Genomic DNA, 144,179 nt, shown 5'->3' with positions numbered 1-144,179 from the left:
TCTCATGTCACCCAGTTTAGTAGTAAAATTCATACATTACCTGTAAAATAAGTCAACCAACATTTAACGTTTATATACTGAAAATACCTTTCATTCCTTACATAATTACCCTGAAAATACTTTTCCACTTTCATCCGTTCATTTTTGCATATACATATCTAATAAACAGTCCTAAACTCGAAAAAAAATACAATTTAAATAGTTGACATTTTACCCATACCGAAACATATACACGTACATAACACAATTTATTTTTCCACTAAATTCATAAAAATTCTGATTTAATATATATTTTTTCCCTTACCTGGTTTCTTGAACTACGCCAACAGGGACTTCGAAAAATACCTGCGGCGCTCACCCGGACCTTGAATCAAAAATCCTAATTTCATGTAATTAATCCTAAATAAAATATTATTTTAATATTTCCTAAACCTATGAATTCTAAATAAATAAATATACCCTTAAATATAGCCAAATTTTCCAAATTACTTAATTCATTTCCCCAAAATATTACCCATCTAGCCTTCCTTAGGCTCCACACACCTCAAATTAACATTTAAATTAATATTTAACACTCCCACTTAATTTTCTAAATTATGTCTGTGGGGCCCAAAATTACACCCGCGATGCTCAACCGAGCCCTAAATTCTGAAAATTCTACTTTAACTCCAGATGCTCAACATTTTAGCATTTTTAAATTAATCCTAATTAATTAAAAATAAGCCCCTTAAATTTAGCCAAATTACCAAATTTTTCAAATCTCACTCTCGCTTTAGAGTAGGGTCTAGAAAATCTCAATTGAAAAATTACCTACGCTAAAATGAAGACGACTAAGACCCCATGGTGGTGTTTGATCGTCGATTCAACAGCAGATTTAATGAGAAATTGAGAAATTAGGAAAAAAGTACGCCATTCCCCCGACAATTCTGCTTTAGTAGAAATGTCGGTGGCGGAGTTAGGAATCTAACGACACCTTCTGTTTTCCGATCGGCGCTCGTTAGGCAAATGAAATTGAGGAGAAAAAGACAAGCAGAGACGGAGACGGCGGCTCGCAGAGAGAAACTAGAGAAATGCAGGGAAGAAAATGATGGATTGGATTTCAAATTAAAATCCAATCCATCTTATTACATTTAATATATATTATTTTAATATTATATATTATATATATATATATATCTTTATTTCAATTTTTTTACTATTCCTTTTTATTTATTTATTTTAATTTAATAATATTTAATTAATTCATTAATTAATTAATAATTACTTTTTTTCATACTATTTCTTTTTATTTGTTTATTTAATACATTAATTTAATAATGTTTAACTAATTAATTGATAAATAATTTTAATTAATTATTTTTTTCCTCGAGTTATTACAAGTAGTGTTTGCATTGAAAATTTGAAGGCACTACCTATAACGACCTGCTACTTATTAAACATTTTTTTTATCATCTGTATATCATAATATCATCTGTCTGAAATACAACTGAAAATAACTCAAACTCAAAAGAGCACTAAAGAAACTCTGTCTGTCATACATAACTAAGCAGCGGTGTACAAAGCTGAAACTGCTATATACAATACCAGAAAACTATAAAGCTCTTAAATATAATTACAACACAAAATACCCAGTGACAACATCCAAAATAATCTACCCCAAATCACTAGCATCAAAATACACCTACCCCTCCAACTAAGGCAGCTCAAGACAATCTCTACTCACGAGTCTGATATGCTCGCCTAGCAGGATCTCCTGAAAAATAATAAGACACTGGGATGAGACAATGCTCAGTAAGTGGAAATATGTTATTACTAGTATGTGGCGGCTGAGTTAATCATTTAAAATATTATAATCTAAGAAAACTGATAAACTGTACATAATATATATCTATCATGTAATCTTTAAAATATAACTGTGTATCTAAATTTGCTATCTGAAGGTACTGCTAATATAATAATATAAACTGTTGCTGTGTGATATATCTGTACATAGGAACTTCTGCTATATCCTGGGATCTGTATATCATGATATATCCCCTTATGATAGGGTTGTGCGGCCCGTAGGATGGACTTACTCTGGTCGGCCCTCCAGGTAAATCAATCTCTATCATCTGCCAATCTGTAATGATCTATGAAGATCCTAACCCACTGCAATCACTCTAGGCCATCTCAAACCTTTGTTATCATCTAATCAGCTACCTCAACCCAGCATGCTGGGGAGACTGCAAATCTCTCCTAGCACGGTTAGACGAAATCCACATACTATTTGAGTCATGTGGTTGCACGTGTCTGAAACTAGCAATGGTACAGTGCTCTGCTATAAATATATCTGTCTGTAATTTCCATAGGGATCTGATATCATATAATACTGTGTACATATATAAATATAAAATCATCTTGATGCTTTTAACATGATTTCAAAAACAACCATAACACTATAATTCTAAATTGTATTATCTGAGATATCTGACTGAAATATATATATTATCTGTCTGTAACATTTGTGTTTTCTATTTGTACTATTTGTAATATTTGTATAAAATATTTGTATACTCTGTATATAATATCTGTAATCTCTGAATAATCTACTGTAACATCTTGATGCTATCACTGTATAATCTATTTGAATAAACTGTTTAAGTGTTATGGTTTAGAAATCATGTTTTTCTCTAGGAAATACTGTAAGTCTCATTCATTGCCAATAATCTGAAATATTTGAATATCTAGATATCTGTAATACTGTAAAATCTATATATATTGTACTGTAATAAACTCATGTCACACATTTGAGTAAACACAATCTCATGCTCAATTTCTATAATTCTGCTATAAAGATAATATTCATAATTCTTTGGAAACAAAATAATTTGATCTGCATGCTAGTAAATACATATTCATAATATTTTGTATACATATTAAAACTACTAGCATAGCATATTTCCCTTACCTTAATTCTAAAAAGTCCCTACTAAATTCTAACCCTATACCTATAGGGTTCCTGGCTCAACATCCTGAAAACAATATCCCCCAGAACAAAATATCAGTATTTTGCTGTATACAACACTTCTTATAACTGTAGGGAAAACGAATTCTAAACAAAACACCTTACTCCGAATTTGGGATGAATTTCAAACCAACTTTCCCCACGATCTGCTCTGGTAGACTTGCATAGAACTTCTCCAGGAGCGTCGTGGTGGCCTCAGATCTTCAATCTGGCGAGAAATGGGGTTAGGATCGAAGAGAGAAGGGGAGGGGGGAGAGAGAGAGAGAGAGAGAGAGAGAGAGAGAGGAGGGTTTCTGCGCTGAAGATTTTGATTAAAAATCCAAGTTTCAACTATTTATAGGGTCGGATTCGTCGATGAGACATGTCACCTCGTCGACGAGTCCTGTAAAAAGTTCGTCTACGAACTTGCATCCTCATTGACAAGTTTCAGTCTACTTTAAACCCTCTCTAGGTATCTTCTTGTCAATGAGACGGGTCTTCGTTGATGAGATCCTGAAGAACCCTCGTCGACGAAACCCCTGTGTTCGTCGACAAGTCCTGTAGAATTTCTTGGGTTATTACATGTACAGTGAAAGGTGTGAGATTTTTACTGACCATAAAAGTCTTAAGTACATTTTCACCCAGAAAGAAATGAATATGAGGCAGCGTAGATGGATGGAGTTGATAAAAGACTATGATTGTATTATTAGCTATCACCTAGGAAAAGCAAATGTGGTAGTCGATGCCCTGAGTCGGAAGTCTGTTGATGCATCAATCTTAAGAGTGGGAATTCAGCATCAGGTCTGCATGGATCTGGAAAGGTTGGGCTTAGAGGTTGTGGAAGGAAATCATCAGGCTCTTCTTGCTAGCTTGGTGGTGCAGCCGACCTTATAGGAAAGGATCTGAACAGCTCAGAAGGAAGATGAAGAGTTGGTAGAAGTTATAGAAGGGTTACAGAGTGGTTTAAAGATGGACTTCAACATCTCAGGTGATGGGATACTGAGGTTCCATAGCAGGGTTTGTGTACCAACTGACGCCGAGATTAAATGGGTCATTCTGGAGGAGGCACATTGTTCGCTTTACATCATATATCCTGTAAGTACGAAGATGTATCGAAACCTTAGGGAATATTTTTGGTGGTCGAATATAAAAAGAGAGATTGCCCATTTCGTAGAGCAGTGCCTGACATGTTAGCAGGTCAAGGCAGAGCACTAGAGGCCAGTAGGACCCCTTCAACCACTTGACATTCCCAAGTGGAAATGAGAGCATATCTTGATAGATTTCGTATCGAGGTTACCTACGACGGTGCATGGGCAAAATGTTATATGGGTTGTAGTTGATCGGCTGACGAAGACTGCACATTTCATTCCAATCAGAGTCAGCTATTCTCTAAAGAGGCTGGCAGAGCTATATATGCAAGAGATTGTACGACTCCACGGTATCCTAGTGTCTATCATTTCAGATAGAGACCCACGTTTTACTTATCGATTATGGAAGAGTCTACAGGATGCCTTGAGATCTCAGCTTACATTTAGTACATCATTTCACTAGCAGATGGATGGACAGTCTGAGAGGACTATTCAGACATTAGAAGATATGCTGCGAGCTTGCGTACTAGATTGTGAGGACAATTGGATATGGTATCTACCACTTGTGGAATTTGCATACAACAACAGCTACCAGGCTAGTATAGAAATGGCACCATATGAGGCATTGTGTGGTCATTGGTGTCGATCTCTGTTGTACTGGGATCAAGTAGGCGAGCGGCAGATACTAGGACCAAAACTGATTCAACAGGCCTCTACAAAGGTCGAGCTTATTAGAGAGAGAATCAAGGCAACTCAGAGTTGGCAGGAAAAGTTATGCTGATACTCGACGACGAGAGCTAGAGTTCAAGGTAGGAGATATGGTATTCCTAAAGATTGCTCCGATGAAGGGAGTAATGAGGTTTGGGAAGAAAGGGAAACCAAGCCCTCGGTACATTAGGCCATTCGAGATCTTGGAAAGGGTGGGTCTGGTTGCTTATCGAGTGGCATTACCCCCAACACTATCTAGAGTTCACGACATGTTTCACATATCAGTGTTGAGGAAGTACGTGCCAGATCCTTCGCACGTGCTCAGTTATGAGCCTCTAGAGATCAGTGATGCATTAGCATACGAAGAGGTTCCGGTATAGATATTAGATCAGAAGGTACAACAGTTACGGACTAAGGAAATACCATTAGTAAAGGTATTATGGCGTAATCATGCAGTGGAGGAAGCTTCATGGGAATTGGAGTCAAAGATACGCCAGAAGTACCCTTAGTTATTTAAAGATAATTAGAGATTAGATGGGTAAGTAAGATTGTATGTACGTATAGTAGAATAGGTGGTTCATGTCATTTTAGATATGGTTTCGGGAGAGTTTTTGTATGTGTATTGTAACCTTTCGAAACATCACATTGTAACCACGGTATTCCTCCGCCATATGTAAGGGTATGTAATAAACTTGGGTTGGAGCCGCTATGTAGGTGGCTGCCGACTCTTTTGTAGAACGGAATTATAAGATAAGATAATGATATACTTAGAAATGGTTAATAAATTTTGAGGATGAACTTTTTATAAGGAGGGGAGATTGTAAAGACTTGAACCCGTAAAATAAGGAAAAGGGTAAAAAGGTAATTTAGTAGGCTTCATCGACGAAGCCAAGGTTCTCATCAATGAAGGCTTTTCTATGGTTCGTCGCCGAAATTCAAAGCCTCGGTGACAAAGAGATCCCAACCAACGGGAAAAATATCAAAAAAGGGTTTGTTGACGAAGGAAAGAGGTTCCTTGACGAAGAGCCTTATGTGTCTCGTCGACGAAGGCACCACTCATCGACGAGTTTGACAAGGTCAAGGGGTCTATAAATATCATTTTTCATTGCTTCATGGCTAAGAAATTCAAAACACTCTCTCTCTCACTCACTAGAACCAACGAACCCTCTCTCTCTTTCCAATTTCTTTGCTGTTCGTCACCCGAATCCGCGATCCGACGTTACTACGTGGATCAGGGGGAAAACTTCTACGATTATAGCAAACTGAATCTTTGTTTTAAGGACTTATGGGTTTTATCCCAAAATCGAGGTAAAGGTCTAAGTTCATTTTGGTTTGATAGATCTGTAATAAATAGGATTGTCTTAAAGTATTGTTCTTCGGTTTATAGGTTTTAAGAACCCGGTTCGTTATTTTGGGAGCCGTATAGTTTGTGTTTTGAAATTCGAAAATAGGTAAGGGGATTTGTTTACGTAAGTCATTTTTAGAAAACTAAACCGTTAAAAAGTTAGCTTATATTTATATGCACATATTGACTGCTTATTTGCAAAGTTTCACCGGGTAAAAATGCCGGTTTTACGATTTTACGGTTTTGGTAAAAATGAGAGTTTTGATATATGATCTCCAAACTTTTCAAAACTTCTTTATTTGCATTAATCTTAACGTAGGAGATGCTTGAACCCTTTATTTTCTATTTAAATGATATTTATCGAGTTATATACTATATAGCATATTTTTGATCAAGCGAGTGTGACATATGATATGAAATGGAATATGTGAATTTGTTTAAATACGTATATGAACTATGGGAACTGGAGTTCCATTTTTCTATGTGAAAAATGTGGAAAATAGGTGCCGATTATATACCAAGCTATATATGTAAAAAGGGTTAAACCGAGAGGTTGTGTGCCGGTTTATGCCACAGTACAATTACATGAGTTTGTGAAAATACTGGGACTGTATAGGTGATTTTTGAATGTGAAACAAGTTAATTTGTTTTACCATAAATTGTATATATGATATTTGGAAACCGCATCTTGTTACTATTAGAGCCCTAAAAAGCTCACCGTTATAAGAGAGCCTTAAAAAGCTCAACGTTAAGCGCAGTTCCGTTGCTTTATATATATTAGATACAGTGCAACCATACATATGATTTTCAGTTTGGGTATCGAGATAGTTAGCTGGATATTGGAGTGGCCACTAGTAGATTAATGGACCAAGTGGTACCAGTCGGACTATAGTAAATCGCATAACCCGAAGCCAAGGGGTAGAACATGTTGGCATTTGTTGTTATTGTATCTAAGTTGGACAATGTTCTAAGCATGCATATTTATGATTTGAAAACTAAAATGGGCAAAATCACAGGTTTGAGTACCGGGCGGAGAGATCGTACAGTGTATGAGCCTGTACCCTACTTTAACCTCGGGAACTCTCGCTTGTTATGATGCTAAACCATCTATCATAGGAATTATGCCTATATACCACCTATATTACAATATTGAGAATATGCCTTATATGTATCTGTTTTCAATAGAAATAAATGCATGTGGTCACACACTGATGTAATATCTTCTACCTTATTAAAAAGTGTCTCACCCCAACCTACAACCTTTGTTTCAGGTCCTACAGGACGTCGGTCCTAGTTGCTAGAGGGACTTGGAGTGTCGTTTTTATTTTAGCTTACGTAAGTGTTTTGTATATGTAATAGACTCAGTTCAGAATATTTTGGAGATTTTGAGAACATGTTATGTTTTAAGTACGATCTTATGTATGTGAGGATACAATTAGAAACTCTGGTATTTCTTTTAGATTTTCGATATGAATGTTTATGTTTTCCGCTGTGCATGAGATTTATGATCAGTTTGAAATACTCATATATCCCTATTCAGGGCGGGTTGTAAATGTATGTTTATCAAAGATAGGTGTATTATACAGGTGTACTAGCACTTTGGGGCCGTATAACGGGTCGGGGCGTGACAACTTTCATACAAAAACAAGTGTATATATATAGATATATAGATATATATAATATATAAGTAAGTGGGTAAATACTCTTTTTTGTCTTTAAATGATAAATCTAACATATATATTAGCTTGGATTACACTTTTACGCTAGTGTTTTCCAGGTGACACATCTTATTATGTTTTTCAAAATTTTATGATCACATGTTCCGTTGCATTAATATTTCTTTTCCTTCTTTGTCAAAAAAATTAAATCATCAAAGTGACCTAATGCACTTGACAACTAGACCAATCCAAATTGGACCAAACTATGTGGTCAACTGTTCGACTTGGATTAGATTTTTATCAAACCAATGAGGTTGGGATGGTTAGAAACTAAGAATTTTGAACTCAACTCGACCAACCCCAACCCATGACCACCCCTTAACCACAAGCAAAATAGAAATCTAAGTTGGTTAAATGTAGCTGATCAACACCTACTGCGTGGCAATCTTACAAGACAAATGGGTATAAAATGGAACCCCCTCCATTCTCAAGAAGGATTAAAACTCTCTCTCTCTCTCTCTCCCTCTCTCTCTCTCTCTCTCTCTCTCTCTCTCTCTCACACACACACACACACACACACACACGCACATTCTATCCTCTCATCCTTACTCTCTTTAAATCTTCTACTAGGGGAGACCAGAGGCCACTAGGACATCTTCAAACATTTGTTTTCCTTGAGTTTCTACAAGACTTGGAGTTGATAAAGTGAGGCAACTATTTTCAACAACAACAAGCTCAATGCATGAAGCTAACACACAAAGTAATGTATGAAGTATGGTACATTAGTTTGATGCATCGAGTCTGGTGCACTTATTAAGTGCAATGTATGAAAGCATAATGCACACTTGTTAGCCTAGCATGTACCATTAAGCTTAGCGCTTATAAGTTAGGAACACATTATTAAATTTGCTATGTTAGCCTTAGAGGCTACAAGAGCTTAATTGTCTTGTTTTAATGATAACAACCCATTAATGGTTCTTGGTTAGCTTATCTTTACATATTTAGTTATGGTAATTATAAATATGACTGCAAAGATTAAGTAAATAGTAATAGGTTAGACATCATAAAAAAGGGGGAGATTGTTAGTCTTGGGGGTTACATAATCTTGTTTTATATGTTTTGATGATATTAACCTATATGTTGTTTATAGTGTTTTCCTATCTTTGCAGATCATGTTTTGTATAGGTACTCACACATGAAGTACTGGATCAAAGGCAAAGATCGGATCGAGTTGACGTTTGGATAGGAAGATCAAATGGACACGTACTCGAATGGACCCAAGCACAACCGGATGTTTTATAATTGTTGAATTATTTGTAACAAGGGTTGTGTGAGTGGTAGGTTCAATTTGTAACTCTTGCGTTTTGTTTCTGTATGATATCTGAGTAAGAGTTGAGTAAAGCACATGCATAGTAGGACACATGAGTTTATAGGATTGCACTAAAGACATAAACACAAACTCACCTTTCATGGTTTTCAAAATTAAACTTAAAGAGTTTGTTAAATGAATCCTAAACTCAAATATGGTTTTCAAAGGGACAAGTTTTTAACATCTTGGTTTTACAAACATTTTCATACTTGGTCCCAAATGTGTCAAAACGAGTCTTATGTCCAAAAGCTTCAAAGAAGTCAAGAATTTCTCATAAAAAAACATAATGTCATATAAGATATCAAACGAGCTTTCAAATGGGTTTTTTATTAACAAGATATCTTATAATCAAGGGGAAACTCACTTGGACAAGTTTTGAACCTCATTAGACCTAATATGTTCTTATATTTTGGCCAAGAAATATTTTTAAGTGTTAAAAGGCTTTTTAAAACAAAGAATCAACAGTATGTGAGTTTCAGCCCTAGGTGACTTGTCGATGAGCACATGGACTCGTTGACTAGTGTTATGAGGAACTCGTCGATGTACACAGGGTACTTGTCGACGAAGAGATCCTGAGAGCACCTAAAATTGCAGAAGTGACTCATCGACGAATACAGGGGATTCGTCGACTAGTGTGTGAAGGTGGCTCATTGACGTATACAGGAGAATCATCAACGAAGAGATACCGAGACCCACCTGAGACTTGCAGAGGAGTATCGTCAAAGAAAACATGCACTCGATGACGAAAGTGTATGTGGGGCTCGTCGACGTGTATGTGGACTCGTCGACGAGCATTTTCGAGCCCAACGTCCTAACGGGCAGAAAACGACTAGTTTTTGTTGGGCATTGCTCCCAACGGCTAGTTAACGGCTATTAGGGGCTTTGGGCTATAAATACAAGTTTCTAAACTTTTTTAGGAAGGTTTTTGATTATTATTGATCATATTTGTGAGAAATATCTTTGAATCCAAAAACCTAACACATTGCACCTTGCATATAGTTCATATTCACAAAGTGCTCAAACTTTCTTGTCCTCTAAATCTTATTTAAATCATTTCTTGAGAGAGTTGGGTGAGATTTGAGTTGTAAATCATATTTGCTCATTGTAAGGAGCATTCTTTGTAATCTTCCATCTTCTTTTGAAAGGTTCTTCGTGAACCAAGTTGTAAGGTTCTTTGTGAACCGAATCGGTAAAGGCTTTTTGTGAGCGGTAAGGATTTGTTCCCGAGTTTATAAGGCTTGCTCCGCCAGGGAAGGAGCGATTATACTGGATTTTGGAATCCTTAGCTTGGTACTAAGGCATGGACGTAAGCTGGGTGGCGAACCACGTTAAATCCCAGTGTTAAGCTTCTCTCTCCCTACTCTTTCTTGTTTATTTTGTATATGATTTAAATTCCATATATTGTGATATAATTGCTTGAATCTTGCCAAGTATTTTGTTTTGTAGAGAGAATTTTTAATACTCGAAAAGAGTCATTCACCCCCCCCCCCTCTAACTCTATATTGCATATCCGCTGCGGGGCACACGTACATACTCCTGGGCTACGATGTCTAACATGCTACATAGAACCCTCATACATTTACATAATTGAGTTTGATGCATCCATTTTTTAAACCCTCGTGCACTTTGTAATGTGTGAAGCAAAACATAAAAGCAAAGAAAAATAAGAAAAGGACGACTACTACGAAACCAACTTATAGTATTGTGTTCCTTTACTTCCATATGGACATGAAAGCGGTTATAGATATTAGAAGTGTCACACCCCGAACCCAGCAATGGGACCTAGGGTGTGATGTAGGAACCTAACTTGTCTTTGTATCATACAAAACACACATGATACTATAATGAATGAGGGTCCGATCCCGTGGGGTTCCCATACACCCTATACACATTCATATACACAACATACACGCAGTGGAAAAGTTCATTCCATAAAAACATTGTATCATACCAGAGTCTATACAAATAGAGTCTAAGCTCCATATACAAAACATAACCTAGGGTGCCAGCAATACCCAAAGTGACAACCCTGTTACAGTCCTAGTACTTACACAAGTACTTTACGCAGTAAACCGACCACCACGCTTCCAACACAAGGACGCTAGTTTCGGTTACTCAAAGACCTTGAATGTAACGACCCCGACCGGCCACGTGGGCCCAAAGTGCTACTTTAGTGACGTCAATATACCTGATACCGTATTCATCAAATATAAAATAAACATACGCATCGAAAATAAAATATAAAATCCTCAAATTACATTACCAGAGTTCTAACTATCTTTATACACAAATATACCCATTTTCACATAATTACATCTATAAAACTAAACAAAAATAAAATCTTTATCTACACACTACCTACATAAATTTGCACCTCTAGCCCGGCTCCACTAGCCTGCTAGACCCGATCTTTAAGATTTCCTGCAAAGATAATTTGTAAAGTAAGGGTGAGGCACATCTCAGTAAGGGAAAAACTAGTTAATATTAGTGTGTGGCCAACATGCATTTAGTGTACAGAAAATAACCAGTTCTCTAAGCAGATAAACACTTTTAGGAAAACATTCTTATTTTACACCCACACACACAATTAGCCGAGGATAGAGAAGATTACCCGCCCATACAAGTAGCTTTCCTCTACTCTAGTACCATTACTACTACTAGGGCACTCACTTTTCTCAGTAAGCCCTCGAAGTTATCTTATTAATTAACCGTATTCACATAAATTAACAGATATGCATATAAAACACTCCCTGTGACAAACACGCCATTTACATCCCCATGGCACGGGTTGTGCGGCCCGAAGGCTGAACTAAGCCTAGGTGAACAGCCCAAATAAAGTCAAAAATAACGTCCTTTGCAAACACATCTGCAAGCATCCATAGCAAAGCTGCAAGTCCGACGCCCTTACTTTAACCTCACGCAGGCAGTCAGCTGGACCCCTTACACTTCTATCCAGACAATGTGGGTGCACATGGTCTAACTAGCAATGGTATCGTGCTCACAAAACACTGGTCCCCAAGGTTCCTAAAGCATATCATGCAATTTAGATATTAGAAATCACCATTTAAAATATTAATTCATATATATTTCCTGTTATTCCAAACACCTGGCCCCCCGCCATAAAATATAACCCGGCATATAGCCATCAATTAAAACTCGGCCCTCGGCCATCAAATAATAATCATGGCCCTTGGCTAATCAAATAACACCCGACCATTGGCCGTTAGTTCAAACTCCTGCATTTCATAAACAGTTCCAGTATTTTCACAAGCATTTCCAATATTTCTCAACCAATTCAATATTTCATAGACAATTCAGTATTTCAAAATCTCAAATCTAGATATACAATAATCCATAAAAATTAAATCATCCGCCACACGATTTTCCACATTTTAACAAATCCATATAAACAAACAAGCTTTCCACCGTTCATTTTATTCAAAAATACCATACCATATATCCTAAATTTGTAAAATCCCTTTTGAACGATTGATTTCCAAAATAGCCTTTAAATTCCAAAATGAATAAATAAATAAATAAATAAATAAATTTATATAAACATAACAATTTAATTGATTCAATTTTCATAAAATTACTGACTTAACTTAATCCCCTTACCCGATTCTTGAAAAAGTTTGATAACACCCTAGCCTACGCCCCAGGTGTTCAAAAATCCTTGAACCATGAAATTCAAATTTCACCATATTATTCATCATAATTCCTAGAGTAACTTTCCCTAAAATTTCCCTAAGTTTTGAATACCCTAAATAAATTAATAAAATCCTAAATTATCAAACTTACCCCCGATTTAGGATTGGTACCCCGGAGCTCCAATTCGAAAACTCGCTCCGGCCAGATTATAGAGAATCTCCCCACGAGTCTCCTGACAATATCCGTTTGTTAATGGGGCTTATAATTTAAGAGAAATTGAGGTAAGTTTGAGATTTGAACTTACACCAGGAAATATGCCTACGTCGCTCCTACGACATATCCGTTCCAGTAGAAATGTCGGTGGCGGCAAGCAGAGCCCAACGGTATTTTTAGATTTCCAATCAGCCGATAATGGAGACGAGATGGAGAAGAGTGGGAGAGAGAAGCAGAGGAGAGCGTTGACGCAGAGAAAGAAAGAAAGAAAGAAAGAAAGAAAGAAGAAGAAGAAGAAGAAGAAATAAAATCGTTTCCTGATCCTTCAAGAAACGTGATATATATATATATATTATATTATATTATATTATATTATTTAATTAATAATAATTAATTAATTAACATTTTTTAAAAATTTTAAAATTTAAAATTAATTTTTATTTATTTATTTATTTATTTATTTATTTATTTTTAGGATTACTACATTGAAAACATGTACGTACGATAGGAGTGAGACACCTCTCAGTAAGGAAAAATCAAGTTATATCGGTGTGTGGCATATAAGTATTATCATGACATAAAACATACACAATTCAATACAATTCCAGTATTTTTCACAAAATAGTTCCAGTATAGTTCTCAACACACACATGATCAAGCAACCCAATGTCGTCACACCCTTCGGCACGAAGCCGGCCCACATTACACGGCTTCCTCGGCACATGGTGTAGCCCCAGGCTCCCAAGGCATCATACCAGTACATTTAGTGGATCTATGCCCTTCGATGATCAGCCGGTAAGAGGCGATATTTCACGCCCTCGGATATAGAGCCGGACACTCTTGCCACTGGCAGGTGGTATTTCACACCCTCAAATATAGAGTCGGACACTCTTTCATAACTTGGAACAATTTGGAACTCATGTTCCTATATCTCATTTTGGAAAATCACAATTCAATGCATTTTTCATATAACAGTTCATTCCACACTCATTTGGTAATCTCAAAATCATGATTTCCAAAATATAGTTCAAAACAAGTCAAGGCACGACCATCTCCATAACACAATATATCCACGGTTTTCCAACGAAACCAGAGATGCAACCCGATTTCCCCTTTTTCCCAAAACTGTAACATGAAAACCCCATAATTTTACCTATTAGATTTCCCCAAATAAGTAGTCAAAACACACACAAGACCATGAACCACAGTTCTACCAAATCCGATTTCGAAAATAACCGATATAAATAGAATCCTCTTACCTTTCCCCGAAAATCCAGCCCGAACTCTATGGCTCCTAAACAGTGAACTGAGTTCCCTAAACCTATAAACCATGGTACAATAATTACTTACAATCTTACTCCCTGTAATTTTACTGAAATGGAAATGAAAATCGAACCCTATCTCGATTTTTGGGTCAAAACCCGAAGACCTCAAAACGAAGATCCGTTCTTCAAAACACGTAGAGATTTCTTTCCTGATCCTCACAGTAATGTTGGTTTGTTGATTCTAACAATGAACAACAAGATATATATATATATATATATATATATATATATAGAGAGAGAGAGAGAGAGAGAGAGAGAGAGAGAGAGAGTGTGTGTGTGTGTGTATGGCTTCGAGTTCTAGAGAGAGAGAAAAAACCTTGATAACTTAGCTTCTAAGTAAAGAAATGGATATTTATAAAGCCTTTGACTCGGCCAACCACGTTGACGAGGCGGCGTCTTCGTTGACGAGCCAGCAAAGGAAATTCATTAACGTAGCGGTGGGCTCTTCAACGAGCCTGAGATTTTTGGATTTTCCAAAACCCCTCGGCTTCTCCTCGTCGACGAACCTCTGAATTTCGTCGCCGAACAATAGAAGGGCCTTCGTCGACGAAGCCTGCTCAATTTACTATTTTACCCTTTTCTTATTTATTTATTCCATTTCTCATAGGTCGGGTTCTTACAAGAAGTGCCCAAAACCAAGGAGGTTTTGGTTATTATCTCCCTTTATTATAATAGTCAATGCTTGATTCTATCCATAGTTGAAAACTTAAGGAAAATCTTACTTATTCTTAAAAGGGGCTTTAATACCATTCAAAACTCAAGAACCTTTATTGTAATTGCTTAGATAGATGACATTTGGAAGGATGAGAAACAAATATATGTATATATATATATTGATAATATACATTCTTTAGTTTATAATCAAGCTTATGAGATAAATAGATTGATGGCGGACTATGAACGAGTTTTTTGATTCGTATAACGACAAAACACATAAAATCTCAAATTCAAAAATATTCATAAGCAACTATTGGCCGACAGTCATACAAAGACCATTATTGATGGTAGCTTAAGGGGTAAGTGGGTAACCCTATTCATGCAAGCATTACAGCGCTTATTTAAGACAATACAAATCATGACTAGAACTCATTGTGGTACATCTTCATCTTGTTTTGAGAAAGGAGTTTTCAACATGGTATTTTTAAGCCTGATTGACTAAAAGCCCTTCACTTCATTAATAATAGTTTTGCTTCCCATTCTTTATTGGAATCTTGTTGCAAACAACAAGATCCTCTAGGCTTCAATTAGTCTTTGAGTATGATGCATTCTCTCTAATGAGAAAATTAGTATACAGTCCATCTTGTAAAACTTAGCTCTCAAGACAATGCTACGATTATGAAGTTGATAATGCCTCCAAGTAACATGAAGTCATCACTCATTATGAATAAATCTTGGAAGCACTATCATATGTGACCCAACTTGGAGGCACTCTAACAAGAACATAAAAAATTATATAGGAAATAATATTACAGTCCCACATCAAATGTGTACTAAGAAAATTTAAGATTCATAAGGATGATTTAAACTTCAAATACGTAAGGTATTATTTATATGACAAATTCGTGAGACCAATTGTAATGATCCCAAATATATATATATATATATATATATATATATATATATATATTTATATATACATGAGTAGAGCATAATATTAATAATAAAATAATAAATATGGTCATTAGTATCAATACGAATGTGTTTCTTTGTTAAGGATAATTGATTCTATGTTTAATGTCTAAGACAGACCTTATCTAAGCTAGTGCTCAGAAACCATTGCAACTCAGTCGCTTCCTAGAGGTCGCCCTAGTCAAAGTAGAATTTCATAGGATAAACAGAGTAGACACAATTAGTGTACATATATAAGTACATATATAAAATAATATTTTTAACTAACATATATTATAGAAATATATGATAAAATAATAATAAACATATATATAGGTGTCCTTGTATACATTTCATAAATTTCGTAATATAGGTGATAATTTTCACATCCAGTGCATATGGGGTCTCAAAACGATGTGGGGCCCACATGGATCTTAAACTCGAACATGTTTCTTCTTTCATAATAAATAATAAAATTAATAATAACAATATAATTTATTAATAATAATAATAATAAAATAAATAAATATATATATAAGGGTGTCGGCAGCAAGCTGCCGAAGCACCCCCCTCCCTTTCTCTCTCTTTCCTTCTTCTTTCTTTCTTTTCTTCTTTCTTTCTTCTCATAGCCCCCACCCCTTCCCATCACACACACACTCTCTCTCCCCTTCTCCCCGTAACCACCAAAGCAATCTCTCTCTCTCTCTCCCCCACCCTATTAATTCTTGTCTCCCTCTCTCTTTTCCTTTCCCTCGCGACAATTCAACTGTCGCAGCCCCCCTTTAGCAAATTTAAATTTCCACACAACCCCTCCCCATTGCCTATATATAGAGAAGTTCTTTCTATTGAAATCTCACAACTTTTATGTCAATAATATTTCCAAAAGGAGAAGTGAGTGAAATGATTAGTGGTAGAAAGATAATTTTTATGCTTAAAATTCTCACTTCTCCACTTTTGCTAATCTCATTAGTTAAAAGTTTGTTATAACCATTTCACAGGATTAAATTAGAGTAAGTAAATTTGATTATGTTAAGTTTTTATTAAATTTTACCCGAGTATTATTTTTTACGTATATCTGAGTATATCAATTTTATTTTAATATACTTGCATTTATTTTTGGGTTAAGAAATGCTTTAATTCCCTCGAGTAGTTTACAATATTATTATCTTCTATTCAAGAAAAAATATTTTTAGCATGAATATCATGTGGTATGAGCTTATTAAATTACATTGCATATTTTACAAAATAATTAAGATATGATACAATTTTTATGATGTTGTTCATTTTATTGTATAAATTATATATACAATTTTTATGATATTATTTTAATTGCATAAAATATATATACAAGGACATTTGTTTTAGTAAATTTGTTGGTATCAAAGTAAAGAGGCAAATGAGTCGAGGATAGCCCCAATCCTCAGGACTTTAGTCCGGGGGCTTATTGGTTTGGCAAATGAGTCAGGGACGGCCACGTGAGTGTTTTGATTGTACAAATAATATGATAGTATGTTTTTAAAACCCCTTATGACTCAAAGATTATAGAATTACGATGTTCGGTACCGTAACTTAAAGTTTACAGAGAGCAGAGTGCACTCACACTGTTTATAGAGTGATTTTATATGACAGTGGATTTCTCCTGAGTGCACACCTGGGTCAGACCAGGACTTAATATAGAAAATCTCACTTACAGTTTATAATTTGATTTAGTTTGGTCGGCCAACCAGTTAAGTCCAATCTTCGGACCGCACAATCCTGTCATGGGTAACACATGACTTTTAATTAACATGCCTAAGAGAGGTTTTTATAGTATATGTGTATATATAATTATGTGAACAGAGCTATTTGCCTAAATGGTGATTTGAAGGAAACATATAAGGGAATATATAAAATTGAAGTATTACAGTTACAGTTTTAAAGTTAATAAGTTTAGTTTAACAATTGCAGTATATAGTTATAAAATTTGACTATTATAGTTGATGATAAAAGTTTTATACAGAAATTTTAAAATTTACATTTATTTTAAATGCAGTATTGAAGTTATAATATTAATGTTATTTTACAAAAATATGATACCGTGAAAACTCATTTTAGTCATACACTAATAATAATTTTATTTACTTACTGAACGTTATCTTACCCTAATCATTATTTTACATTATAAATGATTCTAAAGAGTGTACCATAAATCTAGTATAACAAGTGCATGGACGCGAATAGAAAGAGTAGGGTAGAATAAAAATAAGTAATATCATTTGGATTACGTTTGTGTATTTAAAATTTTAGGAAATGATAATTTTTAAATATTTGTGATACATTTGTACAAAGTTAATTATTGCTTTGATAATAAAAATAACTGAAATTTATTTGCTTCTGCTGAAAATTTATATATGAGAACTCACTCGATCGGTTTGTTACACCAATGAACCAAATTAAACAATACCTCTCTATATTTGGGCCAAGACCATTACGACAGTATTCTACACCAGCCTAAGTTGTATCTAGATTTCAAATGATTCTTGGTCAAATTTCAAATGATTTTTTTCTTTGGGCAGTCACCAATTAAGCTGGGCCAGCGAATGGGATTTTCAATTCACACCAGCCCTAGTTGTATCCAGACTCCAGAGCGCAGCGGGTCGGCACATCCTATGGGCTGGCCCAGTGGGTTGTCCATGGATTGTAACCCAGCCGTTGAGTCCAAACACCAAACAGGCAGCCTCGTTGCTCTTGGCTCTTGCTGCTGCTGCATCAGCTGCATCTTCAAGCTGGAAGCACACAAAGTATGAAAACTCGAGGGCTTCTGTGGAGCAATCTGATTCGCGTGATCAGGGAACATGAATCTGTCTCCTTCATTGCTTCGAATTCGCAGAATCGAGGATGCTTTCCGCACTCGATAATGGCCAAAACTTCCCTCTCCGTAGTCCGTTCATACTCCACTGGTGCGCATCTTCTTCTTTTATTTTCCCCCCAATGAAAGGAACCTCCTTTGAAACTCTTTTTTCCCTTAAGTGTGCTGCTATGCCCAATCGTGGTTTTGCAATCGTAGTCAATAGCACACATGCTCTAGGGGAGGATGGCTTTTAGACGTTTTAGATTTTCTGATGAAATTTGTTTTATGGAATTGGACTTAGTAGTTTGAAATTAAAAGAACTTTGTGTGTTATTGATTAAATAGAACGTTATAATATTTTTCTGAAAGCATGTAATTTAATTTAGATGTGGAAGAAATTAAATTTGACATCTCATACCTTAAAAATAGTATACAATTAAAGTAACCCAGATAAGAAATTTGTGAAAAATACTTGAGGTAATAGCGAATGTGAGAACCGTTGTGTTTGAGAGAGAGTGGGATAAGGCTCTAGCTCCATATGATTTTTATGTAGATTTTTTTCATTGTTGTTGGGATGCGGTGGGGGTGGATATGTTGAAGCTTTTTAATGCGTTTTATTTGAAGGGGGTCACTGGAATGACTATTAATTCACCATTGTAACTAGTGTGTTCAAGATTATTGCAAAGGTTTTCCCGGATGTTGAGTTTGGTGCTCTGTGTTACTATTTCTCAAGCTCAAAGTGCTCTGTGGGGTCGATAGATTTGGAAACTATTCAGTAGCTAATGAGATGGTGGAGGATGTTCGCTGGAGGAAAGAGAAGGGGGTTATTTTTTAAGTTGAATTTTGGAAAGGTATGTGATAATTTTATTTGGAATTTTTCGGAAAAAAATGTTTTTGTTAAGAAAGGCTTTGGTGAGAGGTGTTAGTCTTGGATGAGGGAATGTGTTCATTAAGGTGTAATCCCAAGAGGGGGGGTGAATTGGGTATTTTAAAAATTCTTTAATAATTATTTACCAATCAATCCCTATTTCTATGTTTAACTAATTAATGGTAGGGATTTATGTCTTAATTGAAGTTATTTTATCAATGAATTCTTTTTTACCCAATTAAGTGCGTGTAAAGTTATTCAACATACACAAGCAAGCAAGAAATTAAAATACGATGCGGGAAATAAAGAGGATAAGGGAAGAGAGAATGCAACCGCGATTTTACGAGGTTCAGTCAACCCGACTTACGTCCTCGCCTTGAGTAACATATTCAAGGATTCCACTATAATCCCTGTTCCTTAAATTGGGACGGAGCTTCCCTTACAATCCGCTGCTTACAAGAGGTACAGTTCCCTCCTATTCCGCTGCTTACAAGAGGTACAACTTCCTCCTAATCCGCTACTTACAAGAGGTACAGCTTCCTCCTCACACCCGGTTTACAACTCGAACCGTGTTTACAATAGAATCTGAAAATTAACACTCAAAACAATGCTTCTAACAAAAGCTGGTGAGTACAATTCAATTTCCTAATACATTAACATATGATATAACTTGAAGCTCATGAATGTATGAAAAACGATACAATCGTTTTATGTATAATATGCTTCAACACACAAAACCCTCTTTATTAAAAACTCCCAAGTAAAGAAATATTTGAAATGCTTTGGAGTATATTAGGGTTCCTGATTCACTTTGCAAAAGTGCACAAATATATTTGAAGTGAACTTGTTAACAAAAACTTTGTCTTGAATATTAAGTCAATGCAAATCACAAAGTTTTATTTCATGTACTCAATCACAAACTGAATATATTTATTTTCAGAAAATATCCCTCAATTAATTGTATAGTTATAAGTACCAAGGATATTTGATTAAGCTTTAATATATGTAAAATATAAATCTTTTAGAGAACACACACTTAAATCAGCCCTTTCAATTAACCACACAATCTAAATCAAGTATCAATCTTGTTTAGAATAACTAAGTATGTGTATGGGCACTTACAAGATCAATCAAGTAATCAAAAATAGGTTTTTCAATAATGAGCTCTATGAAAAAATACATGTATATTTTTATACTCTTGAATCAAAAATCAATCAACCAAAAGTTAAACAACTTTCTCAAGTAATGATCTTTTTAAAAATAATTTTTATATGTATGTGCACACTCAAGATCAAACTTTTCTAATGATGTTCAATAACAAGTAATGAGATGAGAAGTTATTGAAAATAATAACTTGAATGATCAAACCTCAATACCAAGTTGACAATCAAGATGTATAAGAGAGATCCCTTTGAGATTCTAAATTGATTTTCCCAAGCTTGATGAGTAGAAGTTGAAGTGAAGGCAATTGTATAGCAATGAGAGCAAGTTTCTCAATATTTTTCAATAATATGTATTCTTCTCTTCTTGTATGTCTTAGCTTCGTTCTAGGGTTTAGATATTTAGTATTTATAGTGTCTTACGCTTAGGATTGATTTCAACCATTGGATCAAAGAGAAGGCTCGTGAGTTCGTTTAATAAAAATATGATTTTTAAACTTTTCCGCGACTTCAGGCTCCTAATGTTGCAGTTCAGGCTACCGAAGTGATTTCAGGCGACCAAAGTTCCAGTTTAGGCAACCGAAGTACCTCTGTCAGGTTCTGTCTTTCCCATTTAATTCTTCAAGCGACTGAACTTAATCTTCAGGCTACCGAAATCCCCTTTTTTCACATATATTAATTCCCAATCTAAAATTCTTCTTTGATTCTCTTCTTGGGTCTTTTATAAAACATATTTTTCATGATTTCAAAAACATTTCTAAGTTCATGAAGGTTCCCTAATGATGTACATGAAATGCATGAATCCTAACATTCATTCTTAGTTATGAGCCTCTAATTAAATCATACGAAAATGTAAGTACATGAGATCTAAATACCCATTCCCAAGATATTCTTGAACTTTGCCGCTTGCATCTTGATTCTTGTGCTCTTTCATTTCCATGGATCGTGCCAAGATATGCTAGCCTTTACTTCGTAGTTTCCATAACTTGTTATCCTTCCGTGCATACTTGATATAGATCTTGTTCACAAACTCAATGCACAGATCAAATACCAAGTGATTTGTCATTATCAAAATCGGATTGGACTCGTAGAGTCAACAGGATGTTTATCAGATGTGTCCTTTTGGTGATTTAATGGGGCACCTAAATCATGGTTTAGGGCTTTTAGGGTTGTTGGATAAGGGGATCTGCTATGTCCTTTCTCATTCATTGTTGTTTTTGATGTTTTAAGTAGATTGATAGATAGGCTCGTGAAAGGGATTGGATTGGAATGTCAATGGTTGGTAGTCTCTTGTTTACAGTTTGCGAATGATACTATTCTTTTTTTTTTGGCTGATCACAGTCTTATTTGAATGTTTTTGTAATCCTACTGATTTTTTAGAGGATCTGTGGGTTAAAAATTAATCTGGAGAAGAGTTGGACAGCAGCTACAAATCTTAGTTGTGACAAGTCTTTGGAGGTCATTTCTTTAGCCAGATTTGGGGATTCTAGATTGGTCTTTTGACTTTACTTAGGAGTCCATTTGGGTGGTAATCCTGGATCTTTAGCATTTTGGATCTTTAGGTTTTGGGATCATATGGTGGCTGAGGTGTCTAAGTGGCTAGGTATGTGGAAGGGCGATTTGTTCTCTCTTGGTGGTTGTATCAGCTTCATTCGGGTGACTTGACTATTCCTCTTTTTATTCTCCCTTTATGTTTAGGATTCCTGTTGGACTGTCCAGTAAAAAAATTGAGAAAATTATGAGGGATTTTCTTTGGTCAGGGGGAGGGAGAAGAGTGACCATTTGGTTAGTTGGGGTGCGCAAAATAGATTGTTTGGAATACTTGGAGAGAATTTAGTCTATCCGGAGATGATGGAAAATTTTCTCGACAACTTCCTTTAAAGGTTTTGGTGGGAGTGAAGATGCTTGTAGACTGTGGAAATGTGCGTCCTTTTTCAATTTTGTGGGGGATTTGTTTGGAACAGAATGTGAGTATTTTTATAGGTGAGAAGTTGACATTATCCTTGCTTTGGGATAGGGTACATTTTGTGGTTTTGCTTTAGGCTTTTGCAGCTGGTTGTTTTAGGGGAATGCAATTTTCAGATTTCAAGTGGGGATTGAGAGGCATTGTTGCTACAATTTTATTTTATTTGGTTTCTGTTTCATCATAGGAGGATTTCTTATTCCTTTTTGTGTTTATTCTTATCTCTTTTAATGATTTTTTTTTTTTTTTGGGTATCAAAAGAAAAGTTGGCATTTGATTTTATTTTTATTTTTATGATTATGATATAAATTATTAAAACTAAGTGTTTAAAATAATATTTAGGAAATTAGGACAGTGAAGGACATAGTACATAGTTTTATTTTTTGTTAGTCAAGTATTCAAGTTGTCAACGAAACGATGGAAAATATTTTCAGATGAAAAATATTCATGGAAAATATTTTCAGATGAAAAATATTCATGGAAAATATTTTCCTTCTAAGCAGAGAGTCTTGTGCTTGTCTAGTCAATATTGTGTTTCTGATTTTGCAATAAGTGTCATTGGGGCTTTGGACTAGAGGAAGACATAAAAATGAAGTCATTTATAATCCTTTAACACAAGTATTATGTTTTTACATTCCAAAGTTTTCTCTTGCTTTTTTGAGTAAGTGATAAATATGCTTCTAAATATGCTAATATTATGTCCCTAACACCATGTGCATCAGATACACAAATAATTTGATCAGTTGTTTTCTCTTGGATGATTTTTTTATTAATGTAAAGTGGCAGAAAAATTGCAACCTCAAATGTCAAATGAACTTATCAAGATCATGGAACAAAGACTGTCAGCAATTGAGCACAGGAGTGCTTGTCTTCAAGGACTCTTGAACCAGGTAATTTAATTTATCTGTTCCCATCATATTCTTTTGATGCCATTGTATTTCCTGAAGAGGGTGCAAGTATAGTCGCATATTGTTAACTCTAGATGTGCTGCATATTGTGGTAGCAATCTCCTTCCAAAAAAGACATGCTGCTATTTTGTTTAGAACATAAGACAGTTGATCTCATATTGAATAAAGATCATTCAGTTTTCTTGAATGAATGAATGAATGTGGTTTCTTTCATCCTTTTGTGGGATTTTGGTTTCTTTTTTTGTGTTATTTTTTGGGGGCCAGTGTGGAGAGGGTGATGGTGGTTTGAAATGCTTTGTCTTTAGTAAGCTTTATATTACAAAATTACAATATAATAATGTTGCACCCAGTGATAAGGGCAAGCTCTGGGGTGAGCCATAAACTTGGACATCCTGGTTTGATAAATTGTAGGATCAAACTTGTACTGAAGTGGGTACCATGCCAGGGGCTTGCTGCACTAGGTGCTTCAGAGGTGACTGATCAATTTATTGCCGAACTCCTTCACTGTTAAAAAAATAAAAATAATGTTGAACTCTTATCCAATAGGTTACTTCACTTTTGTAATTTCATTATTGTACAAAAGGACTTACAATGACTTTGTTATGACCCTGTGGGTTAGATCTCTTAATTCAACTGAAGTGCTGACTGAGTGCATTCCTTTTTGTTCATCTTGTGGTGCAATAAAAATAGCCAGAAGCCTCACCAGCCGAGTATTCAAGGGCTAATAAAGAGCTTCGTAAACTTAAGAGTTCAACTGACCTTATAAACGAGTTGAGGGCCAAACAGAAGGTAATTGATATCTAGGTATTTTAAATTCATCTTCTGAATTTGTGGACATGCTTTACCAACAGTACTCAATATTTCTATGGTAGACATGTATTCAAGTATAATAGTGCCTTGCTATTAATAATACACCTCAATCTTCTATTTCTAGATCATATGCCTGACCAAGTTTTGGTCAATTACAACATAGAGTCATAATTGCAGTTTCCTTTGATTGTCTGTTGTCCCTATTTTGATTGTCTGTTGTCGCTAGGAGATTGATGATTTGAAGTCGCTGATGGCTGAGTGTCCTGAAGATAAAGACATGCTTGAAATGGCAGGTGAAGAATTAGGCCATGCCGTGGAGGAAGAGAATAGACTGCAGAAACTGCTGTTGAAGTCATTACTTCCTAAGGATGATGCTGACGAAAGGGACTCCATATTGGAGGTGAGAGCAGGTCATAAAAATTCTTATACGAATGGGCTTGTAAATAAATATTATTGATGTATTGTGGGAAGTTCTCCTCTGAACACATCTTTTCCTTGAATGTACTACTGAAAAAATTTTGAATCAGGAACTGGAGGTGAAGAGGCATCCTTGTTTGCAATGGACATATTTAAGATGTATGTTATGAGAATGTAGTTAGCATCTCTATTTACAACTTTTACATTTTAAGAAATTGTGTGTGAATATGATCTTGTTATCTAAATTCTAACAGGTATGAGAGATACTCACAGAAGAAGGGTTGGAAGTTTGAAGTGGTAGATATAACAGAATCTGATCTAAGAGGATACAAGGTATGTCTTAATGTCTTAATCCCTCAAAGAAAATTTAGTATTAATCTTTTGTGAGCTCCATCTTTCATTGTATGCTCAGTTGTAAGCGCATTATCTCTATATAATAGAATCAAAGGTGAATTTTACCTTGGTAGTTGTTCTACATTGATCTGATTTGTAGTCTTACATGTCAGGAAGCTAGTGGAGCAGTCTCAGGAGCTGATGTGTATGGGAAACTTAAATTTGAGAGTGGAATTCATAGAGTGCAGGTTCTTTTGCCATCTTCTAGAACATAATTTCTACTTAGTACAGGAATTATAGCCGTTTTTTCCTTTTTGCAGCGAGTTCCTGTGACAGAGAAGTCTGGACGTGTGCACACTAGTGCTGTGTCTGTTGCTATCCTCCCTCAGGCAGATGAGGTGCCAACATGTTTGACTTAATGTTCGTTAATATTTTATTTGAAAATTATAGGATCTAATTATCTAAAAAAGTTGCATTTAGCACTTCAAGAAATTTCCATGGACAAGTCAATGTGTGATGTTGTAGTCATGTGTCTACTCTTTCAACTTTTGAGCAACAGAGGTAGTGTTTAGGTGGGTTTGTGCGTGCATGTGTCGCCAATTTTCCCCTTCCTGGTCTCTTTTGATCCCCAATAAATTTGATTCAAGGGAGAGGCTTTTTCAGGTTGACATCCAGTTGAGAAATGAAGACTTGAGAATTGATACTTACAGATCTGGCGGTTCAGGAGGTCAGCATGCAAATACTACTAACAGTGCTGTTAGGATAATTCACATTCCATCCGGATTGACCGTCTCAATACAAGATGAACGATCCCAACATATGGTAAAAGCTTCTATGCCATTGTGATAGTTTTTGCCTAACAATTTTTGTGCCCTTGTATTTTCGCCATCTGCTAGGCAATGGTCACAACTGCTGCTTGTAAGTTTTCTAATATTTATTGTTTTTGTAAAATATAATGGAGGGACATGTCACTTGGACATAAATATATTATTTTAGCTTATCATCCCTGTTCATCTTTTTGTCCTCCTCATGACTGGATGTTTTGATGTGTAATGTTATGATTAGGTTGTCTGTCAAAAGTCTGCCTGTTGAGCTGCGTCACTTGTTCTATAGTTTTTTTTTTTCTTTGGAATTCTGTGATGTGTAATAGATTTTTCACTACTGTCTGCTCAATGCACTTGGAACACAGTTTTTGTAGTTTTGGGGCCAGTGTAAAGTCATTGAAGTTATGCTGTAAGGTAGTCCTGTCAAGTAGTGTTCCTCTTTTAATGTTTCTTTACATCTTAATTATTGCCGTATTGGTTTGTTGAGAGTTGTCCGGCATGAATTTTTCCAAGCGAAAAGTATGAGCGTGAGAGCACTTGTATTAGCGCCTTGTTTGCAAGCATCATCGATTAAAGTATCTTAAATTTACCTGCATTCATAATTGGCCATTTTTACCATTGTTTCTCTGAATTTCATGTGATTTTGTTCTCTGGATATAAGAATCATTTTCCTAGTAATGATATGATAAGTCATCCACATGCAGTTCTCTTTCATTTTTATAACACTGAATTATCATGCTGTTAGTTTTAGTATTCGGCATGTTTATGCATCGCTATTGACCCTCATTCTTCCTCTTCTTTTTAGAACAAGGCCAAAGCTCTTAAGGTGCTTCGTGCAAAGCTATATGAAATGGAAAGGTTTAGAATCCACACAAATAGGTCAAAACTTCGGTCAGAGCAGGTATAAAACGACGGACAGATTCAGTTTTATTCATGTTCCTTCCCCATTTCTCCCCTGACTCTCTCTCTCTCTCTCTCTCTCTTTCTCTCTCTCTCATATACGAGTATTTTAAAATTCTTGATAACATCTTGAACAGATTGGCAGTGGGGATAGATCTGAACGCATCCGAACTTACAACTTTCCTCAAGGTCGAGTCACTGATCACCGGGTTGGCATCACCCACCATTCAATAAATGATGTGATGCAGGGAGAGAGTCTAGATGTCTTCATCGACGCTCTTCTTTTGCAGCAGGAAATGGATGCAATTGCTTCTTTCAGCACCACATAGTGATGCCATTCAAGGTTTCCTTTACAACAATCCTCTTGCCCCCTCTCCATCTTCAATCCCTCCCTCTCTCTATTCAGGGTGTTTGTACTGTAAGCTCATAACTTAATGTTAATTGTTTGTCACTGTTTGCATCATAATTACTGTATTCAACTTGTTATTTGATGAGAATTAACAAGCACCATTAAAGGATCCATTACATGTTCCTGTTTGGGCCTATTACTAGAGCGAGATCCAAGAAGATCAAAGAAGCACTTCATGGGTTGATTCAAGATATTTAGACTTATTTAAAATTGGGGTACTTCAAACTTGACCCAAAGAAAGATAAAGGTTTAATAAACTTAATCCAAGTTTTTGATGGAGTTAATCTTGCTTAATGACTGTAATCCCTTTATTAATGGTGTGCTATTCAATTATGAGAATTGACTTTTTGGCTTTTGTCTTTACATTTAATTTGTAATTTTGCAAGACAACTTAGCTTGCATGAGTTTTTAGTAAGTTATGAGTCATTAATGTATCTAGTAAGTTGGTGTATTTATTATTTGTGTCTCCTATCCTTGTGTGGGAATTACTAAGTGTTTAATGTCCTTGCCCCCCATGCTAGATATATATCTCACCATTGTAAGAGCTAAATTCATTGAATAGAAATCAAGAAAAAGTTAGGATTTGTCTCTTCTTTTGGTTCTTCAGAGAACTTGCGAACTTATCAAGGATTCTTCCTTGTGGCGTTCAAATTTTATTTCTTCAGTTCATAATTAAGTTATAATCATTGAGTTGGGGTTTGTTACTTTATATTTTTGGTTCACGTTTCATTTATAAACGTTGAGTTGGAGGTTCCTATCAAAAATCTAAATTTTAGCTTTCTTGGACAAGCATTCCAATATTATTTGCTGAGTCTCAACATGTGTTTGTTGAGGTTCATATCATTTGATATTAGAGCTTAGGTTCTAAAATCAGGTTTACTATCCTTTTATTTTTTATTTCTTGTTCTCGTCTTATCTTGTTCCGTTCACGTTCATTATTCATTGTTCTTGTATTGTGGCGTATACCAAGTTGAGAGGAAAAAAAAAAACGTCAGAAAAAAAAAAAAAGAACGGTCAAAAAAAAAAAAAAGGTGATATTGAAACAACAAATACTATCATTTGATACTTATTAAAGTTAATTTTTTTATTATTATATTATGATTTTTGTAGTTTCATTTTTCTCAAAAAATCTGATTTTTGTCCTCATTTTGATTCGTTGTTTCTGTAATATTTTTCTTGCCGTTGGTGTTAGTTTAAATACTATAAGTTGAATTTCTTGATCACGTTTATTAGTTAAATAAAGAACTAAAAAGGGAAAACTGTGAGTGGAAAAAGGCAAGAGAGTGTGAGACTAATATCGAGAAAAAACCAATTTAAGAGTGAAATATGAGTGTGAGTGACATAATTTGAGTGCAAACACGCGAGGGAGTGTTGTGAGGAATTATTCTAACATTTTTTTTTTTATAGTTTCAAAAATATGTCTTCGAGGGTGACACATCAAACAAAGAAGGAAGGGACGAGTCGTCCTTCATGTTGCAGGTTATACAACAATAATTTGAACGCATGAATCTAGTGTTTAATGAGATTCGAGATTGGATGGATAGACAAGACGCTGTTATTGTTACTTGGCGCGAGGGGCGTTCCTAATGCTAAAAGGCAAGAAAGGCGTACACACATCGATGATTCTGATGGCAACCACGAGAATGAGTTCGAAGATGAATAGGATCAAGCTTCATTGAACGATGAGGGCATGTTTGTGCCAGGGGGAGAAGGGCGTGGTAAAGGTTTTCGAAGAGATCCAAGATGGCGAGATGGGACTGACAGAAACCTCAGAAACATAAAAATGAAGATACCATCGTTCCAAGGAAAAAACGATCCTGAAGCATACTTGGAATGGGAGAAAAAAGTGAAGTTGATTTTTGAGTGCCACAACTACTCTGAGGAGAAAAAAGTAAAACTTGTCATTGAGTTTACTGACTATGTTATTATATGGTGAGATCAACTTGTGACAAATGGGAGAAGAAACCATGAGAGGTCTATTGAGACGTGGGAGGAAATGAAGGTCATCATAAGGAGGCGGTTTGTCTCTAGTCACTACTATAGGGACTTGTATCAGAAATTACAAAGTCTTACGCAAGGCTACAGGAGCATAGATGATTACTACAAGGATAAGGAAATCGCCATGATTCGGGCAAATGTAGAGGAGGATAGCGAAGCTACCATGGCCAGGTTTTTGAATGGCCTGAATCGGGACATTGCCAATGTGGTGGAGTTGCAATATTACATGGAGTTGGAGGACATGGTACACATGGCAATAAAGGTGGAACAACAGCTTAAAAGGAAAGAAACTCAGTCATTTCAAAATCTGAGCTTCTCTACTTCATGGAGATCAAATTGGAAGAAAGACGAAAGAGTTGTTTTAAAGGTAAAAACTGAACCACCAAAAAGGAAAAATGAAGCTCCCAATGTCAACAAAGATAAAACATAATTCCAAACTCTTAATCATGATATTAAGTATTTTCGTTGTTTGGGAGTAGGTCACATAGCTTCACAATGTCCAAATAAGAAGACCATGATCACACGTGTTGATGGAGAGGTGGAAACGAAAAGCGAGAGCGATGATGACCAAATGCCACCACTTGAGGACACTTGTCATGATGATGTGGAGTATCTAGTGGAGGGTAAGTCATTTTTGCCTAGGCGTGCTTTAAGCGCCTAAGTCAAAGAAGATGACATAGAATAACAAAGGGAGAACATTTTTCATACTAGATGTCACGTCAACAACAAGGTGTGTAGTATGATCATTAATGGGGGAAGTTGTACTAATGTGGCTAGCACTACTTTAGTTAAAAAATTGAATTTTCCTACCTTGAAACACCCTAGACCGTATAAGTTGCAGTGGTTGAATGATTGTGGGGAGGTTAAGGTAAATAGACAAGTGTAAATTTCTTTTTCAATTGGGAGTCACATTTTTTGGGTAGACCGTGGCAATTCGACAGGAAGGTCACTCATGACAGGTTCAAGAATAAGCATTCTTTTGTAAAAGACAATAAAACCGTTACTCTTGTACCATTGATTCCAAGACAAGTGTATAAAAATCAAATGAAATTGAAAAGAGAGAATGAGTTAAAAAAAAATGTGAGAGTTCAAAAAAAGATGATGAAAAAGAGAGTGAAAGGAAAAAAGAGAGTGAAAATAAAAAATAAAAAATAAAAGAGTGAAAAGAAAAGAGAGAGTGAAGAAAATGAGAGAAAAATAAAAAAAAAACAAATGAGTTTTTATGCTAAGGCGAGTGACGTCAATAATGTTTTTTATACAAATTAGCCTATATTTATACTCTTGTACAAAGAGGCATGTTTTAATACTAATGAACTTGACGAATCTTTGTCTAGTGTTGTTGTCTTTTTGTTGCAGGAATATGAGAACGTGTTTCCTAATGAAGTGTCTAGTGGATTGCCCCCTATTAGAAGAATAGAGCATCAAATTGATTTTGTGCCAGTTGCAAAAATTCCTAACCGACCAGCCTATAGGAGTAATCCGGAGGAGACAAAGGAACTTCAAAGGCAAGTTAAGGAATTGATGGCCAAAGGACACGTAAGAGAGAGCATGAGTCCGTGCGCTGTCCAAGCCACATCCTTGAGGAACCGGGTGATTGGGGTTGGGTGCATATGAGAAAGGAAAGATTTCCAACCCGTTGGCTGTCCAAGCTACATCCTCGAGGGGATGGTCTATTTCAAGTCCTTGAGAGAATCAATGATAATGCATACAAGTTGGATCTTCCAGGTGAGTATAACATTAGAGCTACATTTAATGTTTCTGATCTTTCTTTTTTTAATACAGGTAACAATTCAAGGTCGAATCCTTTTGAAGAGAGGGGGAATTATGAGAATTAACAAGCACCAATAAAGGATCTATTACATGTTCCTGTTGGGCCTACCACTAGAGCAAGATCCAAGAAGATCAAAGAAGCACTTCATGGGCTAATTCAAGATATTTGGGCTTATTCAAAATTGGGGCATTCCAAGCTTGGCCCAAAGAAAGATGAAGGCTTAATAAACTTAATCCAAGTTTTTGATGGAGCTAATCTTGCTTAATGGTTGTAATCTCCTTATTAATGGTGTGCTATTCAATTATGGGATTTGACTTTTTGGCTTTTGTCTTTACATTTAATTTGTAATTTTGCAAAACAACTTAGGTTGCATGAATTTTTAGTAAGTTGTGAAAGTCATAAATGTGTCTAGTAAGTTAGTGTATTTATTATTTGTGTCTCCCATGCTTATGTGGGAATTGTTAAGTATTTAATGTCCTTGTCTCTCATGTTTGTGTGGGAATTGCTAAGTGTTTAATGTCCTTGTTCCCCATGCTAGCTATATATATCTCACCATTGTAAGAGCTAAATTCATTGAATAGAAATCAAGATAAAGTGAGGATTTGTCTCTTCTTTTGGTTCTTCATAAAACTTATGAACTTATCAAGGATTCTTCCTTGTGGCGTTCAAACTTTATACCTTCGGTTCATGATTAAGTTATAATCATTGGGCTGGGTTTGTTACTTTATACTTTCGGTTCACGTTTCATTTATAAACGTTGGGTTAGAGTTTCCTATCAAAAATCTGAATTTTAATTTTCTTGAGCAAACATTCCAATATTATTTGTTGGGTTTCAACACATGTCGGTTGAGGTTCGCATCATTATCATTACACTATCATCTTTCATTGTATTCCTTTTCTATCAGATATTATTAAAAATAAAAATTTGTTCAAGTATAGTTAAAAATTAATGAATAAACAAATGCCAAGGATGGTTGCGACAAGAGAATGGTTGGTTCTTCCACTTGAACAACTTTTTCCCCAACATGAGGTTAAGAAAAGATGGATTGGAAGAAGTGTGCCATACATGAAAAAATAATATTATATTAGGCCAGGTTATTGTGAATGTACCTATGGCTGGTTTAGTTTGCCTAAGTACTCATCTATTCACATAAAGAAGTAATTTTCAATTAAATATAAAACTTGTTTGCTGTGCTATGATACTTTTTATAGTGGAACTTGATTATTCTAGTTTTGAGAAAGGTTTGTTTATAGATGAGTTCAAAACGGCTCGTTTTGAGCTTCCATAGAAGCTTATTAAATTTGTTTCAATTCATTTGTGATTTATTTAACAAATAGTCAAGCTTGGATGTACTATTAAAGCTTGTTTAATAAATGAATTGAATTTAGTGAGTTCAACTCGCTAATATTCGTGAATTAAGTCACTTAAGTGCTTTTAAGATAAGTTTGTAACTATCCACCTTATATAGTTACTAAATGGCTTTGACTAAAAATTTGAGCTCTTCTTCATATATATATATTCTACATAAATTTTAGCCTCGCCGAATAACCCTGTTAAATTTCTTTACAAATGTTAAACATAATGAAAAAAGAGTAGAATCCTTAAACTTTGTTAGTTTCTTTCCCCTCTTAATATCATAATATGATGTAAAATTTTTTATCAATTATTTTATTTTCTATTTTTATTTTTAAAATAGCATTCATATATATACACATATATCTTTGTTCGATAATTTATCGAGTAAACTTTTTTAAAATAAAAATTAACAAAAACTCAGTAGTAAATTAAACTTGGCTAATGCTTTAATAAATAAGTTTGACCTTGAACAAGAACATGCAAACTTGAGCTCTATTTGAAATTGTGAACCCAAGTGTAATTAAATTTTTTTCGAAAGAAAAAACTGTTAATGAGTAAGCTTGAATACAGTGAACCAATTAAACTCCACTCTTAGGTCCAAAATCTTTTCTCCTGACAGTTGAGGCTAGCTCGGTTCACCACCCTCTTCCCTTTTAAAAAGGGGTGATTGCTTATGTTTATTCAGTTGATTACTCTTAATTTCTTTCCAAATGATTACCTTCTTAAAGACATTAACAATTTTTTCTCTTTTTTATCGAAGTGGACAAGGTCAATGACTCGTACTTTGCATGTTTAAGATTTTAGTAGGTAATATCACAGTATTAATATGTAATAAATTATATGGATCAGTTTAAATACAGTCTTTCATCTATTATGTATGTGTCAATCTCAGCATACAAACACAATTCTGCAAACCCAATGCATTATCATGTATTGTATTTGTTGATCATGGCCCATAAATCAGATTACACATTTTAGAAATGTTATACACGAATTGTATGAAAAGAGAGGTGGAGTAATCCACTCTGGTAATGTTGGTTTCCAAAGCAGAAAATTCATGAGCTTAAAGATCTCCGCAGTAAAGTAAAAACACACCGAAGACGAATAACAATAAATTCTCATTAAACTATTTCATGGTCAACTTATTTCGATCGCTTGTAATATCTTTCTGTTGTAAATAATGCTAATTTACATTAAAGATTCGTAAGAGATGCAACAATAAACGATGCAACCACCTTAACTTACAATCTCTACCCTTCGGATAGCAAACAAAACAAAATCCGTAAAATGGGAGAGAGACTCTGAACAGCCTAAAAAAAATATGATATTCTTTTTACAAGAGAAAAAAAGAAGGGGATGCAAATGGAACAAACAAAATCACCTCGTGATCTCCCGTGGAGGGTCCAAGATCAGGTTCATTTCTATTTCTGCGACATCAGGTTCTCTGAGATTACCAAATTTTTCAGCTTCTCTTGCAACCTGAACATCGGAAGGACAACAGTATTGACTAAAAACTTTTACAACAAAACGAGGAAGGACTGCTGCTATGAGGATCCCAAGCAAGCAGAACCAGAACGACCCCTTCTTTGCAACATGGAAAATGGCCCTGTAAAGTCATGTTGGATTTGCAAATTAGCATGAAAGCATTTCCAGCAATTTAATTAATTATTCCATTCCAATCAATTCAGACATAGGTCCTTTTTTTGTTTTTTCCAAATAATAAAGTGCAACTTATTTTCCAACAAAAATCTCAACCCACTAGCTCAATTTTTTTTACCAATGACTGAAGCAAGACAATATTAGTTTGCCTAATCAATTTACAAAGATAGAACATTTGTGCAAACATTAAAATATATGAACTTCTATGCAGTGTACTGGAATGAAAACTGCTTCACAGGGTGATGAGAATTTTACTGAAAATAAAGATGGAGAGGTTAAAAAAGTGATGCATGAAAGCTTTATGATCATTCACGTCCATGCATGCAAGGTCACATAGGAGAGTGGAGGCTTCACAACTTTGCACACTGCCCCTCTAAATTGCATTCGCCAGCACTGACTAGCTCTTTGGCTATCAAAGGAAGGCAGCAATGCACCACCATCAAAGTCAAAAGAGGGAGAGGTAAGATACAATTGTTCTACAGGGGGCTGTCTTAAATTTAAGGGCAAAATACACTCTCCTCAGGTTTGACAAAAAGACAATGACCTCCTGAGATTTCAAAAATTCCAGATATTCCACCAGAGATTTCAAAAACTCCAAGGACCTCCCTTGAGGTTTGCCCAAAAAACACAAACCTCCCCTTATATCTTGCAAAAAGACAAATTTTTTTAGGAGAGGTCTGCGTCTTTTTGGCAAACTTCAGGGAAGTTTGTGACATTTTTGAAATCTCAAGGGAGGTCTGTGACATTTTTCAAATCTCAGGGGAGATGAGTGTCTTTTGCCTTAAATTTAAATATGAATATGATATTTATCAAGTGTAATTGGAGTGTCATTTTTGCAGTAAGAGCATACTAATTCTGATCAATTTGAGACAAGATTTGAGACTACCAAAAAGCAATGGCGCACAGGTAATTTTGTATGAAGAAATGCACATAAGGCTTCTGAGAGTCTGCTTTCCAAAGAAGCTAGGTGGCTGTGGTTAGGCTGAAAGAATATAGGAGTGGCTGTCCCTGAAAACCTGGGTAGTAAATTTGGGACTTCAAATCAATCCTTGTAATCATCTTCCTACGTGTGAATATGGTAAAGCTCTTTCATCTTCTTTGATAAGGGACAAAACACTAGTGCAAATCTTATGTTGTGCTTTGTGCGAGTGTGACCTGAGTTATCATCTGTTTTGTACTTTTTATCTTTTTTTGGAAGAAGATTGGTTTTGTATTTCCTTTTTTAGGAAAATATGTTTTGTACTTGAGCTTTTATTGTATGAGCTTGGAAGACCTGTTTTGTACTTGGCTTTCATTGTATGAGCTTATCTTTCACTGTGCTCAATTAATTGATCTAATATATCAAAGAGAGAGATCTATTGGAAGAGCAGAACATGGGAGGTTGTTGGAAAAGCATAGGTGGTGATTAATACTTGAAGGCCTAAACAAGTGCATTTAGACTGTTATTTTTATGCAATATATTAAATACAAGGATGATGAAAATCATTCTGTTACCATGCCATAAATAATATGGATGAGTGTGCACGAATATATTTATGTCAAAGATATTTCTAACATGTTAACATAAAGTAGATAAGAAAATTTACCAGTAGCCAGGTAGTGTTGGAATAGCATCAATGATAATGACACAGATGAATGTTGCAATTATAGATCCCCAAATGGCTACATGAGTAATCCAACTCCAGCGGATGACATCCATAGCTAAATGCACATTAACCAAAATCACAACTGCTAGTATCCAAAGGTCTCCTATACTTGACACATCAATTTCGCTATCCCAATATGCAAGGAGTGGGACAAAGAAGACAACTGCACTTTGCCACAAAGTATCTGCCATTGTTAGCCAAAACAATCTTGCATTGTAGAACTCTTGTCTCTGCCCTACTCCATAAAGCTGAGGAAACTTCAGAAGGACCCTTCTGCTTAGATCCTTGTCGAGAATTCCAACTACAATTGTTGGCAATGAAGTGTAAACTACAGAAAATAACACGCTACTCCAATCGGTGATCGCAGTTATCAAAGTGAAAGCAGTATACAGCACATACCTATACAAAGGACATAAAAAACATGTCAATAAGCATAATTTACATGTACTATATAACATAACCTTTGGGTTGCAGAACATGTAAATAAATCATGCGCTTAAAAAGCAATTCTAACATACGTCTACTAAAGTGCTAATAAAAAAATGCAGAAAACTGACAATTTTGATCTAGTCATTTAGGTTTAAGCTCACAATTATTTTCACCTTTCAGGTTCTCGGTCAAAAGTGTCATTTCATCAGTGTTCTCAATTATGTAATTGCAACAAAAGATAAAGGGAACATTTTTTTAAAGTAACGGTTGCATTAGGTTATGGAGAAGTGCAATTAAATCAAGTGAAGAACATATATATATATATATATATATATATATATATATATATGTAGACAAGATGATATGATTTTGATTTGAAAACACTCCTGAACGTATATAACAATCCAATTTCTTAAGTATTGTCCAATCAGCAAGTAATGAAAACAGAGTTCATGCACATATATAGAGACTAGAATCCACACCTACAGGATAACATAATAGGAAAAAAAATTTTAACCCCGTCCAACTCAAAAATAAATAAGCAAACTCACCAGAATAAGACAAGAACAAGCACTGCATTCCTATAGAAATTGTACAGTATCATATAGCCCATCCGCTGGTAATTCCAATGTCCATGGACCAATAGAAGGGGAACTAAGAATCTGAACTGGCCCATTGCAAAATCTGATGCCATGACAGCTTGTCGACCCTCTTGGCCACTGATACCAATACCCACATCAGCCATTTGTATCATTGAAACATCATTAGCACCTGGAAAACAACCAATTGAAATTTCTCATATAAGCCCTGAGACATAATTTGTGCATTTAATATCTCTTTTTCTGAAAAGCATAAAATATCTGTCCAAAATAAAAACCAAGAGAATAGCAATTACCATCCCCAATGGCGAGGGTCATGTCATCTGTCCTTTTCTTTACAAGGGCAACAATTCCAGCTTTTTGTAATGGAGCCACTCGGCAACATAACACCACAGAGCACTTACAGGCTAACTGAAACAGCTGCACCATCAATAGGAATATATTAAACCAGAGAGAGAGAGAGAGAGAGAGAGAACACATGGGTTCATGAGTGCTTACCTGTTCTTCCAAATCAGAGTCAAGAATATGGACAAGGCTGGTGCCATCAATAATGAGTGCAATTGAAGTTACACCAGCTCCAGAGCTTTCTCCATTTTGCGTCCCACTGGACATGGTTGTGATCTTCTTGCACATAACCATGGCATCTTCCAAAATCTTTCTACATGACTGTCTAGAGTTGCTGTTAATTATAATCTGGGTCATCTTGCTTGTTAAGAGCTGTGAAGAATACCCAATTGATATGGCAGTTTCTTGTTTATCCCCAGTCAAAACCCACACTCTAATCCCCGCTATTCTCAAAGACTCTATTGCTTTTGGCACTCCTTGCTGCAGTTTATCTTCAATTCCAGATGCACCCAATATGCTCAGATTGTTTTCTAGATTGCTAGCAACCTTGCGAAGCAAAGATGCCCTCCCCATTAAAGCAGTGTTCGCTGCCTCATAAGAAACATGCCATTGCTCAAATTCTGAATTACTCAGTTCCCGCATTCCAATAACAAGTGTTCTCAAACCCTGAGAGGAATACGTGTGCAAATGGGCCTCAGTTGCCCGTATTATGTTCAACTTAGAAGATCTATTCGTCACACTGAACATGGATGTATCAGCACCTTTCACAAAGACTTTCACAGTGCTGTCAGGACATCCCAGTATAACTGACATCCTCTTCCGGTCGCTGTCGAATTCATGCAAACCTAAAACATTGAACCTGCACTGCCCATCATTGAGAAGTTCAATAAAATAAAATTCATTAAGGTCTCAATTTCTTACATAGATTTTCATTCTTTAACCAACAAGAGGAAAAGGAGAAAAGAGTAAAGAATTTTGGAAAATCAGATCCAGAAAATGATTACTAACTGACCACCTCTTGGCCCATTTTTTCTCCTATTTTCAGTTTTATATTTTATCCCCTATTATAACCATCAAGATCATAGGATGAACAAGAGCATAAAAGCCAGCTACCTCTCTATATTATGGGAATTGATTTCTCATGAGGAAAAAGAAGCAAATTCTTTTTTCTTTTTTTTCCACTCATATTAGATGATAAAATAATATACATATTACGAAGCATCAATCTCCTTCAATTTTTTAGAACCTGAATAGCTATTTCTGACACATGGAATGATGCAATATGAGCTTCAACCCCACTGATTCAAATTCATCATTTGGCTTTTTAGAATTTTTGGCAATATTGTAGTTTATTATTTTTCAGGATTTTTTCCTATTTTGTAAGCATTCATTATCCAGGTCTTTATGATTTAAAATTTTACAATTATGAGCTGTTTAAAATTTGAGGGGCTTGACATTATTTCCTAGAGATTGTTTCCTCATCTAATATTATAGGAAAGCCCATATAAAGGCTTGAACGTGTAACCATTAGGGTCAGGATATTGAGAATTAAGCCCTTAACTAAATCTTGCTTTGATTCCCCTTTTATATTTTTCCCATTAGTTTTTTATTACCTTCTTTTGGTTTTCTAACATTTTCTTGCCGATTCTCTTTACCAATCAGTCCTGCAACACGGAACCATTTCCTGTATTTCCTTTTTCTGTTTTTAAGACGAGGTAAATGCTCTCCTACTAGCAGCCCCCAGACACCCAGGACAAGTGCTGTGACAAATTGGGGCTTTGCTAACTTGTCTAATTATATTGAAGCTACCAAATTGCACCAAAGCACTAGTCGTACTAACAGTACAAAAATCACTTAAGGGCAAAAAGAGGGCGGAAGAGGCAAAAGCACAACTTTAAATTACCTTTGTCTTTCTCCTTGAACATCAATAACTATGTGGCCAGAGGTTCGTTCTATGAGCATATATCCATAGGCGGCAGCAGCATAAACCAATGCTTGTTCGTCTGGGGACTCACCTTGATAATCTATCAATCTCTCATTAGAATCAGGCGTGTCTATGATGAGAGGCACAATTGTATTGCAGGCTGCCAATGCAAGTAAAAAATCATTAACGCATCCGCCTTCCTTAGTTTGCTTTCCACTTGTTGATAGTTGAAGAAGTTCTGGATCAGTCTTCACCTTCATCTTTGGTCTCAAAACCTGCCCATCTACTGATACAAATAATGCAGAACATAAGATGAAAACTTTAGAATGCATAGAACAAAACTAAGATTCTTTAGGTACAAAGAATACTACATAGAAACAAATGTGTTACCTTGACTAGAATATCCAATTTGCTCCCCTTGCAAACTGGCCTTCTCGCTACTGTAGTCCACTCCCCCAATGCTTGCACATTGGAATTCCATCTTATTTTCAGTCAGTGTACCTGTTTTATCCGAAAATACATACTTTATTTGTCCTAAATCTTCATTTATATTCAAAGCCCTGCACTGAAATCTTGAATTTGAGGTCTCATCAAACATTCGGTTATCTCGGATCATAAAATAAGCCTGACCAACCCGGACAAGCTCCATAGATATGTACAAAGAAATAGGTATCATGACTTGGAACACAATGACTGACATGAGAAACGTAAAGAGTATTTCCAAACCCCACCCATAATAGTTATAATTATCCACCTCTTTCTCAGAGTAATCCTTTCTCCTGTAGTAAGGCATGATATCTAACTCATCCCTATGGCGCCTCAACCAAACTCCGGCACAGATGGAGACTACCGTACACAAAACAACAAGAAAGAGAGAGAGGAAAATAATCTCACGATTCATCCTTGTCTCAAGTCGGCTCCTCTTAGATGGGGCTCCGGAGCTATTAAGCATGACCTTGGTTTCTTGACCACAGTACACTGCAACCCCGATTGCCCAAGCAGTGTTTTTTACCTCACAGCCTCGAAGAATAATATTAGAAGGTCCAAGCGACACCCGTTTCCCATCAATCTCCATGTTTGCCTGAAATCCATATATATTCCTATTGGGTTTCTCACACTTGATCAGCCCAGTAATGTTCTCCTTCTCAGGCATCTTTGAAATGGTCTCCTGCTTTGCATACCGAGTCTTCAAATTTGATTCCCCATCCAAATTAAGAGTCTGAACATAAGCAACCCCGGTTGGGTCACTGGTGGAGAGCAACGCCATATCACAAGGAAGAGTCTCATTTGCAGAAACTTTAATGATTTCCCCGGCCCGAATCTCCTTCCATCTTTTCTGTTGAAACTGATCATCAACCAGCACCGATGCCAATCTGTTGTTTTCGATTCGGTCAGACCGGTGCCGCCTCCAGTCCTCATATGCATCCTTAACTGCAGTAACAATTAGGACAAAAGCTAAAGGCAAAATTGAAATGCCCCGCCCAAACACCGCAAGCTGAGGGAGTTGATTCAGGACAGCAATCACAAGGAAATATATGTATGCAACTCTATGAAATTGCTCAAAGAGATTGCGAGGCAAGAATGTGAGGATTGAATATTTTCCCGTCCGAATCGAATTCCCTGAAAATTCAAACCTCTCATTTGTTTTTCCAGGATCACTTATATAGATCAACCTTGCATCCTCATCGTTAATCTCCTTCTGAGACACGCTAAGTGCTTCGGAACCGCCCCCCCTTGACCCATACCTCACGGGCTTCGATATCAAATCTCCAAAACTGACCTCTCGAACGGAACTTCCGCCGGAGGTTCTCGATTGAATTGACGAAATGCTTCGCTGGGATGAGGATTTGAAGGTGGATTCGTGAATTGAGGAACTATCAAGTTTTGGGTTATTTGAATCCATCCCAGAAAGCGATTTGGGGTCGCCAGAGATGGGCTTTGACGGAGCACCAACAGGTGTATAGGGAAGATCTTGGGTATATGGGGTTCGAGGTGAAGGAATCAAAAGAGGCCGCTCTGAGGCCATGATCTGGTGATCAGAGGCCTCTTGAGCAGCACAAAATCAGCATTCAACAATTTCATGAATACGCAGACTGATCAGAAAATAAACTACGAAAATTATGGCAACGGTAATTACCAGAACATACAAAGCCCAGAGCTAGAACAGGGGAACAAAAACTGCTACTTCGCTTCAGTTCTTCTTCTTCTGCTTCTTTAACAGTTTGTGAGAAAAAAAACTAGCTACGAAAAGAGCTGCAGCCCAGATACGATCGAGAGTGAGAGCTATTATGGGCTGTTAGAACTTATTTCCGTGTCCTACAAGACATTCTAGAGAGAGAGAGAAAGTGCGAGAGAAAATTCTTGCCGGCTCTTCCGTTTCTCGGGCTGCCATGGCTGTAAAGGATTTGTATGCTCGGGGGAAGAGAGAGAGGGAGAGAATTCTAAGTCAAAGGCATGATGGCAAGCTCAGAGAGAGGGAGAAGAGAGAGAGAGGGCGGCGAATGCAAGAAATGAGGAAGAGTCGTAATGGGTGGCGACGACAACAAATCAAAGACAAAACCCATAAAAAATTCAGAAAAGTCATACGGAGAAGCTGAAGAGAGAGAGAGGGAGAGAGAGAGGGAGGGAGTTGGGTCGGTTGTAGTTCTAGAAGAAAGGATTACGGTGTCTGAGTTTGACCAGAATTCAAGAGGAACCTTCTTCCCTAAATTTCTCTTCTGTTTCTTTTCTTTTCCCTCCAACAAGAATTGTAACCGAGACCTTCTCTGTAATTTCCTTCTTCATGTCTCGCGTTACAACTTTGAACTCTTCTCCATCATTACTTCTTCCCCTTCCGCAATTAACCCTTTTCCCCCCAACCCCACCATGCTTTAATTGCTTACCTTTCCTCTGTTCATTTTGTAGTTCAAATCCCTCACGAATGACACCACAACTACTCCATTAATGCCCACCACCCCCCTCCTCTTCTCCTTCCTGTCTTCCTGTTTTCTAACTTCTTTTTATTTATTTTTTTAACTTTTCCCAGTAATGATTGAACCTAGCTGGTTAGGGTTTCTGGCTAGGGATCGGATTCATCATGTGGGTTATTTTCTGATTTCCAAAGATTTGGATTCAAATTGTTAATTTCTGCGTCGGATGTGATGGCTGGGCTGATGGAACCTTGCACGCAGCATTTCCCAGAGTCGTCCCAGCCGTCCTGATTTATGAGGTGGATAGATTATCAGATATACATTCATGTTTGCATTAAACTGATTCCAAAATTTTGCCAATTAATTTTTCTCCTTTAAATTACTTTATCAATTTCTCTCCTTTTATTATAATTTAGTTGTCCATTAATTGCATTCATTTACGCAAAGTAACAACTTTTCTAGAAGAAAATAATCACAAAAAATTTTACAAGCAGACGGAAAATTTTATGACTTGTGAAAATTTTCACTTAAAGATATGCTTAATTTTTAAATCTTTTATCCAATGATGATTTCGTAAAAAGATATTTATTTTAAATGATTGACTCACATGAGGTTCCTAAATTTATTAATTTCAAAGTTAATCAAAAAAATATGGAGAATATGGTCTGGGGGTTTCAGCCAACTCCAATTTAATATATTTAATTATTTTCTTTTTGTTTAAGGCTAACTTTAAATATTGATGTTGAAAAATGACAAGTAAAAAGCTACCCATTAATAATCAGCATTGGAGGATCACGGATTTGATTGCTAAAATATTTTGACTAATGTTCTTATTGGCTAACACATTGACAAAGTCTGCACCCCAAACCTAGTTTGGATCTCTTTATTTTCATCATCTTCTATTAATGATTTGAATTACCATTAGAGGATAGTTCATTTCTCTTAATGGCCTGTTAAATGTATTCTCGATGCTTTACTATCATTAAAAGGCAGGCTGAATAGGAAAGAAAAGTGGGGAGTGAGGGACCAGAGGGCGAGCCCCATGACCACGCTAGACTACTCTTGTTGACTCGCTACTCTCCATTCATTTGGTTTGTAGTCAAGTCAGTACGATACACTAGGCTGCACCTTTCCAACACAATGCTGGGTAGGGCTAGTCCATTAAAAACGTGTTCATGAAGGCATTAGGCTCCCACCTTAATTGCTTGCTTTCAATATTATGTTCCATTCTTTTTGGGCCAGAAATTATATTACAAAGAACATTTTTTTTTTTTTTTTAATGTAGTAAGTTGATTCTATATTCATTAATATTACATATAATTAATGAATTTAGAATTTAAGAAATAGATTCAGAGACACATCAAAGGAAGGTATCCTATATAATTACTTCTTTTTAAAGTGAGTGTACGCAAAATATGAAAAATTAGATAAGGAAGGTGTCCTTCCACGTGTATATTTACTTGTTTCCTAAATTTGAGATGCATTAAAAATGAGTCTTCTTTTTTTTTTTGTATGTCTGATATTAGTGAATGTAAAATCAATCAACTTACCATATGTTTGATATTTAAAATAAAGATACATGCACAGAAGGATAAATCGCTACATCATTTTTCATGAAACACAGAGATTTCTTTCTCTTTGGGTAAAAAATAGAAATATTATTTTTCATATTACATGAATTCTAGAGGTTAGTTTTATCAACTTTATAATATGTATTCCCACGCATATTTCAATTTCCCCCACCACGCGGTTCCAACATGATTAATTGGTCTTATTCAAATTTCAAAGTCAAAATCTTGGTGCTCTTGAGCTCATTGATTCCCTAATATCCATTCTCACCCATTGTCCTTTGCATTTTGAAGTGCTTGTTGGTCTAAAAAATTTCATTCTATAACAATAATGTGAAGAAAACTTCTAGAATAAACTTGATAAAGAACCCAATATATATATATATATATATATATATATATATATATATATAGAGAGAGAGAGAGAGAGGGCGGGGGTGTAAGCCTCTTCTTATTCATTAATTCATGGAGACTAAAAAATAGTTTGTATATGTAAGATTTGGTATCCATTAATTACAAGATATTATATTAGTATATTTTGAGTTTAATAAATCATGTCTCACTTGTATAAGTTTATATACTAATCTAGCATCTGTGATCGGTGGATTTCAAATGTTACGAGGAAATTCATCTCTTAAAAGTTCTCCTCTTTTAACCTTAACAGTTTACTGCAATACATTTGACTTTAACTATAACAAATGACTTCTTGTACGCGTAAGTAAAAACTTAGGTGCTTTCAAAATTATTAGGTGCTACTTTTATGTGAATCCTTATTTGTCGGTCCGCATGATTTCATTTGGACAATAACTCTTCAAAAACGTGAAAGGGAGGCTATACCCACAACTCAAAAAATATGGCTAGTATTTTACATTTAGGAAGTGTTTAAAAGTATGAGTTTCTAACCTTGGATTTGGATTATGTGGATTCAATTTTATACATCATCTTATCCAAATCCACCTAAAATAACTTGTAACGAGATAGTAAGGATTTAATAACCTTGAATCTATTAAAAGAAATAGTGCATGATCACATAAATTGGTAGAAAATGATTCATATAACTGACCCTACCTAATGAGACTTAAGGTTTGGTTTTGTTGTTGTATTTTTTTATTTTTTTTTTATTTTATCCAAATCCAATACAACTCCAAATCCAAGAAATCTCTAATTATGGAGTTAATATTTCATACATTAAGTGACAATTTTGCTTATTCATTTTCATTTTACTAGTTAAAAGGCAAAGGAAGCAAGAGAACAAATTTGTTGTTTCATTGTAAAAATAAGGGGTAATTTTTTGTTTAATACTTAAAAAAAATTGGAATATTGGTGATATTTTTTTGGAGCATCAATAACGTTTTATCATCTAAAAATAATTATGTTTATATTGAACAATGTATTTTTAAAATATAAGTTACTTCATTCAATAACATGCAAGCACGCGCATTGGTAGCACCATAAAAACTATATTATGAATACTTCACATTGTGGAGAAATTTGTTTGTTCACACATTAATTAAATCAACATAATTGCATTGAGATAAAAAATTTTACTCTAATACATCAATTAAATCAACATAATTGTGCAATTAATGTGTTAATACAATTGTAGATTCTATTCTTTATTAGTTCAGTCAAGCACCAACTCCATGGTTTGTTCTTTGTTTTTTAGATTCGCAAACATTTAAACGCTGTTTGGAATTCGGAGAATAGTAGGAAAAGGAAAGGAAAATATTAAGGAATCCATATTTTTATGTTTTGTTATTAAGGAAAAAATTATAAAAAAAATATATGTCAAATTCATGAACAAAATTTTGATTTTACACATCATTAATATTTAGTTTTTCTCAATTTTTAATAATATAAGTATCAACTTTCATTTTTAATAGAATTTAATATAGAATGAAAATAGAATGGAAAATGAGTTTTCTCCTTATTCTCCTTTTATTTCCTTTCCCCAAGTAAAACCCTTGATCCAAATCGACCATTAGGGTGCGTTTAGATCAACAATTTTAGTGAGAAAAGAAAAAATAAAAAAGAAACTTATTTTTTATTGTATTTTTCTCTCTGTATCAAATACTACCGGAAATAAAAGTTTGTTCAGATATGATTAAAAATTTAAAAAATTAAATGTAAATGGTGTATAAAAATAAATTTTTGTTTATCGATTTGATATATCTTAATTTTCATTTTCACTTTCCTTAATATCCAAACATGAGAAATTGTATTCTTTTATATTTATCTTTTCTTTTTCTTATATCTTTCAAATTTCAAACGGGACCTTAGTTTATTAAATTTTGATACCAATAACATACAGTGTCTTGTCAAATTATTGAAATTACTACAATATTATCCCAAAATATATACTGAAATAATAGCAATTTCATTTGTCGATTTCAAATTCCTTCAAAATTATAATTATAATTTCTTTGAAATTCTAATTTTGGTTTTTGAGAATGATTATTTTCATTGCTTTGAAACCTTAACAAATGTTATTAAATTAAAAATTGTATTAAGAAAGATTAGGTGATACATACATGTACCATAAAATGTTGGCAATGGTAAAGTTAGAACCTTCTAATTCTAGGGTTGATAATTTTCTTATTCACATTAGTATCAAAACCTTATAGAATTTGCAATCAAAGTTTTTTTTAAAAAAATCTAATATAAATTGATGTATTGCTCAAAACAAAACAACAATAATTCTCACGAAAAAAGAAAAATTGTTCTAGAACAATCATAAAAAAAAAAAAATAAAGATAATAATAGAGAGAGAGCGCATTCATTGCTTCCGACCTAAGGCTATAATAAATTTATCGTAACAAATATAGCTTCTATAATAATAAATAATGCTTTAAATATTTTATATACAAGAGCCTTATTAGTGAGCATCTTTTGAAGATAGTACGTATATTTGTATTTAATTAATACATTTTAAAATGATATACTTAGGTATTATAAATGTATATATTTATGTATTTATCTGGGTGGCCCGTTTATAATGAACAAACTTGAAAACCATTTTGAAAAACAAATCAAGTATAAAAAACCAATTGATTGGTTTTCAAACTTACCTTTTATTTTTCAAAATAGAATTGCCACTTCATTTTTATTTTCAAAAAATATCAAAATAAAGGAAACTTTTTTAAAAAAAGTTTGAGTTTTGGAGTACTTTTGTAAATAGGGAAGATAATCTACTAATTCCTCTCACACCCTAATAGCATCTAATTTAAGAACGGTTGCTACGCTTATGATGTGTGTGTGTCTCACATAAAAAGAAATGCTTTTTTGAAATTGAATTTGAAGAATTTGTGTGAAAATGAGAGTAGGAAGGGGTCGGTCAACCACTCCCAAGGACCCGAAGACCATGCCTTGCTCTCAAATTAGACTGGTCGAGCGTTCGACAAAGGGTGATTGATTGCCTACAACAGGCTATCATACCCTTTTTAGATTCAGTTTGTTAATCAACTTTTTAGTCTTTTAGAAGTCGGTTTTTAACTTTTCTGGAGAACTTTTAAAAGTTACAAATTTAAAACTTTTAAAAAATAAAAATTATTTTTTCTCTAACAAATTATTCTATTCTATTAGTATACTTATTTTTTTTTTTTTCAAATATTACAAAACTATAAAAATAATAATTATATGTCTTAAAAATAAATATTTATTTTAGTCATTTTAAGTACTTTATCATTTTTTTACCAAGCACTCAAAGTCAGTTTTTTATTTCTAATAGCTCCTTTTACATAGAAGGACCTTATATTTTTAAAACAACATCAATATTTTCATCAATTCCTTTTTAAAAGATTATTTTAAAAAGACACAAAAGGGATCAAATTAAGACTTAATGTTGTGATATGGATCGAAAAATTAAGATGCACAGCGGAATAAATACAACAAGTAAATAAAACACAACCAGAGCAAAAACAACAACAACAAGATTTACATGGTTCGGTAAAACTTACATCCACGGAAGCAATGACACACAAATTTCACTATGAAAATCACAAAGTACACACACTTCTCAAATGATCATCCTCATCTCAAAACATTCCTAGAATGACATATATAACACTCTCTCGAAGGTTTCCTCCGTTTACCCAACCACCCCAACGTTCAAATTCAAAATTCAAAAATTGCTCGCAGCCCAGAACTTCTCGTTGACGAGAATAGGGGATTCATCGACGAGACCAAGAAGAACATTCGTCGATGAATCATTCCACCCGTCGACGATAACATTTTTTCGCTCTCGGTATCTTAGAAACTCTGAACTTTTGGGCCTCTCGGGATTTTCTCGTCGACAAGCACAGGATACTCGTCGGCGATCACAAGGCACTCATCCACGAGCCCCTGCTGTGTTGCCCTTTCATGTTTTTTTTTTCTTTTTTGTTTATGAAATCCAAAGTATAAAAGTCACACTGCAAACAACAATCTCCACCTTGCCGATTATACGCCCTTTAGGAGAATCCCGAAAAGCATGTCTAACTACTCCACCTTGAACTTTAAACACTTGGTTGGATATGTCTCCCTTCTAACACTTGGATACATGGAGCAAGTCCAAGCAATGCTTGAACTTTTCAAAAGTAACTGATTTCGTCAGAATATCCGTTGCATTTCAGACGTGTGAACTTTCTCCAACACAAGCTCACCCAAAGCAATCAATTCCCAAACCCTGTGGAACCTCACATCAATGTGTTTGGTTCCAGCATGGTATATCTAATTCTTCGCCAAGTAAATGACACTCTGACTATCACAATGCAACACCACTTCATCTTATTGTAACCCCAGCTCTCTGATTAAACCAATATGTCATAAGGCTTCCTTTGTAACTTCTGCAACTGTCATATATTCCGCCTCAGTCGTGGATAATACTACCAGAGATTGTACCATGGATCTCCAACACACCGGTCCTCCTACAAGGGTAAACACATATCTCGTTGTAGACCTTCTGTCATCTATATCTCCAGGATAATCAGCATCAACAAATTCCATAACTGAAGGACAATCCTATTGCTTGCCGAACATTATGCCATATCTCAATGTACCCCGTAAGTATCTAAGTATCCATTTGATGGCTTCCCAATGCTGTTTTCCTAGATTAGAGAGAAACTTACTGACCACGCTCACCGCATGAGCCAGATTTGGTCTCGTACACACCATGACATACATCAAACTCCCCACAACACTAGCATAGGAGACCTTTGACATGTCCTGGATTTCCTTATTCGTACTTGGTCAATCTGTAGTAGACAACTTGAAATGATTCGCTAGAGGTGTACACACCGGTCTTGCATCAATCATACTAAACCTTTTCAACACCTTCTGTACATAACCACCCTAAGATAATCATAACCTCCCTACAAATCTGTCACGACAAATCTCCATCCCAAGTATTTTCTTGGCTGAGTCAAGATCCTTCAAGTTAAATTCCTTATACAATAGGTTATTTAACTAATTTAGCTCAGTTAAATATTTTGTAGCTAGCAACATGTCATCGACGTACAATAACAAGAAAATAAGAGAATCATCCTTAAATTTGTTCACATATACACAACAACCATACTCACACTTTTGTGGTCAATCTTAATTATAGAGAACCATTGCCTTGGAGATTGTTTCAGCCTATAAAGAGATTTCTTCAACCTGCAAACAAATTTTTTTTTCCCGGTTCAATGAATCCCTCCGTGTTGACCTGATTGGTCACGCCTTGTTTTGATTATGACAAATAATCTTAATACTAATGATTATACTGAGAACTGAATGCAGTTTCACCTTGTGCACGCTTCAGGACTAAAAGACTTATTATGATGGCGTGCGGTGTTCGTGTCAATGAATGAAGAATCTTGTGCTGCATTTGTATTTATTATTCAGTTTCTTCATTCTGGGATGTAATTTTATTATGGACTGTACACCCATATGGTTTGTAATAATTTACATCATGCATGATAGGTAGGTATGCTCAAATTGACCTTAGTTGGACTTTAGGTACTTACACGGACCATAAAAAGACCTTAGGGAACACCCTTCGGTCGACCGACACCGAAATTTTTCAGTGTATTCAAATTGGACCCCAAGTGACCCTAGGACACACACATTTACACATACTTGTTAGGCACTTGAATAGGGCTTATATGCTTCGAAACGGGACCAAAATGTACACTTGGTGCACTTTCGGTCGACCAGCACAGTCAGTTCATTTTGGCCTGGTCGACCGAAACCTCCCTGGGTCAAAATTTTAACCATCTGGTCGACCAAACCAAGTAGTTCAAAAAGCCCTGGTCGACCGAAACCTCCCTAGGTCAAAAGTTTGACCATTTGGTCGACCGAACCAAGTAGTTCAAAAAGCCCTAGTCGATCGAAACCTCCCTAGGTCAAAAGTTTGACCATCTGGTCGACCGAATCAAGTAGTTCAAAAAGCCCTAGTCGACCGAAATCTCCCTGGGTCAAAAATTTGACCATATGGTCGATCGACCCTTTTTGTACTCCAACTACCTGGTCGACGGAGGGTCCTCGGGAGAAATCCCAACAGTCTGGTCAACCGAACCAGCCTGTTCAAAATGGCCTAGTCGACCAAACCTTGGAAAATTGAGAAATCACCCTTTCCTGGTCGACCGAGCCCTCAGTTCAAAAGTCCCCTGGTCGACCGAACCATATGTAACTTGGTCGACCGAAACCTTTCTAGTCAACCGGACCTCTCGAGTTACCCTGATTTTTACCGTAGTTAAACATTTTATAAACAGGGTTAAAATATTTGAAATGTCATTATTCTTTTCTAATTATACCCATTGTGTCCCCAACGGTCAAAAAATCCTTCTTGCCTATAAATACTTGTTCATTTGTCATAATTAGCGGCGATTAGCAAACTTGATTAGGGCAAAAACTCTCTCAACTCTCAAAACCCTATATTAGCTAAATACTTCTTGTAAACACTCACATACTCCTCATTCTTGATTTCTACAAGCATTGTGAGTATTTTCGAAGGCTATTGTGCTTGATCTTTGTAACTAAAACTCTCAGTTACATTATTGTTTGATTGATTGATTTTCTGTGAGAGTTTAGCATCAAGGTTTTTCCACCAATTTCATTTGATAAATTTAGTGTGGAAAAACTCTAAGGGTTGTGGTTCTTACATCATTATTGCAAGATACCTAAACTTAGATTTTGTGTGCAAAAATCATTTTCAAGTGCTGGTACTTCAAACAACTCTGGTGTGTTTTGAATATTAGAATATTGTATTGAGTTTGTTTGTTTGAACTTGCTTAGCATATTTGTTAACAAAGTGTGTTTCACATAGTGTGTTTCAAATATTGCTTGGGTATACACTCCAGATCTGAACTGAAAGTTTATACGTGACTGAGTGTTTGGCACACATTAGAACACTAAGCATATCTACATATCATTCGTGCTTGCATTATTGATTGAGCTGTATTGGTGCACAAATTTTTGCTTTTCTAGAAGCATATTTTCGTGTACAAATTTTATACACATCTGTTGTATTTCCAAGCACGGGCCTAAAGAAGGAGACTAGTCCTGGAATAGTCCCAGATTGGCTTAGACCCGGTTAGGAAAGCTAGGTGCGTCGTTTTGTTAAGGCGTGTCGGTTGAGGTTAGCCCTGTGAATTGACCTGGTTGTATTAGGTGCCACTTCACCCGTTTAAGTGAGCATTATAGTGGTAATCCTTGTGCTGGTGTGGCCAAGGCGGGGACATAGGCACTGTTGGCCAAACCTCGATAACATATCGTGCGTGTTCATTTACATTTCCGCAATTTACTTACTGCACATGTATGTTATATTGTGAATGATTAGGTTTACATTTGCATAGACAGACCCTAGGTTAAGTAATGCTGTTTATTTGGTTTAACCTAGGCGATAAATTTTAAATACCCAATTCACCCCCCCTCTTGGGATTGCACCAAAGCTAACACTCCGGCTATACCATGTAGATTTGTTCCTCCAAGTCACCGTGAAGAAACGTCATTTTCACGTCCATTTATTCCAAATGAAGATCATAATTGGCTACCAACCCCAACACAATTCTGATAGAAGTATGTTGGACCACTAAAGAAAAGATCTCATCATAATACATGTAACACCCCGAACCCTTAAACCCAGGTCCGACGCATTATACCTGATAATCCATAATCAACATATACGTAACAGAAAACATAAACATAATCTTCATATAACATAATACCAGAGTTTACTAATTCTAACTATAACATCCTTACTATCCATCCAACACCTGCATTACCATAAAATACATACCTCTCCACACATTCCAGTATTTTCACAACCATTCATAATATCTAAAAGACTTAAAATATAAAACATAAAATATCTACATTCCCAAAAACATTATTAAAATGTTTATACCCTTTTTCTTACATCTCCCAAAAATGCTATAGAAACCTTAAGCTCTCAAAACTCGTTCTCAAGAAGATCCTGAAAAAGATAAATTCATATTCAGGTGAGACACATCTCAGTAAGGAAAGAAACAATATATTTAAACAGTGTGTGACTAACATGAGTTTATATAACAACATATTATTCATCATTTGAAAACCATTAATTTAATCTCCGAAATCATTTTCTGATCCTAATCAAACACATGTAAAATATTTAACTCACGAGATTACCCGATGATAGGGGTGATTACCCACCCATACAAGTAGCACCCATCTGCTATGATATTTAGACAACCCTAAAGTCACTAATAAAGCATACTAGGGCAATCACCTTACTCAGTAAGCCCTCAAGTGTTAGATTGATCTCATACTCATACCGTTCAATAATAGCTTACCGACAAAAGCCCTGAGGATAGGGAAATCTACATGCCCATACAAATAGGTTCCCTCTGCCCTAGTACGTTATACAACTACTGCCACATCTAAAGCTACTAGTACACTCGCCTTTCTCAGCAAGCCCTCAGGTGAAGAGTACGCCCCGCCCAAATCGTAGCACATTCTACGTACATAAGTACTTCTAATATCATAATACATCATTTTATTTGCCATTATTTTACATCTCTCAACTGTTCATGTTTCATCTTTTACTTTTTATTTTATTTCACTTTACGTCGCTCTTTCCTATTTTACGTTGTTCATGTTTCACATTTCATTTTTATTTCATTCATTTCCATTTTCATTTCATTTCATTTCATACCCAGCATCTTTCAGCTGTTTTACCCAGCATTTTTCAGCTGTCATACATTTACCCAGCATCTTTCAATTGGTTTACCCAGCATTTTTCAGCTATCATACATTTACCCAACATCTTTCAGCATCTAACATTTTTTAGCTGTCATATATTTACCCAACATCTTTCAACTGTTTTACTCAGCATTTTTCAGCTGTCATACATTTACCCAACATCTTTCAGTTATTTTACCTAACATCTTTCAGCTGTTTTACCCAGCATCTATCAGATGTTTACATGGTTGACACACACAAGTAACATAGTTCATATCATATCTTATTCACAATGCATTACTTACTTAACCTGCATCTCATATATTTAACATATATTTGCACAGAATCTCATGACACACAATTTAGCAATAAAATTCATACATTGCCTGTAAAATACGCCAACCAACATTTAACGTTTACATACCGAAAATACCTTTCATTCCTTACATAATTACCCTGAAAATATTTTTCCACTTTCGTTAGTTCATTTTCACATATACATATCTAATAAACAACCTTAAACTCGAAAAATATAATTTAAATGGTTGAAATTTTAAACCTATACTGAAACATATACACGTATATATAACACAATTTATTTTTCATTAAATTCATAAAAATTCTGATTTAATATATATTTTTTCCCTTACTTGATTTTTTAACTACGCCAACACGGATCCCGAAAAATACCTGCGGCGCTCACTCGGATCCTAAATTAAAAATCTTAATTCTATTAAATTAATCCTAAATAAAATATTATTTTAATACTTCCTAAGCCCTTAAATACCCAATAAATAAGTATATCCTTAAATATAACCAAATTACCAAAATTTTCAAATCTCACCCTCGCTTTGGAGTGGGCCTAAAAAACCCCAATTGGAACTTTACTTATGTCAAAATGACAACGATCACGACTAGAACCCCATGGTGGTGTCTGATCATCAATTCAACAGTAAATTTAACAAGAAATTGAGAAATTAGGGGAAATATACCTTTCCCCAGGAATGGTGGCTACGCCACTCCCACGATAAATCCGTTCAATAGAAATGTCGGTGGCGGAGTTAAGAATCCAACGGCACCTTCTGTTTCTCGATCGGCGCTCGTTAGGCCGATGAAATTAAGAAAAAGAGAGACGGAAATGGAAGAGAGTGAGAGAAACTGTGAGACTGAGAGACAGACGTAGAGAAAGACTCAGAGAGATGCAGTGAAAAAGCTTATTACATTTAATATTATTTTAATATTATATATATATATATATATATATCTTTCAAATTTTTTACTTTTCCACACTATCCCTTTTATTTATTTATTAATTTAATTAATTCAATAATAATTAATTAATTAATTAATTAATAATTAGTTTTAATTTTTTTTCCATATTATTTCTTTTCATTTGTTTATTTAATACATTAATTTAAGTGTTTACTAATTAATTAATTAATAATTTTAATTAATTATGTTTAAAAAAAAAATTTCCCGGGTTATTACATTCTTCCCTCCTTTAAGAAATTTCGTCTTATAATTTTTACTAATCCACCATCCATAGCCAAATTAAATCATTATTATCTTAATTAGTTAAACACTATTAAATTAATGTATTAAATAAACAAATAAAATTAAATAATATGAAAAAAAAATTAAGACTAATTATTAAAGAATTAAATAAATAAATAAATAAAAGGGATAGTGTGGAAAAGAAAAAAAATTGAAATAAATAAATAATATTAAATATAATAAGATGAATTGATTTCAATTTGAAATCCAATTCCATCTCTCTCACTGCATCTCTCTGAGTCTTTCTCTGCGTCCGTCTCTCTGTCTCTCATATATATATATATATAATATTAAAATAGTATTAAATATAATAAGATGGATTGATTTCAATTTGAAAGCCAATTCCATCTCTTTCACTACATCTCTCTAAGTCTTTCTCTGCGTCCGTCTCTCAGTCTCTCATAGTTTCTCTCACTCTCTTCCGTCTCTGTCTCTCTTTCTCTTAATTTCGTCGGCCTAACGAGCGCCGATCGAGAAACGAAAGGTGTCGTTGGATTTCTAACTCCGCCACCGACATTTCTACTGGAACGGATTTATTATAGGAGCGGCGTAGGTACCGTTCCTAGGGAAAGGTATATTTCCCATAATTTCTCAATTTCTTGTTAAATTTGTCGCTAAATTGACGATCGGACACCACCATGGGATTCTAGTCGTGATCGTCGTCATTTTGATATAAGTAAAGTTTCAATTGGGGTTTTCTAGGCCCCACTTCAAAGCGAGAGTGAGATTTGAAAATTTTGGTAATTTGGCTGTATTTAAAGGTATAATTATTTATTGGGTATTTAAGGGTTTAGGAAGTATTAAAATAATATTTTATATAGAATTAATTTAATGAAATTAGGATTTCTGATTCAGGGTCCGGGTGAGCGCTGCAGGTATTTTTCAGGATCCCTATTGGCGTAGTTCAAGAAATCAAGTAAGGGGAAAAATATATATTAAATCAGAATTTTTATGAATTTAATGAAAAATAAATTGTGTTATATATATATATATATATATATATATATATATATATATGTGTATATATGTTTCAATATGCGTTTAAAATGTCAACCATTTAAATTATATTTTTCGAGTTTAGGATTGTTTATTAGATATGTATATACGAAAATGAACTGATGAAAGTAGAAAAATATTTTTAGGGTAATTATGTGAGGAATGAAAGGTATTTTCGGTATAAAAACATTAAATGTTGGTTGGCGTATTTTACAGACAATGTATGAATTTTATTGCTAAACTGTGTGACATGAGATTCTGTGCAAATATATGTTAAATGTATGAGATGCAGGTTAAGTAAGTAATGCATTATGAATAAGATATGATATGAACTATATTGTTTGTGCTTGTCAACCATGTAAACAGTTGAAAGATGTTGGGTAAATATATGACAGCTGAAAAATGTAGGATAAAACAGCTGAAAGATGTTAGGTAAAACAGTTAAAAAATATTGGGTAAATGTATGACAACTGAAAAATGCTGGGTAAAACAGCTGAAAGATGTTGGGTAAATGTATAACAGCTAAAAAATATTGGGTAAAATAGCTAAAAAATGCTGCGTAAAACAATTGAAAGATGCTGGGTATGAAATGAAATGAAAAGAAAATAAAAATGAATGAAATAGAAATGAAATGTGAAATGTGAACAATGTAAAATGAGAAAGAGCGACGTAAAGTGAAATGAAATGAAAAGTAAAAGATAAAAACATGAACAGTTGAGAGATGCAAAATAATGGCAAACAAAATGATGTATTATGATATTAGAAGTACTTATGTACGTAGAATGTGCTACAATTTTAGCGGGACGTACTCTTCACCTGAGAGCTTGTTGAGAAAGGCGTGTAACGACCTGAATAATAATAAGATTTAAATAATAAAAGGAAGGGAAATGGAAACCGAAAATAGAAGGAGGCAGTCGACTTGCGTCCGTCGATGACATTGCATTTTGGAAGGAAAACAAAAACAAAAAGGGGATCATCAGGGCTTCGTCGACGAATCCCCTGTATTCGTCAACGAAGGCTTAAGAAAATTCATCGACGAAGACTAAATTTCATCGATGAAGAAATACCGAGAGGCATTTTGAGCCGACTGAATTTTGTCGACGAAATTATTGAAGGACTCATCGATGAATGATGTGGTTTGTCGACGAAATAGCCCGTTCTATAAATATGGAAATTCCGATTTTTACTTCTACACTAAGCCAACTCACTCCTCTCTCTATCCCCTTCGGTTTTCTCTTTTTCTTTAGTCGATTTCAGGCCAGATTTACGCCGGATCAACAATCTGAAGTCACCATGATGCTCCTGGCGAAGTTCTCTACGAGTTTGCCGAAGCGGATCGTTGGGGAAACAAAGTTGGAAATCATCCCTGAGTTGAGGTAAGGTTTTTTAAGCCAAATTTGGTCTTGCGATACTTATAGGAAATTATATTCACATGAAAATACTGAGATTTAATACTAGGAATTTTTAATTTCAAGGTATTGATTAGGAAATCTTATAGGGGTCAGACTAGGATATTTTAGGGGCTTTCTCAATAGCCAAGTAAAGGAATAAACTAAAATAGTTATTTTTCATACAAATTATTATTAATTATGAGTAAATTTATTTTCAGAGAAACATATGCTATACTGTCTATTATGAATGAAATGTACGATTGGGAAAATACTGCTATGATGATAAAATGTATATGTATGTATGAGATGCCAGAAAATCACAAGTTTAGAATATAAAGTACGACTTTAAACAGTACATGTGTGGCATGAATATTATTTTACGTGAAATGTATTATGATATAAAAGATTTTACGAACAAAGCATGTTTTCAGGTATTATGAAAAATGAGTTATGTTATGATGATTTTGACGAATATATGATAAATGATTTATTTTCAGAATGTATATACCTGGAATGATTCTAGCGTGAGGCCGTATTTATGTTTTTGTCATGAGGCCGTATTTATGTTTTGGCATGAGGCCATATTTATGTTATCGGTACGAGACCGTATTTATGTTTTGGCACGAGGCCATATTTATGATTTCGGCGCGAGGCCGTATTTATACAAATGATTGGCACAAGGCCGCTATTATATCATGTATTATATGTTATCAGAATTCGGATGTTAGTTTAGTTCAGTTTTAGGAGCTCGGTACTGTAACTATATGTAAATCAGATATCTACGTTCAAATTAGTGCTAACCATCCCAAGAGGGGATGGGAGATGGATAGTCGATGTGGCTTTCAGTAGAGTGTGGACGTCCACTTGGCAGTCCGGACCAGGGTATGGCGGGCCCATTGTACGTACAGACATATTTGACTCGACAGTGGTCCGCCAGCCATTGTCGGGTCCTGCCTTCGGGTTGCACAACCCGTCATAGGGGGTACTACATGACACCAGCTAGCTATTCATCTTAGGTATATGTTTTCAATATTATCAGTATAACAGATGTTTTATGTATGATATGACTTACTAGAAAATACGAAAGCATGTGACTTTCAGTATGATATGATGAGCGTTTATGAAATATGAAATGTATTGTATTTGTATAATTGCATTAAATATTCATGTTGCCTCACAACTGTATTTAGTTTATTTTCCCTTACTGAGAAGTGTCTCACCCCCGAACTTAATTAACTTTTCAAGAAACCCAGAGAAACCGGTAAGTCAAGGCCGCCGTTGAGTGAGTAGGAGCTTCCCTACTAGAAGGGTAAGCGTTGAACTAGGACCAAGAGATTTTTGGTTGTATGGTCCTAGTGTTATTTTGACTTTTTGGAAGTTTTGTATAAATACAGTATTTTGATGATATAATAAACTCTGGTACATTTTAATGGATGGATGAGTGAGATTTTATACTCACTGCTGCTTAGGTTTCCGCTGTGAATGATAGGTGTCCCCGTTACCCACGGGTTCGAGTTGACTTTTCCACTTATCATGTTATATTTTATATTTAGAAATTGAGGTCGCTACAAGGCGAGTGCACTAGTAGCTTTAGATGTGGCAGTAGCTGCATAACGTACTAGGGCAAAGGGAACCTACTTGTATGGGTGGGTAGATTTCCCTATCCTCGGGGTCTTTGCCGATAAGCTATTGTTGAACGGTGTGAGTACGAGATCAATCTAACACTTGAGGGCTTACTGAGTAAGGTGAGTGCCCTGGTATGCTTTATTAGTGACCTTAGGGTTGCCTAAATATCAAAGTCGAGGGGTGCTACTTCTATGGGTGGGTAATCACCCCTATCATCGGGTAATCTCGTGATTTAAATCTTTTGCATGTGTTTGATTAGGATCAGAAAATGATTTCGGAGATTAAATTAATGGTTTTCAAATGATGAATAATATGTTGTTATATAAACTCATGTTAGCCACACACTGTTTTAGTATATTATTTCTTCCCTTACTAAGATGTGTCTCACCCGAATATGAATTTATCTTTTTCAGGATTTTCCCGAGATCGAGCTTTGAGAGCTCGAGGTTTTTATAGCATTTTTGGGAGATATAAGAAAAAGGGTATAAACATTTTAATAATGTTTATGGGAATGTAGATATTTTATATTTTATATTTTAAGTCTTTTAGATATTATGAATGGTTGTGAAAATACTGGAATGTGTGGAGAGGTATGTATTTATGGTAATGCAGGTGTTGGATGGATAGTAAGGATGTTATAGTTAGAATTAGTAAACTCTGGTATTATGTTATATGGAGATTATATTTATGTTTTCCACTAGGTATATGTTGATTATGGATTGTTAGGGATTTTATCAGGTATAACGCGTCAGATTCGGGTTTAAGGGTTCGGGGTGTTACAATATATCCCCTTCTTTTGTGAGTATCCTTTTGCCACCAACCGTGCCTTGAATTTCTCTCATTCCTTTTCTGAAATTGCTCGCTTCTTCCTATATACCCATTTGCAACCTATCGGTCTCTTCCCATTTGGGGGCTCCACTAAATCCTATGTTTGGTTCTTATGTAGTGATTCCATCTCCTCAATCATTGCGTCCATCTATATATCTTTCTCATCGTCGTGCACTGTCTCTTGAAATGTAGTTGGATCGTTGCAACTAGTAATATAAGATACTAACTCTTCAAATCCATATCTTGGTGGAGGCCTAATAGTGCGTCTAGATCTCCGTATAGGAATATTGTCGACTTGTTAGTTTCCCAAGCTAGAACTTCCTGCAACCATAGGACCATGATCATTTTCATTGCCCTAAACTTCCAACTCCAACTACACAACATGTTTATTATTGCCCCAGCTTTCTGGCTCCAATTTATGTTCATCATACTCTTGAGTACGCTTCACCATAGCCTTCTCATCAAAGACTATATTTTTACTGATCACTGCCTTGTTTGCCACTAGGTCTCATAGCTTATACCCCTTTACACCATATGGATATCCCAAAAAAATGTAACAACGAGACTTTGGGTCAAGCTTAGACCTCTCCTCACTAGATACATGAACATAAGCTGGATACCTGAATACCTTCAATCTAGAGTAATCTACTGCATTTCCTGTCCAAACCTTTTCTGCCACAGTACTCTAGTGACGCCCTTGGTGATCGGTTTATCAGAAAACAAGTCATACTCACTTCCTCGGCCCAGAAGTTCTTCGGTAGCCCTGCATTTAATCTGAGACACCGAACCCTTTCAGAAAGAGTTCAATTCATCTATTCTACCACACGATTTTGATGAGGTGTCCAGCAAACTGTAAAGTGTCTCTTGATGCCCTACTCCACACAAAACTCCATAAATCGAGAATCAGCGTACTCGGTCCCATTATCCGACCTTAATTATATGATTCTCCTTTTTGTTAGGTTTTCCACTTTAATTTTCCAAATTTTAAACTTGGCAAATGTATTTGATTTGTGACGTAAGAAGTAAATCACCTTCCGTGAGTAATCATCAATGAAACTCATATAATACATATGTCCACTATATAGACCCAGTGAATTATATTAATTAAATAATAGGAGGAAGAAAAGGAAATTGTAATTTGGAATTCAACAGTGTCTCGTCGACGAACGCAGCACATTCATCGACGAACGCAACACATTCATTGACGAACGCAGCATATTCGTCAACGAACACACTTGATGGGATCGTCGATGGGACACGCGTCTCATTGATGAGAAGTTACTAAGGTGCTATTTTCAGTTCTGAATTTCGTCGACAAGAAATAAGTATTCATCGATGAACTCCCTTCATGTCCTCATCGACGAAATGATGTGTCTCGTCGACGAGGACAAGTGTATAAAAGTCCCAAACTCGGATTTCAATGTAGATTTTTCAAGCAAATTAGATTTTTTCTCTCATGTTCGTCCCCTCTGCCTTCTCTCTAAGATTTTGGGTCCGTTCTTCACCAGATCGACGATCTAAAGCCGCCACACTACTCCCGAGGAAGTTCTCTTCAAGTTTGCTGGAGTAAATCGTTGGTGGGGCTAACTTGGACTTCATCCCAAGTTCAGGTTAAGGCTTTATGTTGATTATTTGGCATTCCTACAATTGTAGAAAAGGTAGCATTTGAAGAAATATTTAAGTTTTGTTTGGGGCAATGTTGTTTTCAGGGTGTTGAGCGGGGAATCATGCGGGTGTAGGACTAGTCATTTTAGGGGCTTTCTAGTAGTCAGGTAAGAGAGTAAACTAAAGTAATAATTTTCCATGAAAATTATTATTCAATAATAGCAGATTAATTTTCAGAAAGCATGTATTATGTATGAGTATATTTGGGAAAATACTGTTGTTACACAGAAATATGCTTTTAGTGTAAAATGTTAGAAAATGTGATTTCAGAACAGAATTCATGATTTTATTCAATTTGTGTGGCATGAATATTATTTCACGTATATTGTATTATGTTAAGTCAGATTTACAAAAAAAAACATGTTTTTAGTTATTTTCAGGAATAACATGATTGATATAGGAAATTATGATTTCAGAATATATGATAAACAGTACACATGCTCAATTCAGTATTTATGATATGTTCGGCGCAAGGCCGTGATTGATAGCCGACACAAGGCAGCAGTTATGTATGTTAGCAGGCATAAGACCGCAGTTATGTATGTATCCGACGCAAGGTCGTGATTCTTTATGTTATGACAGAATTCAAAAAATACTATTAATCTATTTATATTAAAATAGTATATTATCATGTACTATATGTTATCAGAACCCAGATGATAGTTCAGATCAGTTTTCAGGAGTACGGTACTGTAGTTATACAATTCAATTCAGTTCATACTTGTGCTAACTACCCCTGCTAGTAGAGGTGAGCAAACGGTCGGTTCGGTTAAATTCAGGTAATTAACCGAATTAACCAAAAAATTTGGTTAAATAATACCATTAATCGAACCGACCAAATTGATGAAGGACCACAAACCAACCCCAATCGAATTGCCCATTCGGGTAATTCGGTTAACCGATTTTAACCGAAATCATTTAAAATTAATTGCTAGAAATATAATACAATTATAAATTTTTTTTAAAACCAAATCCAACTTAATTAAATACCTTATTTATTAATTTTATTAATGAAAATAATATTTTACCATAGAACAAAGAATCCAAATAGGTTAATTAAACTCCTTAATGCACTTGCATAAGCAAAATTTATATTCATAAATTATATTTAAAATCTAATTAATTAGTAATTCGGCTAATCGGTTAACCGAAATTTTTTTTACCCTTAACCGAACCGAAACCGATTAAACAAAATTTTGTAGAATTATAACCGAACCGACCGAACCGGGATTTTTACCTGAATCGAACCGGCCGATTTCGGCCAGTTAATTCGGTTTGCACCGAATTATGCTCACCCCTACCTGCCAGTAGAGGAGGTGGGAGATGAATAGTCGATGTGGCTTTCAGTGTAAAGTTGTAGACGTCCATCTGACAGTTCCAACTAGGGTGTGGCGGGCCCATCGTACTTACACACATTTTTGACTCGGCAGTGATTGGCCAACCATTGTCGGGTCCCGCCTTCGGGCTGCACAACCCGTCATAGGGGGTTATACATGACACCAACTAGCTATTCATCCTAGGTAAATTTTAGAACTACTATTTATAGCAGACGATTTTGTGAACATTGAGATATGGTATGATTTTATATAACTATGAAATTGTATGTTTATTGATCAGTTATGATATTATCAGTATTTTCAAGCATGTGACATGTACTTAGTATACCTATTATAGCACGCAAATATTCATGTTGTCACACAACTATATTTAGTTTATTTCCCTTACTGAGAGGTGTCTCACCCCCAGCTTAAACCATTTCAGGGAACCCAGAAAGACAGACGGACCGAGCTCCGTGCCGTTGAGGTAGTTGTTTTACCCTGCTAGAGGGGTGAGTTTTGAACTAGGGTCAGTAGATTTTTTATGTAAGATCCTAGTTTTATATTTTAGTGTTTTTTGAAAAAAATATGGTGGAATGCAAGTAACTCTGGTATTGTATTCTATGGTTAGGAAAATGAAATTTATATTTACTGCTGCTTAGGTGTCCACTGTGTATGAAATGTGTGTCCTCGTTACACACGAGTTCGGGTCGACTTTGCTATATCATTAGTTATTGGTATCGGGGCATTTAATGTGGTTGATTATGTAGTAAATTAAGCAGGTCGTTATATCCACCCTTTGATGCAACTCTAACCGGGCCCCAAACATCTAAATGCACATAATCAATAATACCTTTTGTCTTATGTATAGCTTATCTAAACTTTTCCCTGTTTTGTTTTCCAAGAACACAAATCCTGCAAAATTCCAAATGACATGATTTCAAGCCCTTCAACAATTTCCTCTTGTGTAGTTCTTTTATGTCGTGTTCCCCCATATGCCCAAGGCGCATATGCCACAAGATAGTCACATCTGATTCAACATCTATAGCTACAACTCCACCTACAATGATAGTTCCCCGTAATGTGTAGATATTTCCCTCCAGTTTCTGCCCTTTCATTACAGTCAAATTACCCTTTCCATACCACCAGAACTCCACCTTTGGACTTGTAATTAAAGCCATTACAATCCAACGTTCCAAGTGATATCAAACTCTTCCTCAACTCTGGCATATGTCTTACATTACACAACGTTCTTACAACACCATCAAACCATTTTATCTTTACATTTCCTATGTCAATGATTTTGCAAGAAGCATCATTACCCATAAGAACTGATCCAGAATTCACTAACCTGTAAGTGATGAACCATTCCTTGTTCGGAGTTATGTGATAAGAACATGCCGATTCAAGTATCCAAAAGTCCGTTAGATTAACCAACCCAACTGAAACTGATAGAACTTCACCATCACTACACGCTGAACCTCCTTCTTGAACAACATTCATAGATTTTGAAGTACCCTCATATTTCTCAGAATTTCTCTTCTTCCAATCTGGACACTCCGATTTCATATGCCCCCTTTTTTACCACATTTATAACACTGAATTTCTTTCTTCTTCTTGGATTGATTTCAGGATTTCTAACTTGATCCATGTTTGGATTTTCCCTTGCCTCGCTCGTTATTACCCTTTACCACAAATCCTTCTCGTTCATCACATATTTTCAATCTTTGATGAAAATTTAGCAAAACACTTGTTACCTCTTCTAGATCAAGAGTTTCTTTTCCCCGCGTAAGAGTGGTCACAAGATTTTCATAGGTATGAGTTGAGGGCAAAGAGTTTAACAACATCAAAGCTTTGTCATTCTCATCAAACTTAACATCAACTCTCATCAAATCACTAATAATTCGATTAAAAGCATTAATGTGTTGATGTAAGTTTGATCCTTTAACCATCTTAAGCCAATATAAACGTTGCTTAAGAAAAAGTTTATTATTGAGAGGTTTGGACATGCACCGGCTCTCTAACTTTCGTCATACAGCCGCTGGAGAATCCTCCTCCATCACCCGATAGAGTACTTCGTCGGCCCAACATAAGTGTATTGTAGAAGAGGCCTTTGCTTGCAATTCTCCCTGTGTTGCCTCATCCATTCCATCCGGTTGAACACCAAGTAATGACTTTCCCATTCCTTATTGTACAAGAATGTCTTTCACTCTCCTCTATCATTAAACCAAAGTTCCCAGTTCCATCAAATTTGACGATGATAAATCTTGCGGAAGATGATCTTGATGTCATGACAACAATCGCTCTGATACTAATTTGTTGTGATATGGATTGAAAAATTAAGATGTACAGTAGAATAAATATAACAAGTAAATAAAACACAACTAGAACAAAAACATCAACAACAAGATTTACATGGTTCAGCAAAGCCTATATCCACGGAAGTAATGACACACAAATTTCACTATGGAAATCACAAAGTATATGTGATACCCCATGGATGAAAGACTTAAAAGATTAGATGTTACTATCCATATCAACAAGGTGCACCTTTCTTTTTGAGAGCCTTCCCATAAGAACTCTATACTTAAGCGTGCTTGGCTTGGAGCAATCTTGAGATGGGTGACCACCTGGGAAGTTTTCTTAGGAAGTGTGTGAGTGAGGACAAAAACACACTAAAAAAGACATGCGTTGGTTTGTGGAGCCAGTCATTAGTCCAATAAGGCCCGCCCCCTTGTTGTCTGGTCCAGATGGAGGAGGAGAGACACGGTGCTCCCTGGCAGACCCAGTTGGGGCGTTACAAATGGTATCAGAGCCAACACCCAGCCGGAAGTATGATGAGATTCACATCACCTGAGTTTGGAAATGTGAGTTCGCAACGAGGATGTTACGTTCTATAAGTGGGGAAGAATGTGATACCCCATGGATGAAAGACTTAAAAGATTAGATGTTACTACTCATATAAAAAAAGTGCACCTTTCTTTTCAGGAGCCTTCCCATAAGAACTTCATAGTTAAGCGTGCTTGGCTTGGAGCAATCTTGGGATGGGTGACCACCAGGGAAGTTTTCTCAGGAAGTGTTTGAGTGAGGACAAAAACACACTGAAAAGGACATGTGTTGGTTTGTGGAGCCAGTCATTAGTCCGATAAGACCCGCCCCTTTGTTGTCTGGTCCAGGTGGAGGAGGAGAGACGCAGTGCTCCCTGACAGATCCAGGTTGGGGCGTTACAATACATAATACACTTCTCAAATGATCACCCTCATCTCAATACATGCCCAAAATGACATATATAACACTCTCTTGGAGGTTTCCCTCCGTTTATCCAACCACCCCAACGTTCAAATTCAAAATTCAAAAAACTGCTCGCAGCCTAAAACTTCTTGTCAACGAGAACAGGGGATTCGTCAACGAGACCAAGAAGAACACTCATCGATGAATCATTCCACTCGTCGACAATCCCATTTTTCTGCTCTCGGTATCTCAGAAACTCTGAACTTTTGGGTCTCTCGGGATCTTCTTGTTGACAAGCACAGGACACTCGTCGACGATCACAAGGCACTTGTCGACGAGCCCCTGCAGTGCTGTCCCTTCATGTTTTTCTTTCTTCTTTGTTTATGAAATCTAAAGTATAAGAGCCACACCACAAACAACACTTAGTTTACTTCAAAAAATATTAAGTACCCAAATCCCCTTAAAAATGTATTCATAAGGTCTATGCAAAGCACAAAGTCTAAAGAAAATCTTACCACGCTTTTCTACCTTTCCAAATTACCACTTTATTCAAAACACATAAAAATACAAATAGTATATTGTTATTTTCTTTTAGGACAAAAGACACTTACTTCTTCTAAGGTTTGTCAAAAAGACAAAGACCTCATCTGATGTTTCAAAAATATCAGAGACTTCCCTTGAAATTTCAAAAAATGTCATAAACATCTCCTAAGGTTTGCTAAAAAAATAGAAACATCTTATAAAAAAAACTTATCTTTTTTTGCAAAAGACAATGAGAGGTTTGTATCTTCTTGACAAATCTCAAGGGAAGTTCTTGAAATTCTTAAAATCTCAGCGAAAGTCTTTGAAATTTTTGAAATCTAAAGGGGTGTTATTGGCTTTTTTGTCAAATCTCATGGGAGATTAGTGTCTTTTGCATTTTTTTTTTTTTTTTGGAAAGGTATGACCTAAGCTACACATTGTAAACCACCTATATACCCTTAGAAGAGGGATCAAGTCATTTGTAGTTTCCAAAATATAAAGTTTTTAGGATATAATACATTTTTTAATTCTTTTTATTTTTTAAAAAATTGCAAAACCGACTTATTAGGAATTGTAAAGCACTAAAATTTTTTGTACTATTCACTTTTTATTTTTACCTTTTCTAAAAATTACAAAATTTCTCTTTATTTTTTAAATTTATAAATTTATATAAAAAATTAAAAACATTTTTTTATTATTTTCTAGATTTTTGATTTTTTATGTAGTATTTAAAAAAAAGGGGGCACCACTTTGATAATTATTTGGAAACCTAGAAACAAAAAATTAAAATTGTTTTCTACAAAATATACCATTGATTTTCTATAAAAGCATCTTTTTATCATTTTCTAAATTTTTTATTTTCTATACAGTATTTTTTTTAAAAAAAAAAGAGGCACCACTTTGATAATTATTTGGAAACCTAGAAACAAAAAAATTCAAATTTTTCTACAAAATATACCATTGATTTTCAAATTTTTATAACATTTTGAAAAACTAAAAATACAAATAATTTTTTTGTAGACAATCAAAGAAGCCCTTAAAATTTTTAAGTATGATCCATGTAATATCAACTTAAATTTACTAATACTGTGTTTAGAGCATGGATTTTGACCTTTGATTTAGATTTGATGGACCCTCTTTATTCTCTGCATTCCCCTTCTTGTTCTCTAGACAATCTCGTTTTATGTGCCCCATTTTCCCACACTTAAAATATCGCATGTCCTTCATCTTCCTAGAATTGGATTGAGATTTATTGTTACTCGGTCCGCTTCGGGACTTGCTTCTCCCATGTTCTTGGTTACCCCTCACCACAAGCCCTTCACCTTGTAAATTCTCATCCCTGACTTTATTCTTCTGATGAAAACCTAAAAGAGCACTTGTAATCTCCTTCAATTCGAGAGTTTCTTTTCCCCACATCAGAGTTGTAACCAAATTCCGTACATAAGAGAAACATGTAAGGAATTCAGTAACATCAATGTCTTATCTTCGTCTTCGAATTTCAGATCAACTCGTTTCAAATCACTGATGATCTAGTTGAACACGTTGATGTACTGGTTCAAATATGACCCTCTAACTTATTAAAACCATGCAGTTTCTGCTTAAGATAAAGCTTGTTCGTCAATGACAGACATATACCAACTTTTCAGTTTCAGCCAAACTATCACGGGTGATTCTTCATCCATGACGTGATACATCACGACATCAGTCAGACAAAGCCTGATAGTTGCCACAACCTTCGTTTCTAGTTCCTTCCAACTAATTTCGTCCATGCTTTTCGGTTCCTTCCTATATAACGCCTTTACCATACCCTTCTACACTAACAAATCCTTGACCCTCCTATGTCATAATCCGAAATTTCCAGATCCATCGAATTTAACCATGTTGAACTTCGCAGAAGAAATCCTAGTCATCTTAACCTATGACTCTAACACCAATTGTTAAAGAAAAATGGTCGAGATCGTGCAGTGTAGCAATTACGATAAATGATACAGAAACACACAGAGATAATGAAAACTATAAACAACACACGGATTTAACGTGGTTCGGCAGAATGCGTACGTCCACGAGAGCAAGCGGCGGCTGAAATTTACTATCGTAAAAAATAGGGTTACAACATTGTATTTATGCTAACCCTAGACGTACAGAGATATTAGAAAAATTCCTTAAATACCCCTGCATCGTACTGCAGGAGCATTGCCTTCGCACACCCAACCTATTAGTCTTCCTAATTCAAATTTCAAACTTGATGCCGAACAAAACCATCGATGGTTTTCCTACTCGAAGAAACTGTCAATGTATCTCTTGAAAACTGTCGATGATTTTCTTCAAACCAGCTTACTTGTTTTTCTTCAGTCTGCTTTCTCTATACATGTGTCCACTCGATATGAGTCACATACTACAACATATAGCGAATGTGAAGTTTTCTATTTTTTCCCTCGGTAAGGTTATTTTTTTACAAGCAGGGGCGGCTCTGCCCTTAGGTCATTAAGGCACCCGCCTAGGGCCCCTAAATTTTTGGGGCCCCTCAATTTTTGTTTAATATAATAATATACTTTTAGGGCCCCAAATTTTTTTTTAATAAAATAAATATTAATATTATTTATTATGCTCTATTCCCATAATTGACTTCCTAACTAACAAATAAATAAAATTATATTTTAAAATTTAAAATAAATATAATTTAATTCTTTTTTTTCAAGTCTTATACTTCCCAACTAACAATTTTATTGTATTTCAAGTTATCTATTACTCCCATCTCTCTCTCTTAGTCTCTCTAAAAATTTTTTTTCATCTCTCACACTCTCTCACTCTCATCTTTTGGTCTCTCTATGATTTTTGCTTCAACTATTGTGTTCATCATCTTCGGGCCTTCGATTCTCTGTAATTTTCTTCAACTCTAATTTTGATTTCAATATTTGTATATTATTTTTCTATTATTTTCATTCTGAATTTTTTTTTTCTATTTTTTCTTAGATTTTGAAAGCTTTGAGGTTAGAGCGTTGTATCCGGTAAGAATCCGATATCTCTAACATCTCGCTCGCCGATCGATTTACAATAATAATAATAATCAGGTTATATTGTTTCAATCTACTATTTCTATATATTTATTAAATTTATTTTTATTTGTTTACATAATTTGTCAATTTATAGTGTTAATTTTGAAATTTAACTATGTCAACAAGAAAATATGAATTCGGATATGAAAAACGAAGAAAGAAAAAAAAAAATAGCAGAATTAGTGTCATCTTAAAAGGGAGCTCTTGATAAATTTATTTTTAATTCTAAGCAAAATATAAATGAACAAGATGAAAATCCTCCAAGAAACGAGCAATCAATTCCAGAGATGGAATTAGAATCTAATATAATAATAATAATAATAATAATAATAATAATAATAATAATAGTGATAAAGATAACATTGATATACAGGAAATGTTCACTAATGATATTTCTTTTGAAAAACAATTTAACAATATAGAAGAAAAAAAAAATAATGATGATAATATTCATGATCCAAAATATTGGGAAAATATAGATACCAAATTACGAAATTTATTAGTTAAAAAAGGTTCTATTAGGGATAATGATTTAATTTTTCCAAAAGATGAAAATTCAAGATATTTTTCAAATATATATTATATTCGAAAATTATCAAATGGAGAGAAACATGATAGAAAATGACTTATATATTCTAAAGATTTAGATAGAGAATTTTGTTTTTGTTGTAAGTTATTTGGCCAAAAATTAAATACCAACAACTAGCTAATGAAGGGTGTAAAGATTGATTGGAAAAATCTTAGTACCAAACTTAAAAGTCACGAAATTAGTGAAGAACATATTTTCAATATGAGTAAATGGGCTGATTTAGAGTTAAGATTGTTAAAAAATACAACAATTGATAAAAATATAAAAGAACAAATTAACAAAGAAAAAGAACACTGGAAAAAAGTATTATTGAGAATTATTTCTGTTGTGAAAACTTTTGCTAAAAATAATTTGACATTTCGTGGGAAAAATGAACGAATTTATCAAGAGAATAATGGAATTTTTTTAAGTTTAATTGAAATGATTGCAGAATTTGATCCAATAATGAAAGAACATATTTGACGTTTTCAACATGGTGAAATTCATAATCATTATCTTGGTCATAATATGCAAAATGAATTGATAAATTTATTAACTCTTAATATTAAAAAGAAAATTATGAAGCAAATCAATGAAACAAAATATTATTCAATCATACTCGATTGTACGCCGGATGTAAGTCATCAAGAACAAATGTCTTTAATAATATGATATTTGAATCTTTCTACAAGTCCAATTAAAATAGAAGAATATTTTATAAAATTTCTAAAAGTAGATGATACGTCAGGAGAAGGACTCTTTAATGAATTAATAAATGTCATACAAAAATTTGAACTTGGTATTGAGAATATAAGAGGGCAAGGATATGATAATGGATCTAATATGAAAGGAAAACAACAAGGTGTACAAAAGAGACTATTAGATACAAATTCTAGAGCATTTTATACTCCATGTGGTTGTCACAGTCTTAATCTAGTACTTTTTGATATGGCTAATTGTTGTTCTAAAGTTATAACTTTTTTTGGAGTAGTACAACGAATATATACATTATTTTCTTCTTCTACGAAACGATGGAAAATTTTAACCGAATATGTAGCAAATTTAACTGTAAAATCATTATCACAAATACGTTAGGAAAGTCGAATAGAGAGTGTTAAGGCAATAAGGTTTCAAGCTTCTCAAATTAGAGATGCTTTGCTTCAATTAGAAAAAACTAGTGATAATCCAAAAACAAAGAGTGAATCTTATTATATAGCAACTTATGAAATGGAAAATTTTGAATTCTTACTGGAAATGATTATTTGGTATGACATATTATTTGCTGTTAATTGTGTTAGTAAAAATTTACAATCAAAAAATTTGTGTATTGATGTCGCCATTAATCAGTCTTATTGTTTTTCTAAAAAATTATAGGGAGAATGGATTTATATCTTCTATGATTTTAGTAAAAGAGATTGCACTTGAAATGAATATCGAACCTATATTTCGTAAAAAACGTGTAATTAATAGGAAAAAACAATTTGATGAGAATGCTAATGATGATACAACACACTCAGTTGAAGAATCTTTTAGGATTAATTTTTTCTTATACATAATAAATCAAGCTATTATTTCATTTGAGAGTAGATTTGAACAATTTCAAACATACGAGAATATTTTTGATTTTTTATATGATTTAAAAATATTAAAATCATTAGATGAGAATAATTTGAAACAAAAATGTTTGACACTTGAGAATATTTTAAAATGTGGAACACATTCAAACATTAATGGTTTTGATTTATTTTCAGAGTAGAGAATTTTAAAAGAAAGTTTGGAAGAAACGAGTACACCAATTGAAACATTGCACTTTATAAAAAAGGTAGATTGTTTTCCAAATACATTTATTACTTATAAAATTTTATTAACGATACCTGTGACAATAGCTTCTGCAGAAAGAAGTTTTTCAAAACTTAAACTTATAAAAATTATTTGCGATCAACTATGTCACAAGAAAGATTAAATAGATTAGCTATGTTATCAATAAAAAAAGAAATACTTGAAAATCTTGAATATAAAACTATAATTAGTGATTTTGCATATCAAAAAGTTAGAAAAATTAATTTTAAATAAAAATAAAAATTAAAAAAAATATTAAAGGTCCTTGATTAAATCATTCGCATAGGGCCCCATATTGTGAAGAGCCGGCTCTGTTTACAAGTTATGAAAATAATAAAAAACACAAGGAAAAAAAATTGTTTTTATCTTCCTTCACTCAACAACAAAATCAATTTGAATGGGGAAACTTTTTAATTTATTTTTTGAACTCCCTAAAAGTTCCTTGTGCGCATTGACATACACATGGACTTATTTATACATGAATTAAATGTTGGTGATGAATTAATTTATTTGCGGTTGGTGAGAATTATAATCCAGTTTTCCATTGATAGTGTATTGAAGAAGGATCACCTAACATGTTGAATATTTGATTTTTTTTTTTTATATTTCATTCCTATTAATACCATGCTTGTAGAATATTTATTTATTTTAAATTATGTCATATTTTAGAATATCTACATGTACAACATTTTTGCAATTAAAATAAACAAAAATATATTAATATTTTTCATTTCTATTTTTTCAACTATTTACAAAAATGTCATTCTATTTTTCAACTTTTATAATTCACAAATAAAAGTTAGAAAACATGTGTTTATTGATTTACAATTTTTTTTCACAAATCTTGAAAAACTGAAAAAAAAAAAAAAATAACTTTTTTTTGTAATTATTTTAAAATTTTAAAAATAAAAAAATATTTTCCAGAATTAAAAAAAATAAGTTTGAACTTTTCCTATTTTATAAAATAAAATATATTCTAATATAAACTTGCCGTTAATCTATTGTAGCGAAAATATCCCATTTATTGGGCTCGCCTCAATTCATAAAGTTTTCGATAAAGTAATTTTCTTGTATTGACATTTTAAAATTACAATTTGGGTATGATGTGTTTTATGCAAAACAACTTACTGTAATAAAGATATAATGAAGTTTAGTAATGAATATTAATAATTCAGTGATTATTATTACTATTTACTAATCTAAAATTTCTGAAAATCAATTAGGTGGAGGCTATGATTTGAACCTAACAATGGTTTCATTCACTGTACCCTTTTACTGTATTTTTTGAGTAAGATTTTTTGAAATAGTTACAATAATTAATTATAAAATTATTGAATATAGAACAAATAATTAAAATTTTCATCTAGAAGTAAAGTTTCTATAATAAGTCTCTAACTTTGTAATTAAATTTGGTTTAAAATTTTTATTTTATGCCTATATATTGTAGAATCATATTAATCACTTTATCTTGAATAGATTTGAAGACATCATAATTATTGAAATTGTAAGGAAAAACATAAGTCGTTTGTAACAAGATATTAATAAAATGAAGAGCTTGTGCTTAAATTTTATGGTTGATATATATTTCTTAATACATGAAACTGAAACAGTAGATTTTGTTGCTGCTAAGAATCGTATGACTTTTGTTAAACCGTCCTTCGATCGTGACCACTTGAAAATAATCAAATAATAATGACTTAAAGGATCAGGAGTGTATTCAAGGAGATGACTTCGATATTTAAGTTAGGAAATGAAAGGTTTATATTGTAACAGTAAGTGAAGAGTGAATGAGAATAAGATACTTACTCCTATGAGAATCCCCTTTTTATAGTGGTGGAGGCAGACCCTCCTTCAACTTGACATTTATGAGCGTGTCATTATATTTAGGGGATTATAGTTAACTTAAGGACGGTTATGCAAGATATCAATAGTGGCTCTTGTGACCGTACCAGAGGTTATAAATAACCTAAGGGCGATTATGTGAGGCATCAAATGGTGGTCTTATAAATGATTGGCCCTATGAGCGTGTCTATCAATTTTGGGTGTATTAGATTTAATTCTTTTTTTCTTTCATTTTTGGTACTCAATAATGAAATTTACTATACTAATTTAATATTAACGGACGGGTATATTGACTAGCATAGTTCAAAATTGGTGATAATAATTTAAATATAAGTTTTATGTTATAATTTCTTGCTATTTTATTAATATGAAATTTTATATGACATTATCAATGCACAATTTATATAACTTTAACTTATCATGTTTTATTGCTACCTTCTTATTTTATTATCATGCCATTGTATTTTTCAATATATTATATATTTTAATAAAATTATCTTCAATATCAATTAAATAATAGCACTAACAAGCCTAAGAGTGCCCCATTTTTTCATCATAGTCATAAAACCATATTACTTAAATAATTTTCTAAAGTTAATTATTGGTCCCAATGACAAGAGTATCACATCTTAATGCTAAAAAAAAAAAATTAAAATTAGTATTGCTACACATCTACTGATTCCTTAATTCACCCTTTTATTTTAAAAACAAAACCGTCACTTTATTTTTAGTTTTGAAAAGGTAAAAAGAAAGGAATTTTTTTTTAGGGTTTGGGTTCAGGAGTGCATTTTTAAATAGGGGAAGTAACTTATTAATTTTGTAAAATAACAACTTAATCAGCTACCACTTTATTAACACTTGAATCAAATAATAGTTATCGCTACAACTATATGTGTGTGGTCTTCCTTAGAAAATGATTTTATGAAATTAAAACTTTAAAATTTGCACAAAAAATGAATGAGAGCAAAGACCAGTTTATCACCTTTAAGAACTGGTCGACAACACCTGCTTTCGACTTAAGCTAGTCGGTCGGCCCCTATTGATTGGTTGACACTTGTAGCAGATTGCAAAATTTTATTTTTATTTTTATTTTTAAAAATATTTAGTTAATCCCCAAGTCCCTTGGAAACGGTATTTCATAAGTGACCGACTGACCGCTCTACAAATTTTTTTATTTTTCTCTTATTTTATCTTAAAAATTGATTCTCTTTAGCTTATTATTTGTTTGGTCAAAAGATGGTGTCAACAAATTGCTATCATTTCATCAAGAAGAAAAATGATACAAGTTTTGAGATCTCAAAACAAAAACCCCATGTCCATTAATTTATTTTCTAAATTAATATTCATTGTGAACAATTTATTATCTATTTTATGTTGGAGTAGAAAAGCCTGATTAGAAGTGACCCCAAAATTCAGAGTTCTATCCAATTGATCAAAACTGCGTTTTGAGGCTACCATTGCATTCATCTTGCCAAGACAAAGAGAAGGGTGCAAACTGGAGCTCGAAAGGAGTTCAGAAGAAGCTGCCCGCGCCCTCACGTGCCACGCCGGAGCAAAAGGCTTTTCCACGCGCCGGCGACAAGCCCCTCTCGCGCTACACGCGTTGCACATGTCTTCCTCCCCCGAACCGCCTCGACTTGACCCGGTTCATTACCCGACTGGACCCGGCAAGTCACTTATACTTCTAAGTAAGAACAAATAGCTTAATCGCAATATTGCCTTTTCCAAAATCCTTACTATAACTAATACCCATATTTATATCATTATTCAATACAAATCAACATGTTTGAGATAGTTCTAGGAAACATTATTATGTTGGGCAGCTTAATCATGCCGTAATTGTATTATATGCAACTTTTATCTAAGTGGTAGTCTATTTTTACCATAATATTCTTAACTATATGGAAAATAATTATAATTCAAAGATTTGATTAATTATCTTAGTAGTATTAAATAGTCTAACTTAATAGTTACTCATAATCAAACCTCAGTCGTTACATTTTATTTCTCCATTGAACTTATATATTTCTATTAGAAGGTTATGACAGGTTTGAACCATCCATAGTCCCTCTACCTATTCCCATCTCTCCGAAATTCATATTCAAAACTCTAAAGTTGTTCCAAACTTTAACCATATAGATTTTTACTAGGAGATAAACTTATGTATTTCTCATTGTACGATTATTATGCACACCAAATTCTAAAATAAGTAGTTTTTGTAATAACAATTTTATAAACATTCATCACTTTAACACGATCTCAACTCATTTATAACTTTTTGATAGTGTAATTTGTTCTTTAAATTATTAAAAATTAATTAATATATAGAACAGTATTTTTTTTAATATCTACATTTAAAAAAAAGAGGCTTATATAAAAAAAAAGAAAAAAACAATTCTCCAAATACATGTAAATTATTAGTTAAAAAAAAATAAAAGGTACTCTTAATTTCTAAGGTCCTTTTAGTTGTAAAAATAGTTCTTACTTTCCATTTCTTAGCTTCCTAAAGAATTATAGAAAAGTCAAGTAATCTTTTTAGTTTGTATAAATAAACCATAATAGATAAATTAATTATTATTTGTTTGTGAAATAGCTATGTATAATTTTTCAAATAATTATTATAAAAATGTCTCATTATTTTTTAAAATTTTTAAATATATATAAAAAATAATTTAAAATATAAAGTTGAATCTTAAGTTTTGATTTATCTCTTTAAATTCAAACCCCAAAATTGATTATTCTAAATATTATTTTGTACAATTTTTAAAAAATATTTTCTACAACTAAAAACCCTACAATTTTACTTATTTTTCTGTCTAAAAAACTTAAACTAAGATAGTTTATTTTTTAAAAGTCATATTTAATTAACTTCAAATTTCAAACCTAACGTTTACAATTTTTTAAATTTAACAGTTACAATTTAAATTTTAGGGAGCAAAAGTAAGATCAAATGACATTTTAAAAAACTGTAATTTTACCACAAAAAAAATAAAATAAAAATAAAAGACATTGCCAACTTACAGGGATAGGGAGAGGGAAGCTCTCGATCACAGCAAAGAGCAAGCCAATATCTGAGTGCTCCCGAGTCGTGACTGGAAGGAAGCGTCTTTCACTTTCAATATCGCGAGCATTTACCAATTCCTTTTTGTTTACAGCGTTGATCATTACGGCGACATGGGAGGAAGCTTCTCCCACTAAAAGAGAGGTCTGGTTTCCGATGAGCACTTACAACTACAACAATCCAAAATTGTGGGGAGCACCTCGTATTTGAAATTGTAGGGTATTAGGAGATTCAAGTACCAATGATGGATCAATTCTATCCGCAGTTGTTAACCCACTATTTATTTCACCACCCATTTGGCAGGTTTTAGGTAAATTACACGAATGATTCCAAAACTATGCACTGAGTCTCACTTTCGTTTTCAAAATTGGATTTGTCTCAGGAACAGTCCCCAACTATGACAATTGTTTCTGTATAGTTCTGTTTGTATACTTAGACAACCAATTGGGTGTTCTTGTTTTTGTTGATATGCATTTATTTTATTTTACCATGTCATCTTTTAATTTTAGAGAACAAGATCACCAAACATGAGACCATTACATAAACGAGGCTCATGCAATTGCTTCTTACGTAAGTGTTGGTCTGATTACCCTTCCTTTTGCTTCTGGAATCGTACGCATGCCCTTTGGACATCATCTGATTTTTTATTTTAACGTTTTGCATTGATTTGAAAGAATGATAGCATCATGGCAAGCTTAGATTTAACGGACCAGAGTTCTTACATGCTAGAGAGCATTGAAATTTGAATAGAATAATTTAATTAGTAGGCTTAGATTCCGTTAAGATGTCCTACAAAAATATACATTGTATTCCAAGTTGAATAATTCTCCTTCACCCTTTGCTTAACATGGTTATATCAATATCCTTACTTTGCCTTTTTGCTCAAGGAAGATATCAATCTAGAATGTATGGAATGGGATTTATTCCCTGTTGTCTTTATGACTGAAATCACCTAGCCCCTTACATCTATTTTTATTCATTCCCCATTTTTCTTTATAACTGAAATATCTAATACTCTAATGGCTCACTACAAACAAATCTTCTCTGTGTGCGCACACAAACACATATTCATATATCTGTATTTAATATATCTTTATAAATTTTATTCTTCAAAGTTTTATATTTTTTGAAATTGTGTTCTTCAACCTGTGGGATATTGTAGTCCAATAAAGTGAAACAACTGATCCCTTTCTTGATTGCTTCCCCTATGCTATTAATATGCCCATAAGAAGAATAAAAGTACAAGCAAGGCATAAGTGTGTGATAAATAATAAGAGTACATGTTTGATTTTCCAACCCAGCTAGTTGTTTGACATTTGTGGGACTGCCAATGACCAAGTAGTGCACATATCTAAAATCTTGGTCTTCATTGTTCATCAAATGGAGTTCTTACAAAGATCCGGCATTGTTGTTTTGGGCATCGCCGTTGCTTTCGTGGCTGTTGCTATTACTGCAGCCTATTCTTATTTCACCAAGAAACCCCAAGGTCTGAAATGCATATCCTCTCTCCAGTCCTCTTATTTATTGTGTCATCATTTTGTGCTGGTTTTGCAGAGTTTTTTTTTTCTGCTCCAATATTAAACTATGGCTGAGATCCTCATGATTGCAAATAAGTATTAGGCATGAAATGAATTATTTTATGTTAGTACAAATATATCTTAATGATTGATCGTGGTCACATTATTTTATAGTTTTCTGTTTGGGAATTCATTTTCACATATTGGAATTTTCAGTTGTACACTGTTAAATTTGGGCTTCTCTTCATTTATTTTCTGGGTGAAACTTATCAAATCTTACTGAATTGCTTGCTGGAAATATATCAGCACGCTTTAATGGTTTCTTGGACCTATTAAGGATTTCTAGGATTTAAAACTGGCCTGTTTGTAATTTAATCGTCTACCAAAATTGACATGCTAGCTTCCTTATGTTAATGAAAAGTATGACCATTAAGGCCACTTTTTAAGTTGCGATAAACTGGGTCTGGGAAATGGCTTCTGAAATCTTATGCCACCATTCTGTTTGCAGAATTGGAAGATTGGCAGACAATATAGTTCACTAAAATTAAAAAAGGGTAACACTAAGGGCACTTGCATTTATATCTTAAGAAACATTCGAGGTCAATGCAAGCAAAACACCAACAATCGATCTCAATTGCATTAAATGCAAGAATTTTCCAGATGGGTCATAACATCCTTTTTATTGTTAGGAGGTCTATTCTGGGCGTGTTCTTATTGCACTTAGCATTTCACTCATTTATGAATTATCTGAAAACCATAGTGACATGTATATATGTATATATTTATATGAATTTTTTATCTTCTAAATATGCAGTGCTTGGTTTATCCTATAGTTTGGAGATGCAGTGGTTAAAATTTATCATTAAAATTTTTTCTTATTTGTTTGGTCTAAAAATTTATTGGCTACATCTGGAATTTAATGAGGTTCTTTGAATTCCAGGCTGCCTAGATCCTCAAAGATTCAAAGAATTCCAACTTGTCAAAAGGAAACATCTTAATCAAAATGTTGCCAGGTTCAAATTTGCTCTGCCCACCTCTTCAGTGTTGGGTCTTCCTGTTGGACAGCATATACGCTGCAGGTCTTCCTGTTCTGTTATCGTCCATGCTATTTATTCCATTTGTGTGTTTTGAATTTCTCAGTTTATGTTCAATGTGTGATTTCAGGATTTTTATTTCTGGCACCCGTCCTAATCTATGGTTAGTCATGCTTAACAAGTATGGCACCTAGCTTATGTTGATTTGGTTGCCCACCGGACCAAGTGACCTATCACCATTCACATTTTGGGCCTGACAAGGCACACTAAACATAATCATTTCTGCTGCAGAACGTGTTGTCTTGTAGACTTGTACATATAATGTCGATGACCTAATTTTTTTTTTTTCATAAGAGAAGACTATATAACACTAACAAAATGAGATAGATAGAAAGGAGGGCGAGATCACCTCCAAAATGCAATGTGAAAGATGTGAAAAATAAAGTCAAACAATGACAAAGCTGCCCTTAACTCTGTTTGAAGTTCTGACAGAGACAGCTCACTGACCAACAAAAAAAAAATGAATGAAAGGGTGCACAAGGGCACCAAAAACACCACTCTATCCCATAACAAGCTAGGAGATGTTGAGCACTCCTTAACATTTCCCACATTCCTCTTAAGCCAAAAGGCCTATAGGATAGAAAAAAAACCATGCAGTGCCATAAAGCTCTTCCTTTCCTGCCCTTTACAGACCCCAAAGCCTAACTAGCGACAAATCTCTCAACATCTTGGGAACCCCCGAGGCTTTACCAAAGCAAAAGGTGAGCATTGGTTTTAGACTCATGGCACGTCAAGCAGTTATTAGGATGGAGAGACTTATAGGTTCTCCTGAGCATTAACACATTGTGTGTGTTAACCCTATTGAGAGTCACAGTCCAAATGAAAGCTTGAAATTTGAAAGGAACTTTTGCCTTCCAAATGTTGTGGCTCCAAGGAAAAATTGGAGGAAGGAGTTTTCAAGAGGTGAAGAAAGAAGGATTTGGGAGAGAAAAGACCTGAGGAATCACCCTTGCAAATCTTCTTGTCCCCCTTATTGAATACAACAACAAAATACAGTGAGTTCATTGACCTCTCTTTCATTGAGATTCCTAAAAGAGTGGAAATCTCAAGAATGAGAAGCCTCCTCAGAAGAGGAGAAAGAGCTTATAGGTGCATTGTAAATGGAAGAGAGCTTGAACTAATGTGGAACCATCAGCTCCAATAAGCTTTGACCCACCTAAGTATCCTCCCAAAAGTGGGGGCATTATCCACTTTGAAATGGGTGAGAGGAAAGGAAAGACTAGCAACCTAGGAAACGAACTTCCAAGGACTTGCATGAGACATTTCTCCTAGTATCTCACCTATTCAAATGAAGCCCATACTTCTCATCAACCTTAGGGAGTTAACCTTTAAAGGAAACCACCACAACCATTTACGAATGTGAGAGATACTTTGAGAATCCGCATTACCAAGCCCAGTCTCCTTTCATATTTGGTTGATCTAACTACCTCCTAGCAAATGAGGTGATCTCTCTTACTCCCCACAACCCAACGAAAGAAAGTCTTACATCAACCTCTCAAGGATCCTAATTCACTTGTGGGCACTCAAAAAAGAGATAAGAAGTAAATAGGGATGTTGGAGAGCGAGGCAGAAATAAGTATAATATGACCCCCCCCCCCCCCAAGAGATTAGTGTGCCCTCTTCCAACCCTCTTGACCTCCTCTGGAACCTTTCAACCATTGGGTCCCAAAAATCCATAGTGTCGGCCCGGGTGTGTGTCTAGAGGGGGGGGGGGGTGAATAGACGTTCTTCATGGATAATCAATTTTTCTACAAACACAAAAATTCCTTGGCATGAAGCAAGAGTGATATACCACAATATATTTGAAAGCAAATAAACACAAGCAAGTAAAGTAAGAAAGACAAGGGAAAAAGAAGCTTAACACGACAATGTTAATGTGGTTCGGTACCAAGCCTACGTCCACGCCTTGAGTCCAACTCAAGGATTCCCAAATCCACTAAGCATCCCCCTTCAAGGCGGAGAAGCCTTTACAACACAGGTACAAAACCCAGCTGCTCACCAAGAGCTTCAACCCTAGGTGTTCACCAAGAATACCTCAACGAAAGCTCACCAAAGGCCTTCAAGATTCACAAACAACAATAAATGGAAGGATTACAATATGATGCTCCTTCTTGAGCCGATGATACAATATAAACCTCACACTACTCTCTGTTGCAACTGATGTGTAACTAAGAACAAGTAGTAAGAGAGCCTTGAGCAAGTGAAATTAACAAGTATGAATGCTTCAACTAATTTTACAAACGGTCAATGCTCAATTAATTTCTTAATGAATGCTGAAGGAGTATATTTATGGCCAAGGAGATGAAATAGCTGTTGGGCATTTAATGAGGCAAGACAAATAAAAAACTAGCCGTTTTAGCGCATTTATTACAGTCTACCTCCGCACAAAACTGTCGACGGTTTTCTGGGCTTTTCCCAAACCATCGACGGTTTTTCTGGGCTTTTCCCAAACCGTCGACGGTTTTTTGTAGGCCAGACCCTTTTCAGAAAACCATCTAAGCACTTGATTTGATCCATTTCCTTTGGGTGCTTAACCATTGTTTAAACAAAATAGGGACCAAGTTTGTAAGTTATGAACATACTAATCTTGTTTTAAAACTTGTCCTTATAAAAGTTTGTTAAGGTATAGGATATCTTGTAAAAGCATATTTGAAAACTTATTGCGTTTGTTAATGATATCCTAAAACTATCATGCCGATGCAATTGTTCAACTCTTGCTAAGTATTCTTACCAACATCATGCCACAAGAGTTACAAGAATATCCTACCTCACAGACAACCCACTATACATATAAAACATCATATGGTCTTCATTTGGTTGTGACTTGAGAATTCCTGTATGCTTTTGCTCATTGCTTCATCAAGGTTCGTTTTGATCCTTATGCTTGTTTTAGTATCCACTTGTTTATCTGAACTGAACTTGAGGAAAAATATTAGCTAACCTAAGAACCACTAATGGGTTGTTATCATCAAAACAAGCGGAAATGAAGAACCTTAGCCACTAGGGCTAACGCATGGAGTTCAGATTCCCACCAAGAGGGAGGCCAAGATAGCAGCTAGTCTAAGTTAGTTTAAGGCAATGTTATCTAGAATTTGGTACGTTTTGGTTCACGGAATAGGAACGAGATTTGGTTCATGGAATAGGTTCAAGATTATGTTTTGGCACACGATCTAAAATACGGAATGTTAGGGGTATACATAAATGGATATACTGTGAAAAAAGTGTGATGGCTGGTGTTTCTAAATGTAGAAGAGATTTTCTTTTGAAAAATGGATTAATAATGGCAAACATAGAATTAAAATGCCATGATTCCACTTTTAACTGACAAAAGTTATGTGAAAAATTTTGAATTAAAACTTTGGATCATTAGATTTAGCATTTCGGAATGAAAATGTTCCACATTTGGAATGCTCGTACCAATATGTGGTTTGCTAGGGTGTTAGTGTTTTCTGACAACCATGGTCTAAGGAAATGCACCCCGTTAAAGCCTTAAGCACTCTAAAACCCTGCCTTCCAAATTATTGCCTGCCATGCTACTCTTGGAAAAATTGATCTTTAATCTCGAAATCTTTTAAAATTCTTAAACAACATAATAGCTTTTCAAAAATTGTCAAATTGTCCCAAAGGAACTACACAACGTCATCAAATTGGAAATGAGACACCTCCACCGCCTTCCTCCCAAGTGAAAGACATCTAGTCACTGCCAGATCCTGGGTGTGCAAAAGGATCCTCCTCAGAACATCCACCACTAGGGTAAACAAAAACGAAGACAACGGCAAGCCGTTGGAAGGCCTTGAACCACTCTTTAGGCTGACCTTTGACGATGAACAAAAATTGATTGAGCCCTAGCAACCTCTAATCCACTTCCTGCGCACACCCTCAAAGGAGTAAAAGCCTTTCCCACTCATTACTCTATCCAAAAAACTCGAGTTCACCATATCGTAATCTTTCTCAAAATCTAACTTAAGGATTTTCCCCCACCTATCCTTTCTCACATCCTCAACCACCTCATTAGCCACTAGCACCGTGTCTAGAATTTGTCCTCTAATAAATGTTGATTGAGCCACAGTCACCGTCTCTCCCAAAACCTCTCATTCTCTTCGATCAGTTTGATTGGACCTTAGAAAGACTCTTGTAAACCAGGCTCATAGGCTTAAATTCCCTTGCCCTTATAGGTTTCTCCTCCTTTGAGATTAGGGTTAAATAAGCAGAATTTTCACTATTATTCACCATCCCATTTGATGAAATTTCCAAAGAGCCTCAAGATGATACCCTTCAAAACCTCCCAACTCTCGTGAAAAAAGGCCATCATGAATCCATCCAGGACGAGGGCTTTTAAATATATATATATATATATATATATATATATATATATATTGATAGCAAATATTATTTCCTCAGCAAAAGGCTTGAGCTGAGTTTGTTTTGATGGGATTCTAATCAAATCCTTCTGTTCTCTGTTTTTTCACGTGCTCCTCTATATACAAATGCTTAAAGAATTTTGCAATTTCATCTCCAATTTGAGTATGATCCCTCACAAAGGTCCCTAATCCAATTCCAACTCATTGATAAAATTTTTCCTCCTCCTTTCACTGGCAACCTATAAAATACAAAAAATAATAATAATAATAAAAATAAAAAATTTAAAAGCTTGAATCACTATCCCCTTCCATAGCACAACTCAAACTCAATTTCTAGCACCAACTCATGTCCTCTCTCAATAACAACACCTGTAAATTATTACAAAGAGTGGTCCTTCGAGCCCTACACTGAGTCTAACAAACTACACTCTTCTAACCTATCCCAGTTTTTGAATAACTATTTAAGAAAAAATGTTTTTTTTATCCACTTTGACATTCTCAGAGGCCTCTTTGTTCTATTGTTTCAACTTCAATTTAATGAACTTCAACTTTTTCATCAATTTATGATCCTCCCAGCCATGGAACTGACACTCCCCCATCAGGCCCTCACACAATCCCTAAATGAGAAGTGGGTTAACCATATCTTCTCAAATCTAAAAGGGGTGGGACCCCACTGCACCAGGTTAGAATCTAGAAGCACAGGGCAATGATCTCAAGTAGGCTAACAAGGGTCTCCAGCACCACATGTGGAAAAAAATCTTCCCACATGATGGTGAATATGAATGTCACAATGCGAGAAGAAGCTGTTTGTTACTGACACCACCCGGCTAAATTAACCATTGCTTAAAGGAGCGACGATAAGCCCAAAGTCCCAAATAAAGAAATCAAACCTCCTCACACTACTAGAAACTCTTGACCCCTTTAATCCATCCCTAGAACTATGCATAGCTTTGCAATCCCTACAACCAGTCAAACACCCATCGTGGAATACACAGCCCAAAAAACAGTCACTCATCAAAAAAAGAATTCTGGGAGGTGCACAAGCTTGGTCCATAGATCGACCAATCCTTAGATGAGAAACACCCCACTAGACAATCCAAAGAAGAGGCAACCCTCATGTCCCACATTTGATCTTGTTAGATTCCTTGATGATTAAAGGTGACTTTCTCCTCGAGAATTTTGGGAAATTTTCATAATCAATTTGAACATATTTCTAGGAGTTGATAATATTGTGTATTGATCAGTACTAGTATGGATGTTGTGCGCAAATTCCTAGTTATTCTGAAATTCTGATTTATGGTAAGTTAGTAACAATGCTATTTTGTGATATCCCCTCATTTGAACTTGTATTTTTTCTCTTTTTTTTTACTTTAAAAAAAATTCCAGAAATGCCTATGGAATTCTTTTATTGCAACTAATTTCATTGCCAGTTAAGAGTTATTTTTTATGGTTAATGCTTGATTATTATTCCCAACAACAGCAACAACAAAAATCAGTGAAGCCTCCAGGTGGGATCAGCTATTTGAATTCCCTTTTGCCATTCTGCCAGATGTAAAAAAACCCAAAAAAAATTAGGGTGTTGTCAAATCTAAATTATTCTAGGTCCGTCTTTCTCCTTCCTACTGTCTCTAACAACAATTAAATCACCCTTCTGTTTAGAGTGTTGTCTAATTTATGCTGCAAGTGCCCAAACCATCCTAACTACCATCCTTGATCTTCTATAGGTTCTACACCTAGTGTCACGGGGCAGTAGAATTCCAAGGCCAAAAGAATTAGCCTCGATCTGCCAAAAATGTGACAGAGAAACACCTGTGCAGTAGAATACACCAAGTCCCATCCAGTACTCACTGAAAAATACATGGAAATGCTCCTGGATCCATTCATTATTCAAGTCTCATGGCATGATAGCCCTTGAACCAATTGAGATGGTTGCCAAGCTAATAACCATGACTCGAATAGCAAGGGTATTGTACTTATATTCCACAAGCACTGAGGGTAACTCTTATCCCTGTACAATCCTCATGTAAATGTACTTGCCACTAAAAACTTATAAGCTGGGGTTAGGGAAAGTGATAACATATATTACTCGAGAGTCGAGATAGACATGCAAAGGTCCAACATTCCTTGATAACCTGATTGGTACAAGGTGGTACTGCCTGAGAGTAAATCCAAGGGCCAACTCGGGTGCATGTTCTGACCTCTAGGTCAAGAATGATGTGCAACACCATTTTCTAATGGATTATCCATGAGGCTCCCAATCCTACACTGTAGCCTTGAAGATATTAAAAGCCCACTCAAAGTGCTCCTTGGGGTGCTCACTTAGTGCCCGAAAGAACACCAAGAATGGTAGGACGCACACTTAATGTTCCCCCTAATCATCATCTTGTCGTACTATTCTTGTTTTTGCATCTATGGGTTTGAAGATCACACTTAACTTAATTGAGAAACTACCATGATGATTATCAGCATGCACCTTAAGGCCATAGCAACACTCCAAGTACATCTATGACATCTCTATAATCAAATCCATGTTTTCTAGAAACCTGCCACACACATCTGCATGCCCATCTTGTGTTCTCAGCTGCCCATTTGGCCCTCTTGCTTGTGTCATGGGTGCAAGAATGCAAGAATGTGGCACCTAGCTTAACATGGGCATGTTCATTCCTTTATCATTCGAAGTTATGCTACTCATCCATCTTAATTCTTAGCATTCTCATTTATGCAACCTTTACTTTTTGGACATATTGTTTCTTAACGGTTTGATCCCTATAGTATAGCTAATCTTATAGAACTTCCCCTTTTTATATAATCACTCAACATGTCTTAAAGCACTTTTCCATTTTAGCCATTCTGCATTATTCTATCCGTTACATCTTTGGAAGAGTGTCCAAAGATTTCTACATTGTTTTATGAAAACTAAAATATTCTAGTTATAGCATATAATACAAAATTTTTATTTCCAAAATTAAAATCTTAGAAATGTTAAATTTTTTTTACATAAATTTGAAAGAGACAAGTTTTAATTCTTACTTTTTTCTAACCTTTTAACATAAATATCTAATGTTAGTGTATATTTTAAATAAATTGGTAATATACTGTTGTATTTTAAATAAATTGATAATATGATGTTGTAATTATACTAATTTTAATATGATATCTACTACTAGATTTTAACTCTTGTTACTCTTAATATTAAAATTTTTGAATAGGAAAATTATTATACAGTATAGACAAAGAAATCTTATGAAATTATCTTTATCAATATCAAAGGAGTCAAATAAATTAGTGTTGAGCTATTATATATTTATGTGACGTGTAAAGTAAGCCATCAGAATAAACATGTAGATATAATGATTTAGAAGATGTGTCGAAATGATAAATTGTCATGTGATAAGCATGTATAAGGTATTTTGAAAATTTCAATGGAAGGATATTATTATTTAACAAATTATGTTTCGACAAACCATTTAATATATTTATATTTTTTTAGAAATTTATTTGATTTTATAAATTGTATATATGCTGCATCTGCAATTTTCAGTGTCCCAGAACTAAACAATTTTAACTTTTTTGTATGGGTAAGATGAAATTTGATTTTGTGTGAACATTTAAAAATAATATTACACTCTTGTATCTGGTTTTTTGTAAGTCAAGTGTTTGATTTACAAAATAATAAAATAATGTTTAATTAACAAACTAAATTACTACACTAAAGTCATAACCAGAATTTGATATTTTTGGTACATAATCCTTGTAAATATCAGCAGTTAAACATTTATATAAATTCTAATTTGTTAACTAAAATCTTTATCGCTTCCTTTTTTTGTTTAGTTAATGGCTAATAGGTAAATTCTGTCTAACTTTGAATAAATTTAGTGTTCATTTAAATGATATTAGACATCTTATGATAGTTTATAAGATGCTAAAGAGCTTTATTTTTGAAAAACAGTTTTCATTTTCCATTTTAATTTTTCAAAAAAATTACAAAAGTTAGCTAATTTTTCATTTTTACAACATTTGTATGGAATAAATGAACAATAATAAACAATTTTGATTATGGCATCACACTTTGACAATTAGGTATATGTTGGAGTTCAAATAGAAACTCGGCCATTTTCCTTAATTAGTATGTAGTAAATCAACTTCATCCAAAAAGTTCTTCATGTTCAAACCTTAACCCATATAAAATAAAATTTCTACATAAAATTTTATCTAATTTTGATTGAATTTAATTCTTTTTAAGTACATTATGTTTGTCTTGTAAAAAATGGGGATATTTTTGTCCACAAAATGATTTACATTAATTGTAATTTTCGATATAGATGTCTTTCATCTACTCATTTTAAAACTTCTAGATTGTAAAAACTTCTCTACATAATTCTTTTTAAGTACATTATGTTTGTCTTGTAAAAAATGGGGATATTTTTGTCCACAAAATGATTTACATTAATTGTAATTTTCGATATAGATGTCTTTCATCTACTCATTTTAAAACTTCTAGATTGTAAAAACTTCTCTACATAATTCCTACGTAAAGTCTACTCTTCCTCTATTTTCATAATCTAAATTGTATCATCTACAAACAATATACATGATGGAACCTCAATTTTGCATGTGCCTATGAGGGAGGATTGCTTGCAGATAATTCTAGGCGACCATACTTTATTTGAAGATTTTAAATTTATGGATTTTGTTTTAAATTAGTAAATCTAGATATTTTAGAAGCTTAACTAATTTAGGTTTATTTTTGTGTTTTTTAAGTTGGGATATAAGGCTTGGTTTATTGTCATTTCTTCTTGTTGTTTCATGTATTTTTAAGTACTTTAGGGTTATTTTGTAATTGTTTGTGTTACTCGGGGTTATTTTGTAAATATTTGTTTTTAGTTGTAGTGTCGTGTATATCCTCTTTCTTTGTAGCATACTAATGAGTTTCATTTTTAATTCAGATTTCCAAACTGATTTTCTCTCTCTCTCATGCAACCTTCCCCTATCCTGTCGTTCCTTCTCCTCCTCCCTTCCATTCTCTTCTCTGCTCTGCATCTATTTCAACTCCGCTTCAGTGTGTCTGATCTCCCTGCTCTACTTTCTGTTCTCTGTTCTATCCAGCAATCCTTCTTTTCTTCTCTATTCTTATTTCTTCTCCTCCTCCTACCTATTTCTCCCACTCAATTCTGTATCTTACTGTTTGATCCATAATTAAAGTAAAAAGACAAAGACTCATCACTCCAGACTGACCCTTGATGCACCCTTATTGTGATTGGAAATACCATAGAATCTCCCTTGGTCTTAACACTAGTCAGTACCCTATCATATGTGATTAAGTATCCTCAATAATATCTGTATAGTTACTACCTACTCTCTCACTTTTCCCCCCAAAATTGTCCATAGGATTTCCATAGGTATCCTATTGCAGGCTTTATCTAAGTCGACAAAAACCATGATAAATCCCTTTTGTTCTTGATAAAGTTTCCATTTGGTCTTCTTAATAGATATGTGAACCTCTCTGGTTATCACACACATAAAACCAAACTGATTTTTGGAAACCCTCATTTTTAATTTAAATATTTGTTTAGTTACCTTTTTCAAAAATTTTACTGTATGACGCTAAAGTTTGAATATTTTTATTTATATTTTTTTTGTGCATCATTTGGCCATTTGCGAGTGTCTGCACAGAGGTAGCCAAATTACAGTTCTTACCTTACCCCCTTCTCCCTCACTCCACAACCCCCACCCCCCTCCCCACCCAAAAAAAAAAAAAAGGAAAAAGAAAACCTCAAACCCCATGTCCTTCCCTTAGAGGAATTGAAACCCAGTCTTCCATGTGGGAACAGGGAGATGAACCACAGAGAGACAGCTCGGGTTTGAATATCTTTATTTTTATATATAGGTATTAAAGTATTTTTCTTCCATCCATTTGGAATTTTCTTTGGCCCTTATGATTTAATTAGATTAACTAATTAACCATATTACTCTTCTCTTGCCTAAGCATTTCCAAACTTCAATTGGAATATCGTCTGCTTCTATAACCTTTTCTTTTTTAATCTTTTTTAATGCATACTTCATTGGCTTTAATTTTGCGGATAATATCAAAGTGTTAGATTTTTTTTTTCTCATTATTCTAAGTTTAAGACTTTCACTTATCTATAGTATATAAAAAAGTACAACTAGTGCAAATCATTTTGTGGACAAAATTTTTTTATCCTTTAAAAGAAAGACTAAAAACCTTTAAAAGACATAATTGTAAATTAATTTGTTGACAAACGTATCCTTATTTTTAAAAGAAAATTACTATCAAACCAACATTCCTAAGTGTTGAGTAATTGGGTAAAATGGAAGACCTAAACTCAATGATAGGTCTCTCCCTCTATTTATAATTTATGTAAGTACAATAGGAATGAACATAATACCCTTACTAACTCACACTTATTATTAACAAAATTCTAAAACATAATAATAATGCTAAAATACTAAATAACCATTAACACTCCCCCTCAAGCTGGAGCATATGTATCATATGCTCCTAGCTTGTTACAAATGAATTTCACACGAGCACCTCCCAAGGCTTTAGTGAACAAATCAGCAAGTTGAAACTCAAACTTTACATGAGTGGTAATGAGCTTATGTACAAATTTCTCTCGAATAAAGTGGCAATCAACTTCAATGTGCTTTGTCTGCTCATGGAAAACAAGGTTAGAGGCAATACGAATAGCAACTCGATTATCACACATCAACTCCATAGGTTGAGAATGTGGAAAACCTAGTTCTTTCAACATGTTCTTCAACCAAACAAGTTCACATGTAGTGTGTTCCATAGCCCTATACTTTGACTCAACACTTGACTTGGCAACCACAGTTTGTTTCTTACTTTTTCAAGACACCAAATTACCACCGAAAAAGATCAATACCCGGTTGTGGATCTTCGATCAAACGGTGATCCGGCCTAATATGCATCTCTATATCCCTGAATATGAGTGTGACCCTAATCCTGATATAAGAGACCTCTCCCTGGTGCACCTTTGAGATATCTCAAAATGCGAATTACTGCATCCCAATGACTTGTTCTCGGGGAATCGAGAAATTGATTCACAACACTTGTTGCGAACGATATATCTGGTCGAGTGACCAACACTTGGGATTTGGTAATAGTGCACTCATCTCTTCAACTATTGCCGTCCAGCACCTAGAATGGGATAGACCTTCAGAAATAGATCTTGGAAAAGCAACAGAAGATAGAGTGCGAACAAAATGGTAATAAAAGGGTGACGAGAAATCATAACAAACAAAATTAGAGATCGGATGTTGGGTACAGTTGTGTTTGCCTTTTCGAACAGCTATTGGAGGATTAACACCACGAGAAATAAGATCATTCGATGAGGGAACTAGAGGCACAGTAGTAGAAGCTAGGGGAAGCACTTCCCCCTTGAGTCACCGTGTGTATACCTGCAAATTGGGATGATTCAAGCAACGAGGACTCAAACTGGATGAAGATGTAGGAGGTTTGGGCACAAATACTAGTTTTGGATCTAAAAGGCAAGGCATAGGAAGGACTTATCAAGGTCAACGGAACTCAAGGAATCAGAGTAGTATGGTGTAGACTCAAAAAAGGTGACATCAGCAAAGACAAATAATTGATGTAAAGTATGAATATAACATCGATATCCCTTTTGAGTATAGGAATAACCTAGAAAAATAAATTTGATAGCACGAGGATCCAACTTATCCATTCCTGGAAATAACTTATGGGTAAAGGACACACAACCAAATATACGAGGAGGATGGAAGAACAAAGGAGCTTGAGGAAAGATAACTGAATATGGTATTTTACCACCAAGGACAAAGGATGGCATTTTATTGATGAGGGAGCAAGCTGTGAGCACAACATCACTCCAAAAGATTTTGGGGACATTCATTTGATACAATAGGGTACGAGTGACTTCAAGAATATGTCTGCTTTTTTCGCTTTGCAACTCCATTTTGTTGTGGAGTATGGACACAAGAGGACTGACGATCATACCAGAGTTAGTCATATAAGTACTGAATTGGGTACCGAAGTACTCCTTAGCATTATCACCACGAAGTATCTTGACTAGCATGTCAAATTGAGTCTTTATTTGGGAACAAAAAGCACAAAAGATATCAAACAACTCGGAACGATCTTTCATTAAATATAACCGAGTCAACCTAGAGTTGTCATTAACAAATGTAACCAAGTACCGAAACCCCAACTTTGATGTCACACGACTAGGACCTCAAATATCAGAATGAACAAGCATGAAAGGATTAACCACCCATTTGTTGACCTGGGAGCAAAGGGAATACGATGATGCTTACCCAATTGACAGGATTCACATTCAAGATTAGACACATAACTCAATGTAGGAACTAGCTGTTTCAACTTGTCCATGGACGGATGACCAAGAAAACAATTGATTTGAAGTGGTGTAGTTACGACTGTGCAAGCAATGGGTGGAGAAGGCGGCTCAAAGTAGTAAAGTCCATGAGCCTCATGTCTTGTATCAACTGTCTTTCGCATCTTCAGATCTTGAATAACCACAGAATCAGGAAGGAATGTGATAGATGAACTTAGTGACTTTGTAAGCTTTTTAACTGACATAAGATTGAAAGGAGATTTAGGAATGTATAAAGCAGAAGAAAGAGAGATAGGAGGAGTAGGATTTACTGTTCCTATCCCCTTAACAGCAATAGTGGACCCATCAACAAAGGTAACTTGAGGGAGAGTTTTAGGATATTGGAGATCAGAAAAGAAGTTGGTTGCACCTATTATATGATCAATGGCAGCAGAATTGATAATCCAAGGACTAGTAGGAAGTATACCACATGACATGCAGACTATAAGATTACCTTTTTGGGCAAAAGAAGCAATGTGATAAGATGCTTGTTGAGACAATTGATATTGTAGAAACCTAGAATACTCCTCTAATATAGTCATAGTATGTGGTTCACTCAAACAAGTGACTAACGAAGGAATCATACTTTTGGGATTTGCAAACACTATCCCAACATTCACAAACTCAGACCAATGATCATAAGATTATTTTCTGGAACAATTGGAACAACCACGAACAAGGTGACCCACCATGAACAAGCCATAGATAAATCAGTACAAGGCTGCCATAGCACCAAGAAACTCACATGCAGCCCCAAGAAAGCAACACTCAGCACTGGAACAATTGGATAGGTGAACCACCAAAGCTACCATGAACAAATCACCAACAACCTCAGATGCAGCCCCAAGAAAGCAACACTGCTATAGCCTCACACACACACACACAAAACAGCTTATGAGCACTGCCACTGCCCCCAAGAAGTTCACCAATGACCGTTATAAACACCGAACAACAACTAACAAATTGTCATTAGTGCATTGTCACAAAAAAATTGGATCTTGGAGCAAAAAAGAACACACCCAACAGCTTGATATTTTGGTATATGGAAGGAATTAGAATAGTGAATAAAAAAACACAGCAAAACCAACTGTTTCAGACCCAATAAACTCATTAACAATTGATAAACAGCTTCATGAAGCATCAAACAACCATTCCTCGGGTGCCGCATTGCCACAGACGAGATGAACAACTCACCGATGGATATAGCACTGTCACAGTATGACAACTGAACATAAGAATGCTGCCACAGCTCCAAAAAACTCACAAAGAAGCCTCCACAAGCCTTGAACAAAAATTAACAAAATGCCGCGAGTGCATACTTGGAAAAGGTTGAATTTTTGAGCAAAAACTGACCTAACGGCTTGATAATATAGTATAGAGAAGGAATCAGAGCATGGCAAGGGAAAAAAAAAAGGTGGCCGGAAATTCACTCATGCGTCGGCACGTGGGGCCTCCTCTAGCGATGGGGTTTTGTGGGGTGAGTCGTTTTTTTTTTTTGGGGGGGGGGGGGGGGGGGAGTTCTGTTTATGGGTGTATGGTTGGTTCTATGAAATGATATGGGATGGAGGTTAATCAAGGAAGGACAGCTGCAGGAATGGTTTTTCCAGCGATGGCTGAGGAGAGTAGGATTTAGTTTGGATCACGCTTTGATACCATGTTGAGTAATTGGGTAAAATGGAAGACCTAAACTTAAAGATAGGTCTCTCCCTCTATTTATAATATATATAAGTACAATAGGAATGACCTTACTAACTCACACTTATTACTAACAGAACTCTAACACATAATAATAATGCTAAAAGACTAAATAACCATTAACACTAAAAGAATTAAAATGATTTTTATACTATATCTAGAAGTATGGATGGTGTTAATCATTTTATTCACAAAGATATTCCTATCTTTTGAAAATAAGACCAAATAAACTTTAAGAAATAAATTAGTATTGTGTGTGTGTGTGTGTGTGTATCTAATTATATTTATAAAAATAACAATAAAGTAAATCATTTTTGTGTGAAAAATATCCCTATATTTTAAAAATAATGCAAAATATTTTCAAAAGAAAATAAATTCAACCAAAATTGCATAAATTTAATTTATAAATCTATTTTAGCTATATTAAAGTTTGAACCTAAAAAAAAGAAACTCTATTTTTCCAAAAAAAAAAAAAAATAGCAGTGCATATACATTTTTAGAAATTTTTTGTAATACTCTTAAAATATGGGTGTGTATATATATATATATATATATATTTTCTAAAATAAAATAAATTCAACCTAAATTACGTAAGTTTACATTTGTAAAATCTATTTAAGTTATATTAAAGTTTGAACCTAAAAAAAGAAACTCTATTTAGCCCAAAAAAGAATAGCAGTGAATTTATATATATATATATATATATATATATATATGTGTGTGTGTGTGTGTGTGTGTGTGTGTGTGTGTGTAGAAAGTACAAATAGTAAGACAAAAATATTATTATTTTTTAAAAGTAAGATTGTATTTTTAAAATATTTAAATTCAATAACATTAGATAAATCTACATTTTAAATTTATATTTTAAATAAGTCAAGATTTGGACCTAAAAATTTCATTTTGTTCAAAAAATAAATGCAGTGGTATTGTAGATGTTAAATAAAATATACATCCAAAAATAAAATAGGTTAATTTCTTTGATGTCTTATAGAATTATTGTGAATTGTCTAACATCATTTAGATAAATAATAATATAATTTCTAAAAGATGATTAATTGATTATTAAGTAAGCTTGTAATATTAATCATAATAATTAAGATTTTAGGTAGCAAATCACTATTAGAAATTGTAATAAAGTTAATTAATATTTCCATCGGAAGAAGTCATGTATTAAGATTTTATAGAATAAAAAATAGTATAAAATCTACTTATTAATTCTTTTATTCTATAATGTTATGTAATTATTAGAATATTTGTGCCATCATATCTTATAGTTTAAATATTTTAGTGTCCTTATATTTACATGGTGTCATAGCAGTATCTTATCAGTTTTTCAAAATAATTTTGAATAGTCACTTTAATATTTGTAAACAGAATATTATTCACATACAATCACGTGCAGTGCACGTGATATATTTATTAGTATCATTAAATATCTTATTAGAAGTAAGTTTCACCATCATTCTTTTTCTATCTTCTTTAAAGATTAAACCAAAACACTATTGTCATCATTTTTTTACATTTGATATTACCTAGCTCTCGACTCTTTCTGTAGCCCTAGCAAGCTTGATTATGTCTTTTTCCCCCATCTTTTGTAGCTAGTCTAGCATACAAATTCTTATATGCTCCAAGTTTCTTTAGTAACAATTTTTTTTTCCTTCTTTTCATTTATACTTATCAAAGTCTTCTGTATTTGTACATTGTTGGGATGTCTTAAGCCATACTCTTTTTGTTTCAGCTGCACTTTAGACTATTTAATCCCACCACCAACTCTCTTTACTAGTCATCCATGACCCATCTTCCTCTAGATCCACCTAAAACCTCTTTCTCCTAGTGGAGTTCAATGATTTTATTCTGAAGGGTGTTTATGTCTATGTTTTGTCTACTATTAGGCAACACCTTCTTTTATCATTTTATCTTTAAATTTTATAATGTTTTCCCCTTATAGGGCCCACTTCCACTTTTTAATACATTTTTCATCACTTTTAATGTGTTTATCTAAAACCTCATGCACAGTTTTCCTCAATTTGTCGCCCTGTTGTGATGATGTGGCTAACACTAGATAATTTTACAGGGGAAAGGATAGCCAAGGTGAAGAAGTCATCAAACCATATACCCCAATCACTTTGGATTCAGATATTGGTTACTTTGAGTTAGTTGTAAAGGTACCCTACCATCTGAAAATTCTTCGTAATGGATTTCATCATTGATTTTATCTTTGGTTTTCTCACTTGGAACACAATTTTGCTGGTGTAAACAGATGTATCCAAATGGAAGGATGTCCCATCATTTTAGGAAGATGAAGGAAGGCGATTATCTGCCTGTTAAGGGCCCAAAGGTGCACAGTCTTCTTCTTGAAATGGATCATGAATGCAATCAGTACACGGAGCCCAATTTCTGCATCTAATACAAATTGGAGGATTGATGCAAAACTCAAAATGATCTGAAACCTTGTTTTGATGCCTGAAAATGTGCCATGGGCTTACTGGTGTCGCTTGTTTAACACTGAAGTTTCCTGAAAGTCGGGTCCGCCTTTGCCTATTTTTAATGGGTCTTCACAACCTGAAATTTCTTAAGTGCATAAAACTAGACGAGAATGATAATCGTGAGAATTTCACTAGAGTTGACAATCTTAGAAATATTATTTAGGAAGAGGCTGCTACTCCTTGGTCCCAGGTAATCTTACTGATGGATTCTGAACAAATTTCAGAACATGGCAAATTGTTGTGTTGTATCAGAAGATATGTTGCAACATGCAGAATTTTTCATGACTTCCGTCTCTGGTGGTAGGTTTATTTCGTTGAACTCATGCCATATTGAGACCTAGGTTGGCTTAATTTTTGGGAACTATGACTTTCAAGGTGTTCATGTACTTTTTTAAGTTGGATCATGTAGCACTAGAGTTTCTCTAGAAGGCTGACTTTGGGCCTCACCACTTTATTTGCTTATATTGACCATGATTTACTGAATTAACACTCAGCCAGCTAGCCGTTTTTTGAAATATTTGTCAGTGTATATATAAAGATCTTGATCCACTCAAGTATCTGAGGGATTGTTTGGAACTACTTATGCAGATTTTTTTTGTAAAAAATGCTGAATTTAATATGTACTGATAATAAGTGCTAAATTGGAAAAGTGCTAAAAGTTATAAGTGGTGTTTGATTGTGTTTAAAATAAGTGGCATTTGGATATTTTCTTTTATTATAGGGTACCATATGATTTATTTTAAACATATTTTAAATTACAAATATTAATATTTTTTAATTAAAGATTATTTAATTATTTATAATTAAAATTTAAATATTTTCTATTAAAAAATAATATAATGTTATTATTGTTAATTAACAATAATCTTCTTATTAATGTATATTTATAACATATTACTATCATAATAAATTATGATACAAATAATATTACTAATTAAATTCAAAATTTTAATTTATTTAATGTTAATTTAAATTAATAAATAATTCATGTTCAATCCAAAATTGAATTATAATAACTTTTATGTCATAATACATAGTAAAATAATATATAGTTATTTTTTAAATATATTAAATAAAAATATTAATATTTTTATAATTAGAAATTCAAATGATGATTATATTAATTTTTAATCAAAATTTAAATATTTTCGATTAACTAAAATAATATAATATTATTTCTTATTTAACAATAATATTGTTATTAATGTATATCTATAACATATGATTAACACATTAATTTATGTTAAAAATAGTACTAATAACTAAATTAAAATTTTTAGTTTATTCAATGTTAATTTAAATTTATAGATGGTTCTTTATATTCATTCCAGAATTTAATTATATTTTATTAATATTTAATAGGTTATAATGCATAATAAAATAATATATGGTTAATTTTTAATTAACAATTTAAGTAATAATTATGTTAACTGTTTTTTAAAATTAATATTTAAATATTTTTATTAAGTAAAAATAATATAATATTATTTTTGATTAACAATAATCATTATTTTTGATTAACAATAATCTTGTTCTTAATTTATGTTTATAACATATGATTATCATACTAATTTATGTTAAAATAATTTAATTATTAAATTAGTATTTTTAATTTTTAATTTTGGTTTAAATTAATAGATGATTTTTCTTCTTCATTCCAGAATTGTATTATGTTTCGTTAGTAATTAATATATTATAATGCACAAGAAAATAGTATATGATCATCGTCTGATGTATTTTTTAAATTATTAAAAGCCACAAAATTTTCTTACATTTACAAAATTGCCCCCCCTATGAACAATGCCACTTATAAGTGACTAAAAAGTTATCTTAGATTGCTTCTCAAAATTTACTTAAATAATTCTCAAAAAGTGAATCTGAAAAAGCACTTTTTGCAATAAATGTTTGTTGTTGTAGTACAAGCCAAACACAACTCTTTTTTTTTTGTAAAAATACTTATTTTAAGTGATAAGTGCTATAAGCACTTATTTTTTAAGTGCTCCCAAATGTGGGCTGAGTGCATATTCAAGTGAGAATTGTTCATGAGGTTTTGCTTGTTCCCTTTTCTGCCCCATTTAAAAATCTCTTTCTAAAGATCGACCTATCTATCCAAATTTCTGGTCAAAATCATTAAATCAAGATTTCATGAATGCATTGGCTATTTATATAACTTGCTTGGAATTGGCAATGGGATGATTTTTATAGAATTATTGCTCATACAGTTGTAGTAAATACAAGGTTACTATTGTTGTGTATTACTAATTTTTGTTTGCAATTCACATTCAATGCTTTTGTGCTTCAAGGGTCGTTTCAAATACAAACCTGGCCAAGTTACAGCATTTGGGATGCTTGCTGGAGGCTCTGGCATTACCCCAATGTTTCAGGTTCATGCTAAACATCTGAAAATGATGTGGTTCCTCTTAAATTGATTGATTCATTTATTTTCAGTCAATGTTATGTTTCAGGTACATGCACATCTCGAAAGCCTGGGGTACCTTTTAGGTTGATTGATCAATTTATTTTAAGTCAATGTGCTAATTTTTTTTTTCTATTTTTGGACACTTCAGCTTATTCGAGCCGTGTTGGAAAACCCAAAAGATAAAACCAATTTGCATCTTGTTTATGCTAATGTCACAGTTGATGACATTCTTTTAAAGGTAGTGTTTCTCAATCCACATTTCATGTGCATTTTAGTCTAGTGCTACGAGACAGTAACACATCACTTGAGTGGCATGCATGACATGGACACTCTTTTGAGACACGTCCAACATGCAGTCCACACATGCTGGAATGAACAAAATTTGGGCTTTGGCATGCGCCCAATGCGGTGGGGACAAAGCATTGACACAGCAGGACATTGTTGAAATGACCAGGAGTGTTTCTCTCTCTCTCTCTCTCTCTCTGTAAAAATGAAGAAATGTTTGTTGAAAAAAAATAAAATTTCATGTTAAAAGATTAGAGGAAGGATGGTTTTATGAAGCTTCTCCGTTCTCTCCAGAAAAAATGCAAGACAGTTTCTCCCACTCTCCAAGAAAGCTTCTGGATGAAACTTGCATTTCTCATCTTGGAAGGCTGCCACTTTTAAGTTCATTTTGTGGAAACTTTTTAGGTTGATTTTATTGTTATCCCAACATTACTAACTTATTTCCACTTTTAGTTGATATGTTAAATTTATATATCTTTTTATTTTTATAATTATATATATGTTGTACATGTTGGCATGTTGTGTAGAAGCTTTCTAAATTTTTCTGTGTTGCTGTATGTCCGTATCCCATGTCTGTGTCCATGTTCGTGTTTCTTAGGTTTGAGGACTCCTATTTTGATAAATCAAACCATCCTAGACAGAACTTGTACACGATCCTAATATGTTTTGCGAAGAACCTTTCTGGTTTTTGAGGGAAGTTCACCATTATGAGAGAGCTTGGGCCGTGGAAAAGGGAGGAAGGGCTCTGTTGTCTTACTGCTTTATGTTTCTGTTTTAGAACATTTAGAAAAAAAAAAATAATGGGCTTAGTTTTGGGGGTAATAAATCAAGTTTGCCAGGCCATATTGGTGAGAGAAGCATAGACTGATGAAACTCCTATCATCTTTTCTCTCCCAATGTTCACATGAAGTGTCCCAAAATGTTAGCAACCATGATTGAATATATTTTTCGGTATTGAAATGTCTGCTATTCTTAGTTCTTGAGCTTGTGTCAAAACATAGAGACCAAGTTGCTACTCTTTCCTTGCTTGTTAAGGACCAAAGGTTATTCCTTTGGACCTGCATTTGTAATCTGGATACCATTCTGCCAATTCCTCAATTCTGATGCACCTGCAAATGAAAAATGAGATTGCATTTGAGATGGGGCAATAAGACCAGTAATATCGTTGAATACGTTTGGTGTTTTACCTTCATTAAACCTTTGCAAATGTTCATGGAGATTGCTATTCTGCTATAACCAAACTCTTCTGCATAATCTGTCTGTGCCAATTGTGCAAAAAACATTGTAAAAAAAATTAAATGTACATAAAATGAGTATTTGCTAGGTTTTATGTGAGAGAAGTTGCCTAATGAGTGATGTTGGTGCTACAATACTGCTGAAAATTCTAATACAATCATGAGACAGCTAAAATAAAAATGAAGAGGATTGGTATGCATAGCTTATGGGAAGGAATAGGATTCTACTAATTTATTATAATATTTTGCAGGAAGAGTTAGATGGCTTTGCTTGCAAGTTCCCTAACTGTTTCAAAGTCTATTACGTTCTGAATCAGGTTAGTGCCTGTCTTAGCTGTCTTGCTCTTTCCTCCCCTGCCATCCCGCTACTCTCCCATTTTTTTTTAAAATAATTTACCCTGCTTCTAAAATTATCATGCCATCTGCAATTACATTAAAGTAGTAAAATACATCCTTTCTTCATTTTCTCAGTTTGAATTGTGTACCTTTGGTAGATTCAGCTGCTACCACATGTTCTATGATCATGTGTATACATGAATGTATCAGCACTTGCTTGTTGAATTAATAATAATAATAATAATAATCTAGGTTGGAGGGCTTTGAGAAGCTATGGGTCCATTTACCTTTTCCCTTTTTAGCTTTCCAAAAAATTATAAAAATTTCAGCTTGGTTTTTAATTTTCCAAAATTTGTATTAAGAAGATAGAAAATAAAGAGTTTGTTCAATTGTGCAAAATATTTTTCATTTTTATTTCTAGATTTCAAATAATTACAAAAAAACAATTTCTTTTTTCAATCTTCCAAAAGTTATATAAGATAGCAATTAGGAGCATGGATTTTGGGACGTGTATTTGGATTTTTGTGGATCTAGAAGAAGCTTAATAATTCTATGTTATATTTCGTCTAAATCAATACAAATCCATATCCAATATCTGAATCCTATGCTCCGGAATGCGAGGTAAGGAATCAGAAATCTAGAAAAATAAAAAGATGCTTTCCAACTTTCCTATATAAGCTTACCAAATTGGAAAATAAAGAGGAATTTTTTTAATTATTTGAAAAATAAGAAATGAAAAATAAATTTATTCTAATAAGCGAATAGTGTCAAGACTTTTTATTGTTTTAAATTTTATGCAAATTCTGTAAAAATGAAATATTAGCTGACTTTTTTTTTATCATTCTCTAGAAAACTAAAAATGAAAAATGAAACTGTCTTTCACAACTAAATTGGCCCTATATTTCTATAATTTTGTCTTGTTTTGCCTCGTTGCAAGCTCCCACACACAGTGTTGCCATATTGTTCCACATTATCTGGTTTCTGTTAGGATACATGGCATTAAGTATATACTGTGATACCTAGCTGTTTTAGTTTTTTCAAAATCATTTCTTGTATGTTTCCAATTGATAACCCTATAATCAGAATCGTATGCAGTTCAAAATTGGCCCATCATCAATTCTTGGTAGTTTTACAATCCAGTATTTATTTTATGTTTAGAAGAGTTGACAGATCTATATCAATGGGAGTTTCACTTTCTTCCATTGGAGTTGAAGGTACTCAATGAGTTCATGAGCTCTCGGTTCAGGCTATTTACTACAAAATTTCTATGACTGAATGACTAAAAGTCTAAGCTGTGTGCTATTTCATTCTCTAAGAAAAGGTCAAGAGTGATGCTTATTGTTAATTGTTGGCCCACAACCTAACAACTTAAACTTTTAGGTAAAGTGGGATCTAACATGGTATCAAAGATAATTACCAAGAAGTCCTGGGCTTAGTCTTGTTGCCCACGTTTTTGTGTGTTGTTTAGAATATTATATTCCTTATATTGGGTGTTACCTCCTGTTTGTTTATCTCTCCACGTGCTGCCGGACTACACATACGGGGGAGTGTTAAAGCTTGATATACATTGTTGGCCCACAACCTAACAGGCTAATAGTTTAAGCCTTTAGGTAAAGTGAGAGTCTAATACTCATTATAAAAATTTTTCATCCGTTCCATCTTATATATTCTATTCCACAAACCAAGCATGATGTCAGCGGAAAAGAAAATACTTTAAAAGTTCTGACTTTACTACATAAGCATTCTTAAAGCATATGCCTCAATTGTAGAATGGTTTTAAATTTCGCCATATTTCCTTGATGTTGGAATGTTAGTATTGATTGCTTATGTGCGAACTGCTTGAATTCACCCACAGCCACCTGAGGGATGGAACGGTGGCACTGGGTATGTATCAGAGGAAATGATTCGAAGCCATTGCCCAGCTCCAGCACCTGACATTCAGGTTGATCATTCATATCTTGGTGAAGGAAAAACTGCAAAATCTTCTGTTTATATGTTATATTAATGTCTTTGTGTGTGCATTACAGATTAATCCCATGACTTGGTTTTGATCCATTAATTGCAGATATTGAGGTGCGGTCCACCAGCCATGAACTTGGCCATGGCTGCTCACCTCAGCATGCTGGGATACAGCTCGGAGATGCAGTTTGAGCTCTGATTATTTAAACTTTGCTTTGTATTTCTTACATAAAATAAACCGAAAAAGAAACAAATAGGTTGCGAGATATTAAAGTGATTTGTCCATTCATGTAATTTTAACAGGAAACATTATTGATATTGAATTGACATAGCCATAAACATAATTTCAACAGGAAGTATTATTCAATTTATTCCTCTTAGCTTGGTGATTAATCTGCTTAGCTCTTCTGGGAGCATCATTGTCAAGAAACAAGGCAGTTGTGAAGGTGAAGCAGCGTTGTCTTCTTCCAGGGCAGGCAACTGCTTTAACTTTCATAGCTTATAAACAATAAACATGCTCTTAGTTTTACTAGCATGATAGTAGCTATGCCTAATCTGTTGTACCATCCAATTGTATCGCACATGCAGTGTAATTATTTTGTTGGTAGAATCAATTAACTCTTTAATTTTACATTTTTATTTCAATAATGTAATTAGGTTATTGTTGTATGTTCGACAGGTATATTTTTAAGATGTTAAAATTTAAATTCTAAAATATACGACATAATCAAGTGATAAATTCGATATGTACCAAACATGTGTTCATTGAATTATGAATTTTGTTTAAGAAAAATAAAAAGGAAATTTGTTTTTCTCTATTTTTTCTCTATATCAAATATTATTAAAATTATAGAAAAAAAAACATATATGCATTTAAATTAAGAAACTCAATATTAATGACGTGTAAAGTTAAAATTTTGTTTATTGATTTATTACGTTGTGTTTTAAATTTTTTATCACACGCTTTAATAACAAATACCAAAAAGAAAAATCTTTCTTTTTTCTAACCTTTTTTGAGATCCAAAAGAACTGAAGAAAGAATTATAAGGAGTCATGAAATGATTATGGGCGGCGTTCTATATATATAACTCAATCTTTGGAAAATGGAAGTAAAATTACAAAAACTATTTTTATTATATTTCATTACATTCTTTGTGAACCAAATAAATCAACAATAATTTCACATAGCCGATTTTCTCTATAGTCAACACTTTTATGCATTAGCTATTTTTTACATGTCTTCATTTATTTTTCACGAAATTAATTAAATTATTCTCTCTTATTTTACTTATGTTTGTTTTTAAATTTAATTTAATTATATTTTGTGTCTAGCATTTACCCTCCATCTTACTAGTTACTATGAATTATTATTAAGTGTTTAGACAAAACATAAGAATTTTAACTAAAATTTATAATTTGTATAGGACTATTTTTTATATTAAAAATGAGATTTTATTTAACACTCATGAAATGGCTAGTACATTTTTCTCATAATGCATTAATTTTATTTTCCAATTATTATTACGGGTTGAAAGTCATCTACTATTACGAATTGAAAGTCGTCCGCCCTTTAACGCAAAAAGAATGAGCAATATGATAAATTACACTCTTAATGGATGTATCTGCAACCCAAGAAACATACAATTTAGAATTATCACATTAACTTAAATGTTCATTGCACTGCGAAATTAAACTGTTTAAAAATATTAAAAATTAAATCGATTTGAAAAAACCAATCACAATCGAATAGAAAATTCGATTAATTGGTTTGCTTGATTTGCGTGACTTAACAATTGAAAATTTCATTTCAATAGTTAGCGTACTAAAACAAAAAGCTTATTCCAAATCCTTGCCAATATGTTCCCATTTTGAACTAAAGATCTGCTCTCCGCCTCTCCCAATCCCGCTGCTATCCGGTCCTCTGCTCACTGCCTCCCTGCTTCCCGTTCCTGGCGTGCCGGCGGACACCACCTCCCTCCGGTAAATTCTCTCTCTCTCTCTCTCTTTTTCATGGTATTTGCAGGCTTTTAGATGGGTTTAGGACTTTATGAAAAAGGGGGCCTTGCAAAGAGAGAGTATAGAGATCTTCTTGAAGGGGAAAAATGGGTATGGATAGATTATGGAGAAGCTTTTGTGAGAAGAAAGGGTTTGGTTCTGAGAATGAGGTTAAAAGGGTGTTGTAAAATTAGTTTTTGTTTTCTAATTCTCTAACTTCTGTAACAATATCAGACAATCAACCATCGGTTAGCGTAATTGTTGATTAATCAATTGAATTCGGTTCGAGAATTCACTGAACCATGAGCACCTGGGCTATACCTAATCTGTTGTGCGATACAATTGTAATACACACGCAGTATAGTTGTTTTGTTCATATTCATTTGCTTTGTTCATAGACTCAATTGATTCTTTAATTAATAATTTTTATTTTGTTTTTATAATTTAATTAAATTCTTGTTTGTGTGTTCGTTAGTGATATTTTAAGATGTTAAAATGTAGATTCCAAAGAATGTCACAAAGAGTAGTGATTGAATTATGAACCACTTATGAAGATTTATGTAATATATATCAATTAGAGGATACAAAGACTTCGCTACTAGTTTTTTTTTTATTTAAATAGCAAAGATACACTAAAATTAGTGAATTGTTATATTTTATTTAACTTTTGTTTGTTTTATAATTCAATTAAAATATTTTCTCGTCTTTCTAGCATTGACTTACTATCTTACTATGAATTATTGTAAGTTATTGGACCAAATACAGTAAGGGATAGTATTTTTTTTTTTTTTAATTGAAAGTTAAAATTTACATAGGGATATTTTATGATGTTAAAGAATGAACACTAAAGAGTCATAAATTTTAAGTATTTATGAGTTTTTTACTTAATATTTATGTGTTAGTTAAAAATAAACATTTATGAAATAAGTCAAAGAATTAGTATATGTTTTTATCTCCCTCTTCTAACTATAGTGGCTCATGCTTTTCTGTGTCTTTGAAAACTTGTCAAATGGTTTGGCATTGTGATTATAAACTCTGGTCTTTTAACCCAACAGCTCCCAGTTGGGGTTGTGGAAGTGAAAGACATTCAGCTTGTATGGCTACTTTTGAATTCAAAATGAGGTGTAATAAGGCTTTTAAATGGACCAAGCCTTCTGTGAGAATAAGGTATTAGCGTTCTAGCTGTTTCATGAAAAGTAAATTGCATACGATTGTGAAATTATATTTCATTTTTTAATATTAAGCAACTACATGATAAACTAGTACCCTAGCCAAGTGAATGAAGTTTCTCTTGCCTTAAGAAATTAAAAAAAAAAATGTTAAGACCACTCTCAACCCCATCATCTGACTCATTTGGAAGATATCAATATGATAATGAAGATAAATACTGACAAGATCAAAATGTCTATCAAGACTTCTTAGATATTTTTAAAGAGAAATGCTAACATGTAAAATGGGTGTCCATAAATGATTATTCTGATATGAAAATTTCTTTTTTAAAAAAAAAAAAAAGATTTTCGTGTATTTTTAAATAAGTTTCACCAAGTGAGACAAAGATAGCCGCCTTCTAAATCGTAATGCTTCTCTTTGTATTCCTCCATTATCCATCTTATGAATGTATATCAGGCACAGCCTTGCATCTCCCAACCAATTTCCTCCAAAGAGAATAACCAATCCCATTGTTTCAACACAAAACCAGTGCATGAAATGTAATTATAGTGAACAAAATGTAGCTAGTGAGTCATTGTACCTCCTTCAGCATTTTCCAATTTCCTCGTATTGCCCTGTTTATTTAGTTGGAATTAGCCTTAAGAGGGTGTGTTTCAAATCTTCTCTTCAGATTTAATGAAACCAAGATGGAAAGGGAAGGGCTCTGAAGTTAAAGCCCTTGCAGACCCCATGTCAAAGATTGTTTCCCAGCTTCAGTCTTCTCTTGTACAATCCGATTCTCAAGGATTACTGTCGGGTTGCAGTGTTCTTCTTGAAGTAGGAGCAGAGCAAATTGATCTCCTTAATCGTGCATGCTTTGGCAGACCCATTATCACAGCTGAGAAGGATAAGCAATGGGTTCAGTTGGGATTAGAGGAAGCTTTTTACTTGTACCATTGTCTTAAATGCCTTAAGATCATGGGTGAAGATAATTGTTCAAAAAATGAAGAGGAGCTGTGGTTGTGCATGAAATCCAAGAAGGAAAAATTCCCTTATTTTTACAAGGCTTATTCTTGCCTTCGAATGAAAAATTGGGTGGTGAGATCAGGATCTCAGTACGGAGTGGACTATGTTGTGTATCGTCACCATCCATGTTTGGTTCATTCTGAATATGCTGTACTTGTATTATCAGAAGGAGATGAAGATGGCAATGCAAATGCACGACTGAGGACGTGGTCTGATGTTCATTGCACTACGCGACTTTGTGGAAGTGTTGCAAAGGTATTGTTGGTTCTTAGCATTAGTAGAAATGGCCATGGTACTCGTTCTCCTTCGTGTTTGGAGAGATTCACAGTAGAAGAGCGCACGATCACGAGATGGAGTCCAGAGCAGTGTCGAGAGGATCAGAAAATTATTGAAAATGGAAAAACCGGTGAAAAATAGAAAATTACGGGTTCTAGAGGGAAATTCTCACATTGTGTTGGGGGCATAGTTGGTTGTTTGGGTGCCTTTCGTAAAAAAAAAAAATATCACTTGTCTGATTTATTACAATTTTGGAAAAGATTTATAGTTGCCTATCTAAGCATTCTCAAACTATTTTGAAAAGTTCTTGTTTTCTTCTAGATGAAATAGAAGCAAAAATGAAAATGGCTACCATGACATGACTACAAAATTCAGGTCATTGAAGCTTAAGGGTTGAAAGAAATGGTGGTGCTCCGAACCATCTCACTCTGATTTTTTATTTTTCATATTATTGTAGCTTATCAATATTTAAATATTAGTTATTAAACACAGATGATGAGTGTAATCTTGATTATAGAATGAATTATTTTTTATCAATTTTGCAATTCAAGTAGTGTTTGAGAGTATAAATCTCAGAGTTTGAATTTGGATTATATGGATTTAGAAGAAATTCAATATAAAAAAAGCCTCACATAAATGTGAAAATCGTCATTCTTCAGGTTTAATGTTTTTGTTTGACAATTTTGCCCGTTCAATATAATTAACAAAAATTAAAATGCTCATTTATGTATCCTAAAATTTCAGATTTCTATTCATATTTCCTAAACACATGAGGGTGAATGAATCAAAAAATGAAAATGACTAGATAGAATTCGCAATAACACTCATTCCTATTTTGAACTGCAGATGATCTAACTTTGCTTAGGAGCTCAAAATTTAAAGTTCGAATTTGAATTTGTAGATGTTTGAATGCAATATATTACAAAATCGTACTAAATTTGGTCTAAAGTTAGTTAAGTTCAAATCCAGAACTTGAATTCCATGTTGACAAACACACCTTGAGAGAATATAGGTAGTTATAATAAAATCCTTTTTGTAAGTTGTAAGTTGTTAATTGTTTTGGTAGCACATTCAAAGTGTGTTAGGTATGCACTATGCATCAACGCAAAGTCCACCCTTTGTCACACCTCTTATCACCCCTTCCATATGTTTAAACTTCGATGACAACAGAGATGTTTCTTGTTCAAACTTACAAAATGCCCCTAGGTGCACATACCACTTCTACATCACCCTTTAAAGTTAGAGCAATGCCTAGTAGAAAATTAAAAAGAAACAATTTAAGTGTCCGAGAGTATGATTTCCCAAGTATGATTCCTAGTCTAATACAATAGTGTCATGTAAAATTATAAAACCACACTATTAATAGCGTGACACCTGTCCTAGAAGTATGTAATGTTCTATTTGGTAAGAACAAATTTATGGAATAACATTGATCTTTATATTTTTAAATATTTATTCTATAATTTTAATTCCATTCTACTTTCAAACTGTTTCAAGTTCCTTTCCAAGGTCACAAATATTATGTTAAATCCTCTACCCAATAAAATAGTAAGTACTCACGATAAGCACACTACCTCCCTTGAATCCCAAAACCTTGGAGCCCCACTCCTCTTCCGCCGTTATAAGTCATAGCCAAGCCAATTTTGTGAGAAAACCAACAGTAATTGGAAGACTTGAACTTGTTCTGAGAATCAAATCTATGAATCACCAACTTTATAAAGTTCAATGAATAAGAAAATAGAGTGTTTGAGAGTATGAATTTTAAATCATAAATCTGAATTTGAGTAGATTTAGATAAAATTCTATATAATTATTTTATTATATTTTATTCAAATCCACGCAAATTCAAATCCTAACCTTTTCAGCAACAGTTTTCAAAGATGCTAGATATGATATTGCAAGCGTCCATTTTAGTCTTGTGAACTGCAACTCAATAAAAATTACATTCCTGTCTGGGATTTTGCGGTAAATTTAAACCAAACTAAGTTCCACTTTGTTTTTTTCTTCAAAATTCCATGCTACATAAGAAATTCAAAAACAATCCCCATGCAATCGAGCACAGAGAGAGAGAGGAGAGGGAAGGAGGGAGCTATACTAGTCAACAATTTCTCCCTCTTCCTCAGAGCTCTCGAGCTCTTCTCCATTTGGACCCATCTCCCCAACATAGCATTCTTCATTTTTTGCACTCTCCCCATCATTGTTGTCATCAGCATCACAATCCTTGAATTTTTCAATCTGGGCACCATTGCTGAGTTCAGCAACACCCTTCACGGTAAGCAAAGATTTATCTTCAGCCATCTCACCATCATGTCCAGTTTCTCTTACAATAACTGTTGGAAAATTCAAAGGCTTCTCAGGCCAATCTTTGAAGAAAGAATTCACAACCATGAACCTGAAAACTTGCAACAGGCGGCTTTTATCCCTTCTTATATCTGCGCTTAAAAGCTTCTGCAGAAGGGTTGGCTTCTGCGGGTTCAGAGAAGGTGGGTTATGTGAATTCTTCGTGTTAAGTGAATCCTTGTCCATCATTCGCTTCTTTGCAAACCTGCCATTTTTGTTACGCCTTCCTCTTTTATTATGCTTGTTTAGGAATTTCCCCTTCTTAGTTGGCACTTCTTTGTCATCCTGTATTCCATGTCCTTGTTTCTCTGCATCTGACAAATAGTTCTCTGGTATTTCAGGAACTTCAAACCCTAGCTCAGCTTGCTTTGCCAAAATTTCTTTGAGTTGCTGCTACACGGTTTTCAAGTTAGCAATAATTCGCACAGGAAAGACAGATAAGTTCAATAAGAATAACATTGATGTCAAGTTACATGGCTCTTCCCTGGTTCACACATAACTACCCAGTTTCAAATTGCTAAAAATTAGTTCAGTACAAATTCCCCTACTTGGTTGGCATTACACCACCACTATATTTGTTCTTTTGGTACCTCAACGTAAAGATGCAACAGCCTCCACACACAAAAAAATGTACAAGAAAAAAATAAGTAGTATTACAAAGATAAGTCTATAAAAGCTTAGTCCCATTCCAAACATCTTCCCAAACATGAACAGTGGGTAAAGTAATAAAAAACCATGAGAAACGAACATCCAAGTATTTGCATGCACAGATCCCCTAGCAGCCCACCTGTTTGGTTGAAGACCATACATAACCAATAGCCTTATGCCAATGAGAAACAAGCCCCAAAGGGAACTCACTTTTAATACAAACACATTGTCTCATTGTCAAGAAGCTATACTTCCAAATTCTGGTTAGATTCCAAGTTTTCCCTTAACTACAGAAAGCTTATGGACAGAAGGAAAAAGAGGAGAAAGGAAAAGGGCTGCAGCAAAGTGCCAATGTAGTACATTCTGCGTTTAAAGCAATGAACATTCTGGAATTTGAAGACCTAAAAAAATCCATACCCCGGGATTTTTGTATAATTTTTCCATTATAGTGGATTGATCTGATCAATGAAGTAGTGAAGGCTACTTTTCAGTGGACTAGTAATCAACAGAACATTGCCTAGCAGTACAATAGGATAGTACAGATTATGCAAAACTAACATAAGGTCTTTCCATTAAATGCCACAATCTAGCATTTATCATCTGTTTTTCCTGATGTAGAGTAAATCAGTGTACCTGACGTCGCAATTTAGCCTCTTTGTCAACGACCTCGGAGTCTGCTAGCTTGTCCGACAACTTCTGCAGGACAGAGTCAATTAATCAGGAAATCTATATTGACATGTATAGGAAAAAATGGACAGCATGTACAACAGAATGTTGAACCTGCTCTATATTGGCTTTTGATGGGTAGTTCTTCTTGCGCTCTTCTCGCCACTGTTGGATTTCTTGCTTTGTGTAGTTTAAAAAAAGAGATCTTCATTCAAGAGGCAACAAAAAATACAACATGCACAATTGTAAGAGATAACTAATCAAAGTGAGGAAAAATAGTTCAGACTTCAGAATAGAAAGAGCAATTTTTCGCCTCAAAACATCATAGAAAACAAGGCATCAACACTACTGGTTGAAAGAAGCAGACACATTACCATATTGACGGCCTATACTTTTTCTTCATATTATAATCACATTTGTCAATATGAAAGTAAAATAAATAAAATAAGTCCAGGGGAACAGCCAAAATTTTGAGGTAAGACATCATGTTAGTGATGTCTCGCATTCAGACCCTCAGATTAGCAGAGACAAGAGTACGGGATGCAGGATGGACTACCCTCAAGCATCTAGCTTAGGCCCAGCAGGCATCCCAAAGGACTAAAAGGAGCAAACAAAAAAGTAGAGCTTTTCAGTGTCCCATGAAAATGAACTCGATTGGGTTACGATATTTTGAAAGACATGCAACTTCACAAGCTGGACAAAAAACAAGTCATCACCACAATAATCCAGAAAAGAATAATCCAATATAAATAACATTATCAACCAAAAATACTAATCTTATATTAATGAAGCTCATGAAAATGCATTGTCAACTTAAATTATATGAAGAACCATTTATTAAGCTAAGTAAATTGAAATAATCAAGCCTCTTTAGCGTAAATGCACTTCATAACTTGCAAATCGAATGCTATTTTCAATTAACAAACAATGATTAAATTCTTTCTTATGCAAACTGAAAGCAAAGTAATGCCTAGAAGTGTACATTTTTCTCATCCAGTGCAGATGGTATATCTACAGCAAATTATACTTTACAAGTGTGTGTTGAACAAACAAGAGCTTCTCTTTACGTAGAAAGGGAGAGGGGGGGCAGGGGGGGAATGTGTGGACTGGACCCAGAATTACCTTTTCTGTTCTGTCCTAGCTTGGTTGGCAGTTTTAGCAAGGCCAGCTTCACCTGACCTGTCATTCTTAAGCCCTGTTTGGAATTTTAAGATAAAGAAAATCAAAAGACAATAATAATCAACCATAAAGTAGTATAAAGTATTTTAAAAAATATTGGCTAGAACAACTGCAATACATGGGGTGCAGTGTGTAAGAGATGAAAATGAAGTCAACCACTAGGAAATGCCTGGAGCCCATGCCAGGTGATACGCAGGTGAGGTGGCAATGGAACATCATATATTATACACGCCCTGTCAGCTATCGCACACACACATGCACAGAGTGCAAAGGGCTTCATTTGGAGAAACAATTTAATGGAATTTCTTGAGTTTCTTAAATTTGATTGATTGGACTCCTACACACATGACAGTGTGACAAGAATAATAGATGAATTTCTTGCCAATCAACTAAAAGCTTCTTTAATGGTTCTGAAAAGGTCCAGCATTTTTATTATTTTTTTATGGTTCCCCACTTTCCCTCTTTGCTCCATATAGCAGGGAAAATCCTACTCAATATATAACTTTTTAATTTAGAAAGGCTAAAATATCTGCATATGGGATGAGTACAAACATCTTTGTATTTATCCTCAATCACACACTCACTAAGCACCAATTTTATTAATTCAGAATCACACACACTAATGATTGTCAATATGCCTTCAGAAGCCCATGCAAAGGCACTTATCCGAGGTACCTTTGCAAGAGAGAAGCAACACCTTAAAATCAAGCATGAATTGATGAATAATGGGAATTAAAAAATAAAATAATAATACCTTAACAATATGAACAATAACAAAGCATCTTACAGATATGCATGTGAAACAATAAAGTTATGTTTGATTCACAGAATATCGATTCCTACAAATAGAATGGATTAAGAACAGTGTAATAAAAATTGCATAGGGAAGTATAGTTTAGAAAAAAATTCGATGTACAAAAGCTTGTGTTATTCCATCCAACATGGAATAGGACAGGAATAGATATTCCCATGGTGAAATTTGGGAATAGCATTCATTTTTCTATTTCGTGTTCTGGATTCAAGAAAATTTTTACATTGTCATTTTCTTTATAAAGACAACATGTCTTTTATTATAAAGGGGACACTGGCAGGAATCCTCTTGGGCACACATTAGCAGCAATGGTCTAACAATACGCTGCCCTTCTCCCTCCATCTGTTGACCTTGATGATTTGAAGAAAAAGATGTCAAATGAGGCTTCAATGCCAAAACCTACCCACAGCATGGACTGGAAAGGACTCATCAGACCAGATTCAGTTTCAGTGCCTGAACCTGAGCTGGCCTACTACAAACCAAAATTTCAGAATGGAAAGATACTGATTGACCCACCCACTCCATTTTCAAGTTATTGATAGATCAGAACCCTTCAAACTACTTCATCCCCAAGGCTTTCCCTTAAAGCAGACCTCATGAAAGCCTTTGATTCTGTGCACTGAGACTTCATCCTTGGAACTCCTCAAAACCATTGATAGTTGACACTCCTGCAAATTTCATACAATGATCAAAGAAAGAATGCATCACCACTCCAAGCTACTCTCTCATCCTTAATGGCTCCACCAAGGAATTCTTCAAAGGTCAAAAAGGTATTAGGCAAGGTGAACCCATCTCACCATACTTGTTATGGTGATGGAGGTCGTATCCAGACTGCTGCAACAAGCTGTACTAAAAGGCAAACTATCTTTTCACCCCAAATGCACCCTCGCTAATATATGCTTTGCAGACAATATTCTATTCTTTGCAAAAGGGGATATTGATTCAGCTACTAGCATCCATCATGTCCTTGATCTATTCTACTACCTTTCTGGTCCCAGTTGCAAACCTCTTAAATCAGAGTTGTTTTGTTCAAGTATATCTCAGATTCCCTCCAGAAACAAATTTCCAGCAAGTTGGGCATTCCATTGAGTCCCTGCTCCCTGTCACCTCGGGTTACCTCCAGTAACTAAGAAGATCTCTAGGACAATATTGCAATGAATTAATTGAAAATATCTCAGCCAGAATCTTCTACTGGACAAATAAATACCTATCATATGCTGGTAGGCTTGAACTTATCACATCTGTCTGCAGTCCATACGCAGCTACTGAGCCTCCACTAGGGCTGTTGAAAAATATTTGAAAACTGGACTGATCCAAAAATCCGACCTGAACTGAACCGAAAAATCAGTTAACCAATTTGTATGGTTTGGTTTTGGTTGATCTTTTTTATGATTTTCAGTTATTGGTTCAGTTTCATTTTTTAATGTCTATAAACTGACGGTTACCCCAAACCAAAAAACCGATATATGTATTTCTTTACAATATATATTACTACATTTATTATATAACAATATATAGTTACAAAATAGCATGCACAAATATTCTTGGGTGTTTGGGTTATATAAATATAGTATGATTGCATACACTAAATTAAAACTCAAGCAAAAGATCTAATTTACTTTTTTTTTAAAATTATGTTGTGAGAATTGGTTCAGATTGGATAGCCGAAATGAACTGCCAGTTAACCAGAGTATCAGTTACCAATGAGTTTGGATTGGTTTTGGTGAACAAAACTTTCAGTTCTGTTTGGTTTTTAACACTTTGGTTCAGGTAACTAAACCATGAACTCCCAAAAGCTGTTAGAATGGACTAGAAAAAAAAGGTTTAAATCCATCCTTTGGAAAGGAAATGATTGGAACAATCAAGGCTGTAAGGTAAAAACGAAGGATGTCTGCAAACCCAAGGAAGGAGGAGGTCTTGATAGTACCCTTCTATCAGAATTCAGTGACCTCACAGCAATCAAGCTAATCTGGTTTATCTGTACTTCAAAGTCCTTTCTTTGGATTATCTGGATTCATACTCACAGACTGCAAGGCAATAGTTTTTGGTCAACTAAAGCGCCCACTTCCAGCACGTGGATATGGAAGAAGATCCTCAAAACCAGATATAGCAGTATCAAACGTGTAGTAGGGAAAGGTAATTTCACTCACATTTATTTTGATAACTGGCATCCAAATAACCGCTTGCTTGACCATCAGTTCACAACTGAACTTGGATTCTCTAGAAATGCAAAAATCATGGAAATAATCTTAAATGGAAGATGGCTTTGGCCTAGAAGAGCTTCCCCAAATGTCCAACAAATGCAATGAACCCGAGCAATGAGCCCTGCCCATCAAATGATGACTCCACATGCTGGACTCTCACCTCTCTGGAGAATTCACTAATAAATAAATCGGCTCAGGACTCAATACACAGACACAGTCCCATCACTCCTTGGCCTAAAATTATCGAGACCAAACACAGGATTCCAAAACATGCATTCATGGTCTGGCTTGCCCTCCAAAACAAACTGGTTGCTCTAGAGAAATTGGCTTCCTGGGACAAAACACAAGCAATTCTTGCCTCCTTTGCAACTCTTCAACAGAAAGCTGCAAACACCTTTTCTTCACATGCTCAGCTACCAAGGAAATCATCAACAAAGTCCAAGCAGTTTTCAAATAACCAGTCTCATTGCAGGACTGGTATAGGTCAACAAATTGGCTTAAACACCTTGATGATTCCCCAACTGAAGAAACCCACAAGTTAGCAAGGTGCTACACCATCTACCACACATGGAAGGCCAGGAACAAACTCCTTAGTGAAAGAACAGAACTCGGTGTATAGAGTTAATCTCCCAACAAGCCATCCAAGACGTTAAAGCTAAATGCTGCTACTAAATGCTGCTAAAAAAAAAGGAAATTTCTGTTTTTTTTGTAAATATCTTGCGTGTTTTTTATTGTCCATTTATATCTCTCGAATTTCCCCTTCTTGGCTTAATAAGATTTTTACCTTTTTTTCCAAAAAACAGAACACATATTTTGTTAGCTGTCAAGTTCTCATATTATGACCATTTTATTCCTAAAAATAGATATTCCATGAACCAAATGCAACCTTATGGAATGCCTATCCCACTCAAAATAGAGAGCAAAAGTATTTGGACGTAAAATCAAATTAGGCTGCTCACCTCTAGGAAGGAGAAAATTTTCAATTTAAGCCAAGCAGTCTATCTGTTAGTCATGTGAGGAACTGGAATTTTTCTTTTTTTGGAACCAAGCAGGTCGGCGCAGAAAAAAATATCAAGATGTGGAGGAATTCTTATTGCTTTTGATACAGAGAACAAACACACATACTGCCTAAAGGAATAATTGGTATGAACCCAGTTTCTTGAGCGTTAAACCAGTTCAGAAGTGCAAGAGAAGTGGCAATACAAACTCAAAATGCAAGCCACCGCACATATATCTATTTAGACTATTGGATGTATTTCGAATAAAAGGCAACACATCCTGTAGAACTTCTGACATATTCAAGATTCTAGTATAAGTATACAACCTTAAATAACAGTGGTTTCTCCAACTTAAAATGCATGAAGAAGATAGACACATTTCTAACTGCATTAATAAAAAGAACACCAGGCTTCTTGAAACAATTCCTAAATTAGTGCTTCACCATCATCAAAGACAACTATAAATCCGAAACAGTTAAATGGGTGGCCTATTAGCCATTAGAAACATATAGTACAAAAATAAAGCACAAAACTAGTAATCCTATTATAAGGAATTACTGGGATTCTCTCCATTCCAAATGCCTCATTTGGAAAGATGAGTTGCCATAGTCCATTCAAGTCCTTAAAAGATGAGTCAGAACAAAGTTATCATCTGAATGGGAACTTAGTTTTGAAACATAAATGAGCTCCCCAAACCAAGTCAATAGACCAAGCATCTTACAGCATCCTCTTTTTTACATTTCTTCTATTTTTTTTAAGTTTAAACCTTTTTTTTCCATTTCATCATCAATGAACACATATTAAAAAGTAATCACGTATTAAGGTGGATGAATGGCATGATGCCAAAAGATAAATTAAAGAATGAACATATTGGCAATTAAAAATAAGGGAAGGGCAGGTCAAATGGTATGGTTTGGGCATCTGCAATGCAGGCCAAATAGTGCACCAGTGAAGAGGAGTCAACTAGTCATAAATCATAATTAGTGGCAATAGGAGTAGGGTTAGACCTAAAATAACTTGGAATGACATAATGAATAAGGATTTAACATCCATCAAATTGTTGGAGGAAATTTCCCATGATCACATAAATGGCAAAAAACAATTCATGTAGCCAACCCCACCTAGTGGCTTAAGGCTTGGTTTGTTATTGTTTCATTGAAATTGCCCATGATCATGCAAATTGGCAAAAGAACAATTCATGTAACTGACCCACTTAGTGGGACTTAAGGCTTGATTTGTTGTTGTTGTTCCCTAGAATAGGAACAGGAGTGTGGTATGGCACATGCTCTACCATGTGGAACATTAAGGGTCTATTTATATAGATATATTGGTCAAAAATATGTAATGGCACTTTTATATTTTGGGGGAGGGATGTTGAAGTGTTTCAAAGTCTAGAAGAGATTTTCTTTTGAGAAATAGATTAATAATGAGTAAAAATAGAATAATAATGTGATATTTTCCACGTCAACTAATAAAAAATATGTGATGTGAAAAGTATTGTCTTAAAACTTTGGATCGTTAGATTTAGCATTCTAGAACAAAAATGTACCGCATTGCAGGTCATTTATACCAATACGAAATTCACTAGGGTGTTATCATTTTCTAGTAACCATGGTGGCAATATTTCTTTCTTATGCTTTGAGTGGCCCCCAATCAAAGGTAGCCGGTCGTCTTTTACATGCCATGCCAGTGCATCAAACCCCATATCCTATGTTGGTACTACCATTGTTTCTAAAGGATTCAGAAAAACCTAAAACTCAGTAGCAATGAACTAAACAACAAACCTTTTCCCCCATTTTTATTAGAGAAGCCAAAGGTCCCAAACCTTCCCTTTGAGTTTTGTTTATGATGAATGTGGGACTTCTGCTTGCTGCAAAAGGTTGAACTCACTGTAAATCACAAGTCACTTGTCCAAAGCTTTTAAAGGAAGTACAAAACAAAAGCAAGAAGTAAAAAAAACATACCCCCATTGTGGCGCCTCTCTTCGATTTCTTGTGAAGTTCTTTCTTGGAAAGTTCTTCCAGTGGGAACCTGAAACCTTAGTTCCACTATCTTTGACAGAATTTCCCTGCCACAATCAACGAATACTTGAATTGGCCACAGTGATTGAAGTGCAGAATGTGTTTGCTAACCACAAATGCTTTACATATGCTGTAGGGAAAGCACTCAATACTTACATGCAGAAAACCATCCTGAACAATTTCTCACAGGATTATGGTAACAAGACAACATGAACTAAGAGGAGCCCCTCCTCATTATGACAAGGAGATTGGGGAGGTTCTGGCAAGTAGCAGTACAAGAGAAATCACCAGGGGAAGTGGGAAGTCAGTGCATACTTCTCATAAGCTTAAAACAGTTGAGGGCGAAGTTAAGGGCCAGTGTCATAAGCTTAAAAAGCGGAGTGGAAAGCAACCGAAAACTGACCCAAAAAAATAAATCTTTAAGGAGTCAATGAGAAACGCAGGATGTAGTGACATTTGAACTCAAATATCTCCTTTAACCCACCCCAACCCTCCGCCACCTAAGCCCAGGCCTTAGGGGCAAGCTGTAGACTCATAATAAGGTTTCAGACGTTCATTTAAATGAAAGTCAAATGGATAAGTTCCATAGGCACCCATACCGTTCTTGACTTTTGACACCTTGTACTACAGGTGATTCTATTTTGACACTGTTTTGCCCATTGGTAGTGTTGAATCAATTCAGTTTTGGCTGGTGGAGTCAAATTCAATTGCTTTTAAACATTCTTACTCACAAAGTTCACTCTTTACTTATAAACATTAATTTTCTAAATTCTGACAGGCGAATTGCCCCCACTCAGGTCAATGTGGCTCTGCCACTGCAAGAATTGTTACCTATTGGCTATTACCATCATGTTTAGAGTTGGTCAGGCCATACAAGTCACAAGAACATAGTTTTCTCAGGGAACCTGTGCTTCAGAAGTTTGTCGATGAATCAACGGTAGTAAGGATGCAAAGTAACTATTTTTTTCTGGATGCCATGGTGGAGAAGATTAGTAGGAATTTGGTTGTGCAAATTGTCTCCAATAATAAAAGGGGTCTTACGGAATCCACATTTTCATGTTTGGTTATCAAGGAAAGTGAAAAAGAAAATAAAAAATATTCCAAATCTATGAACAAAAATTTGGTTTCACACACCATTGATATTTGTTTTTCCTAATTTTTAGTCATATTAAAACAAATTTTCATTTTTGATAGTATTTTATATAGAAGGAAAATATAAGGGTAAATAAGTTTCCTCCTTATTTTCTTCCTTTTCTTTCCCAAACAAAATCCTTGATTCAAACGGATTCTTAAAGAGAGAGAAATTCCATTGAGAGAGAGATGTACAAGGCAGAGGATACTCCTAAGGTACAAAGGAAATCAAGAAGAAAAAGAACAATAGAACAGCATAATTCTAACCCTCGCTGCCTCCCCACCTTTCCTGGAACCACAATTTGGTTGCACGTACAGATTTGTGGGTCAATAGCATTCGGGATCCATGAGGGTCATAATCCAAATACTCAAAAGTGAAGACCCAGATTTGTTAACCATTTTCAATTAAAAAATCATACAATAATATATAGTAGTTTCAAAATCGTATGAAAATATTCAAGACGCTGCAAAGCCGGCCATGAAGAGGGAAGAGGGCTTCCTGTGGCTGCAAAGCCTGTGAAGTGAGGGAGAGAAGAGGGCATCCTGCTGCTGCAATGATGGATGGATTCAAACAGGCAGAGAGAGAGAGAGAGAGAGAGAGAGAGAGAGAGAGTATATTAAACTATGATACAATATGCTCTTGTATATTATATGTTCCATCCTAAGTAAACAATTCAAAAAAATATCGCAATCTGACATAATATACCGACTAATCAACCGAAACAAGTGATTCATGAGTACCACTATGCTAACTAAGCCTAGCCCCCAAGAACCATGTACATCTTGAGTAGCATAAACCATTCCTTCTTCTTCTTCTTCTTCTTCTTCCCCTCTCCTCCTCTGTATCTCTCGCACATTTTCTCAGGGCTGCAAACTCATGATGCTGTCCTGCATCATTATCACTGTCAAACACATAAACATTCAGGGATAAAGCATTTAAGGCTGCCTGCTGCCTACTCCGCAGCAGACTGTTGGTGCCCTAAAAAGGATTGCACCAAATAAATACCTTAACCTTGGAAGAAACCTTGGGGATGTTGCGTATCATTGTCAAAATTTATTAAAATGAAAAGAAAAAAACGAAAACTGAAAACCAAAAACAAAAACTAAAAACTGAAAACCAGCAACTTTGGTTAATATTTCTAAAACTAAATCAAATTAAAAACTTGATGGAATAAATACTCATTTTTGTTCTTAAATCAAATAAAAATTAAAAATATGATTATAAAAAAATATAAATTAAATATATTGTAAAAAAATTATTATTATTAAAAATTAAAAATACATTAAAATTTTATTATTACTATGATAGAATAAAAATATTATAATAAAGACATAAATTATTATATTTCAAAACTCAATTTTAGTGCTACAAGAACAAGAAGCCTCTTGTTGCACATGACAATTGAAAAATAGTAAAAATATTTTCAGATGAATTTATTATTTTATAGAAACTATGTGAATATTTATATTTTAATCATATTTTAAATTCACATGATCATCTAATTTAGATTTCTAATTAAAAATTAGTTATAAAGTGAATGATTTAATTCACAGAAGTTTTTTGGATATTAAAGTATTTTGGCAATAGGTTGCCCAAACAACAAAAAAAATAAAATCTGGTTTTCAGTTTTTTCAAGAAGAGCCATCAATCGACAACAAAAAACTAGCAATATAAGCAAAGGCACTTAATCCATTTCTTCATTGTACAGAAATGAAAACAAAAACAAAAACAAAAAACAGAAATGATACAAAATAGGCTCTTAGCTGTCCAAATATGATCTACAAGAGAAGAAGACAAGGAAAAACAAATCATGCGGTTAAAATAGGCCCCCAAGCCATCTACAATTCACACCCTTTAATCCCTTCTGAAAGTAGGCTGAAAGCCATCTAGCAAATCAGGCAACAAAGAAAGCTCAACTGCTCTCAATTATTGAGAGTTCTACAAAATTTTAAATCCCAAGAAATAGACTCCCTTAACAATCATAAAAGAATAGATGGGTGCATTTTTTAACAAGGAAATCCTATAAAATGAAGGAGAAGAGAAAAAAAAAATGCTTCTCCCACTGACAGGTCCTCCTAAAACCGTACACAAAAGCCATCAATTATATTTAATAGAAGGAAAGAACAAGGAAAAGACGTGCCAAGTAAATTTCCAAGGGCACTCATGAGTATATTAATTATTAACGAAGGCATTGTGTATATTGTTGCATCGAAGGAACTAAATACAAATTAAAAGCACTACACTCTTGTGGGGCAGAGCTAGGATGTGCAAAGTGTAATATTGTTAGGGCAGAGGTAAAAGCTAGGGACAAAATTCTGAAGCAAAAAGGAAAGACCAGTACTAGACAGTTGGTATGGAACAAGCATAAAGCTCATTCTACACAAATTTAACTATATTACAAGTGCAAAGTATGATGTCTGATGCCAAGAAAAATATTTCCTTAATTTATAATCGTGGGCGGGTGGCTGATTACATGTAAATCCATACTGCAGATTTATTACATCAAAGAAAAACAATATTTACCAGCAATTCCATCACTTTGAAGAATACTATCAAGCAGGAAGGTCGAAGGGCAATGTTCCTGCAGAATAATTGGGTAAAATGGAAGACCTTAATGGTAGGCCTCTCTCTCTATTTATAATATGTGTCTAGTACAATACAATGACCATAATACTCTTACTAACTTACACTTACTAACATAACTCTTAACACATACTAACAATGCTAAATGACGCAATAACCATTAACACTCCCCCCAAGCTGGAGCATATATATCAATGCTCCAAGCTTGTTATAGAAGAATTTCACATGAGCACCTCTCGAGGCTTATAGTGAATAAATCAGCAAGCTGAAAATCAGACTTCACATAAGTGGTTGTAATGAGCTTTTGTACAAGTTTCTCTCAAACAAGGTGGAAATCAGAGCTTTGTCCGCTCATGGAAGAGCGGATTGGACACAATATGAATAGCAGCTCAATTATCACACATCAACTCCACAGACTGAGAATGTGGAAAACCCAATTCTTCCAACATGTTCTTCAACCAAACAAGTTCGCATCTAATGTGAGCCATAGCCTTATGCTCTGACTCAACACTTGACCTAGCCACCATTAATTGCTTCTTACTCTTCCAAGAAACCAAATTACCACCAACAAAGAAACAATACCCGATTGTGGATCTTTGGTTCGAAGGCAACCCAGCCCAATCTACATCTATATGTCCCTGGATATGAGTGTGATACCGATTCTGATATAAGAGACCTCGCCCTAGTGCACCTTTTTGAGATACATCAAAATGCAAGTTACTGCATCCTAATGACTTGTTCTTGGAGAATCGAGAAATTAACTCACAACACTTATTGTGAAATATATATCTAGTCGAATGACTGTGAGATAATTTAACTTTCCAACAAGTATCCAGTACTGTCCTTGGTTAGGCAACAAATCACCCATGCCTGGCAGTAACTTACTATTGGGATCCATGGGTGTATCAACAGATTTGGACCAACAACCCATTCTCATCTAAAAGATCAAGAGCATACTTTCTCCATGACAAGACCATTCCCATATGAGATCTTGATACTTCAATACCCAAGAAGTACTTCAATGGTCCCAATCCTTGGTATGAAATTTAGTATGTAGGAAAAGCTTTAGATCTTGGATGCCTTGATCATCATTTCCAGTAATCACAATATCATCCACATACACAATACACAAAATCTTGTCAGATGGAGTATGACAATAAAATACGGAGTGATCCACTGCATATCATTGGAGGACAAATTCAAGTATGACAACACTAAATCGACCAAACCATGCTCTCGAGGACAGCCCTAAACCATATAATGATTTCTTGAGTTGACACACTAAACCCAAATCCCCCTGAGTAACAAACCCAAGTGATTGCTCCATATAGACCTCCTCCTGAAGATCAACATGTAGGAAAGCATCCTTCACATCTAACTATGCAGATACTAATGGCAAGTAGTGGCTAAGGAGATAAGCAAACGTGCTGAAGCAAATTTAGCTACTAGAGAGAATTTGTCTGAATAGTCCAAACCATACATTTGAGTATATCCCCTAGCAACAAGACGGGCCTTCAAGTGAGCCACGGAACTATCAGGATTGACCTTCACAATGTACACCCAACGACAACCTACCACTGACTTATTAGGAAATAAAGGTACCAACTCCCAAGTATCTCTATCCTATAGTGTATGCATCTCTTCAATCATTGCATTCCTCAAACTAGAATGGGACAGAACTTCATAAATATATTTTGGAAGAGCAATAGAAAACTCAAGTACTAACAAAACAATAATATGAGGGTGACAAGAAATCATAACAAAAAAAACTAGACATTGGATATTGAGTACAACTACATTTACCTTTTTGAACAACAATGGAAGGATCAACATCTGGGGAAATAGGATCATCAAACAAGGGAAATAGAGGTGTAGAAGTAGAAGCTAGTGGAGGCTCTCCCCCCTCGAGTCCTCATGTGTATACCTGCAAATTGGGATCGACGAGAAGGACTCAAACTAAATGAAGATGTAGGAGGATTGGGCAAAAATATTTTTAGGATCTAGAAGGCAAGGCAAAGGAAGGGACTCATTAAGGTCAACAAAACCCAAGGAATCAAAGTAGTATAGAGTAGACTCAAAAGAGGTGACATCAGTAGAGACAAAATAGATGCAAAGTTTAACTATAACATCAATATCCCTTTTGAGTATAGGAATAGCATAGAAAAATACATTTAATAGCAGAAGGAGCCAACTTATCCATTGTCGGAGTTAATTGATGGACAAAAGACACACAACTGAATATACGAGGAGGATTGGAGAACAAAGGGGCCTTAGGGAAGATAGTTGAATATGGGATTTTACCATCAAGGACAGAGGATGGCATTTTATTAATGCGAGAGCAAGAAGTGAGCACAGCGTCACTCCAAAAAACTTTGGGGGCATTCATTTAATACAGTTGGGTAGGAGTAACATCAAGAATATGTCTATTTTTCCATTCTACAACTCCATTTTGTTGTGGGGTGTGGGCACAAGATGACCGATGGATCAAATCAAAATTAATCATATAATTGAATTGGATACTTAAGTATTCCTTAGCATTATCACTAAAATCATTATTTGAGAGCAAAAGGGACAAAAGATATAAAACAACTCAAAACAATCTTTCATTAAACATAACCAAGTCATTCTGGAGTAGTCATCAACAAATGTAACAAAGTATTGAAACCCCAATTTCGACGTGACACTACTAGGACCCCAAACATTAGAAAGGACGTCCATAGAAGGACTATTTGCTTGTTTGTTGACCCAAGAAGCAAAGGGAACATAACGATGTTTTCCTAATTGACATGACTCACACTCAAGACCAGATACAGAACTCAAGCTAGGAACTAGTTGTTTCAAATTGTCCAAGGACAGATGACCAAGGCAACAATGGATTTGAAGTTGTATAGCAATGGCTATGCAGGCTATGGGAGAAGAGAGCAACTCAAAGTCGTAAAGTCCATGAATCTCATGTCCTGTGCCAATTGTCTTCTTCGTCTTCAAATCCTAAATAACAATAGAATCGAGAAAGAAGGTCACAGAACAATTTAGTGCCTTTGTAAGCTTACTAACTAACATGAGATTGAAAGGGGACTTAGGAATGTACAAAATAGAGGAAAGAGATATGGAGAGATGTTGGTGAAACAATCGGCGCTCTGATACCAATTGTCAGTACCAAGTATGCACAGCATAAGATCTCACACAAACTCACGAAACAATCAATGGAACAAGCAAGGCAAGCCCTCGATGATGAACTATACTAAACAAGCAACCACTCAACAATGAGAATAAACAAAAGCAACAATCAAAGACACAAGAGTTTACATGGTTCGGAAATTTGCCTACGTCCACGGAAGCAGTGACTGATTTTCCACTATCACAAGTGAAGCTTACAAAGCTTACCCAACTGGGTTACATAATATGATTATTATAGTAATCCTATGCATACAGAAGACTTCTACTATATCTAATCTGTAACAATCTCCCAAAGGAAAATCCTCCAAAAACTCTCAATCTACTAATCTCCGATTCGAAAATCCATGACGACCGCCAGCGTAACCTTCGACGGTTTGCCCTCAAAGTGGCCATCCTGCAAACCTCTCTTTGTTCCTCGCTTCACGATACTTTCCTCGGTGTATGCATTCCACTCAGAGTATGAGTCACATCCCCAACAATCTCCACTTTGACAAATATTCACCACTTAGGAAAAATTTGAAAGCATAACCCCGCTGCTCCACCCGGGCCAGTGGATTGGGACCACCTCTTGTATAACACCTAGAGACATAAACCAAGTTCAAACGACGCTTGAACTTGTCCATGGTAACAGGAACTCCACCAAACTGAACACCCAGCTCCTTGAACGATCCTCTAAACCACAATGCTACCTTGGCAACCTCAGCCACTACCAAGTACTAGGATCCTAACTAGTGCAACCTGAGACGGTAACCTAGACTTCCAACAATTAGGCCTTCCCACAACATACCCCTTTATAAGCCTCCTGTCATCCAAGTCTCCTGTGTAGTCTCCATCCACAAACCTCACAACTGACGGATCACTCTGTTGCCCACCAAAGTACCCCACTACACAAGCGTAGGAAACCTTTGACACGTCCCGAACAACACCGTCCGTCCTTGAGTATTAAGCGGTAGATTGTTTACTTTGATTCACGAACGGTGTATCAGTGACCGGTTTAACATTAACTATGCTAAACCTCTCCAACACCTTATCCACGAAACCACCCTGAGATAACTCCAATCACCCTGCAACTATGACTATAAAGTCACCCTGAGATAATCCCAATCTCCCTGTAACTTTATCCTTGCAAATCTCCAACCCAAGAATACTCTTGGGCAGCACCCAAAACCTTCATGTCAACTTCCTTTCTCAAGAGAGTCCCTAACTGATTTACCTCAGTCGAAACCTTCCCAGTAATTGGCATGTCACTCACATAAAACAACAGAATAATTGCCCACTTGCATCCTATCTCCCTCTCCCCCTCTGGCAGTTCCACCAACCCCCTCCCCCCCCCACCCCAGGCGTCTGATTCTTATACAGTAACTCCATCTCCTCCACCATAGCACCTATCCACCTACCCTTCTCTTGGCCGGGCACTACCTCCTGAAAGGTAGTAGGATCCTTCCTGGTAGTAATGAATGCATAAGACATCAAATCATCAAATTTATAGCTGGGCGGTGGCTTAATAGTGCCTCTGACCCCATTGTGATCCTGCTGTTCTCTCGAACTTGAATTCCCTGCATTATAACCAATGTCATCTCTGCCCTGAGTTTGAAACTCCTCTTACATCGCAATCTCCTTTCTGCTCCAGTTTATATTGTGATAATGCAAGTCTCCTGAGTTGGAACTCCCTGCACTTCTGCCTTGAGTCTCCAACTCCACCTGCACAACATGCTCGTTGCTACTGTAGCTTTCTGGCACCTATTTCTCTTCATCTACCTAAGTACGCTGTCCCATGGCTTTGACCCCTAAAACCATAACTCCACCAATCGCCACCCTGTTTGATCACCCAGCTTGAACCCATCTTTCTTATATACTAGAAAGATGTACCGTCCAGACATCACACCAAGCCTAGATCCCACCTCACTAGAAACGTGCACGGCTGGACCTCCAAACTCTCTCAAACCAGAGAAGTCTACCGCATAACCTGTCCAAGCCTCTCCTGCAACTCTCCCATCTAGTGATACCTTTGGCGATCGATTAATTGAAAAACACGTCATACTCGCTAATTTTACCAAGAAGTTCCTTGCAAGCTCTGCATATACCATGTCATGCTCACAAAACTACTTGAACGCCAGCACACTCGGCTCCAATATTTGACTTGAGGAACTCTCTCCCGATCTGGTACTCCACCTCAGCCACAAGTTACACCTGCAAAGTTGTCCAACTTGTGCCGCATGAGATACCCCCAGGCCTTTTGTGATAAGTACTCATGTCCAACCTGTGATGCTACCATTACTAGTCCCTAAACATCCATAACAATGTAGTTAAGAATACCCTTCGTTTTGTGTGTGGTTGTGTTACACAAAACGGTATTATTTGACTCAGAACTGTCACCTGCAACTCCACCTACAACTGTGTTACCCAGCAATGCATAGAGATTCCGTGCTATCCTATGTCCCTTCATCACCATCAAGACGCCTTCACACACCTTCATTATCCCGCCTTCAAACTTGTAACTATACCCGTTACAATCCAAAGTGTTCAATGATATCACATTCTTCCGTAGATCAGGTACATTCCTTACACCACATAACGTCCTTACCACACCATCATACATCTTGATCCTGATATCCCCCATTCCGACAACTTTGTAGACAGCATCGTTTCCCATCAGAACAAAATCAAAACTCACCAATCTGAAAGTGGTGAACCGGGCTTTGTTGGGCATCATGTAAAAAGAACATCCCGAGTCTAGGATCCAAGAATCCGTGAGGCGTTCTGAACCTGATGAAACAAAAAGCATCTTACAATCACTGCTCCCTGAGTCCCCTTCTTCCACTACATTAGTAGATTTTGACGAACCCTCTTGAGTTTTCGCTTTCCGCTTCTCCTAGTTCGAACATTCCGATTTTATGTGCCTTAGTTTTCCGCACTTAAAACAGACAACATCCTTCCTCCTCCTGGACTGCGATTGAGTTTTATTACCACTCAATCCGCTCGAGGACTTGCCTCTCCCACGATTTTGATTACCCTTCATCACGAGCCCTTCACCATGTGAACCCTCATCGCTGGTCTTCTTCCTCTGATGGAACCCTAGCAATGCACTCGTGATGTCCTCCAACTCTAGGGTTTCTTTCTCCCAAGTCAACGTCATAACCAGATTCTTGTACGTAGGCGACGTAGGTAGGGAATTCAGCAACATCGACACTTTGTCCTCTTCCTCAAACTTCACATCAACTCGCCCCAAATCACTAATGATCTGATTATATGTGTTGATGTGCTAAGCCAAGTCTGAACCTTCTGCCATCTTAAGCCAATATAATTTTTGCTTAAGATATAACTTGTTCGTCAATAACTTGGATATGTACCAGCACTCCAGTTTCAGGCAAACCGCCGCTGGCGATTCCTTATCCATGACGTGGTACAACACGTCATCGGCTAGACATAACTTGATAGTGGACACCATGGTTTTAAATAACGGCCGTTACATAGCGTAACGGCCGATACGTAACGGAAATCGGAAGCCCCGAAACCGATACGGGCCGATAATGCGGTTCGGAAAAAATTCACGGCCGTAACGGCCGTTACGGAGGCGTAACGGCACGTAACGGCCGATTCTCCAACGTTACACTTCGTAACGTCCGTTACGGACCGTTACATGGCCGACAGTCGCAGATTCGCTGAAGGATTTCTGCTGCAGGTAGCAGGCAACAGCGCTGCTTTCCCCCTCCCCAGTCCCCACACTCATCTGCCATTCAAAGGGTAAAATGGAAAGTTACAAACTGACCTTGAAAATTTGTTGGCGCCTGGCGGAAGCAATAAGAAGGCTTCGAAGCCTGAGAGTGAGCACACCGAGGCTACCGAGCAGATCTACTCATCTTGCAGTTCCAGCAACTTGGCGAGTCACCAGCGACGGCGAAAGGTCTGCAGCAGCTCCGCCAGTCGTCGCAGTCGGCACCTTCCTCCGCCAGTCGTCGCAGTCGGCACCAGCCAGCCTCTCGTTTTAAGCTTCGGAGGCTCGGAGCTTGGCGTCATCTCTGCTTTGTGCTTCACAGTTCGCAACCTTCGCTCCTTCGAGCTCCTTCGAGTTCCCTCGAATCCCTCCCCTCTCTCGGTCTGAGTCGACTACCAGGCCCAGCGTATGAGACACTCTAACACTAACACTCAACACCCACAGCACTTTTCATTATGTTTTTTTTTTTTTTAAATTATATTTTGTTGTTCACAGCACTTTTCATTCTGTTTTTTTTTTTTAATTATATTTTGTTGTTCCCACAGCACTTTTCATTATGTTTTTTTTTTTTTTTAAATTATATTTTGTTGTTCCCACAGCACTTTTCATTCTGTTTTTTTTTTAAATTATATTTTGTTGTAAAATAGGTTTGTTAAATTGAATTAAAAAAAAAAGTAATTTAATAGAGTAAAAAATTAGAAATCATTAATAATTATGTAAAATAAAATTTTCTTAATTTATAAATATTTTAATTGTATTATATTTTTTGAAAGATAATTATGAAAATTAATTCCATGACATAGCAAGCAATTATTAATAGTATAATTAATATTTTTTAAGGTTAGTAAATAATTAATATTTACCAATAATAATTGAAGCCTTTTTTATAATAATATTTGAATATCAATAATCCACTACTGCATTCACCATCTAAACAAAGCATTAAAATAATGTATGTACACAAGACATCCATGTGATGGCATTTTATATTATCTAGGCTTAATTGAGCTATATTTTTCACCATTCTTAAAGAATTCTAAGGAATACTCTGCACAATTATTATAATATTTAGTCTTAGGATTTGCCAAATTCTAAGGAATACTCTGCACAATTATTATAATATTTAGTCTTAGGATTTGCCAAACTTATAGAAATAAAATTAATTCATGGCACCAATTGGCTAACATACTATTTATGTCAGCTGGACAAAGTGGTTATTTTGATAAAGAAGATATCATATTCACTCCCATCTATTGAAAAAATATTGAATAATGTTCATATTATAAAATAAAAAAAAATTAAATAACATCTGTCACCCATTTTATGTTACATGTGTATCTACTTGCCATTTCTTGAGTAGGGTGACCCTGTTTATTAATATTTTTTAAGTTTTAATACATCATTTTGACCTTAAATTTAAAATTAGGTAAAATAAATGTTTACATCTATTTTTTGTTTTTAGTTATCAAATAAAGTAAAATTTGATAACTTAATAATAAAAAAATTAACCTAATAGTTAATACATTAATAAATCTGATTTTTACTAATTACTACTGGAATTTATAGAAAAATTTAATTTTAATCCATATACTGAGAAAATGCTTAAATAGTCAATTTGTAATGTATGGATCTCTATTTGTGATGCTATGATGTATATGAAAGTAAAGCAAAAATCTTTTTCACCTGTTAATTTCTTATAGTTATAAATGAAAATAAAATCAAGCTATGAAAAATAATGAAAATATCTTTTTAAAGATAAAGGAATATATTTTTTTTGTAATAAAATATCTAATATTTTATAATTTTGTTTATTTAAATATAAAAATAATAAACATTACTTATTATTTTTAATCAAATATTATACTTTATTTTTACGTAATAAGTATTTAAAATTAGGACTATTTAGTACTTATTATTTAATATTTACTAAATTACTAATTATATTATTCCTGTCATTGTAGAAAGGTTGTAACTTTGTATTTTCTTTATATTTTGTGTAGAGATCATCAAATTAAGTCTATCAATATGTCACGTGATAGAGGAAATGAAAACTTACCTAGTGAGGATATTGGATGGCATTTTGGTACTGCGGTAGACGGTAATAGACATGTTATTATGTGTAAGTTATGTGGGAAGATAATCAAAGGGGGCATTACACGCTTGAAACAACACTTGGCACATAAAAAGGGTCAAGTAGCTGGATGCTCAAATGTGACCACACAAGTAAGAGAACAAATGATGAAACATCTACAACAGTATGCTGAGAAGAAAAGAGATAAACAAAAAAGGCAAGAAGAAGCAGAAGCCCAAATTAGAGGAGATTTTGAGAATTTGAGCGATGAAGAAGACTTAGAAGAAGAAAGTATGAGATTTGCTCGACAAGAAAGCATGCGATCACAACAACAATGGGAAGAAAGACAAAGATTTCGAGCAAGAACAACTGGAAGGGGTAATATTTATGAAGAGGGAGGTGGCTCTGGCAGTGGTGCTACCAGTGGTTTCAATAGAGCAGGAGCTCGATCTTATAGTGGTCGAGAAGCTGGAGGTAGTGGACGACAATGGATCAATCCTGATGCCCCTGAAGCTAGACTAAAGGCAATGGATCCTATTTTAGAAAGAAGCAAGAGTGCGAAACAACCAAAACTCAACACAAAGTTACTGAAAGGTTTAAGAAGTAAATTAGGAAAAGCGGTTGGAAAATTCCTAATTTATAATCGGATTCCAGCGAATGTAGCTGACTCTCCATTTATGCAACCTATGCTTGATATTGCTGCAGAGGTTGGAAAGGGGGTGAAGGGTCCATCACCCTATGAGATATCTGAAATTTATTTGGAGCAAGAGTATCAAGAAATGAAAAATTATATAGCTTCTTTTGCTGGAATTTGGAAGGAAAGAGGTGTAACACTTATGTGTGATGGTTGGTCAGGACCAACTAGAAAACACATTATAAACTTTTTAGTTTATTGCGATAGAGGCACCGTGTTTCACAAATCAGTTGATGCCTCTGATGTGCCAAGCAAAACAGCTGAATATTATTTCAGGTAATTTTCTAATTTTAATTGTATATGCAAATAGTATTATGAACTTGCATGTTTTTAATTAAATAATAGTAATTATTGAATTTATAATTTCATTTCAGATTAATGGATGAGGTGGTTGAAGAAATTGGAGAGGAGAATGTTGTTCAAGTAGTGACTGATAATGAAGCTGCAATGAAGGCAGGAGGAAAATTATTGATGCAGAAGAGACCCAATCTCTATTGGACAGCATGTGCAGCTCATTGCATAGACCTTATTCTTGAAGATATTGATAAGAAAAGTAACGTGAAGAAGGTCTTAGAAGATGCAAGAACAATAACCTCATTTATTTACAACCACACATGGACAATGAATTTCATGAAGAAATTCACAAATAATAGAGAGTTACTTCGCCCTGCCATCACTCGATTTGCCACAAATTTCATTGCTTTGAAGACTATTGTCAGGCATAAACAAGCACTAAGGGAAATGTTTACATCTGATGCTTGGAAAAACTCAAGATTTGGAATGGCAAAATCAGGCCCAGCATATGATTCGAAGAAAATTATCTTAGGCAAAGAGTTTTGGCAAAAGGCCTCTGATATAATTAAAGTGCAAGAACCCTTGGTGAAAGTTCTTAAATTGGTTGATGGTGATGAAAAACCAACCATGGGCTTCATATACGAGGCAATTGATAGGGCGAAGTTGGCCATTCAAAAAGATTGCCGGTTTTACAAAGATTATTGGAAAATTATTGACAACCGGTGGAGTTTTCAGTTGCACCAAGATTTGCACGCTGCTGGTAAGTGTAAATCAAATACAATTTCTTATTATTTTAACTTTTAAATTATGCATAGTTGCATTAGAAAACTATTGATTAATATGTTTCTAAATTTAATTGTAGGGTATTTTTTGAACCCACAATTTCTTTATGGTGCTCCACCCTCTCCTGAAGTTGCTAGAGAAGTCATGGATGGAGTTAAAAAAGTGATAACCAAGTTGGTACCCGATATAGATACTCAAATTCGGGCTATTAATCAAGTAAGTATTGGTTCCATTAAATTGAATAATGAATTGTTCTAGTATTCTGTAATACTTTCAAGAATAATTATTAATACATCTAATTAATTAATTTTATTTCACAATCATCCTTTTTTAGTTGTTGCTATATCGAGATAGGCAGGAGACTTTTGGAACCCCATTGGCTCAAAGGGCAGTGAAACAAACAAATCCTGGTAAATATGACTATATAGCTAAATAATGGAAAATTACTCTATTTTCTCTCTTTGTGTTCAAATTTGACTTTTGAAATACGCTATACTAATATAAAACTCTTTTTAATTATTAATGCAGCTGAATGGTGGATTCATTATGGCTTGTGTGCTCCTGAACTCCAAAGAATAGCAATTAGAGTTCTTAGCCAGACCACATCAGCTTCGAACTGTGAGCGTAATTGGAGCACCTTTAGCCTCATCCATACGAAAACAAGAAATAGATTAAAGTACATGAGACTACAAAAACTTGTTTTCATACATTACAACATGAGGTTAAAGTTAAGACGTACAATGAGAAGAAGCCAACGAGAAATTGAAGAGAGTTTCAATCCTATCAATTTGGACTACATTTTCGAAGAAGATGATCCTTTAAGTCAATGGTTAGAGGAGAGAGAGACACCACTACTCGACGGTCAGGACAATTCAAATTGGTTAAATGAAGAGGTTGGTGGTACTACAGAAGGAGGTGATCAACCACCAATAAACGCGCATGATGATTCAAGTTCAAGCTCTGAACGTACACAAAGTGATGACAATCTTGGTTTGAGCCCACCAAGTGATGATGATGGTAATAGTGGTGCTGGAGCTGGGGTTGGGGGGGGGTGGCAGTGGTGGTGGTGGAGGCGGCGGTGTAGAATATAATTATGGATATGATACAGGGACATCATTTGGAAGGGATATATATCCTTCTGATCCTTATGGACTACATGACATACCTGAAAATTATGACTTGGGTATTCCTCCAGGGAACCAATCTTCACAACCCAGGAGAAGGAGTGCTCGTGGTGACCCTAACGATTCTACTGAAGATTCATATGGTGTGGTTCGTAGTTTTGGCGACTTTGGTTTAGATGGTTCATCATCACAATCATATGGATCTCATCCAGCATATCCACATTATGCATCTCGTGACTCACATTTTTATCCCAGTGGATCAGGAATCTCAGGATCTAGTGAGTCTTCTTCTACACACTACCCAGAGCCGGCCCCTGCCCCAACTTATAGACATTATTCAGGAGAATTTTCATCACCAGTACATTTTCAAGAGCAACAACAAAATGACGTAAACTTGGGTTCATTCAACTATGTATTTCCACAAGGATGGGGAGATAATTTCCCATCCCAATCCCAAGATACAGATGCAAATTATGAAGACCCTCCACGTCATTCTTTTTGGTGGTGACATGTGTTATGTTATAAATTTGTAATATTGTATTCATGTATTTTCAACTATTTATTGATATTTGATATTAATCACTTTTTAAATTCATGTATGTGTAATGTGTATATTGAGTATTAAGTCTATTGAGTATTGATTCATTTTTAGTAACTTTATGACTTTAATTAATTGATTCTTACATTTCTACATCTTTTTACTCATTAAAGTAATGTAAACTATAAAAAAAATATGCTTTTTTTTGTAAACAGCGCACTAAAATTAATATAAAAATCATAATGCCTATTAAAAAGCATTTGTAGGTTGAAAAAAAGCCTTCAAAATTCATTAAAAATCATGTATTAATGGATTTCATGCTTATTTTTTAATTTTGGCATGGTTGTGCATGCGTGAAAAAAATTCACGACCGTTACGCCCGCTTCCCATTACGTAACACCCACGTCTCCCGCGACCCGCGACACTCGCGACCGTTTCGCGACGTTACCCGCGACCGCGATTTCGAACCATGGTGGACACAGCTCTCACTTCCAACTCCTTCCAACTTGCGTCGTCCATGCCTTCCGACTTCTTTCCGTATAGACCCTTCACCATCCCTTGCTGCACTAGCAAGTCCTTAACCCTCCTCTGCCAAAGTCCGAAGTTCCCCATTCCATTGAACTTACCAACCTCGAACCTCGTAGAAGGAATCCCATCCATTTGCGAACCAATAGCTCTGATACCAATTGTTGGTGAAACAATTGGCGCTCTGATACCAATTGTCGGTGCCGAATGTGCGTAGTGGAATACCTCACACAAACTCACAAAACAATCAATGGAACAAGCAAGGCAAGCACTCGATGATGAATCATACTAAACAAGCAACCACTCGGCAATTTGCCTACGTCCATGGGAGCGGCGATTGATTTTCCATTATCACAAGTGAAACTTACAAAGCTTACCCAACTAGGGTTACAAAATATGAATAAATTGTAATCCTATGCGTACAAAAGACTTCTACTATATCTAAAACACTTCATATAGCAATCTCCCGGATGAAAATCCTCCAAAAACTCTCAATCTACTGATCTCCGATTCGAAAATATGTGACGTCCACGAGAGTAACTGTTGATGGTTTGCCCTTAAAGCTGCTATCTTACAAACCTTTATTTGTTCCTCACTTCACGAGGCTTTCCCCGGTGCATGTGTTCCACTCAGAATATGAGCCACATCCTTAACAAAGTCAATAAACCAAGAACTAGTGGTAGAGATACCAGATGACATACAAACTATCGGATTACCTTTCTACAATTTGAGCAAAAGATGCAATGTGATGAGATGCTTGTTGGGATGCTAGATAATGTACAAACCTTGAATACTCTTCCTCTGAGACAATTATAGTATGTTGTTCACCTAAACAAGTGCTTGTTGAGGGAAACACACTTTTGGGATTTGAGAACGCCATACCAACACACACAACCTCAATACAGCAGCAAATCAGAAATATACAGCGAACAAAATGCTCTTGAAATACCAAAAGTGAACTTTTGGACCAACCAAAACAACCGCAAGTAAACTTCCAAACCAACCAGAACAACCACAAACAAGTCAACCACTGATTCAATCTTAAATGAGCCATCAACAACCGGGCATAGTATTGCCACAGCCCTAAAAATTAGCCTACACACACTGCCACTGCCACAAGGCACCAACTGGTCACTTTAATAATACCTAAGAACAACTAAAAAATTGCAATAAGCGAGCAAGTGATCGAAAAAGATTGGATCTTTGAACAAAAAGCATGACCAACAACTTGATTCCATGGTCTATGAAGGAGCTCAAACCATTCCAGTAAAAAACAGAGCTGAAAACTTGCTCAAAATACTCTCACGCACCAGCACGTGGAGTTCGAACTGTTGGCTTCTAGCCGGCACGTGGTGGCACATAGAGCTCTCCCTGGCTATGAAATTTTACAAGTTTGTAGATCGGCTGGTTCTGTGTGTGTTTGTGTGGTTATTTTTGCAAACATGAAGGATATATTTGAGTTTCTGGGAGGGGATTTTTTGGCAACTAGAGTGTTTTCCAGCAGCTCCTGGACTTTGCTTCTGGTCTTTGGTGGTGCAAATAATCCCTCTACAGCCACAGTTTGAGGTTTAGGGTTTGGTGTTGATATGCACTTAGGGTTTAAGTTGGATCTTGCTCTGAGACCATGTTGAAAAATTGGGTAAAATGGAAGACCAAACCTAAATGATAGGTCTCTCCCTCTATCTATAATATATGTCAAGTACAAATCCAATGACCATAATACTCTTACTAATTCACGCTTACTAACATAACTCTAACACATACTAATAATGCTAAATGACCCAATAACCATTAACAATCCCAAAATGATGTTAGAACTTAGAAGAACTCAAGGCAGGGGAAGGTAAGAGAGGGCCTTTTAGGTAAGAAGATTGTTTCAGATAAAGATTTCTGGTTGAAGGAAAATAATGTACCAAACATTGAGAAAGATTTATTCGTATTTCAGAATACTGATTAGCAGATGAGGACCAGAGGCCAACTATGGCAATCAATTATAAAGCAATGAACAGGATCATGCCAGCACCTCAAAGAAATTACACAATGACAAGGAATATTGGAGGATCATTGATATGCAACAAAATTCCCCGCTGTATATTGACTAAATGAATAAAAAATTAAAATACCATAATTCATAAACTCATAAAATCATGATTCATTTACATATACAGATTTAGGACAACACAAAATAAAAAAGCTAGTTAAGGCTTGTTATTGTGATTAAAGGAGATTTTGGGATTTTAAAACAGCAAGGAGAAAATTCAAGTATAGCACATGCAAAGGTATAAGAAAAGAGAAATGAATTTTGCAACGTAAGAAGGACAAGAAAAGCAAATGTTTGGAGCTTTGAACAGGAATTTGAATAATAACTGAGGTTAATCTTTGAGATTTTGGAAATGTTGAGTTTAGTATTTGAAGGAGGGTTTTTAGTGATGAAAATTTGAATAAAATAAGTTCTTATTATGATTTGAAGTAGGTAGAAAACCACTAAAATTCAAAGAGAAAAATAGACAGATGGTGAGAAACTCTAGGCCTCACATTTAGATTTTAGGCCTCACACCCAAAAGCTTTAAGGTAGCAACACGTGATACTCAAACAGCACAATTACTTGGATTTTTTTTCCCAAGTTCTCTTTGACTTGGAGAAGCACATACAGACAAATATACTCCTGGAAGACTCCTATTTCTAACAGACTGGCCAAAAGTAGATCAAGAAAATTATGAGTTGCCAAACAAACTTGCTCCTATCAAAAGTCACACATAAAATCAGTGACTCAAGTAAGCACAAATACCATCAATAAAACGTGCAGGAATAAATTACAGCCCATCCTGAAAATATAAATTTTATAATTTTCCAAAATACCCATGATAAAATTGAAGAAAACCAAAAAAACAAATTTGACAACTTGTTAAGATAAAGAAAACATTAACTGCGACTAGGTAATCATCCAACTAGAATGAGAAAAATCATAAGTTGCCCCATGTCAAATTTAGATCATTATTCAATATATCTTGACCTCTAAGCTTCCTTGTTCTTCAGTATATTTCTGATAAGCAAACTGCTTTTTTTAATCATTAGTCAAGTCATTGCCTAAATCCCCAATGTCAATCCAGTGGAAAATCTCGCACAATTAGAGCAATATCCTCAGAAAGTTGAAGTGATGGCAAATCCTTATTATTTTGGTCTGAGTATATTGCACCTACCCCTCCCTCTCATACTGCCTCTTAACAACTAAAATTTGCCCCTCCTCGCTAGAGCATTATTTGGTCCATATTGCAAGCATTCAAACCATCTAGATCACCCTTCCCTTATCTATGTGCTACACCAAGATCATGAGGGGTATGTTCATTCCTCACTTTATCTTTTAGAGTTGTACCATCCATCCATCTTAGCATTCTCATTACCACAACCTATACTTGTTGGATATCTCGTGTCTTAGTTGCACAACATTTTGATCCACGGCATAATGGATTATCAAATTAGGAAGTTAGATGAGACAGGAATTGTTGATTTGTTACATAATCGCATGATTATTTAAGGAAATAACAATTAAAATATAATAATTTTTAGTTATTGATATAAATAAAATAATTTGTGGTTGTTGATGTTATAAAGATGCAATTATTTGGTATTTTCCATTATTTTAAAATAATTCCTAAGCAAGTATGAGACCATATAACATAATAAAACTGATAACTAGTGATTTTGTAATCAAATGATTGGTAGATCAACTATGGCACTTGTCCTCCCAAACTTATCACAATTTTTCTTTTTAGATAACAAAAACTTCATTAATGTAAGAAGAGAAAAAAATTACAGAAAAAAAGGACACGTCATCCTCCTTCGCGACTAAAACAAAAGGAAAACAGAAACAAAGTAGTTACATCAATGCTGCCTTCCAATCCCTTTGGACATCGGACAGCAAAATACCCTTAAAAACCCCAAAAGAATAAGCTCAAAATGCAGCCAAAAATGAAGCTTTCTCCCAAATCAAATGCATTGGAGTCCTTTGATCTCTTAATATCCTGGCATTCCTTCCAAACCAAAGAGTCCACAATATAGTAAAAACAACACAAAACCAAAGCCTATTCTTTTTTCTCTTACTTCCAAAGACCCAGAACAGTACCTGCTCATCACTGAAAAGGTCTATTTTGCAATAATTTTACTTTATTTTTATTTATTAAAATTCATTCTGTCTTCCTTTATCTTTCTGAACTAATCTATTCTATGGAAAAAAATATGACAAAGGCCATTATTATGAAGACAATAAACCCATTATTACGATTCCACATCAAAGTGAAATAGAGTACTTAATTCTTTTTTTCTTTTATTTAATGTCTATTGATGTTCCAAAAGTACCTTCCCGAATTCCTGGAGAGAAATATGCAACTTGAGTTGACATATACTGCGGCTTGTCAGAAGGGGATTTCACTTGGAAAAGAAAATGTTCCATACTAACGGATTTGGGTCCCTAACCATGGGTTCCAATGCACGAGATCTTGTAGCACTTACTAATGAGACCTATCAATTATGAATCATAAGTATTCTTGGGAGCCACAATCCTCACCACTACAGGAAAACAAATTATTCCACAGCGCTCTTGCCACCTCACAATGTAGGAATAAATGACAATTAGTCTCACTTTCCTTGCCACACATCAAGCAGACGTCAGGATTGAGAGCCTTATAAGGCCTCCTAATCTGAAGCAAGTCATTTGTATTAACCCTGTTGAGAGCTAAAGTCCATATGAAAGCTTGAATTTTAAAAGGAACAGCAGCCTTCCACACTATTTTATTCAGATGAAAAGGACTGGGAATAATAAGTTTGGTAAGATGAACAAAAAAAAGAATTTGAAGAGTCCCCAATGCAGAGCCTACTATCCCCCCTGGTTTTGGGAATGAATGAATTCAGAATGCTCAACAGGCAAATGTACTATTCCATCTCTCTCTCATTGAGACTCCTAAAGAAATGGAAGTCCCAAGACACAGGATCCTTCTCAGAAGAATAGAATTCAGGAAAAGGAGCAACATGTACAGATGAAAGTCTATACAATCGAGGCACAAGGTATCCCAACGAAGCCTCACCCACCCAAATATCTTCCCAAAAGCGAATTCTATCCCCAACAGCAACAGAAAAACGAATGAGAGGAAAGAAAAACCAGAAACCTGAGATACAAATTGCCAAGGGCATGCATGAGAACCAATTCCATCCCCTTAGTATCGTACCCATTCCTATGAATACCATACTTAACTCTTTCTTACTTCATGCCATAAGGAACCAAACTCTAAGGGGAATCTCCATACCCATTTGCCTATTAGCGAAATGTTTTTAGAAACCAAACTACCAATGCCCAGGCCTCCTTCAGATTTTGGTCTCCTTACCACCTCCCAACTAACAGCATGATCCCTCTTATCCCTCCCCAATACTAGACCATAAAAAATCTCTCATAATTTTCTCTAAAATACCGGATACTTTCATAGGAATTTTAAAAAGAGAGAGGTAGTAAATAGGAATATTAGAGAGACGAACACTGATGAGAGTAATCCTACCACCCAAGGAAATATAAGTCTTCTTCCACCCTTCTAGTCTCTTCCCTACCCTCTCAAGCATCAAATCTCAAAAAGCGGTGGACAAAGGATTACCCCCAAAGGAAGACCAAGATACGAAATGAGCCAAGACATCTAAAATCCTCCAACTCCCTACTGCTCAAATTAATACCAGCCAAACCACTTTTAACCAAATTAATTTTCAATCCTAGAATCTTCTCAAAAATTTTTAGCAGAGCAGAGTACCTTGCAATTTTTTAGTACTATTCTCTAAAAAGAAAATAGTACCAATAGCAAATTGTAAGTGATACACCTCCACCTTATCCCTACCTACCTCCATCCTAATCACACCAAAATCCTGAGCACACAACACCTGCCTCCTTAAACCTTCCACAACCAACATGAACAAGAACAGAGATAACGGATCCCCTTGTCTTAACCCCCTGGACATCTCAAACACTCCCCTAACCTTACCATTAATAATCACAAACAAATTGGCATAAGCAAGGCAACCTTTGATCCATTTACACCATAAGAACCCAAAGCCCTTCCTAACCATGACCTTATCCAGGAATCCCCAATTAACCACATCATATGCTTTCTCAAAATCTAATTTAAAAACAACACCCCAATTACCTCTCCTTTTAACATCCTCTACCACTTTATTAGCTACCAAAAGTGCATCCAAAATTTCTCTCCTTTGCAAAAGCAAACTGGGCTAATGAATAGTATCCCCAACACCTCCCTAAGTCGCCTAGACAAAACTTTAGTAAGAATCTTATAGATGCTAGTGACTAAACTAATTGGTCTAAAATCTCAAACCTTCCTCAACCTCTCTTTTTTTTTTTGGTATGAGCACAACAAAAGCAAAATTAATGCTCTTACACACCATTTTTATGAAATTCCCCAAAAAAAACTCATTACATCATCCTTCAAAACATCACAACTATCCTAGAAAAAAGCCAAAGTAAAGCCATCCAGACCTAGAGCTTTATCCCCATCCATCTCCATCACTGCCTTTCTTATCTCTTCCATTTCAAACAGCCTCTCAAGCCAAATAGAATACTCTTCCCCATTGGGCTCTCAATCAAGCCCCTCCACCATCAACCTATTCCCACAATCCTCAGTGTAAAGAGGTTTTAAAAAATTAGCAATCCCTTCCGCAATCTGCGATTGATCCCTCACCATCTTACCCAGATCCAAACCAAATTCTTTAATCAAACACTTCCTTCTCCTCCCATTAGCAACTCTATAGGACAATCTAATATTACAATCCCCATCCTTAGCTGTAGATTATTTATGCCAACTTCTTCTCTAAACAAAAGAAATTCAAACTCGTTACGAAGATAAGCAATCCTTTCACCCTCTTCCTCTCCTAAAAAATCACACTCCTTTAATCTGTCAAACTTATACTATTATATTTCTGAGCAAAATGACAAAGGCCCCAATTTTTAGCATAATTGACATAACTTTAGCCTTAGGTCACGAGAAGGCAAGAAATATGTGAAGTATGCAAGGTTGCAACAACTATTCTACGTCATTTTAGCATGAGACTGAAGATAAGAAATGCCACATGGGAAACTACCTAAGAAATAAATCTAGCTTTACCCAATCCACAATTGTTACATATTTTGATCTCCATGGATAAAAGAAGGATAAGAAACTATGGGGCAAGACAATTCTAACTAGCTAAGGATTGATGATGGTGGTGGTATGACTTTGCAATCACACAATAACATGCTAGCTATAGTTAATACCTTCAGCTCTCAAAGCGCTCCTACCAGACAATCTTCTGTTACAAAATTTAAAAATTAATAAATAAATAAAAGAAGCTAAATTCCATTCCCATTCCATCTGCAACTAAAAATGATGGTTAGAACTCTATAAAGAATCTTACGGATCTAGGATATTCTACCAGTCTTATTAGAATTCTACTGTTCATATTGAGAAAGTCACATCAACTTCGAATTCTAGTGTTCATATTGAGAAAGTCACATCAACTTCTAGAAACCATCAAAACCCATTTCAAAATCGTACTTGCTAGATATTTTGTTGTTCAGGTCTTATTTCTAGTTTTTCCATAATGACTTTTGAACAAGCATCAAGCATCCAAGAAAGTCTATTGAATTGACTCGAGTGGGTAAGAAGACCAAATCCTGCAACCCCTATCCCCCAAAACATATATCAGCACACTATAACAATATATAAAATCCTTGGCCAAAACATAACAACCGTTTGTGCCAAAATCGATATAAATGAACACATTATACAACATTAGATCAAGAAAAAAAGCTACCTGTGATTTTGTGCAGTCCAAAGGCTGAAAGTTCTGAGTTTGTTGCGATTGAACTGTCGCTGGGGGCATATTCCCTTGTAAGTTTGGAGCAAAAATTGGGGATGGGTTCAATGCATTCACATTCGTGTGCATTGCAGTCGACATCTGCTGATTTTGGTACGTGTGTTGCTGAACTTCATTAGAATGCACCACAACAAAAGGAGGGTTTGCAACAATTCCAGGATTTTGCGGACACATGGAGTGAGCAACTTGATTTGGCTGCCCTAACATATGGTTGGGACCTGGAGGAGCATTATAAGGAACGACTTGACCATGACTTGGTACTTGCATTGGAAGCAGCTGGTTCATATTTTGCATTGGATTCTGCAAACAGAATTGCCCATTTGGCAAGCTAGGGTTGAAATTCTGAGCCAGGTTCATCGAATTATACACAAATAACTGACCAGGTGTTTGAGATTGGTTGATTTGATTCAAATTCGGGACAAAATTACTGAATGGCTGCTGCATTGGGAATGTTCCTACAGGATTCAAAATTGGAGCAGAGTTCTGTGGACCAAATCCTCCATGGCACTGAACCGTGTGAATTGTAGAACCAACCGAACCCAAGAGGGGCATCGTTGAATAATTATTTTGCTGCTGAAGAACATGGGAAGGGACATTCATATAACATGGTCGTGCTATCGGAGGCTGGATATTGGGCACAGCACCGGGAGGATTTCCAGGGATGAAATGGGTGTTGGAGTTATTGAATGGTGTTGCAATATGAGGATTGTTTGGACCCGTTTGAGCTTGAGTTCGCATGGTGTTCAATCATAAAGTACATCAATTCCTACAAACGGCATTAGTTGACATGACCTGTTAATCAAATAAACCCAAATAAACCCAGTGGGTTTGTGGTTTTGTGTGTGTGTGTGTGTGTGTGTGTGTGTTTGTGTGTGTGACGGAGAGAGAGAGACCTCAGAATGCAACTGCCGAGCCAAGTGCAGGCACAACACTCATTCACCAACCATGGCCCCTGGGCCCTTCACACTGCCTCTTCCGGATCCGATACTGTTGGCTGGGATACTTTTCCGGCCGACACAGTGGAGAAGATGAAGAATGACTGGGCAAGCTATTAACCCTCTTAAGAAAAATTATGACTTTTGGGACTGGGAGTAGAGGAAACAGAGGAAGGTGTCAGGGCTTTTGCCGCCGGTATATTTCAAGCTGGGACTCACCCTCTTCAGCAGAGTGAATCTGGGTGATCAGCTGAAGGCGGCGGGGATGTACCCAGAAGACCAGACGGTAGACATTAAAGGTTTCGCGGCAGTAATTTCTAAACTGTTGGGGGTCTCTTTTTCCCAAATTTTTGAAACCTTGGAAAGGTTTGCGGTAATTTGTTTATTTTATTTATTGAATTTTTAAAAAAAAAAATTACAGAAATCCAGAAGATTTATTTATTTAAAACAAAAAAAAAAAAACTCATCATATTTTTTATAGCATGTGAGTGTTTTTGAATTTGTATGACTTTAAAGGAAAGTCAATATAATTTTGTATAATATTTTATTTAAATTTATAAATATAATAATTAAAATTAGAGTAGACATGACGAAGCCTAAAGCTTAGTTTGTCTCATCCATGATTTTTAGAAAAAAAAAAATTTTTAAATTAATGAAAAGAGATAAATTGAAATTATTACAAAAAAAATAATAATAATTTTAAGTTGTTAGTTTTTAGTTGTAAGGTACCTAAAAATATTTAAAAAAACAAATATATATATATATATAGAAAATGTAATTAATGTGTTGATTATTTTGTAATATTTGAAAAATAAGGATAACAGTGGAATCAAATAATATGTTGGGTAAAAAAGAGCTTTTAAACTTTTAAAAGCTATTTAAAAAAACTAAAAGCCTAATTTTTTTTTTAAATTGAAAAGTTTTGTTTACCAAATGCATTATAAACTTTTACTTTTCAAAATGAGAAGGGACAAAAAAAAAAAAAAAAAGAGAAACTTACCATGAGTGTTTTGCTAGTCTAGCCAACAAACCACTGGTTTTTAATGAGATTCATGGTACAATTTAAAATGAGAACCTCTATTTAAACCTTTCTAGTATATCACATTTATAACCCCAAGAAATAGATAATTTGCATAATATATAACCTATGATAGCTCTCACCGAGTTCAGGGAAGGAATTAGGGAGTGAACAATGGAATGCAAGTCCATCGGAATCTCCATCTCCACACTGTAAGCCCTGTGCTCACTCTCGCGCCGCACACACCCCCTCTTTTTCGGAGGTCACGGGCAAGCGTCAAAGTTGCCTTAAGACGGGCAAATGGAGCAGGTGCGACCAACAGAGGTAAGAG

The 144,179-nt window shown here is 34.9% G+C and overlaps 5 protein-coding genes across 11 annotated transcripts; 3 read left to right on the top strand and 2 right to left on the bottom strand.

Annotated features, from left to right (window-relative positions):
* The first annotated feature begins 18,525 nt into the window (after positions 1–18,525).
* LOC131165353 (peptide chain release factor 1, mitochondrial) lies at positions 18,526–27,480 on the top strand. 2 transcript variants are annotated; one of them, XM_058123066.1, is made up of 11 exons: positions 18,526–18,887; positions 23,549–23,658; positions 24,367–24,465; positions 24,713–24,896; positions 25,014–25,062; positions 25,158–25,236; positions 25,410–25,484; positions 25,557–25,634; positions 25,900–26,058; positions 26,866–26,961; positions 27,098–27,480. In XM_058123066.1, exons 1-11 carry the CDS (start codon positions 18,731–18,733, stop codon positions 27,287–27,289), a joined length of 1,278 nt encoding a protein of 425 aa, XP_057979049.1. In that variant the 5' UTR covers positions 18,526–18,730; the 3' UTR covers positions 27,290–27,480. The 2 variants fall into 2 exon arrangements, with proteins under 2 accessions (XP_057979049.1, XP_057979050.1); XM_058123067.1 differs by having other exon boundaries at positions 18,661–18,887; positions 23,555–23,658.
* A 6,160-nt stretch (positions 27,481–33,640) lies between these two features.
* LOC131165351 (phospholipid-transporting ATPase 1) lies at positions 33,641–42,391 on the bottom strand. Of its 2 annotated transcripts, none has more exons than XM_058123064.1 (7): positions 39,488–42,391; positions 39,077–39,383; positions 37,327–38,032; positions 37,125–37,248; positions 36,781–37,000; positions 35,741–36,199; positions 33,641–34,101 (listed from the first exon to the last, which is right to left on the bottom strand). In XM_058123064.1, exons 1-7 carry the CDS (start codon positions 41,121–41,123, stop codon positions 33,873–33,875), a joined length of 3,681 nt encoding a protein of 1,226 aa, XP_057979047.1. In that variant the 5' UTR covers positions 41,124–42,391; the 3' UTR covers positions 33,641–33,872. The 2 variants fall into 2 exon arrangements, with proteins under 2 accessions (XP_057979047.1, XP_057979048.1); XM_058123065.1 differs by having other exon boundaries at positions 39,077–39,380.
* Positions 42,392–76,208: 33,817 nt separating this feature from the next.
* Positions 76,209–102,411, top strand: LOC131166458 (NADH--cytochrome b5 reductase 1-like). 4 transcript variants are annotated; one of them, XM_058125050.1, is made up of 10 exons: positions 76,209–76,393; positions 77,551–77,735; positions 78,707–78,845; positions 95,399–95,489; positions 95,585–95,662; positions 98,114–98,194; positions 98,378–98,467; positions 100,001–100,066; positions 101,941–102,027; positions 102,151–102,411. In XM_058125050.1, the coding sequence occupies exons 2-10, from the start codon at positions 77,630–77,632 to the stop codon at positions 102,241–102,243; spliced, it is 831 nt and encodes a 276-aa protein (XP_057981033.1). In that variant the 5' UTR covers positions 76,209–76,393; positions 77,551–77,629; the 3' UTR covers positions 102,244–102,411. The 4 variants fall into 4 exon arrangements, with proteins under 4 accessions (XP_057981033.1, XP_057981032.1, XP_057981035.1 ...); XM_058125049.1 differs by having other exon boundaries at positions 76,229–76,559; positions 77,555–77,735; XM_058125052.1 differs by lacking the exons at positions 76,209–76,393; positions 77,551–77,735 and adding an exon at positions 76,611–76,819 and having other exon boundaries at positions 78,707–78,779.
* Positions 102,412–103,832: 1,421 nt separating this feature from the next.
* Positions 103,833–107,060, top strand: LOC131166007 (tRNA-splicing endonuclease subunit Sen2-1-like). Its single transcript, XM_058124217.1, has 2 exons — positions 103,833–104,024; positions 105,880–107,060. The coding sequence occupies exon 2, from the start codon at positions 105,885–105,887 to the stop codon at positions 106,629–106,631; it is 747 nt and encodes a 248-aa protein (XP_057980200.1). The 5' UTR covers positions 103,833–104,024; positions 105,880–105,884; the 3' UTR covers positions 106,632–107,060.
* Positions 107,061–108,361: 1,301 nt separating this feature from the next.
* LOC131166391 (uncharacterized) lies at positions 108,362–143,190 on the bottom strand. Of its 2 annotated transcripts, none has more exons than XM_058124906.1 (8): positions 142,789–143,190; positions 141,833–142,661; positions 117,301–117,404; positions 117,121–117,206; positions 111,267–111,339; positions 110,259–110,349; positions 110,112–110,174; positions 108,362–109,223 (listed from the first exon to the last, which is right to left on the bottom strand). In XM_058124906.1, exons 2-8 carry the CDS (start codon positions 142,631–142,633, stop codon positions 108,585–108,587), a joined length of 1,857 nt encoding a protein of 618 aa, XP_057980889.1. In that variant the 5' UTR covers positions 142,634–142,661; positions 142,789–143,190; the 3' UTR covers positions 108,362–108,584. The 2 variants fall into 2 exon arrangements, with proteins under 2 accessions (XP_057980889.1, XP_057980890.1); XM_058124907.1 differs by having other exon boundaries at positions 108,362–109,220.
* Positions 143,191–144,179: the final 989 nt, after the last annotated feature.

This window comes from Malania oleifera, chromosome 10 (assembly GCF_029873635.1).
Source record: "Malania oleifera isolate guangnan ecotype guangnan chromosome 10, ASM2987363v1, whole genome shotgun sequence".
NCBI classification, from domain to species: Eukaryota; Viridiplantae; Streptophyta; class Magnoliopsida; order Santalales; family Ximeniaceae; genus Malania; species Malania oleifera.
This window is presented reverse-complemented; position numbering and strand designations above follow the sequence as displayed.

Bases quoted from the DNA above. Each gene is read 5' to 3' on its own strand.
- LOC131165353 (XM_058123066.1), top strand. From the start codon at position 18,731: ATGAAAACTCGAGGGCTTCTGTGGAGCAATCTGATTCGCGTGATCAGG. The intron at 25,063-25,157 runs GTATGTTATGAG...AAATTCTAACAG, and splicing joins GCAATGGACATATTTAAGAT to GTATGAGAGATACTCACAGA. The intron at 26,059-26,865 runs GTAAAAGCTTCT...TCTTCTTTTTAG, and splicing joins ATGAACGATCCCAACATATG to AACAAGGCCAAAGCTCTTAA.
- LOC131165351 (XM_058123064.1), bottom strand. From the start codon at position 41,123: ATGGCCTCAGAGCGGCCTCTTTTGATTCCTTCACCTCGAACCCCATAT. The intron at 37,249-37,326 runs GTAAGCACTCAT...TTGATGGTGCAG, and splicing joins ACTCTGATTTGGAAGAACAG to CTGTTTCAGTTAGCCTGTAA. The intron at 37,001-37,124 runs GTAATTGCTATT...GTTGTTTTCCAG, and splicing joins GACCCTCGCCATTGGGGATG to GTGCTAATGATGTTTCAATG.
- LOC131166458 (XM_058125050.1), top strand. From the start codon at position 77,630: ATGGAGTTCTTACAAAGATCCGGCATTGTTGTTTTGGGCATCGCCGTT. The intron at 95,663-98,113 runs GTGCACAGTCTT...TTGTGCTTCAAG, and splicing joins TGCCTGTTAAGGGCCCAAAG to GGTCGTTTCAAATACAAACC. The intron at 98,468-100,000 runs GTAGTGTTTCTC...AATATTTTGCAG, and splicing joins TTGATGACATTCTTTTAAAG to GAAGAGTTAGATGGCTTTGC.
- LOC131166007 (XM_058124217.1), top strand. From the start codon at position 105,885: ATGAAACCAAGATGGAAAGGGAAGGGCTCTGAAGTTAAAGCCCTTGCA.
- LOC131166391 (XM_058124906.1), bottom strand. From the start codon at position 142,633: ATGCGAACTCAAGCTCAAACGGGTCCAAACAATCCTCATATTGCAACA. The intron at 117,405-141,832 runs GTAGCTTTTTTT...TGATTGTGGCAG, and splicing joins TGGACTGCACAAAATCACAG to GGAAATTCTGTCAAAGATAG. The intron at 111,340-117,120 runs GTTTGTTGTTTA...AATTCCAAACAG, and splicing joins TAATAAAAATGGGGGAAAAG to GGCTTAAGAATGACAGGTCA.